Source organism: Taudactylus pleione, unplaced genomic scaffold, assembly GCF_031769625.1.
Source record: "Taudactylus pleione unplaced genomic scaffold, aTauple2 ptg000333l, whole genome shotgun sequence".
In the NCBI taxonomy this organism is placed as follows: domain Eukaryota; kingdom Metazoa; phylum Chordata; class Amphibia; order Anura; family Myobatrachidae; genus Taudactylus; species Taudactylus pleione.
In genome coordinates this window covers 7,411,905-7,549,230 of record NW_028284734.1, presented here as the reverse complement: position 1 = coordinate 7,549,230, position 137,326 = coordinate 7,411,905, and the positions used below count along the sequence as shown (strand labels likewise).

Sequence of the window (137,326 nt, the reverse complement as noted above, 5' to 3'; positions counted from 1 at the left end):
ACAAAGTACATACACAGTTCAGCAGACCAAGAGAACAGTGAATTACAGTAGAAGACAATGCAGGACAAGTACATAGCATATAAACATAGCTGCAACACAGGTCGTAACACGCAGATAAGTAGCAGGGTGGTAGAAGTCAAGGGTAAGGTGCCGTTGTAAGGAGTATGGAGTAGACAGTACACTATGTAGACAAAAGTGATTGGTCACCCCCATGCAAGCGAAATGCATACCACTGCACACAAGCTCCAAATAGCCGTTAATGTGGTGGTTTTGACAAGAACACTACGTAGGGACTCCCATGCACCTGCAGTTCTACGGAAACAACTAATGTTTTTATCAGGACAACAATGCCGTCTGTCATGTTTCTAGGGTGGCGCTGGACTGGTACACAAAAAATTTGGTAACTCGGATGGACTGGCCAGCTCAGAGTCCAGATCTTTACCCCATTGAGAACCTCTGGGACAAATTGGAGCAATGGGTGCATTCTAGGCCGACTCAACCTTCAGTATCCCAGTTGGTCACTGTACTTAATGCGGAATGGCAAAACATATCACCTGCTGTTGTCTAGGAACTTGTGGACAGTTTAATCACTGCACGTGGTGGACCTACGAAGTACTGACGTCAATAAAGTCTCATTGATCTATTTGCTGTCAGTGTCCAATTACTTTTATCTATATAGTGTAGTATATGTAAGGGAAGGAAAATCACATGGGGGAAGAGGGCCCTGCCCTCTTGAGAGCTTGGATTGTAAAGTATATTTATAAGCGTAGGGTGGTAATTATGTACATACATCAAATTGACACACAGCCACATTAATAAATCAGACGGGAAATAGATAAGCAGCATGAATATGTGTAAATCTGCTTCTGTTGAAATACAGAGTTCACATAAATCTGGAAGATATATGATCGACATTGGTAACACTTCATATGTGACAAATTTCCATATAGACACTGACCACAAGGTAGATGTATAAATATGTAAGGGCTTTGAGCCCTCTCACAATAAGCCAATAACTTTCACTGTGACCCAGGGGAAGATTTATCAAAGCTTAGAGAGAAATAATGTACCAACCAACCAGCTCCCGTAATTTTTTACCCAGTCTGTAAAATGACAATTAGAAGCTGTTTGGTTGGTTCGTTATATCTTTCTCCAGGCTTTGATAACTCCCTCTCCCCCCCATGACGTCTCTCCCATAGTGCTGAGTGGGAGGAGCAGTAGTACGGCGGTGGGCGCAGGAGCGGGGCTTCATGTAAGTATAGTGTTAAGTATGTGTGTGTCTGTTTCTTTATGTGTAAGGAGCACTACTATTGGGGCACTGTATGAGGGACACTAATACTGGGGCACTGCGTAAGGGGCACTACTACAGGGGGCTTTGCATAAAGGGCATTACTACAATGGGCATTGCATAAGAGGCACTGCTATTAGGGGCATTGCATTATGGGCACAACTACTGGGGTATTGCATAAGGGGCAGTGGCGGCTCCAGAGGTGGGGCTGCAGCGCAGTCCAAAATTCAAATAGGGGAGCCACACCAACTGCCCTTCCAAATGCTGCCAAACATCATCAGCAGGGACTCACTGGTAGTTAGTGTGGCTTCCCTATTTGCATTTTGGACTGTGCTGCAGCCCCATCTCTGGAGCCTCCACCGGGCACAAGTACAGTTGGCATTGCGTAAGGGGCACTACTACAGTGGGCATTGCATAAGGGGCACTACTACAGTGGAAATTGTATAAGGGGAACTACTACTGTGGGCATTATGTGTATAAGGGGCACTACTGTAGGCATTGTGTACAAGGGGCACTATTGTGTCTCGTAACGTAAATTCGGTACACTACTACAATGTGGTGTAATGTGAATCGGGCACTATGGGCCTGATTCACCATGGATCACAATTGCAACCATGTACGCAGATCAGTCAATGGTGCATACTGCGCATGCTTGTGGCTGCACATGATAGTATTGCGATCACGCAGGCAATAAGAAAGCCATCGCAGAATGAGTGACGGGTCAGTGTTTGGGGGTGGTGACGGGGGAGTGGTTGGAGAAACACAGGCATGTCAGTCTGTTTGTATGGCATTACATGGGCGTGCATAAATTAGCCACTGCTGGCTGTGAAATTGCAAACATTAGCATATTTTTGCAGCAGACCTGCGTGCGTGATCGCAGCCATAATCGCAATAGCAATCCATGCTGAATCAGGCCCTATGTGCGGTGTAATGTGAATAAGATTGTGCAACTGTGTAATTTCATATAAGGATTCTATGTGTGATTTCTGCAGGACAGACCCCACGCCCCTTGCTGCGAGCTCACGCCCCCATTTCCATGCCGCGCCCCCTTTTCCGGGCTCCGTAGATCACAAAAGGTTTTTAGCTTTAAAAGTAGATCACCGAGTACAAAAGTCAGGCCACCCCTTATATAGACTGTAAAATAAAGAAATGTATTTCATGGAGGCCTTTTAATAGAAGACCAGCATTCTGATGACTTTTCAGACTGGGGGGTTTCTCCCACTTTAAGTAAATTTTTAAGTTTGGGCGACATTTTTTTCTCAAGGAATAATTATATTTTTCAGGGAACTGATAAGGCTTCATTTTATTGGCATACTGCAATATCCAGTTGTATGACAGACCTGTAGGAAATTCTACTACTTCATGCAGCAACAATTCTTCATCCAGACACAAAGGACATTTCACCTTAGGACTGTTGGTGATCCCCAATTACAGCTCGGTGTGGAGGCAGTCTCTTTACATCTTCAAGTGGGTCTAATTATTTCAGCAGACAGGAGAGACCTGTGTAAATATTTTGGGTTGCCTTGTACTTTAAAAACATCTGTTTTATAAGAAACACAATAAATGATTAGATAAGTTTAGATAAATTATTTCAAATCAATGATTTCAAATAAGCATCTAAAGATCAGAACACATTTTTGTTTTTGCTTAATGATGAATAATAAAGAGACGATTTCAGAAAGAATAATCCCACAAAAATACAAACTTTTTTTTTAATTCACTGGGCGGAATTCAATTGATTACGCGGTCCGGATCTCCCGTCTAAAGAGACAGGAGATCGCGGGCCGCCATTCAATTGCTGCCGTTCTTCGCGCTGATCGCGCCCATAGAGGTCAGGTTTAGCCGCGTAAAGCAGCTAAACCCGACCAAAGTGCTGGGCGCGATCGCGAAAAGTGATGTTTGGGCGCCCAAACATGTCACTTTTCGCACATTTCAGCTCTCATCCCCCAGGGGCTGCGAGCTGAAATGTAGCGCTTGGCAGCTGATCACGCCCGACAGGAGCAAGAATAGAATAGCTCCGTCGGGCGCGATAGGGGATGAAAACAATTGAATTCTGCCCACTGAGTACAATTTAGTGTTAACCAGTTTGAGTCAGGACCTTACTTACCTACTCTCCTGTAACGGGATCGGTATGAAATACCGCCAGACCTATGTCTATCGGTTCAAATCCCGACGTCGGAAGACCGGCACCAGTGAAGATCCTGACAGCTGTAAAGGTAAGTACTAACTAACCTAACCCCCCCCAACCTCCTTTAGGGGTGCCTAACCCTAACCTCCCTCCTTAGTGCCTAACCCCTTTCTAAGTGCCTAAACCTAAGTCACCCGGGGTGGGGTGGGGTGTGCCTAACCCTAACCTCCCCCGAGGGTGCCTAACCCTAACCCCGCCTTCCCCTAGCTTAACCCTCCCAGGCGGCACTAACCCTAAGTCCCCCCAGGGAGCCCCTAACCTAACACCAACCCCCCCTAAGGCTGTCCACGCCCAGCTTACCTTCGATCAGTATGCCGGGTGTCGGGCTCCCTGGTAGGTCTAATGACAGGCGTAGGGATTTCGACGTCTGTCATTAGTACCTTGCCCAGATTTGACAGTCGGGAAGCTGGCGGTCGGCATTGCGACCGTCAGCTTCCTGACTGTATCCCACTGTAACAGCTGGGAGAATCCTGTATATCGGGGAGTCCCCACAAGCTCCTGGTAGAGCATGTCTCCCTCCTGCATCCCACCCACTTCATCATCGGGAGGGGAACTAAACAGGGTCAGCAAATATCAAGGCCAACAAAGTGTTTTATATCTATATATATATATATATATATATATACATATACCAGTAAGAACAAACAGGCGTCACTCCCAGACTGCTGTGCAAAACGAGTGTATTGACAGATCTGTAAATACACTCGTTTTGCACAGCAGTCTGGGAGTGACGCCTGTTTGTTCTTACTGGAGTATGTATGGATCTCTGTTACCATAGAGGAAGGCACCCCAGCCAGTTATAGTTGGTTTCAGCTGCCAATAGAGTGCCGGTTCCTGTATATGTGTGATATATATACATATATATATATATATGTGATAAAGGGGTCTATTTACTAAGCAATGTTAGGAGACAGAGTGAAAAAGTGATAAGAAAGTGATAAGGTGCCAGCCAATCAGCTTCTAACTGTCATCTCACAGGCTGTGTTTGAAAAATGACAGTTGGGAGCTAATTGGCTGGCACCTTATCACTTTCTTATCACTTTTCACTCTGTCTCCTAACACTGCTTAGTAAATAGACCCATGATTACCTGGCGGGTTTACGTCCGCTCTACTATCAGGAGCTGTATCCCTATATATTGTGCAGTTTACAGCTGTCTGCATTAAGAACTATATAAAGCAACAGACGAGCACAATGATATCAATCGGGTTACCACCCATTTGCCCGGACTCCACGGACACAAACTTCACTTTGCCGGATTGAATCTGCTAATAGAAATGTGTCCTCATGGTTTTGCCTTTAAAATGATTACCACTTTACAAATACGAGGACTCGCAGGAGTCCTGCAGCGAATGTCGCACCGGCAACCTATTCATGGGCATTGGAACAGGGGTGGCAAAACATTTAAAAGGAGCAGCGGCTGCGGACTGTCAGTGGCTACACGGCCCCTGCAAGGCACGGAGGAGGAGGTGTAATGTAAGTTAAAACAGCGCACATTACACTTCCTCCTCCATGTGGTGCAGGGGCCGTGTAGTCTATTACTATAAATCTGCACAGCTCCTGACACTCCGCGACGGCTGCGTAGGTAATCGGGATGGGAGGGGGGGCAGCGCCGGAAAGATTTTATGTTGCCCCCCAACATAAAATCGTTACGACGCCCATGACCCTATTACATAAGACACCAAACCTCCACATTTATATTAGCATTTTTTTTTAGATGACCCTTCAAGGGGGACTGTCTTCTAGAAATAAAACCTCTTTGTTCCATCTCCATCTGCCCTGAACCTTATGATAAACCATCCTTATTTGTTATCTATGCAGTAATGGACCAAAAATACACCAAGCACAATTTATTTTCCAAAAAATGACAGTGAGTGTGGGTAATCTGTGTAACACATGCAGGAATTGTTCCTATGTTTCCTGTGTCCAAGCTGTACTTGCAAAGTGGTGACCGCAGAGAACCGAACCCTCAGAACATGTTAAACCACCCATCACCGGAAATCCTACAGGAAAATTAAGTTCTTGCAAATCCAGAACTCATAGAGGGAGATCATGATGTATCAACCCTACTAAAGAGGACAAGTGAAGAAGTTACCCATCAACCAACCAATCAACGGTTACTGTAACTATCACTTATCATGCTATAAAACAATAGGTAGCAGCTGATTCTTTGCTATGGGCAATTCTGCCACCTGTCCTCTTTACAGACTTTGCTACATCTCCCCCTTAGAAGTTTTCCAGAGCTATTTAACAAAGTGGACATTTGTTACTGAAGCACTTTTTACTACTATAGAACATTCTTACCAAGATATACATCTTATATTTTGTTAATATCATGTGTACAACAAAGGGAACCTGACTCCCTACTATTAAAGAACCAGAGGGTTTCTATTCTCAGAAGCTGGAGCTCAGTCTCATCAGTCTCATCAGCCTCTATCTAATGACCCAACCCATGTTTGGGGATGATGCATTTAACACTCAGGCTGAAGTCAGTTTCCTAGTATTTGGATGAGGGGCTAAGCATTAAAAGCCGTGTGCCTGGAGTTTCTCTTTTATAGGCTAAAAATAATGTCCCATACCTAGAAAGAAATATTGCTGCTCAGATCATGCAATCTGATGTGCCAGGTCGGATGTGAAAAAAAAAAACTCTCTTCTTATAATCACAACTTCATGTTTGTTAAGCACCTAAAATTGTCCACACAGATTTGTGAATGTCCCTAGAAGACCTGTTATATCACCTGACAAGTGTCAATCTTTAAAGCAAAATGATCTTTGTGCTTATTGGAAGTTGGACCTAAATTAAAGAGAAGACACGTTGACCTAGTCCTGGATATCCCTCGTTCTCTATTACGAGAACTAATTTATTTCTTTATTATTGAGGTTGTCAAATACGAGCAAAGATAGCTGTTGAGTTGTTCAGCATGACATTAATTTGTCTCAACCTTGTGTTCGCTATCTCTATTGACAAATGGCGATTTCCTTCTCACAATTATAGATGGTCAATAGGAGCAACTACATACCATACAATGCATTCGGTATGATTTACCCCTGGCCACATGGCCGGCGGTTGAAATCCCGGCAGCGGCAGCCCGACAGAGGAGGAAATCCTGATCGCCCTAAAGGTAAGTATAAACTAACCTAATTTTACCACTGAACCCTCCTTTAGGGTGCCTAACCCTAACCTCCCCCCCTGTGCCTAACCCTAATCCCCCCTTCCCCGCCTCCTAAACCTAAGTCACCCAGGGGGGTGCCTAACCCTAACCTCCCCTCGGGAGCCCTAAACCTAACCCTCCCCCCTCCGTGGCTGTCCGCACCTGGCATCCCTTCAAACGGTATGCCGGGCGCCGGTCTCCTGGCATCGGTAAAATGACAGGCATCTAGATTTAGATGCCTGTCATTTAACCCTCACCGGGATTAAGTACTCTGAAAGCCGGCGGTCGGTATTGCATCTGCCAGCTTCCTGAACGTATACCCACACGCCACGTTTGTCAAAACTCTCTTTGAATGAGATGTATGTAAGCAGTGTTGGTGAAGTGGTACTAAGAATGTTCCATGAGGAATCTTTATGGAAGTCTGTAGTAATGATACGTGTTGTTATCCTTTGAATGTGTTGTACAACAAATGTGGCCAGCTAAATGAAAGCATTGTTTTCCCATTCAAACATGAAGGGGCATTTCATTTTAGGGTTGGGCTGATTAAATATCTACTAGGGTACAGAAATCACTAAACTTCTCACAACAATAATGCACAAATAGATCAGACAGTACAATCGACCATCACAATTGTTTATTGGTGTTTTGCAAATTAGTCATTAACGTGTTAAAATGCAAAACTATATTTTTGTTAATTCCCTTTTTATACGAAGTGTAACTTTATATTGAGGAATATAGCCAGTAAGGGAAAGTGGGAAAGACAGCAGGTTAGCCTTGAAGTTTACTGACCTACAAATCAATAGATATACGATATGGTGCGGCTGAACAGCCACAATGCAAGTCTGCAGAGTGGTTTTCAATTCGTCATCCTATTGCACTTGGTATTTTATTGTGCCTCATGACAGAAAATGTCTGTTCACATCTGCAAGAGGGATCCAAAAAATAGACACAAACAGCTTTGGAGAACTCGTAACAGGAACCATGTAACAATCCAGCACTGTGCTGTAATTAATTACATAACACAAAAAAGAACAAGAGTTTGTTTGTATATGGTATATATATATATATATATATATATATATATATATATACATATATACTGTATATATAGAACATCAGCCAGTGTTTGAACATTTTCAGGTTTCATGCTTTAAATTATGTAAGTCATAATTTGAATTATTACTTCAATCGTTTAACCAAAAATATATTTCAAAAGTATACGTTGTACATAGTAATAATGATGGTACATATCTCATAATTGTTTTCCTATTCGGATGTTTTATTGGTATCGTTGTGCTGAGGAGCAACCCATGTTATGGGGATGTTGGCTGCCCTGAGCAAATAATATCAAGGTCAGTCTTATTCTCTGTTTTATGGCCACATAGCTTCACTTGCTTCCCAGTCTTACTATAAGGCGCTGTGGGGTAACAGATACATCTGGATGTGATCATAGATAGATGCCAATTTACAATGGTGAGCACGGTCTCCGGGCGTCACAGATGTAATCTAGGATGCCAAGATATGTTTGGATTCAGCTTGGATAGTAAGCATACATGGACCATTAAGATCAGTCCTCCCCAGTACTACACACAGGAAGGACACAAAGAAACTATCAAAAGCCCTTTTACTGTATATGTAATACCAAAGGGTGTAAGAAGGAGTTTGTAGAATTGGCACGGTGTATTACATTTTATATTTTACGTCTACTTTGACATGTATGGCTGCAGAACAAAGGCCCCTGTGTCTCTGTGAATTAATATTAGGACCAAGTAGAATTATCATTAAGCAACAGAGTTGCTGATAGCCTGGCAGATTCACTGCAGAGAAACGACGTGGGTGTGATGACTGATTTATACCCAGGGATAGGGCCAGTGATGTCATGCTCAAATGACGATATTCTCGGCTGAGAATGTCATCATTTGAACATGACATCACTGGCCCTATCCCTGGGTATAAATCAGTCATTAGGTCACTATCCTAGAGTTGGCGGTGGAGCGTCAGTATACATATAATGGAATAGGGAATTACTAGTTTGCTTTTGTACATAGATGTAGTGACATGTCATTTTAACACTGAGCAATGTGTTAATCTCATGGATTATATGTTAAAATTAAAATTTTGAGGTTTAGTATTTCCTTTAAAACTCTGGTGTACAGAATGAATATCAATATTTTATCTATAGTAGTGAAACGGGTGATCTTTAGGTGAAAGGGATCTGTCAGGTTTGAGGATTGATGTAGTGCGAGCAGTGGCGACTCCATACCGGTCTGGCCGGGAGGGCTGCATTGCACATCCTCCCTCTCCTCCCTTCCCATCCCGGCGATTGACAGCTGTCGTCACTGGGAGGCGTGGCCTAAATCAGGGGCATGGCTTAAACACAGACCTACTGCTAGGCTAGCAGACAGGCTGGCTTTTAGGGGCTGCATTAGCTGATGCACCTATGAGCCAGATAGGGCTGCCCTTATAGCAGGGAAGTGGCTTCCCATGGGAAGCCCTCTCTCTGCTCTGGCAGCCCCAAGGGAAGAAAACACCTCCCCCTGGGACTGCCTGTGATCAGCAGGGTAGTGCTTCGAATGAGAAGTCACTACCACAGCTACTAGCCTAGGCAGTGCCTGCAGGTGGTGGATTTTACTGGCGGGGCTGTAGTCCTGCAGCCCCTAGGTAAAATCCGCCACTGAGTGCGAGCATGAATTATCAGATTGCATAGTCAGGAGTGCTCAACAGGCAGCCCTCCAGCTGTTGTAGAACTACACATCCCAGCAAAAATAGACACAAACAGCTTTGGAGCACTCGTAACAGGAACCATGTAATAATCCAGCACTGTGCTGTAATTAATTACATAACACAAAAAAAGAACAAGAGTTTGTTTGTATATTGTATATATATATTGTGATAGGATCACTGGTAAAGTGGTCTGTGGCAGGTACATTTGTCCCAGATTCCTGTCTTTTGTGTTTTAAACCCCCAGGAGAAAGTCTGCAGTGTAGCAGGCTTGAGTTTCGGCTTTTTGAAAAGCCGGTTTGGGACCTGGGGGTTGTGGGTGAGAGGAGAGGGAGGGCTCCACCCACAGCCACTCCAGGTTTTGGTTCTTGCAGCCTGCTAACAGGCTTGTTAGTTTTTCACCTGAGAGTGGCCAATATAAGCCTAGTGTGTTTAGGACTGATTGTCTCACCTGGTAGAGCAGACAGGGAGTTTGCTCAGAGACACTTGGATACCTAACTGTGAGTGTTGTGCTGTGCTTTTGTTGCTGGCGAGGGCATTAGGCCCTGCCAGGTTCTGGTAGTGAGGGAACTACCTGTGAAGTTAGTGCCCCGACAGGGCTAGGATTTATATTTATGTTTTCTTTATGTTTCTGACATTGTACAATAAAGACTGGCGCCGACCAGCTTGTACTTGCATCCAGACTGGTGTGCTGCTTCCCTGCTGCTGTGTGTGTGTGTAAGGAAGGAGTCCTCTACCCAGGAGAGGGACCCCCTAACCTAACTGTATAGAATATGGTGGAGAATGCGGGCACCCACACACACTGAAGTTGCAGCAAGAGGACAACTTTCCGTTTAAAAATTAAAGGGACAGACACCCAATTGTGAGTGTGGAAATAACGCTGTGTCCTTGGAGTCCCATAGAGGAGGCGTCAGCCCATGCTCAGAGAGGCAAGGTTCAGCTTCCAACCTACACCCCAGGACAAAATGGAGGACATTATTAAAGCCCTGCTCCAAGCTACAGCAGCTCAGCAGGAATCTACCAGAGCTCAGCAGGAATCTACCAGGGCTCTGCAGGAATCCACCAGGGTGTAACTGTTGGCCTTGGAGACAGCCCAGGGGCAACAACAGGTTGCCATTGAGGAAACCCGCCGGGCCTTAGCGGAAAACAGCCAGGCCATAAAAGAGGTGGTACAGCACCTGATCGCCCGGCCCAGAGATGTTGGTACTGGTCCTCCCACCACCCCTCACTCCGTATGAGCCAGTCACTTCCTCCAGAAGATGACTTCGGGCGATGATGTGGAGGCTTATCTCACCGCATTTGAAAGAACGGCCGAAAGGGAAAGTTGGCCCAAGGAGCAGTGGGCAAGTCTGGCGGCACCTTTTTTGTCTGGGGAGGCCTATTTTGACTTATGCCTGGCTGATGCCAAGGACTATAAAAAACTAAAACAGGAGATCCTAACTCGCTTGGGAGTCACCACCTTTGTTCGTGCCCAACGGGTCCACCGCTGGGAGTTCCATATGGACAAGCCTCCACGTTCACAGATGCATGACCTCGTCCATCTGTCCTCAAAATGGCTACAGCCCGAGACGCTGACGGGACCACAGATCGTGGAAAGGGTCGTGATGGACCGGTACCTGCGATCATTACCGGCGACTCTGCGCAAGTGGGTGAGCCATGCAGACCCTAAGTCTGCGGACCAGTTGGTCGAGCTGGTGGAGAGGTACGTGGCGGCTGAGGAGCTGATGAGTATGCCCCACCGAGCCCCGATGGCGCACCGGCGAACTCCCACAGACACTGGTAAGACTGTTCCAGGGGAGAAGGGTGCTGGGCGGTGGAATGTACCTAAGACTGAGAGTGTAGAACCTGGAGACAGGCCTGCCAGGCCGGGAAGGTTCTTGCCCCGTAAACGACTAGACATTAATATGACTCAGCGTTTCCGATGTGGTGGCTTCGGCCATATTGCCACTAATTGTGCACTTACAACTGAACCTATGCAATGTGATACTGCTCATGTCTACCGCAGGGGGTCTTTCTTTGCACAGATAGCCTGTACGGCTGACCGGCAGGCTGTGACTGATAAGCACATGTGTGTACTCACTGTAGATGGCAACCGAGTAGAGGCACTGTTAGACTCTGGTAGCTTGGTGACACTTATAAAAGCTGAGCTGGTGAACCCCTTGCGGCGTGAGGGGAAAACTGTTGGTGTGACCTGCATACATGGGGATACTCGATATTATGTCACTGCCGAGGTGAACATCGAGACACCATGTGGTTCTGCTATAGTTTCTGTAGGTTTGGTACATGGTCTGATGTACGATGCAATATTGGGGAGAGACTTTGCTCACTTCTGGAAGTTGTGAGAAAGCCGGAACAGATATACCATATAAATCTGTTAAAGCCCTGGAAAGATAGAACGGTACTGTCGGCCGTCCGAGACCCTCCAGTAAGTCCAGGGCCCTTAGTTCCCGAAGTGACAGTGGCAAAAACCCTGTCGGCAATTCAACAACAAGAGGTCAAGGAGTTTCTGATTAGAAATAGGGTGCTGTTCTCTGACGTACCTGGGAAAACCTCGGTCATTAAACATGACATCATCACTGACCCAGGGGTTAAAGTTAATCTAAAGCCCTATAGGTTACCAGAAGCACAAAGAGAATCGGTGTCGAAAGAAATTTAAAATATGCTAGAGTTAGGGGTTATTGAAGAATCACATAGTGAATGGTCAAGTCCCATTGTGTTGATTCCAAAGCTCGACGGGAGTGTGCGTTTCTGCAATGACTTCCGAAAGTTGAACAGTGTTTCAAAATTCGATGCCTACCCGATGCCAAGAGTGGATGAACGGATTGAGAGACTAGGGACGGCAAGGTATTTAACCACTCTTGACCTAACCAAAGGGTATTGGCAAGTACCGTTAACCGAGAGCGCCAAACAAAAGACAGCTTTTTCAGCACCAGAGGGCTTGTTTCAGTACAAGATGTTGCCCTTCGGGCTACAGGGGGCACCTGCTACCTTCCAAAGAATGATGGACAGGATTCTAAGGCCCCATAGACGGTATGCGGCTGCTTATCTGGATGACGTGGTCGTTCATAGTCCTGATTGGCAGTCTCACTTACCCAGGGTACAAGCAGTGTTGGACTCCATCTATAAGGCAGGTTTGACAGCCAACCCAAAAAAGTGTTGTCTAGGCATGGAGGAAGTAAAATATCTGGGATACACCATTGGCAGAGGCCTGATAAAGCCTCAGCTCAATAAAGTTGATGCCATACAAAACTGGCCACGGCCTCTGAATAAGAAGCAGGTGAGAGCCTTCTTGGGAATTACGGGGTACTACAGGAGGTTTATACCCAACTTTGCCACCATGGCAGTCCCACTGACTGACCTGACCAAAGGCAAACAAAAAGTCATGGTAGAATGGAGTCCTGAGGCAGAGAAAGCTTGTTGAAAGTAGCGTTGTGTTCCCAACCAGTCCTGATGACTCCTAATTTTGAAAGGGAATTCATAGTACAAACCGATGCATCAGAAGTAGGTATAGGAGCGGTCCTGTCCCAGAACAAGGAGGGTGAGGAACACCCTATTTTCTATCTTAGCAGAAAGTTGAATGTACATTAGAGAAACTATGCCACAGTGGAGAAGGAGGCGTTGGCCATAAAGTGGGCGTTAGAGGCTCTCAGGTACTACTTGGTCGGAAGAAAGTTCAAATTGATCACTGACCATGCCCCTCTGAAGTGGATGTCTGAAAATAAGGACAGTAATGCGAGAATTACAAGATGGTTCTTGGCGTTACAAACTTTTAAATTTTCAGTGGAACACAGGCCAGGAAGCCAGCTGGCCAATGCTGACGCGTTGTCACGCGTTCATTGTTTGGAGGCTTCAGTTGTTCCGCCCCACAGGTCGAAACAAAGGGGGGGGATGTGATAGGATCACTGGTAAAGTGGTCTGTGGCAGGTACATTTGTCCCAGATTCCTGTCTTTTGTGTTTTAAACCCCCAGGAGAAAGTCTGCAGTGTAGCAGGCTTGAGTTTCGGCTTTTTGAAAAGCCGGTTTGGGACCTGGGGGTTGTGGGTGAGAGGAGAGGGAGGGCTCCACCCACGGCCACTCCAGGTTTTGGTTCTTGCAGCCTGCTAACAGGCTTGTTAGTTTTTCACCTGAGAGTGGCCAATATAAGCCTAGTGTGTTTAGGGCTGATTGTCTCACCTGGGAGAGCAGACAGGGAGTTTGCTCAGAGACACTTGGATACCTAACTGTGAGTGTTGTGCTGTGCTTTTGTTGCTGGCGAGGGCATTAGGCCCTGCCAGGTTCTGGTAGTGAGGGAACTACCTGTGAAGTTAGTGCCCCGACAGGGCTAGGATTTATATTTATGTTTTCTTTATGTTTCTGACATTGTACAATAAAGACTGGCGCCGACCAGCTTGTACTTGCATCCAGACTGGTGTGCTGCTTCCCTGCTGCTGTGTGTGTGTGTGTGTAAGGAAGGAGTCCTCTACCCAGGAGAGGGACCCCCTAACCTAACTGTGTCACAATATATATATATATATATATATATATATATATATATACACACACACTGTATATATAGAACATCAGCCAGTGTTTGAACATTTTCAGGTTTGATGCATTAAATTATGTAAGTCATAATTTGAATTATTACTTCAATCTTTTAACCAAAAATGTATTTCAAAAATATACATTGTACATAGTAATAATGATGGTACATGTCTCATAATTGTTTTCCTATTCGGATGTTTTATTGGTATCGTTGTGCCAGTGTTTTGCTATTAGGGAATGCTAAAACTGTGGCAGGGCATGCTGGGATGTCTAGTTCCACAACAGCTAGGGGGACGCATGTTGAGCACCCCTGGAGAGGTCTTACCCTTTACTTAACAGAAACGATCTTTAGGACCACTTCACCTACAGCAACCTGTTCTCATGGAACTTAATATATTTCCCAGTAATTGGTTGTCCCCATGACTTCATCTCAAGTAATGATAATCTAACATGGTTGGCACTACTGGATACTAACAAAGATAGGCTGACTAGAGAATACCACTCCAAGGTATCATAGATGATGCATCCAGAGGAAACGGGAATAGCAAGCATGCAGGAGCACAGGATGAACACTCAGAGGTGCACGTACTACCGATGTTTGCGCAGGTCCACTGGTCACCATGATTTTTTCACAACAAAACTGAATAGTGACTCTAGAGCATTTTTACATTCTGAATTCAAATATGTGATTAGAATTTTCCATGAGACATAGTGTGTTTGGGATAGTTACTTTTTTTTTCAGATTTTAGTGCTCTTCATGGCCCCACCCTTTCCTCACAACTTTATGTGGAGCCTTCAGCACCTTCCTCCTCCTCCATGCAGCTTGACCTGCCGGTGTGGCCCTGACCCCCTAGTCGGGTCAGAGGAGCATGTGCGCTGGGATCCTCCAATCGGGGCTCAGCACATTGTCATATGACCCCTGGGTGTCTCTCACCATAGAGGAGCCTGTTAGCCCAAGTATTCGTTGTATTAGTTCTTAGAATATTTTCAGTAACGCCAAGGAAGTGTTTAAATCATGTGAACTAACAGGACGAGGAGAGAACTTCTTAGGGCGCGTTTGTAAGCTGCCACTGGTTTTATCAATATTCCACAAATTTCACCACAATTTGAAACAATACATAAAATAAAGGAATGGAATAGACAAAAAATGCGGCGCTAAATAAGTAATATATAATAGTAATACGTCCCTTTTAACTTCAGAAATTTTTTTTCATAGCAGATGGAATCAACTGGAAACTCTCTTCTTCCTCTGAAACTGATCCTTCTTTTCACAATAGCTTTGATTGTGTCATAAAGGAAGACATTAAAGAAATGGAAAAGACCAATGTGTAGTAACTTTTGAGACCACCAAAGGGAATATTATCATAAATGGTAGAATGTTGTTGCGTACTCCACTCACATCATATGTGGCAGGTATATGCAATAAAAGGTATCTTTATAGGGTTGGCGTACCCAACTCACTTCTTTTTCTCATAAGTGAAAATAAACAAAGGTATCTTTTGTCCTTCTGATTGTTACATTTCAATTGGATCTATGTGGGCTTTCCTAATTAGTTGAAATATCAATTAGCGTACCCCAACTCACACTATGTTGCAGATGTTAAAACACACAAAGGTATCTTTTATCTGGAAAAAGTGGGTTCATACCCCAACTCACATGGAGCAAAGCGATGAAACTCCTATCAAGGTATCTTTTCCAGCAGGATTTAGACCTTCGGTGTGAATTCTCAGTAGTGTAACTCCATAATATAGTACGGTAAGCAGTAAAATCAAAATTATGTTTATAAAACTTTAAAATGCTTACCACAAAAACCCCTGCCTGATGGAAACAATCTGAATGTATATTCGAATTCAGCAGGAAAAATACATGTATATTCAGTTTCAGTTTTTGTAAACTATTAGCTAGTGCGCATGCGCAAGAAGTCCGGAAAACCACCTATGGCACATGAATTCTTCTGTTGCGTACGGAGGTGCTGGCATTAATACCAATGATACCAACACATGGGGGTTCCTGGGAGGTGGCCTGAAAAAAAAGCTGCGTCATGGGAGTGCCGGAGACGTGTCAGTGTTCTCAGCCACAGAGGCCATGTTTAGCAGAGTTAAGGAGACACTGCCAGCCATAGGCTGGTGCGAGTGTTGATGGTAAATGTGTTGGTGTAGTGTTAGGAATCACTGGTGGATTTACATTGTCGCCTGGCATTGAAAGTTGGAGTGTCAGGGCCTGCACTGTCCGACGTACACTAGAACACAAGGGGAAGGCTGAAACTAGTATTTGCACACCGCTGTGACTCAGGCCCAGAGTATCATCTGGATGCATTACCCAAGTTCTACTACTACTCTACTTGTCAGTATAGAGCAGTACTGATAACACATGAGCTCTAGGTAGAAGTTTGAAATCCATAAACACAGGTAATATACTTAACAGAGCATATATTCCGGCAAACCAGCACCATCTAAAACACTAATGTACCTGTTTAGTTACCTTCTGTTCCTAACAAAAGAGGTCAGATGTGTGGCTAAAGTCTCTCTACATTGAAATAAATTTAAAAAAGCAATACATGCTGAATGGCGGACGCCTGGTCTGGCCATACTGTTCCAAAAGCAGATTAAAAGAATACCACCCTTTACAGTAATATTATAGATGTCCAGTTTCCGAACAGTAGCACTTCCTCTACCCTATTTTGCTCAACAGGAGATGGACCAGAGAGCTTTGTTTTCACAGAACCAATGGAAAAAAAAAAACAAGTAGAGAACTTTCAGATCAAATTTGTGACCAAAATTAATAATTTAAGTACATAAGAGGTAAACCAAATAATATTTATTCATAATCTCAGAAATTTAGCCTACGGTATGATCAATCATGTAAAATTCTGGATTTTTGTGTGTGTTTCTTGAAGGAATCAGCTGAAGGCTTCAGCATGAAAACTAGTGCTACTGCACAGTTCACCTGTTTATCAGCTACAAATTAGATATTAGCACCCCATCTGCTAAATACCGTCTCAACACAAAAATGTATAAACTGGAGCATCCCCTAGAACAGTAATGGACAGCATATGGTCCCTGGCTAGTGCACTATGCCCGCACACTCTAAATTATTCACTACCCCACTGCGGCCCAAGCTTCTATCAAATAAGCACTGGGGCTGTGGATGAAGCTCTGCATGTCCTAGAGCAGATTATCTGACATAACGTGACCAGAGAAGATGGCGTTCACAGAGTCGCCTCCACACAATGATGGGAGATCACATAGCACACCAGTAGTAGTGGCAAGTGCAGTCTACAGCATGTGGGCTTAATTACTGCTCAGATTATTAGTGGGCTGTAACCCAGTGAAGAATAACTGAGCATGTGGGGTGAATACACAGCATGTGGAGTTCAAAGTGTGAGTGTGCCTGTTCTGAGTGGCATATGGAGAAATAGGAGTATATGTAGGATTGGAGGGTATCAGGGGCATTTTGTGCTAAGAGTGAGGTTTAATGAGGCATTCTTTGGCATTTCCTTATTTTGAGATTAAAGTTAATGCGCGACGCCCCACTTACGTGTGTGTAGGTGTGCCAGGGTCTGCGTCTTCTGACATAGATCTCCTGGCCCTGGCTGAGCAGTGGTGTTGCCCATTCTGAGTAAGCATAAGCTGACTCAGATGGGCGATGACTGTGATCCAATGCTGCATCTTCGGATGCAGCAGTCAGATCTGCAATGCTGGCAGGAGGATATCTCTCAATCAGGCCCTCAATTGCTACCCAAGGTGAATTTACTAAAATGTGCAGAGGGAGTCAGTGTAGGGAGGGGTGTGCCCTAGCTGAACGGTAAATTGCAGTGTAAAAATAAAACTGTCCAGTGTTTGTGGGCTACATGCAGGAGCAGGCAGTATTTTTCCTGTATGTAGCTGCACTCTTGCATTGCAGCACAATTTGTCCTGGTGCGAAGTTGATCCATGTCAGATTGTCCCATCACTGCTCTGGAAGCAGAAATAATGTGCATTACTGTTGCTATTTAAGAAAATGGAATTTTCACACAAGTTATTGTAGAATTTGGCATAGAAGACCAGCATTCAGAACCCTACGAGGACCTTACCACCACTTACACCAGGTAAAAAAGAAAGAGTTCTTATTTGCTAAATGTAGTTTAGGTCATACCCATTAAGTGCCTTCATCTTCTTTTAAGGTTTCTCTCTTTATACCCAGCTATTCTTTTGACACAGCTCAGCTCACGTCGAAACACACTGGTTAGGAATTGTTCTATTCCACCTGCTCTTAAAATGAATGCCACGATCCCCTAAGCTATGTCTTGTCGTCTGCTCTTCTCATTATCTCTTCTATACTTCTGACAGGAAGAGCCAGACCAGTCACCCTCGCTTGCCTTCTCTCTGAACCTTAGCTGACAGCCGATTTATACGTCTGAAAAGCTCACCCCTATGTATGCAGAATAGCTTTAATCATATGCTTTTAAATTATTTTTATTTTGCTTTTTTATAAATACATCTACTCCTATTTATAAATCTGTTTTTCAATTTTTGCTGTAACTATAAAAATATATATTAGAAATCCCACGAAAATAAATGCAAAGAACACCAATCATATCTAATATTATGATTATATTAATATTGTATAAACTTCATTTGCCAAACATTCATCAGTAAATACTTTTATTTATTGAAAAAAAACCAAACATACCAGAATTACAGTGTATTATGTAGTTGTATTCTTTCAAGCAAATGGACCCAAAAATAATGGTTATTGTCTGCAAACCCAGATCTTCCATTCAGATGAATGTTATCTTTTGGTTGGTGTACTTTGTATGTAACCAATGTATTCATTCTCACTTCTCAGTCTGCTGCTCTATGTGAGGTCTGTATTATAGAAAATACAGCAGCCTTGTGTGCGCTATGGACTAGTCCTGCAACGTGTGATTAAGCCACAGGTGGTCACAGACTGCTGCATATCGTACTGGCCGAGGAGGTGACTGTGGAGAACAGAGTTTCAGGGGTAGATATACTAAAGAGAAGTGGAGGTGTTTCCTATAGAAACCAATCAGAATCTATCATTTTTATAGAATGCAATAGAGAATGACAGCTACAATCTGATTGGTTGCTATGGGTCCACTTTTCATCTTTAGAAACTTTAGTAAATCTACCCCGCAGTGTGGTAACAGAGTATACTGAGAGTGGTGTCTGTATAACAAATGGAAGAGACCGCATGCCAATTTATAAAGAGGGTATAACTGATTGATCTGCATCATTAATGTTTTGAGCTTTGATATTAATTGGCGGATTTGGATGTAAGCATGGCTTCATATTGCTTCCTTGCTGTATCTCTCATCTCGGTCTCTCTCGTCTTCAGCACAGATTGTTCCTGTTCCCATTCCTTGAGCTGAGCTTCGTATTTTTCAATGTCTGGCTTCTCCCACACAGGCAGCCCCTCCTGTACAAGGTGGCAGGTCACACTCAGCAGGCTAGTGGGCTCAATTTTGCCGAGAGAATGAAGCTTTGTGCTCAGGTCCTGATGGACAGATAGTGAGAATTAGCACAAATTAAAACAATCGTATAAAAAAAAAAAAAGATACAAAGCTGGTTGAACTTAATCCTATCTAAAGCATATCCTTTTTTACACGTTTTTGTTCTGCAAAAGTAACATTTCAACAACTAAGAAAGCTGAGGTCTTACAGTGTATCAGCCATCTGCACATGAAACTACATTGGCGGTTCTAAAGTAGGAAATAATTTTTGTAATGTTAAAAACAGGTGGAAATGTTTATTTATTTTGGGGGAATTGAAAGAAGATAGTTGGAGCCCATCTTTCTATATATTAAGAAGACTACTAAACAGCTCTCTAAAGCTAGGACCCACACTCTAATGTCAGTGGCGTGATATGTACGTTTTCTAGAGGATCCACCTGAGTCTTCTCAAGTAGAACTGTACTAAAAGTAACTTTAGCATTCTATTATGTTCATACATGTGTCTACAGATACCTAATCTCAAATTGCACCATATAGGCCAGTTTAGCGCACCACGGACACCAAACAACTAATCCTAATTACCTAGTACACTATAAGCAAATTACGATGTAAAATTTATGAAAAAATACACAATCTAAAGTAAAAAGGTAAAATACAGGTCCGATATGAGTCACCCACGCCATGCATTGTTAATCTTAATCTACCAGCGTACACAAATTCTTTTGCTAATCCTAAATACATAGTACACTGTAGGAAAGTACCTTGTACACTATTGGCAAAGTGAAAAGCAAAATTGGGAAAAAAAAAATATAAAAACTGAGGAAAAAGTATGAAGTCTGTGTAAAAGGGCAAAAGACAGGTACGATACAAGTGACCTGCGCCCTGCGTCATTATGCTTTATCTGAGACTTTATACTAATTCCTTTGTGACAAAAAACCTAATCCTAAATACCTAGTACACAATATGCTACTAAGTTGCAAAATTGAGGAACAAGTATGCACCACTGGAATTGCTAACTGTGGGTCACGCCAGGCATCTGGTGCCATAATGGTGCAAAATAATAGGTGTTGGAGGACACATGTGTAAAAGTCAACCTGCATATACAGTTCAGGGAAAAGAAATATACATATTAAAAAAAGGTAAACGAACAATAGGTACAATTACTAATTATATACTATAGTTACCATGAAATTAACGGTAAATTCCTGAACAATTGATATGTGTTTCTGCACATTTGCACTTCATGACAATATAACCACCAAAACACGTTGTAAATGTCTTCAGAAATGCTGCCCAAAGCTGGGTACAGACCTAACAGATATATCTGCAGATGATGGTTGTTCATACACACAGAACAACCAGCATCTGTCTTCTGACCGCGGGTGCTGCTGGCCGGGGGCGTTGCGCCCCCTCCCCTTGGCCTCTGCAGCAAGTGTATGGGTGGTCAGCTGACCTGTACCTGTACATGCACCATGATGCTTCAATATATCTGCAGATATATTGGGCATCGGCTGTGCAGCACAGCAGACGCAATATATCTGTGACCGACGTCGTTCACAGACATATCGCTGGTATACACTGGCCTACGTACACAAGCTATATTGGCCGATCAATTGATCAACCAATATTTCTGCCACTGTGTTCCCAGCATAAGGACTTATCTAATAACAGAGTGTAGAGAACTTTTATGTAACAGATAGTAGTCAGTCAGCAGGGCCGGCAACAGAAATCTTGGAGCCCGGTACACTTGGATCTCTGAGGCCCCTATCCCTCTCCCCCTCCCAATGTCCCCTCCTCCAAACACACATGCTGGGCCCACACATGCACACACAATTATTACAGATAGAGAAATGCGCGCACACATACATACACATACACACACATATACTGAACACACATTAAAATTAACAATAACATAGTCACCTAGTCACTTACCTTCATGCTGAGGCAGTGGACAGTCATGACACTTGGCTTTGTCCCTGCACTCTTCAGCTGGACCACTAAGGAGGAGAAGCCGGACCCAGACTGCGTGTGTGTGTTGGAGGGCGCTGCAAGGGGAAGGGGGGAGAGTCGGTGGTGTTGCGAGGGGGGCCCGGTGTGGCCACAAGGGGAAGGTTGGCGGTGCCATGAGGGGGAAGTTGAAGGAAGCCAATGGGAGAGGACAGGAACAGTAATGAAGCAGGAGGGGTGAGGTTCCGGAGCTGGGTACAGGGGGATGCGGCCCAGGAGGAGGAGCACCAGCCCCTGCGTGACCCACTGTTTGACATGGGAAGGTATCAGTGGGCGGGGCTTCGGCTGGACGGCTGCTGTCACAGTACAGCAGCTGTTTAAAGAGTTTTACTAGGTGCTGCTGCCCCGTTTTTTTCTGTCCCTGATCCTTGAGGCCCTTCTGATCCTCGGGGCCCGGGATGGTTGTCCCCTTTGTCCCCCCCGTCTCACCGGACCTGTCAGTCAGACATCAGCTTGTAGCAGCCCAACATACAACAACAACAAGGAATTGAATCCGCACTAGAAAAAATATATATTGGTCTACACAGATGAGTCTATAATTGGCGCACAAATATTTGTTACACAAAAACCAACTCAAAGTATTCCATATACAGAAAACCTGTATTAAATCACACATGTTTGTGGTGCTCCCCCTGTGTTAGAATGCACCAGAGTCGAACAGAAAGGAGAGAAAGGAGACTTTTTTTATGGGGCACTCTTATTGATTTGTATGATTCAGTTAAAATATAACCTTTATTAGTGTATTAGTTAAAATGAATGAGTCCAAAAATGATTTAGACAAACTATGTTAATAATTATGCTCAGGTTATACAGTGCAAATTTTTTGTTCAAAAACCATCAGATCTGCAAATATCAGTTGACGTGAGTTTAGTTTCTCTCATAAATAATGTGGCTACCCAATTCTGCCACTCCTACTAGTCATCAAGTATATAGGTAGGACATGCAGGCAACACAACAGCAAATTTGAGTTCCACATAAATGCACCCACATGTAATAAATTGGTATGAAATTAATTTAATACGCAATTTATTACATGTGGGTGGACTTATGTGGACTCATTTTAACGAATACATTAATAAAGGTGCTTTCTCTCCCTTTTGTACCAATCAGCCTACCATAGTAAGATTTGTGGAAGATGATATTTGTTACTTTATTAGTGTTCACTATAAAGGAACATATAGGCATTTACTAAGCCTGTCTAATGGATGGTAATAGCAACAGTGAAACCTGGAAGCTATAAAAAAGGTATTATAGAACATCCAAAAGAGGCGTAAACAGAGTTTATAATCAAAAAATATAACCAAAGTATAAAGGTTTAATTGTATGACCTTTTGTGTTACAAATGACAGAGGTATTATTTGCAGACGAATGCGATGTGACAAACCAAGTAGTAATCAAAGTAGCCTCAAATTATTACCTTTAAAATGAAGATGGCCAAAGACCATGGTGAATGGTCTAATAATCATATACTGTAAGATCAAACTACCATCACTAAGCTTTCACAAAGCCCAAGCAGTAGTTTAAGCTATGGTTGGCTGTCGCCTTGCCATTTGGATGGACTTTATCATAATATGGACTGCAACACAGACTGTGCGATGCATGGTACTGCACCCACCCTATGGTAACGTAGGGGGAAATGTATCAAACCTACTAAAGAGTGGAGAAGTAGATGTGTAAATTCTCTACTCTTTAGAAGGTTTGAGACATTTCCCCCTATGTTACCATGGAGTGAGTGCAGTACAGTGCATTTGCATGGTCTGTGTTGCAAAACATCTGGAGGCCATCCATTTGACAAGGTAACTTCCCCACTTCTATAAGTTGCCCAGAGCTTCTAGCCAGCATTTATTAAGTATATTATTCAAAATGATAGATAGAAGCTGGTTGTTTAGGATAACGTCTCCACCTGCCCACTTCTCCACTCTTTAGAAGGTTTGATACATCTCCCCCATAACCACTCAAAAGTCCAAAGAAAATGGGAAATATCTCTGGTTAGGAGATACACATTACCTTTGTGTGGGCAATCTTTTACCCAAGTCATATCAATTTGATATCATTCATGAAGTGCAAGTATGCCAATGAGGGAGCAAAATCTGTTTTGGTGGTACTGTTAACATCGATTTGCGCTTACACGTCCATCAAGTCTGACAGTTTTACATACACGTAGCAGAAGTTTGCACTGGCTAAAGCACTCTTACAGCTGGGCACACATAGGAGGGTTTTCTATTGCCCATAAAACCTACCACCTCCACTCTAGTCACAACAGTCTTATGGATTAGAAGGAATCAGTCACTATCAACTTCTCAGTTTTTGCCCATTTAAAAAAACCAAAAACCTACAACACTGTCTGCAGCCTAAGGGGGTGAACAAACTCCCATTTGTAGAGTGTATCTTGTGCGAATGTACATACATGTACAAGTGATGTAGAGTCGTTTGCAGCTACAATTATAAATGAAGAGGTACAGAGCTGGGTTGTAATGTGGTGTTCTCATATAGGCACAGTTCAGAGAGGGTGTGTAATACAGAATTGGACGTAATCAAACACACGGCTGTTTGAAGGCATATTTTTTGCACCTAGTATAGGGTAGATGTAAGCACTCACTCATGAGTACTAGTAGTAAAACAGGCATCTCAAGTTGTGTAAAACGCTACATATTGGCAAACAATAGATTTCTTGTATGCATTTGTTTTTGAGTAATGTATATCTGAATTATTTCCAAAGGCAGATCTATCATGTCGTCTGTCTGCCTATGTTTTAATGAACTTTGGCTTCAAATGCATCAGACTCCAAGATGCATCTTTTTGTCTGTCTATATTTGAATAAACTTTGGCTTCAACAAAATGGCAGCTGTTATTGTATTACTTCTTTTTGGCTCTGCTGTTACTGTATTACTTTTTTTTTGGCTCTAGTGGTTCTCACTTCTGTTTTCCGCTAGGATTTTACTGTGACGTTATATAAATATAAAAGGAAATGCAGTAATAGTAAGGTACCGGTGGGTGTTTTTATGAAGCACTGAATAAGTAGCTAATACTACTACTACTAATAATAATTAAAAAAAATTATAATTGAAAATGTATTGGGAGTATTCATTTTGTACAGTTGTATTCTTTTTCAAGGTATTATATTTATTTGGTTAAATGTTCAAGATTGATTTGTTTAAAAAAGATTAATATTAGTGTGGGCTTTTTTCATTAATGTACTGCTAACTTTATATGACATTCATTTTTTTCCCCTTTTTTTTAAATTTAACATATGTTATTACATTAATATACTGTACACTGTACTTTTCTAATTCTATAGCAATTTTTTGATTTGTTCCATAACAAATCATTTGGAAAACCCTGCTCTAGAAATGCTGCATTTGCCCCTGTAAGGGTAGGAGTTAGGTGGGATGAAGAACATAGCAGGCACACCAAAGTCGTTTGTTGTACAGAGCAGCATGGGGAAAAAAAACAATATTTAATTTTGCAGAGCTAGATTATTTAAATGTAAATGGTATGGTGAGAGTGCTTTTGCAGGGCTGTCTATTGAAGTATGTCAGGGAACATGGGCATCACACTCTATGCAAAAGGACTTCATTTTTGCACCAGCTATGAACTCATTCAAAACCTAGGCGTCTCATGCTGTGAATGGAGAGTGTGTCCTAACTAACTAACCCTGTAGTAGTTAATGGGAAGGAGAATAATTCATCTGCATCCCTAGCACTTTGCTTAAACTATGAATGATAAACTGTACAGTGTTGCCCTAAATTTATACTTAAACTATTAAAACAAAACACAAAGAAAATTATACATATTTACCGAACAATAAAATATTTTAACTATAAAACAATCTAAGGAACTCATAACTGAACACTACCTTAGATTAAACACCTGTTCTTTACATAAAACATAACTACTAGAAAAGTAATGGCATGCATTAGATATATTACAAAGATATATAAACTACAAATACAATGCTAAATTGAAAGAAAACCATCATTGCCTATAAATAACTACTAGAAAAGTAATGGCATGCATTAGATATATTACAAAGATATATAAACTACAAATACAATGCTAAATTTAAAGAAAACCATCATTGCCTATAAATAACTACTAGAAAAGTAATGGCATGCATTAGATATATTACAAAGATATATAAACTACAAATACAATGCTAAATTTAAAGAAAACCATCATTGCCTATAAATAACTACTAGAAAAGTAATGGCATGCATTAGATATATTACAAAGATATATAAACTACAAATACAATGCTAAATTTAAAGAAAACCATCATTGCCTATAATCACTGAGTCTACCTAAATGTGTCTAAGAGCACTAAAATGATTACATTATTAAAATAATTACACAAAAGAACACAAATTACGTCACAAAACTAAAGACAAGGCAAGCAGGTTATTATGGAGCATGACGGATTAATTGAGTGACCGTTATTGAACTGATGCTCTCTAAGTAATACTAACGAGGCTTTGTTATGTACAGGGCCCTACCATTCTAACTACACTGAGCTCCATTGCAATCATCTTAAAAAAATTTAAATGCTCTGACATTTTTCTGATGCGGCTTACGCTTTGTGATTTGTGTTACCATAAGACGGCTTTCAAGGATGTGTAATGGATATAAAATGACACGCTACTTTAGCTAATAGGTTTGTGATTCTTAGTAAGACATTAGAAAGGAGAGGGGGTGGGGAAAATCCTAGATGACAAAGACAAAATAGGACACACGACCTTGAAAATAGGATTCATCAACAGCAATTTCCAGTTGAAGATGATTTATGGGCAGTTTTGATGCATTTTGCGCAGTTGCAGAAGAAGTGAAGCGTAAAGTAGGAAATGTTGCACGCAAAGAATGAAAACTATTTACATATTAAAGAGTTGGCTACTCTACGTTAACTCACCTGAAATCTAGCCAGGTATTCTGGTAGCTGATCTGCCTGCGTCTCCTCGTCGTATTCAGACTGTAGCGCTGTGTCTTCTGACGCGTCACTGTTTTCAGATGTTGTTTTTTCCAACTGACTAGAAATGGCAGCGTCCAACGTCGATTTCAAAATGTCAATCTGTGATAAAGAGACAGCAACCAGCAACTCATTTAAATATTGCTTTTGAGAATTTGTCTATTTGTAGGTTTTGATTTTACAATACAAATTGACATGTAAAGTACTTTGCAGAAAAAGAACAGAACCCTCCCTTTACTCACCTCCCAAACCCTAAAATAAATAATAAAGTCATTAATCATATCTCCAGCCGAACAACTCGAAGAAAGCCATACGAGTGTCAGTGAAAATGTATTTAAAAGACTATTTGAGAATATTTCTTCATTTGTTTTTCATACACATTTAATACCATTTTATATGTATTTTGTCAAAGGCAATAAGTAACAGTAGGAATGTCTGTCTGAATGTACTCCGGCTTCTAACCAAATGCGGTATTAGACTGAAGAAGTGTTCCATTATGGAATGTATGAGGAAATCATTGTAATGGCACAAATTAAATTTATAGCGCTGGGCATCTAACTAATGGGTGTCTATCAATTTGATTGTTGCTCCAATCAGACGCCGCAGTCACATTTGTTCTCACAGCCTCCGGAGGTGTGAGAAAAAAATGTGTGAAAAGTCCTCATTGTAGGCGCCCAAACTGTAGTTTGTGCTTCTAACCAAATGCGGTATTCGGTATTAGATGGACAAAACAGGATTTTAGACCTTTTGTACGTGTAAACTAGTAATGGGCATCTGATCAGAGCTACAAATTAATTGCTCCAATAAATGCCCATTAGTTAGATGCCCAGGGCAAACAATTAAATTCCTCCCTTATTTTGAATTTATCGCAATTAGGTGGTATTCGGCCACTACAATTACATTGTAAGAAAGTTGAAAATTAAATATTCCCTTAATCGATATAAAATGATTAAATTAAAGACATTACGGCCCAAATTCAATTAGCCCCGGTAAAATCTTTGTTTACCTGGACTTGACTTAACGCGCATATAATGAGGCAATTTTGCTTACCATGTGTATGTGCGCTTCCACTTAATGTGCAATTCAATTGGAAAAAGGTTTATTCCGGCGGTCGGGTGGTATTCAGGGGCTACGAACAAAAATCTAGGTTATATCCTATGGAGAGTTAATGCTGATTAACTTGCGTGGCTAATTGAATCGCTAAAAATTTGCTAAGCCATATTTACCCCCATAAATGGGTTATCATGGCTGATTGAATCCGATCCTATATATGTAACAAAGTTATAAGCAGTTATATATACTAAATAAGTGTCAGTTACATGTAAGAAATAGACAACAGTTAAATCCTTTGTTATCTTTTGTATACACTTTTTTCATTATCCATTTTTTGCAAATTTTGTGAAGTAGTGTGAATACCTAATTTTTACAATATAGGCTATGTTTCAGAATGCATTAGGCAGACTGATAATTCTTTGTAATTGAATAAGTAACCTTTGCATTGTAGATTCGGGGGAGGGGGCGCTATCTACAGTGGACACAGAATCAGATTGCTCTATGATGCATTCATATTTTAAATAAAAGCACCTCTTATTACTCAACATTTTAACTCTCCCAAGTGGCTAATTTCCACAACAATTACTTGGCGTCAGCAGCAGGATGAGAAATGGCCGGAGAATAAGATGACCAGTTTTGTGTCAACACCAGGAGCACCATGACCGAAGATTTTTTTTTCTTGTGTCATTTCACTTATTGCCCTATGTACCTTACTGCATCTGCCTAATAAGTTCTTACTGATCATATTGCCCCTTGTAAAGTGGGTAATACATCTGGAATATTTATTTCTCAATCTCCATTGTCCAGGATTTTTTCTTTTGCAGTCTCAAGAATGTTTTGTTGCATGCAGGATAAAGAACCATCATCTACTACCAGGCAATAAATGTATACACCGTGGAAAAGTAACAAGTACGTGCAGGATTTACAAAAAGAAAAACCAGTATTACAAATCCACTTGAAAGTTTCCACGTTAACTTTGGAGTAAGCGCATTCCTTAGTTTATGTGTTTGTGGTATCACATTCTTATGGGAGAGAGAGCATTTCAGTAATTATGCTTTTCTCCCTTCCTCATGGGGATGTTTGTATTACACTTATGTGACTAAAGTAGCATCTGGTAAAGGACTTAAGTGACATGGACTCTATAGCAAGTAATGATTACTGTATCTTGAAAAGGGACTTTAGGGCTGTGCTCATGACAGATGAGGTTTCTGTATGTTGTAGAATGTTAGAAGGTATGCTTTTAAATAGAGTAACAGATATAAACTAATATAAATCATCATGAAATGGGAAGTTTTTTTACATTTTATTTACACCAAGTTTAATCTTCTAAAAGGAGCAAAACAGAAATACAAACAGCTTATCCCTGGATTGAGGACGTACTGTACTGGCCTAACCACATCCCATCTGTACCCTATAATGTAGAAGGACACCATCCTGCACTGCCCAAATTGATCTAGCAAAACAGTTTTTAAACAAGACAAAGGACTCAGTATCAGATAATTATGAGACTGGAAACAAATCTGTGCTAGACGCACTGTAGATTTTTGTGAATGTTTTTTTTACCCACATGTATAGGCCCAATTTGAAAGTAACTGCTGGGGGCTGGCATGCTAACAAGATGGTAAATCTGTCCTGAAAGATCTTGGACTCTCTCTCTCCCTCCATTAGATCAAACTGTTAGAGGAGGGGGTATTTCTAATCAACCCATAGCTCCCCCTGTCACTCCGCCTTGGCCTCTTGTTGTCCTATATCTTATAATGTGCTTTTTCCTTCCTCAGTCCTACAATTCTACATTACTTAGGCCTGATTCAGAGTTGATATGCTAATGCTGCGTCTTTGTACGGAGCTGCAATGCGAAAATATGGAAATGTCATAGCCGCCGGGAGATGTACGGAGACGCCCACCTGCAGCTTTGCGAATCCAAGCATGTGCGTAACATGTAGCAGGATTTGCATACAAAGAGGCAGCATTGGTCGTGGTTCATTTGATTATCGCAGTCCTGGGTAAGCCTATGGTTCCGCAGAATGGCTGTGGGAACTGAAATGCAGAGCTATATTCCCTGAGTATGGGATTCCGGTGCAGTGCATTGTACGCACTGGAAATAGTTGTGACGCGCCTGTGTTCTTTGCTGCCACTTCCCATTACCTCCCTCAAACTCACCCTATCAATCACACTGGGAGAAAATAGTTGCTGCGAGTGACTACGGTAATGCATTGCAACTTACAGATGTGTCCACATACATCTATCCTCCGTGCACTACAAGTTGCACTACACATAACACGGTAGCTCTGTGTGACTTGGTAGCGCCAAGCGTCTTTTTACCTTCAAATAAGTCTTATTCGTAAAGCGATGCGAATAGATAGCAGCATGCCTATGTTCTATGTGCGACTGCTGGTGTATCTGCATGCTAAATGCTATGTTACAGTGTTATAGCCGCTGACACTAACTTGGTGTTTTGCGTGCAGATACACCCGCAGATGCACACAGAACATAGACATGCTGCATATCATTTTAATCAGCAGAAGCTGCTTGTGCTATCTATTCACATTGTTGTGCGAATAAGACACATTTGAAGGTAGAAATATACACGAAAAGACGCTCAGTGCTACAGAGTCACGCCACGGCATGGCGCAACTAGAAGGGCTGTTTAACGCGCAAGGAGGCTAGATGTATGTGGACCCATCTGTACATGCATGCGCAGTTTACCGATAATCGATGAACTCCGCAAACATCGGTATAGCGCACAACTCTGAATCAAGCCATTAGTGCAAATTATGCCATTGCACTGATGTTGTGGATCAGAGTAGGCATTTAGAAACGTTGAAATTCCAATGCTCAAGCCCTAGGAACCATATTGCAGTAAACCTGAAGATAAACATTTTATATATGAATACCTTGCACTGCTTGCTCTCCTCGCACAAGCATATTTCCACTATATGAATACTGTAACTAATGCTGCTATGTTGGTAAACGCCTGTACTATAATTATTTTAGGATCTACCATCACTGTTGCGGTTTCTGATTAATACCGGAGCTTATTCTCAAAACTAAAAATGCAACAACTTTCATAAGTGAGGCTTACCGAGTATGATAGTTTAACCCTCTCCTTGTTATTTTTCCTATCTCCTAGTGTTCTATGCTTATTTCCGCCTCAACACTACTTTCTCTGGATGAACGGATGACTGCATTCAAATCATCTCTCAACTCTCTTTCCAAGGATAAATATTAAAGACATACCTCTACAAAATCATTGCATTTTTAGATGTTGATCAATTGCTAGAATACTACCCTATGGTCGCTGTCATCAAATGTGCCGCTCCTGCCTCTCTCATTAAGCAAGCATCAGCATTTTCAGGGGTTTCGCAAAATAAAACAGGTAGATTTTTCTAAGCTGCAGTTTGTCAAAGCCACCGATTATCAGCAGCTTTAACCAATGGATTTAAAAAGACAACATAAATAAATGCTAAAACAAGCCTGCTGTTGCATTTATTTGCTGTTGCTTTTTTAAAATTATTGGTCAAAGTCGCCAATGATCAGTTGTTTTTACAAACCGCAGCTTAGAAAATCTCCCCCTATGTCTGAAATGGCCACATGGCTGGTTGTACCTTGGAAATTGATAAATCTGAAAAGTACGTTACCTAGTGGCTCCCAATGTCACCATGCTTGTGACACCAAGGGATGGTAAATGTGAGGAACAACCAGAATTGATTTGTATCTGGATTCACAATGCACTATACTATTCAGAGACTTATCCTATAGGTCAGACTTACAATGTTTCAAGGGACACAATAAGATATTCCAATTAAATCTTGCAGTGGATTGGCCAGTCAGTTCTTGTAATCATAGGTTCAAAGGGTAATGATAGTTCAATGCTAGGGACGCTGATTACTGCGATTAGACTTTTATGGGTATAAGAATTTTCTATAGCAATATGTTTTGCAGGATATTCATAGGTTTTGTGTTATCAACTGCTAGAGAAATTCCTTGAAAGATCCAGAGAATAAGAAATGTATTGTTCTTTTATTCATTCCGTATTATACAGTGCATCCTATTAAGCCATGTGCTTATCTGTAATCCCTACCATCTCTACCACAAATTATTACATTTAAAAAAATAAATAAAATTAGGCATTCAAAGGAGCTGGGATACAGCAATATATCTCAGCATTGGGAGAGATCATGAACCATACACTAGAACTCTGAATACTGGCAACTATGCTCAATATCAAAGTCACATATAGACATACAAACATTCTATACAATTACCTTCCTTCCTAATTAATGCAAAATACAGTAATGCAGATAATAAAGTAGTGACTGCATTTTATGACTGCAGATAAAGCCCTTACCTCTGTTGTTAAAGAACGAATACAGACGAGGCTCTTTGCCAAGTAAAAGCTGCATTCTGCTTGCAGTCTTCTTAGAGAGAATTTAATTGGGAAGTGTTGGCAGCCAAAGAACATTATTTGGCCATGAAAATTAATGTGCCAGGGCAGGTTATGCAGCACCTTGGCACCATCTCGTCTTTTTGTTCATTTGATCATTATGGAATAATCTGACACAAATATAATTAAACAAAAAACAGCATGATCACATAAACCGCCAGACCTTATTTACAGAAAACCACTTGCATTTCCTGAAGATCATCCTGCGAGGTCAGAATTATTTATAAAGTGCCAGCTAGCTGTAGACCTATCGTTCAGGTATTAAAGAATTCAAATTGCTATTTACCAATGGATTTCATCCAACTTGATGGGATTTAAGCAATGTTGCAAAGACAAGTAGGAGACAATTGCTCTGTTCTGATGTGTAAAGCAGGAACTAGGGCCCTCATTCAGAGCCGGACGCTCTGAGCAGAGCGCTCGCTCTGAATGAGGGCCGTCCTCCATAAAAATGGAGCGTCCTCCTGGACGCTCGTATAGCTGTGGGTCACCACCCACAGCACATACGAGCGTGCAGGATGATGGTCGCGATGGTCTTGACCATCGCGACCATCGCCAGTGCGACCAGAAGCCTGTGGTCGGGGTTTTCGACCACAAGCCCTGGAGTGATTTTGGCTCTATCAGAGCCAAAATCACTCCCACTGACATCACTAGTGATGTCAGTGGGGCCGGCTTCTGACGGTAGGCCATGGGAACGCCTCCGTCTGGCAGGCATGTCCCCGGCACGCCCACCAAAGGGGGCGTGCTGTCAATCAACATCGACAGCACGCCCCCTTTGATCAGACACAACGAGCGAAGGAAAGTCCTTCGCTCGTCGCGTCTGGCGCATGCGCACCATCGACCCACTTGCGAGCGGACAGCCGCTTGCGAGTGGGTCTGAATGAGGCCCTAGGATCATCCAGACTGTCACAATGAGTCCTCAACTTTACATAGAGTGCTGTCATTTTATGTACACTTACGTGTTAGACACTATAGGCCACTAATTAAAACGAATGTGACAGGTTCTCTTCCAACAGACGCCAGGAAAGAGGAATGATAGAGCATATGATCTAGAAAATAGATTGCGAAGCAATAATGTGCATATTCTTGCCGTTCTAGAAAGATAATCAAAGCAAGGATCCAGCAAAGTTTGTAACATTGGTTTACCAAATTGTAAGTATCAGTCACTTGAAAGGCATTGATTACACAATCATTTCAATAGTGCAAGGATTTCTGCATGCCCGGATTTCCCAGTTGAGGTAAAAAAAAAAAAAATCTATATAGCTGAGCCCGGGCAATTGAGATGGCCTGAAAATATTTAGGGCCGTATTCCATCAGATGCGAAAAGTTACGTTTGGCAAAAAGCATTCGCGGGTGCAAACTTTTCGCGCATAAGTGTGTGCCGCACTATCCAATTGCCGGAGTGTTCTATTGTGTGAAAACTCCAGAGGCAGAAACCGGCGAAAAGTTTTACCCATCTCAGAGCAGGTGATAAAATTTTGTCTAAAAATGTGGTGACTTGGTTCAAAACCCTCTGGATACCCCCGAATGACTAATTAGGCAAACAATTTTTAAATTAGCTTAATTCCCCACTAATAATGACGTCATTTTTTTGGGTGAAAATGTAAAAAGTGTTGGAAAATGGGTTTAAAGTATTGGGTCAGGTATTTTGGAGTGCTGTATGGATGGGACGGGTGTTTTTAGGATTGCAGGAGGCTGCAGCAGGTGTATTTTTTTTTATAAAACCGCACTTTTTAGACACAAAAATATACTAGCACCCATTTTAATGTACCCCCAAATTAACTACAGCACTTATTAAAAAAAAATAGCTTCATCATTTTTGCCATGCTTATGCATATAACAGCCATTTGACTCTATTTAAGAACCCAAAATACTTTTATTAAGGCTATTAATACACTTCTATATTGATTTCCAGGGTCCAGTTAGGCTTTTTATGGGGTACAGACGGATTTCCCAAAATTGCACTGTACTTTCCTAGTTTCGCCATGCACAATTATCGCACGTGTGTTTTCGTTTGTTTTGTAATTGGATAGGGTGAAAAGCGGGAGCGCGCATTGCGAAAAGATTGCATCAAAACTGGCGAATGGGTTGAAAACTTTGCCCTGCGAACGCTTTTCGCACCTAATTGAATCCGGCCCTTAGTGTCCAAATTGTACGGAATTATTATTTTGTTTGGAAGTGTATATACTGACAGCAGAGATTCCACTTCCATCAGGTGCTGAAATCTGCCTGCAAGATAGCCGCCATAGTTGTTCCTGTTTGCAAGTAGAAGGTAATTTCCTGTGATCATAAAATAACCCAGGAACCCCAACAAATTACACATAATTAACCAACTTTCACACATCCATGTTGTGTATAAGTATAGATATATAACAATTACAAAAAATACAAACTATTTCAGCAGATCTCACGGTTTCAAGGCAATAAACATTTGTGTAAATTAACAATGGCAGCGACGGTACATTGTATATAGCAATTATTTATCACAATCCCCACCAACTTAATCCTCAGGCTCTGCCAGTGTCTTGTTGTGACCGGCAATAGCTTTAGCATAAGGCCATCTGCATGGTAACTCTTTCCATGTAAACTGGCAGTGCATCAATAACCCAGAGTAACATCTTGTGAAACGTCTCTCACAGTACAAGAATAATGGAAATTGGAAGAAATCTGAAAAATGTGTCAGTCTGCTTTCAATGGAAATGAGCTGAAATGTGTTCTTATTATATTTGGTGTAGAGTGTAGTCACTATTTAAATATAGTGGAAAATGATATGGAGGAATAAATAAAGTTTTTTGGACTTTTGCTTGTTATAAAACTGGGTTTCCAGCATCATCTGGTTATCTCACCTTATTGTATGACCAACTACTGCTTCCTTCACTGTCTTCCTCTTCTAATGAAAAACCATCAAGAATTCATATCAGTGGAGGTAAAACGATGTATGACCAGAATCGCTTGGTAATCGCCCGCAAATCGGGCAGCAGAAAGTTAAAAACGGCCAGCGATGTGCTCGCCCGCTGGTCGTTTTTAACATCAATCATCGCCCGAACATGACGGTCAACCTGACGACCTCCGTCAGGTTGCCATGTTCGGGGATGATTGATCTGCATACACTGAACGTCTGAACGTTCAGTGTATGCAGTTCACCCCGCGGGAGACGATGGCATCGTAATCGTGCCGTCGTCCCCCGCATCGTTAAGTGGATGGGCAGCATTACTGTTCTGGAAAGGGGTGAGAGCGCAAGGCTAAATTTGTGTATTAAAAGTGTAACTCAACTCACAAATTATGTTTCCCACTGGGATAAGAAAAGTCCAGACTGGCGGGACGGGGGAATAGAAGTGGGACAATCCCATGTAAATCAAGACATTTGATTAATTAGTGCAGCAGCCATTTTGATTTAACCACTTCTACTCAAGAATGGATACAGTATTCTTAAAATCTGTACTGTTTGGGGGGTGATGGTTTAAGGACTGGGGATCTGGAAGCCACAGTCACAATTAAAATAAACTTACAGAAATATCTGAATAAGTGTATTGAATTCCACATAAATAAAATTTTATAAATGTTCTTAAAAAGGAACCCATCATGAAACTGAAACAAACAAAGAGTCAACAAGATTTATAGATAGCATAGAATTGATTGGAACTGCTGTAAAAGTAGACAATGGCAGGACTGGCATTTTTTGTCTGAACGTGAGCACTCTCTTACAAGTAGGCCTTCAATAACAGACCTGGGTCCAAGTCAGTTACTTTAATGTTGGATCATAGGCAAGTATGCATATATTCCTTAGCACCATTGTCTGCCAGTAATAAATCTATCCTGTTGTGTTACCTGCCAAATAGGCAGGTAACACAACACAGACACAGAGATAAGAGGGCCCTGCTCACAAGCTTACAATCTATATGGTGATAAGCATTGATACACAAGGATAGGTGCTACATATTGCATATCCGTCCAGCCACTTTGCATAGGTTCCTGATGGCCAGTATGTTACACCGGAATGTTGGCCTGGGATTAGCAGCATGAGAAAATGAAGTTCAAGAAAATATGTTTTGTGTTCACTCTTTAGATGGGATGTACTGTAATTGGGTAGGATACCTTAGGGAGATTATGGATTTGATAAGCTTGTCTGAAGTGTGAGTTTTCAGGCAATGCTTGAAGGTTTGGAGCCTGGAAAAAAAGTCTTATTGTGTGTGGAAGAGCATTCCACAGAGTGGGTGGAGCCCGAAAAAAGTAACAAAAACGTGAATGAGAGCAGGTAATGGGTGTGGATGAGAGACGCAGATCTTGAGCAGAGCGGAATAGACGAGATGGGAGATATTTTGAGTTAAGCGAGGATATATTGATGTAGTTTGGTTAATAGCCTTTCGTGTAAGTAATATTATTTTATTTTGTATCTGGTAGAATACAGGTAACCAATGGAGACTGACAGAGCAGAGCAGCACATGAAGCGCGGAAGATCAGCCTCGCAGCTGCATTCAAAATGTATTGTAGAGGGAAAGTCTGATTTGGGGGAAGACCAGTAAGGAGACTATTGCAATAATGTGGGAGATAATGGGTGCATGAAGTAGATTTTTTCAGTGTTTTGTGTAAATATAGGCGGATTCTGGATATGTTGTTTAGATGTATGTAACATGATTTGGAAACAGATTCAAGAGTCAAGGTTGACACCTAGGCAAGGAGCTTGTGGGGTAGGATTGATTCTCGAGTTATCAACAGTGATAGAAGGTTGCCAGATAATATTGGTTGGTGGGATTATTATTAATTCTTAATTTGAAAGATTAAGTTTGAGGGGAGGAGATGACATCCATGATGAAAATGCAGAAAGAGATTCAGTAATGCGGACCAACACAAATCTGTAGAGGATAGGTAGATTTCAGTATCATCCGCATACAGGTGATGTGGTACAGACTGAGAAAAGCAGAGGACCTAAGACTGAGTCTAGGGGGTAAATTTACTAAGACGGGAGTTCTATTTAAGACGTGATGTTGCCCAAAGCAACCAATCAGATTCCAGGTATTATCTTCTAGAACAGATGATGGGGAACCTCAGGCCCGGGGGACGTATAAGGCCCCCGGAATCATTTGGAGCTTTTTCCTGCTAGCCTCATCTGGATAGCAGGGTGCATATAATGACACCCTGGGGCCAGAATCTATGCAGCAGTGCCACCTGGAGCGCCCTTAGGACACTTCAGACGGTCACACCGAAGTTGCTAAATAAATGAGAAGTAGAATCTGATTGGTTGCTATGGGCAACATCACTTCTTAGTAAATTTACCCCTTGATGTACTTCAACTGAGAGAGGTAGCAAGAGGAGAAAAACGAACAGTAAACCAGCGATTTCATAAGTAGGATGAGAACCAGGATATCCTGAAGATCTAAGGATTGTAGTGTTTTGTATGAGAAGAGAGTGGGAGAGATCTAGAAGAATAAGGAGTAATGGCCTAATGGTGCCTACACACATAGCGATGTGCTCACGATCCGACATTGTGCATGATTTCCCTTGAAAACTCTCCTCGGCAGCTCTGCACACGATTTGGTGTTTGCAGTGTCCAATCTTCAATGATCTCTCCTGCATCCAGACTTTTTTCCAGTGCATTGGGTCCCAGATTGGCAGATCTGCCCTACAGCACGGCAGATCTGACGATGCGATGGGCGACCAGCGGGGATGCGCATCGCATCGCGAGTGGGGACTCACAATTTAGGCGTATTTTACACGACATGTCGTTCCGATGCGTCGGAATCGGCCAGATCGTGTAAGATATCGCTATGTGTGTAGGCACTTTTAGACTTCGCAGTGATCAAATCATTCACTACCATAGTCAGCGCAGCCTCTCTGGAATTTTGGGAACGAAAGCCTGACTGAAGTGTGAGTGAAGAAAGTGTGTAAGACGTATGTAGGCAAATTTCTCAAGTAGCTTGGAGGGTCATGGGAGCTGGTAATTTGAGGGAGAATTGGGGTTAGGATTCTTTTTATTTTCCAGAATAGGAGTAATCACTGCATGCTTGAATAATGATGGAAAAATACTAGTAGAGAGAGTATTTGGATAGAAGATCAACAATGTAAAAATCGACAGTCAATAGGTCGATATGCAATCGGTCGACATGGACACTTGGTCGACACTAAATTTGTGAACATGTTATGGTTTTTCAACATATTTAATGTTAGAGTTAGAGTCAGGGTTTAGGCATTTGGGAGAGGATTAGGTTTAGTCTGTTGGAGGGGACGGTTAGGGTTAGGCACTAGAAAGACGGTAAACATTAGGCGCTAGGGGGAGGGATAGGGTTAAATTAAAAAAAATAAAAATGTGTTGACCATTTTTGTGTCGACCATTTGAAGCGGTCGACCTTCTGCATGGTCAACCTTTTGTCCCCGTTAACCTTTACATTGTTGATCTTTTATACCACTCCCATAGAGGGAGAAATTACACATTTTAGTTAAGTTTGGTATGAGCACAGGAGCAGGGCTCTACTGATTTCTGAGAGTATAGGATCAAGAGGAGCGGTATTAGAGTAGGAAGATGAGAAGAGTCACAGAAATCTCCTGCAAAAGGCTAACTAGCCCTGAAGACCGCAATTCCCATTATCTATAATGGTGACTGCAGTCTGACCCCTATGTACCAATCTCCAAAAAGCAAAGCAAAGTTTGGCTTCGGCGTATTTGGAGACAGATCTTATGATTCCTCTCCTGCAGCCTCCTGTGCATGCACAGTGTCCGTTTCCTATGAATCTTTCAAAAATGTGAAATACTCCTCCGATACCCCAGGGATGTAACTTGCAGGGAGAGCTGTGATCACTAGCACTGTCTCCGAAAATTACATTTTAGTAAATAGTGGAGATAATAATGTAAAAATTTATTATCCCCGCTGTGATAGATAAAAAAAAAAAATCACAGCTATTTTGCGATTCTTAGTAAATAGGTCCCAAAAACACTTGATTGAAATGTATTATTAACCATTAATACACTCCTTACCCTAGCCATCACCACCGTCTTACTAATCCCAGGCTCGACACCACCTTCCCTTTGCAGCAAGGGTCTCCCTTGTATATTGAATTTAGCTTAGCACTAATTATGACACAGAAAATAATAAAAAAACAAACAATTCATCTACTGAATCACTGATCCATATGCAGATAACACTATTTCTTCTAGTCCTGAAAAATATATCTAGTCTTCATGATATACAAAAGTTTTTATATCAATGTTATTAACAGAAATGGTTAATTTATTCTGCACATTGATTCTGATTGCAGTCTGAATGAATTTCCAGGGGGACTTATTAAGAAGGGACAAGATATCAGAGCTAGAGTGTTCTTGAAAGCAGCTAAAAGCAGATAACTGCTAAGGGGTCATTTCTTTTTGGAAATCACTGGATTAAAACACTCCATCCTCCTCTGGGAGGACAGACACACATAAAAGGATTACTCTTGTAGGAAACACAGAGCACACAATACTACATGGCAAGTTTAGGTTACATCCTACAGGGCAACAGTGCAAATGCTAAACAGAAACTAACACCCAAGTATTTGTATCATGCTCTTTGCAAGAAAACTGTACAGTTATACTTTGGTCATGAATGGGCATGCTTTGGCACACTATAGCAATAACCAGAAACAATAACAACTTGTCTTTGGCAACTCATATAACTTAGCAACAGAGTAACTCTGGGGTCAGTTTGTACCAAACATACGATACCAGCAGCTTAATAAAATAAATATTACACACATACTAGCGAAGGAACCTGGGTCACCTCAGACTGACCGCCAACCTGCAATGTGCACTGTCCTCTTCTCTGTTGCTCTGTCCGCCTCTTCTCATCAAACGCTCTCTACTATATTTCACACACACACGCACACACACACACTACCGTTCAAAAGTCACCCAGACAATTTCATGTTTTACATGAAAACTGACTTTTATTTATGAAATGAGTTGCAAAATGAATAGAACATATGGTCAAGACATTGGCACGGTTAGAAATAATGATTTTTATTTATAATAATAATTTTGTCCTTCAAACTTTGCTTTCGTCAAAGAAAGCCCCTTTTGCAGCTATTACAGCATTGCAGACCTTTGAAATTCTAGCTGTTAAATTGTTGAAGTAATCTGAAGAAATTTCACCCCACACTTCCTGAAGCACCTCCCACAAGTTGGATTGGCTTGATGGGCACTTCTTGCGTACCATACGGTCAAGCAGCTCCGACAACAGCTCAATGGGGTTGAGATCTGGTGACTGCGCTGGCCACTCCATTACAGACAGAATACCAGCTGTCTGCTTCTTCCCTAAATAGTTCTTGCATAATTTGGAGTATGCTTCGGGTTATTGTCCTGTTGGAGGAGGAAATTGGCTCCAATCAAGCGCTGTCCACAGGGTATGGCATGGCGTTGCAAAATGGGAGTGATAGCCTTCCTTAATCGAAATCCCTTTTACCTTGTACAAATCTCCCACTTTACCAGCAGTCCCAGACCATCACATTACCTCCACCATGCTTGACAGATGGCGTCAGGCACTCTTCCAGCATCATTTCACTTGTTCTGCGTCTCACAAATGTTCTTCTGTGTGATCCAAACACCTCAAACTTCGATTCGTCTGTCCATAACACTTTTTTCCAATCTTCCTCTGTCCAATGTCTGTGTTCTTTTGCACATATTAATCTTTTCTTTTTATTGGCCAGTCTCAGATATGGCTTTTTCTTTGCCACTCTGCATCCCAGGTCGCCTCTTCACTGTAGACGTTGACACTGGCATTTTGCGGGTACCATTTAATGAAGCTGCCAGTTGAGGACTTGTGAGGCATCTATTTCTCAAACTAGAGACTCTAATGTACTTGTTTTCTTGCACAGTTGCCTCCCGCTTCTCTTTCTACTCTGGTTAGAGCATGTTTGTGCTGTTCTCTGAAGGTAGTAGTACACACCGTTGTAGGAAATGTTCAGTTTCTTGGCAACTTCTCACATGGAATAGCCTTCATTTCGAAGAACAAGAATAGACTTTCGAGTTTCACATGAAAGTTCTCTTTTTCTGGCCATTTGGAGAGTATAATCGAACCCACAAATGTGATGCGCCAGATACTCAACTAGCTCAAAGGAAGGCCAGTTTTATAGCTTCTCTAATGAGCAAACCCGTTTTCTAATCATCCATTAGTCTTCTAATGCGCTTAGCAAACACAATGTACCATTAGAACACTGGAGTGATGGTTGCTGGAAAAATGGGCATCTATACACCTATGTAGATATTCCTTTAAAAAACAGATGTTTGCAGCTAGTATAGTCATTTACCACATTAACAATATATAGAGTGTATTTCAGATTAAATTAATGTTATCTTCATTGAAAAAAAAACAGTGCTTTTCTTTAAAAAATAAGGAAATTTCTAAGTGACCCCAAACATTTGAACGGTAGTATATATGTGTGTGTGGGGGTGGGGGGAGAGAGACAGACAGAGAGAGAGAGAGAGAGAGAGAGAGACAGAAATAGAGAGACACAGAGACAGAGACAGAGAGAGAGAGAGAGAGAGAGACCAATTGGTCCGGCACTCTCTGCTCCTCGATGAATAAAATTGCCTGGGTGCTCACACAATATGACACATATACTGACAAGGTGAAAGGCCACAAATTGTGGAAAAGCACAGAGCGTCACTCCAGGATTTTGCAAAAAGAATATGCTTTACACACACACACACAAACATTAATCACATATAATAGAGATTCCAATCTGTCATTGATGATGAAGGTCATCCCTTAGACTCACCGTATCCTTGCATATCTTGCTTTCACCAGGTAAATGAGAAACCTTCTCCATCACATCTAATGCTTTTTCAAAATAACCAGGTTTCCACATGAGTGGCATCTGTGTGTAGACCGCTCTTAGACCTTTAGAAAGCTCCACTTTTCCTAAAAAAATAAAAGGAAATTGACCCAGTGTACTCTCTATTTAACACAGGTGCAGAATTAGGACAGTAATGGTGCATACACACGATCAGATTTTTCCTTCAGATATGAACGATAACGATTTAAAAATCGTTCAGTCGTTCATATCTGAAGGAAAATCGTTCATATCTGACATGCCTGAACGATGGACGATCAACGATGCGCGTTCCCGCTTGTCAGATAACGATATCTGACATCTGATGGGTTTGCAGTCAGACTTGGACGATTCCATTCATTTTAATGCAGTCAAAAATCGTTCAATCGTTCAAAACTTTGGTAAAATCGTTCAAATCGTTCAGATCGTTTAATCGTTCAATCGTTCATCTGACAAATCTGACAAGTCTGACAAATCTGACCGTGTGTACGCTCCATAAGTGATTGTTATTACTACTCAGCTTTTTACTACAGCAGCAGAAGTGACACAGTGCTATGAATAGAGTGATGGTGGCTGTACTGTGTAAGATAATGTTAGACATTTGTGGAACAAACAATACATCACTACATTATAAGGGATTAAATATTCATCCTAATGACTATAAGGAGATACGATTGGTAAATATACCAAAAGAAACAAAGAAATTAAAAATAGGACAACACTGGTTAATAAAAATGTTAATTAAAAAATCCCCCAAAAAACAAACTTTGATTTGTGTGAGCGTTTATAAATGAATAAATATTTAACTCGCTTAAATTGGACCTTGCCTCCTCAATCTCCCCCAAGTAAAGTCCTCCTCTTCAGTGAGCCAGTGCAGTCCGTGACTGCACTGGTTACACTGTGACTGGAGGTGGCTTCCCATTGGAAGTGCCACCTGCCAGTCACACAGAGGACCGGGGGCGCCGAGAAGGGGGTAGAGCGGGTACTGATTACCCGGGCCCGGCCATACCAGGGGGCCCGGGCCACCTGCAGAACACCAAAGTTTGTCGTTAGTTTTTGTCAACTTTTTTTTTTTTTTTTTAGCAATGCACCTTTATTAAAAACTCAGCAGGCGACGGGCAGCAGAGTCGGGGGGGGAGGGGTAGTGTGTGCCTCGATGACTGCACTGTCTGTGTTTCTCATCTCTCTCACATCCGCTGCCACTGCGGAGCTAGCGGTGTTGCGAGATGATGTCATCCATCATCTCGCAAGGTGATCCCATCTCGTGGTTCATGATGGCGGGCGGGGACTATGGGGGACAGGCTGGGTGATAGTCAGCGTAGGCAGGAATGGTTGTTGCTGCGGTGCAGCAAGATAAGGAGCTCGTAGTCAGAGCGGTCTGTATCACTGAGGGAGGAGCACAGCAACTGACTGCTATAATACTGTAAGTGACTTCTTTAGTTGTGCTGCAGCCTGCAACTGCAGAAGGCTGTAAATGTATTAAATCTATACAATTCATTTATAAATATAATGCATCCATCACCATTAGTGTATGAGCTACGTATATTAGTATATATAACACATATATATATATATATATATATATATACACACACACACACAGTCAGGTGCATAAATATTGGGACATTGACAGAATTTTCATATTTTGGCATCTATTCACTACCACAATGGCTTTGAAATGAAACATACAAGATGTGATTTAACTGCAGACTCTCAGATTTAATTTGAGGGTAATTACATCCAAATCAGGTGAACGGTGTAGGAATTACAACGGTTTCTATATGTGCCTCCCACTTTTTAAGGGGCCAAAAGTAATGGGACTATCATCTCAAAAGCTATTTCATAGACAGGTGTGGGCTATTCCCTCGTTATTTCATTATCAATTAAGCAGGTAAAAGGTCTGGAGTTGATTCTAGGTGTGACATTTGCATCTGGAATCAGTTGCTGTCGACTCTCAATATGAGATCTAAAGAGCTGTCACTATCAGTGAAGCAAGCCATCATTAGGCTGAAAAATCAAAACAAACCCATCAGAGATATAGCAAAAACATTAGGTGTGGCCAAATCAACTGTTTGGAACATTCTTAAAAAGAAAGAATGCACCGGAGAGCTCAGCAAAACCAAAAGACCCGGAAGACCACGGAAAACAACTGTAGCGGATGACAGAAGAAATTATTTCCCTGGTGAAGAAAAACCCCTTCACAACAGTTGGCCAAATCAAGAACACTCTCCAGGAGGTAGGTGTATATGTGTCAAAGTCAACAATCAAGAGAAGACTTCACAAGAGTGAATATAGAGGGTTCACCACAACATGTAAACCATTGGTGAGCCTCAAAAACAGGAAGACCAGATTAGAGTTTGCCAAACAACATCTAAAAAAGCCATTACAGTTCTGGAACAACATCCTATGGACAGATGAGACAAAGATCAACTTGTACCAGAGTGATGGGAAGAAAAGAGTATGGAGAAGGAAAGGAACTGCTCATGATCCAAAACATACCACCTCATCAGTGAAGCATGGTGGTGGTAGTGTCATGGCGTGGGCATGTATGGCTGCCAATGGAACTGGTTCCCTTGTATTTATTGATGATGTGACTGCTTACAAAAGAAGCAGAATGAATTCTGAAGTGTTTTGGGCAATATTATATGCTCATATTCAGTCAAATGCTTCAGAACTCATTGGACGGCGCTTCACAGTGCAGATGGACAATGACCCGAAGCATACTGCAAAAGCAACTAAAGAGGTTTTTAAGGCTAAAAAGTGGAATGTTATGCAATGGCCAAGTCAATCCCCTGACCTGAATCCGATTGAGCATGCATTTCACTTGATGGACAAACCTGAAGGGAAAATGCCCCAAGAACAAGCAGGAACTGAAGACATTTGCAGTAGAGGCCTGGCAGAGCATCACCAGGGATGAAACCCAGCGTCTGGTGATGTCTATGCGTTCCAGACTTCGGGCTGCAATTGCCTGCAAAGGATTTGCAACAAAGTATTGAAAAGTGAAGTTAGATTTAGGATTGTTTAGTTTGTCCCATTACTTTTGGACCCTTACAAAGTGGGAGGCACATATAGAAACCGTTGTAATTCCAACACCGTTCACCTGATTTGGATGTAATTGCCCTCAAATTAAATCTGAAAGTCTGCAGTTAAAGCACATCTTGTTTGTTTCATTTCAAAGCCATTGTGGTGGTGAATAGAGGCCAAAATATAAAAATTCTCTCAATGTCCCAATATTTATGCACCTGCCTGTATATATATCTATATCTATATATATATATACATACATACACAGTAATATATATATATATAATCATATATTCATGATATAAATAATTTATACCATATCTTATATATATATATATATATATATATATATATTTATATATATGATCTATAATATATATACACATATATATATATATATATTTTAGGTATATTATATATTTTACGGAGATCATATATATATCCTATATATATTAAAGTATATCTATCTAAAGGGTTGGGTACGGGATGCTGGTGTTTGGGATCCCTTAACTCTCCCTCCCTGGTGCCTAAACCTAACCCCCCCCCCATAGTTCCTAAACCTAACACTCCCCTTTAGTGCCTAACCCTCCTCCTCACCCCGCTACTTACCTTCGGGATGCCAGCGGTCTGAATGCCGGGATTCTGACAGGTGTCGGGATTCCGGCGCTGGCATTCTGAGCGCTGGAATCTCCAATATCGGTATAATGACCGCATCCTACCTAAATATGTGTGTTATATAGTTATATATATTTGAGTGTATATATATATATATATATATATAAATATATATATACATACATACATACACACAGGGCCGGCGCTAGGCTGTGCTGCGCCCAGCGCCGTCCTATGTTGCCGCCTCTTCCCTCCTCCGCTCCCTCCCCGTGAGATTAAATATGACCTATAGCGCCCCCCGGAAACAGTAGCGCTCCGGGCGATGGACCTGCTTGCCCGTGCCTGGAGCCGCTAGTGTGTATATATATATGTGTGTGTGTGTGTGTTTATATATATATATATATATATATATATATATGTGTGTGTATATACATGTGTGTGTGTCATATATATGCAAGGTCCGGCACTCGCTGGTTTCAGTGAAGCTGATTAACGGGTGCCGTACCCCCAAAATGTCATGGCCACACCCCCTTTATGGGGGGCCCCGGAAAGTTGCTGCATCGGGGCCCAGGATTTCTCTTGGCAGCCCTGCACAGGACAGGCAGTCCCATGGGGAGGTGTCTCCTCCCCCTGGGACTGCCAGTACGGGCTGTCATAAGCAGAGCGCGGCTTCCAGAGGAAGCAGCTGCTCTGCCTTTCTGGCAGTCCTACACAGATTCTTGGGACAGCAGTGAAAGCAGCCCACAGAAGCCGGCGTCATGGGCATGCACGGTACCACTGCTGCTAATGTGCCGGTCCAGGCGCCTGCCAGAACTATTGCGCAGGCGCCGAGAACTGCCCGGCCACAGCCAGACCAACAGCAGCAGCAGCCCCCATCAGGTAAGTAGGCAGGAGCTGCTCCCCTCTGACCCCCATTTGGTTTAACCCAAAGTCCCCCCCCCCAGGTCTTCCACCATGAGAGTATATCCGTGGTCCAAAGCCGGCCTTATATTCCCTATTGATTTTTCCAGCCAAGGTCAATGGATGTCCTTGGCGGTGCTTTAACAGCAGTCTCCATCCCAGGCACTCAACCCCTTTGAGTTTTTACAAATCTGTAATTTTCTATGTTCTCTGCCCCCCCTCCCCACGTCCCTGTTGACGGCCAAATCCCTGGTGGCCCTTAACTGGAAAACTATTCCTCCCGTCTTTCTGCCCTTAAACGGCAGATTTGGCACGTGGCTGCTATGGAGGACACAACCTATTTTTTTTAGCCATGCCATGGGCCAAGTCTTCACTCAAGTCTGGGTCCCCTGGTTCTCTGCGGAACCCAGACTGCCGTCCCTCCCTACCCTTGAGCACTTCCCCCTGCGTAGACACATGGGTGACATACACGCCCTCCCCCCCATATTGAGCTACTTCCATCAATTCTGCCAATCTCCTCGCAGACCGGTCTGTGATTCCCTATACAGCCTTCTGCTGTGGTCATCCCCCTCCCACTCCCCTCATAACTATCTGTTTTTTGATTATTGTTTCCCAATTTCTTATTTGATCACTTGTTTGTGTCTCATGTCTCCATTATTTTCTGTTCCCACATTGGACCAGATAACGCTGTGGTATCTGACATTTGTAATATTTGCCTCCTCTCCATGTGCCACGGCATCGCTGTTCTCTCTGTTTATTTTTTCTGTATTTTTGACTGACCGCTCAAAATAAAAAAAATCTATATAACAAAAAGAAAAGACCAGCACATCTAACTTTACATTTAACAGATGTGCTTTCATCTTTACCAATGCAATACATTTGACAAGTCCCTTTGTTCAATTATGTCCCAGACAGGATAAAATCAGTCTTTGCATATGTTTAATGGGATAGGGAACGTATACCTGAAAAAAGGGATTTAGCAGTAGATAACTATGCTATGTAAAAGTAATTAGAACATCAAATATGTGACTACGTAATTGTATGTACAGACATCCTGTTAAAGAACTATTTTTGGCGATAATTCCTTATACCATACACACACAGGAATATATAACTTGTCTGCTGACCAGCCAGGCAGCTCACAGCTCTGGTGGTGTAAGTACAGTACTGTATTTAAAATATTTATCTTCATCATAGATTTCTGGAATTCCTGCTCTGCTTAAAAACAAAAACAAGAAAATAAATAAAACAGGGAAACGGAAATGTGGTTTCTGTCCTTTTAGCTTTATTTTAAACACGTAACTAAATAGTTATATTTTGAGCCATATTTGGTTTTTGCAAACAAACTGAATCCACTATAATTATAGTTTTCCAAGAAAGAGTAGCGATGGGAACGTTCAGTGTGTGCTAAATCCATGAACATCTTACAAGGGGATAATCTTATCTTCAGAAGGAGCAGCTGTTGCCGTATTCATTATAGGACTGCCTGAATTTAGCTCTCCAGAGCAATCGTCACCTTCATTTGTCCCACAAAAATAATATTGTTTCCCCTCCGGCAACGGATTCTCTTTGTGCACATAATAGTCAGCACCACTGTGCAATAAAACCCAAGTGTTCCTGGAAGCAGACGGACAAACTTCATCTTCCCAATTCCAAAATGGCACCCGTGGCTTGGAGGGTCAAAGAAAAGTCACAAAGTTCACAGAAATTGCTCATCTGCTGTACTATATGTAGCCATTAGCGGCAGACTATGCCCTCAAGGCCTCTATTGGACAGGTCTGCTCAATTAGATATTGAAAGATAGCAGGAAGCAAGACATGACAGTATAGGCTACAGGGTTCAGAGACTGTCAGTATAATGTTACTGCATCAGATGCAGGGGCACATTCCACCCCCCCACCCCCCACAGAGACTGGCCAGCTGAAGTCCTATTGATGCAACAGATTGTCTCCGTAGACACAAATACTTTACTCTTATGTTTAAAAATACTTTGACAGCCAGTTTAACTCAAATCACAATTGTACGTTAGAAACACATCATTAGCATATGAAGATGCAGGATTCTTTCTGTTGAACCTCCATAGCGTCATCTGCCTGTCACCAGCTGTTTTCTCATGAGTTTACATACAGATGTGTCCTCACTCAAACAGCCCCTCTTGGGCGTGCCTGGTCCTGGGAGACCCTGCTAACGCCGGGCGTCTTTTTTTGCAAAAATATGCAATGCATTGCGACTAGGACGCACCAGCAGACGGTGCTGATTAATTTGCTATGTGACACTTGCATACCTGTGTGGGACTGAGTCTCTCTATCAGCATGCGAAGTGCAGCGGCCACAGCTTTTTTCCCACATACAGACTCAGTCGCACACAGATATAAAAGTGTTTCATATTAAATTAATTAGCACAGTCTGATGGTGCATCCTAGTTGCATCACATCACTCCTGTGCTCCGGCTTCCGCAGTGCACTATGGGAGAGACGTCATGACGTCTCTGCCATAGTCCAGAGGAGCATCCAGACGGCCTGGACGGCAGCGGACGAAGTTTCCACTTTATCCTTAAGGTATTAGGTTTTTTTTTGTGCAAGTGGCTTCACTACAGGGGGCACTACTAATTGGGGCACTACTACTGGGGACTTTACAGGAGGCACTACTACAGTGGGCTTTGCATAGGGGGCACTGCATAAAGGGCACCACTCCTTGGGGCACTGCATAAGGGGCTCTACTACTGGGGGCACTGCATAAGGGGCACTACTACTGGAGGCAGTGAATAAGGGGCGCCACTACTGAGGGCACTGGATAAGGGGCATTACCCTTGTGGGCTCAGCATAAGGGACACTGAATAAGGGGCACCACTACTGGGTGCTCTGCATAAGGGGCATTACCACTACTGGAGGCACTGCATTAGGGGCACTACCACTACCACCACTGGAGGCACTACCACTACTGGGAGCACTGTATAAGGGGCACTCCCACTACTGGAGGCGCTGCATAAGGAGCACTACCACTACTGGGGGCGCTGCATAAGGGACACCACTACAGTGGGCATTGCATAAGGGGCACTACTGATGTGGGTATTATGTGAAAATATGAGATATGGTAAGAACTTACCCTTGTTATCTCTATTTCTACGAAGTCCATAGGGTTCCACAGGATACCTTGGGGTATAGGTGTGACGTCAGTCGCAGGGCACCAAAGAGTTAAGCTTTCAGCTTCCCAGGATGCACTAGGTCCCCCTCCTATACCCCGCCCCCGAGCCAAGGCACCTCAGTTAGTTACCAAGCCATAGGCCGGAGGAGGAGAAGGAAGAGAGAGAACAAAGATCTGGACACATACAAGAATCACATTCTCACCAGAGGGAGACGGAAAACCGGTGACCAGAGCAAAGCCCATCTGCAGCACAGGTGCGACAGGGCGGGAGTCCTGTGGAACCCTATGGACTTCGTAGAAATAGAGATAACAAGGGTAAGTTCTTACCATATCTCATATTTTCTACTTCAGGGTCCATAGGGTATCCACAGGATACCTTGGGGATGTCCCAAAGCAGTATCCTTTAAGGGTGGGGACGCTCCTGTGCAGAAAGGAGAATCCGCCGCCCGAAGGAAGCATCCTGAGAGGCGAAGGTGTCAAACCTGTAATACCTCACGAAGGTATGGACAGAAGACCACGTAGCAGCCTTGCAGATCTGAACTGCCGAGGCACCACGTCGAGCTGCCCACGAAGGACCCACAGACCTAGTGGAATGAGCCTTCAGAGAAGGAGGGACCGGTAGGCCTTCATGAAGATAAGCTTCAGAAATAGCCATACGGATCCAGGCTGCCAAAGTTTGCTTTGAAGCAGGCCAACCCTTTTTACGGAAGCCAAAGAGGACAAACAAAGCGTCCGACTTCCTAAACAAAGAAGTGCGGTCAACATAAGTCCTTAAGGCCCGCACAACATCCAAAGAGGCCTCACCCACGGAAAGACCCGGTGAGTTAAAGGCCGGAACAACTATTTCCTCGTTAATATGAAACTGGGAAACAACTTTGGGAAGAAACTCGGGCCGAGTGCGGAGCACTGCCCTGTTCCCATAAAAAACCAAGAAAGGGGGTCTACAAGAAAGAGCCCCTAACTCAGAAACACGTCTGGCCGAAGCAATGGCCAGAAGGAAAACAGTCTTAGCTGTTAGCCATTTAAGATCCACTGAGCCCAGTGGTTCAAACGGCGGTCCTTGGAGAGCCCTCAGGACCACAGCCAAATCCCAAGGCGCCACAGGTGGAACAAAGGGCGGCTGAATGCGGAGAACACCCTGCATAAAGGTGCGCACATCCGGGATTGTAGCAATCCTACGGTGAAACCAGACAGATAGGGCCGAAACCTGTACCTTCAAAGAAGCAAGGCGAAGCCCATGATCTAGTCCCGCTTGCAGGAAGGTGAGAATCCGAGACAGACGAAACTCCCGCGGTGCATAACCTCTCGGTCGACACCACTGGAAGAACGTATGCCACACGCGATGGTATATCCTCGCGGAAGACGGTTTCCGAGCTCGTAACATGGTCCGCACCACAGAGCTGGAAAACCCCCGGGACCTCAGCATGGCCGTATCAACAGCCACGCCGTCAAAGACAGCCGAGTCAGGTCCGGGTGAAGGCAAGGACCCTGAGACAGAAGGTCCGGTCGTAGCGGCAACCGCAGAGGAATGTCCACGGACAGACCCTGAAGGTCTGAGAACCAGTGCCGTCTGGGCCACGCGGGAGCTATCAACAGGAGCGTCCCTCCTTCCTGTTTGAATTTCCGGATTACCCGTGGAAGAAGGGAGACCGGAGGGAACAGGTATGCGAACCGGAACGTCCACCGGACGGACAGAGCATCCACCAGAGACGCCCCTTCGTCTCTTGTGCGAGACCCGTACACCGGCAACTTGTTGTTGTGCCGGGACGCCATGAGGTCGATTTCTGGAAGACCCCACCTGTCCACCAGTAGTTGAAAAACGTCCGGGTGCAGGGACCATTCCCCCGGATGAACGTCCTGGCAACTTAGAAAGTCCGCCTCCCAATTGAGCACTCCCGGGATGAAGACCGCTGATATGGCCGGAAGATTGCGCTCCGCCCAAACCAGGATCCGAGAGACCTCTACGAGAGCCGCCCGACTGCGAGTTCCTCCTTGCCTGTTTATGTAGGCCACGGTGGTAGCGTTGTCCGACTGGACCTGCACCGGGCGACCCTGGAGAAACCGCTGTGCCTGCTGGAGAGCATTGAAGACCGCACGGAGTTCCAAGATATTTATTGGAAGCTCCGCTTCTGTCGGCGTCCACCTGCCCTGGAACAAGTGTGGACCCGAAACTGCTCCCCAGCCCCGAAGACTGGCGTCCGTTGTCAACAGGACCCAATTTGGAACCCAGAACGGACGTCCCTTGTTGAGGTGGGTCGTCTGTAACCACCACGTAAGGGACAGGCGAACCTCCTGGGTGAGCACAATCGTCTGGGACTTCAGAGACTGAGTCAGCCCGTTCCACTTGGACAGGATCAGGTGCTGCAGAGGTCTGGAGTGAAACTGGGCGTATTCCACCATGTCGAACACCGACACCATGGAGCCCAGTAACCTCATCGCCGAGTGTAAGGACACCCGGCGGCTGTGCAGACAACTGCGCACCCTTGACTGTAAAGCAGAGATCTTGTCCTCCGTCACGAAGATCCTTTGCTGTCCCGAGTCCAATAAGGCTCCAAGATGCAGAATCCTCCGAGACGGGATTAGAGTGGACTTCTGCCAGTTGATTAGCCAGCCGTGCCGTTGCAGCAGTGCAATGGTCAGGTCCAAGTGGCGTAACAGGAGCTCTGGAGATCCTGCCACCAATAACAGGTCGTCCAAATACGGCAACATGCGGACTCCCTGCAGCCGCAGAGAAGCCGCCATGACCGCCATCACCTTGGTGAAAACACGTGGTGCTGTTGCCAGGCCAAAAGGTAACGCCCGAAACTGGAAGTGGTCGCTGCTGATTGCAAACCTGAGGAACTGTTGATGGCGCCAAAGAATAGGGACATGCAGGTAAGCGTCCTGTATGTCCAATGACACCAAGTAGTCCCCAGGTTCCAGCGCCAGAATGATGGACCGTAGGGTCTCCATCCGAAACTTCGGGACCCGCAAAGACTTGTTGAGTGCTTTGAGGTTGAGAATCGGACGATATGACCCATTGGGTTTCTGTACCAAAAATAGATTTGAATAGAAACCCTGGCCCCTCTGGGAGAATGGAACCGCCACTATAACTCCAGCCTGGAGCATAGTGTGCAATACCTTCCGCAGCTCCGTAGCCTTGTTCCGGTCTGATGGGAGACCCGTGGTGAAGAAGCGAGCCGGGGGTCTGTGCCGGAAGGAGAGGGCGTATCCATGGGAAACCACCTCCAGAACCCAAGTGTCTGTCGTAGAGGTCGACCAACACTGGGCGAACTGTAGCAGGCGGCCTCCCACCCTGGGATCCCCCAAAGGGAGGCCCGGACCGTCAGGCCGCAGGCTTGTCATCTGGCTTGGGGGCCGGACGTCTGGTACTCCATGCCTGCTTCCGGGGCTTGACCGATTTCTTAGGGCCAGCCTGTCGAGGAAACGACTGTGGTTTGGGCCTGCCCTGGGCCCTAGATGACCGAAAGGACGATGGTCCCGAACCAGAAGGAGCAGCGGCCGACGGGAGACAGGCAGATTTGGCTGCCGCCAGCGTGGCCACAATCTTATCCAGATCCGGACCGAAGAGAACTTCTCCGGTAAACGGCAACGCTTCCAGACCTTTCTTGGAATCTGCGTCCGCCTTCCAGGATCGCAGCCACAAGGTGCGACGAGCAGCTACCGCTGCTGAAGAAATTCTAGACACCAGAGTACTAATGTCTAGAGCCGCCTCGTTGATGTAGGTGGCCGAATCACGGAGATTGCCAATCAACTCCGCCTGATCGGCCGGACAGTCGGATTCAAAAGAAGCCTCTAATGAATCCGCCCAGCGCTCCATCGCTCTGGCAACCCAGCAAATGGCCATAGCCGGCCGTGCTGCCCCCCCCTGCAAGGGAATAAGCGGACTTCAGGCAGATTTCTACCTTGCGGTCCGTAGCATCCTTAAGGGAGGACATGGATGGCATCGGCAATGTGGCACTACGGACAAGACGGGTCACGTGAGAATCCACCTGTGGAGGGGATTCCCACTTCGCAAAATAATTATCCGCGAACGGATAAGCCACCGCCAGGCGTCTCTGCGGCTGGTATCTTTTGCCAGGTTGTTTCCACGCCTCCTCTAAATGGTCCACCAACTGACCCGAAAGAGGAAAGACTGTGGCATCGCCCTTCACATCTTTGAAAAAGGCATACTTAGATTTAGCCGCTGGGGGAACTTCGTCCTCAATCACCAAGGCTGTGCGGACCGCCCGAATAAGTCCAGGAATATATACTTTGGACTTAGCATCAGCGTCCTTAGTATGGAGAGGTTCCTGATCGTAAGGATCTAGAATCTCCCCATCATCAGACGTCCCTTCGTCATCCTCATAAGGAGCGGACAGAGACGCCACCGGCCTTTTATGAGACCGCATCACAGACTCCCCTTGCAACACATCCGACAAGTGCTGTACAGAACTCGTCAGGGAGTTAACCCACGCTGGCTCCTGAGAACCCGGGAGCGGGGAAATAGGGAGACTGTGGGGTACCACCAATTGTCGTGGGAACCCCTGCATGGGTGACGACACCACAGACTGCTGGGACAAACCCATCGGAGTAAACGCAGGCTGCGGAGCTAACTGGCCCACTAAAGCTGTTAACGCCTGAGCGAAACAAGCCCAGGGCGGCTCCTGTACCGGTGCTGTAACCGTAATAGGCCGCGCCATGGACAAACACTGCCGGCAAAGGCCCTCCGCGCTACCCTCCCCCTCCGCTAACGGTACTTTGCACGTGGTACACTGTAGCCGGAGGGGAAAATCACTTTCAGACATGATGGCACCACGTATGTGACCTCTCTCACCAATTAAGTATTAAATAGGCGAGAGACCACCCTGCAGCATCGCACCGTAAGGGCTTTAGCAGAAAGAACAGGGACAGTAATAAAGCTGACAGTTTAGAGAAGAAAAGATTACAGGCAGCAGCGCTAGCACAGTCACATACAATGCAGAAAAATAACAATTCCTGCACTAACAGCGCTGATCACTCAACTACACAGACACAGGGCCTGGTAGGACACAGCGCTGCATACACAGACCTGACCACAGCGGAGGAGAGGTATGCGGGGGGACCCAGACCACGATGCTTCCTTCCAGCGCTTCCAGCAGCGTTCACCATGCGTTCTGGAGAAGATGGCCGCCGAGGAGCAGAGAGGAGGCTGGCCTGGGGGAGGAGCGCTGCCACAGGACCAGTCGGCAGCATGCAGAGAGGGCTGTGTGCAGCGGGGGAGGCGCCGGCTGTGAGACAGGGAAGGCGCGCTCCCCTGGCATGCATTTAACCCCTGGGACGCCGCAGCGCTACCGCTCTGCTGCGGTCCGCTGTCCCAGGGGGTAGTGGAAGCGCAGGTTGGTCGCCTGGCTCCACGCTGCAGCCAGTCCCCAGGGAGCCCCCTGCCTGGGGACTTAGGACCATGTGATCAGCGGGGACCCACCGCGGGACCCCGCTGCTTACCTCTGTCCCCCTTGAATCCGGCCATGGTCCGGAGCATCTGGGGTCACCGCTAGCTGTGACCCCAGACGCCCACCAGCATCCCCGGATCAGTACCGGCGTTCTGGTACCGGCGGGGTGTAGGGAAGACAGCATGGACGTCAGGACTGACTGTCCATGCTGTTCATCCAGTTGTGCAGCCACAGCTGCATGAAGAATAAGCTTCAGGGGCTCTTCTAGCCCCCACTCCAACAGGTGCACCCGACTCCGGCCGGGCACCAAACTAAACTGAGGTGCCTTGGCTCGGGGGCGGGGTATAGGAGGGGGACCTAGTGCATCCTGGGAGGCTGAAAGCTTAACTCTTTGGTGCCCTGCGACTGACGTCACACCTATACCCCAAGGTATCCTGTGGATACCCTATGGACCCTGAAGTAGAAAGGAGTACTACTGCTGTTTGCATTGTATAAGGGGCACTATGGCTGTGGGCATTATCTGTTAGGGGCACTACTTCTGTGGGCATTGTATAAGGGGCACTACTACTGTGCGCATTGTGTATTAGGGGTACTACCACTGTCAGCATTGTGTATACGGGGCACAAATGTGGGCATTGTGTAAAAGGGACACTGCTGGATGTCATACATGAATAAGGGACACTACACTGTGGTGTAATGTGAATCAAGATTGTGCTACTGCGTGGCGTATAACTTAGTGGCCCCCAGGCTTTGTTGAATTTAATGTCGCCCACGCTGTCTTAAAGGTTGAAGACCCCTGCTCTACATACTAGCATGATACCGTAATGATTTAAACTAGGTATATCTTCTCAGTACAAAGGCATCACAATATATCAACTTAATCAACCTCTTTTCAACATTATTAACATCATAATATCAGTTTACACCTGTGTTAAAAGCCAGAAACCTGGATAATATAAATGAAAGGAGCAGCACTGGTGCAGTATAACATGTAATAAAAATATTAATGTACATACTAGTAAAAACGGCTTGGTTGGGAATAAAAGTAAAACATTTAATAAAAAGGAGATATGGCAATATATCACATTGAATAGAACATAAGAGACATTAAAGTTATCCTCCTGCTGTGACTTATTTGGGGCCCAGTCCTGAAACCAGTCTGCTGCACTTCAGCCTCCGCCACCCTCCCTCTGCCGTGCCACAAGTTTATTTAGTCAAATTGCCCACAGCAGACATTTTATTTTAAGGTCTTCGCCTATAAAATTGCTGTGTGGCACACTATCGATTGGGTTCGAGATTTTTGCAAATTTAATAAGAAAAAAAAACACATTAAGAAATCACAGGTACATATGTATTCACAGCCTTTGCCATGAAGCTCAAAATGGAGTTCAGGTGCATCCTGTTTCCACTTTATCCTTGAGATGTTCCTAAAGCTTAATTGGAGTCCACCTATGGTAAATTCAGTTGATTGGACATGATTTTGAAAGGCATACACCTGTCTATATAAGGTCCCAAACTTGACAGTGCATGTCAGAGCACAAACAAAGCATGAAGTCCAAGGAATTGTCTGTAGACCTCCGAGACAGGATTGTCTCAAGGCACAAATCTGGGGAAGGGTACAGAAAAATATCTGTTGCTTTGAAGGTCCCAAAGAGCATAGAGGCCTCCATCGCCCGTAAATGGAAGACGTTCGGAAACACCAGGACTCTTCCTAGAGTTGGCCGGCCGTCTAAACTGAGCGATCGGGGGAGAAGGGCCCCAGTCTGAGAAGTGACCAAGAACCCAATAGTCACTCTGTCTGAGCTACAGCATTCCTCTGTGGAGAGAGGAGAACCTTCCAGAAGGACAACCATCTCTGCAGCAATCCACCAATCAAGCCTGTATGGTAGAGTGGCCAGACCATGATATGAGACAAAGATTGAACTCTTTGGCATGAATGCCAGGTGTTATGTTTTGAGGAAACCAGGCACCGCTCATCACCAGGCCAATGCCATCCCTACAGTGAAGCATGGTGGTGGCAGCATCATGCTGTGGGGAGGTTTTTCAGCGGCAGGAACTGGGAGACTAGTCAGGATAGAGGGAAAGATGAATGCAGCAATGTAGAGACATCCTGGATGAAAACCTGCTCCAGAGCGCTCTTGACCTCAGAATGGGGCGACGGTTCATCTTTCAGCAGGATAACGACCCTAAGCACACAGCCAAGATATCAAAGGAGTGGTTTCAGGACAACTCTGTGAATGTCCTTGAGTGGCCCAGCCAGAGCCCAGACTTGAATCCAATTGAACATCTCTGGAGAGATCTGAAAATGGCTGTGCACCAACGCTTCCCATCCAACCTGATGGAACTTGAGAGGTGTTGCAAAGAGGAATGGGCGAAACTGCTCATAGATAGGTGTGCCAAGCTTGTGGCATCATATTAAAAAATAATTGAGGCTGTAATTGCTGCCAAAGGTGCATCAACAAAGTATTGAACAAAGGTTGTGAATACTTATGTACATGTGATTTCTTAGTGTGTTTTTTTTTTTATTTAAATTTGCAAAAATCGCAAAGAAAGTTTTTACACATTGTCATTATGGGGTATTGTGTGTAGAATTTTGATGACAAAAATTAATTTATTCCATTTTGGAATAAGGCTGTAACATAAAATGTGTCGAAAAAGTGACGCGCTGTGACAGAACCGTAACTAGACTTTTTGGTGCCCTGTGCCAGAAAGAGCATTGGTGCCCCCCTCATTTTTCAAAGGGACATAATGCACCCAAAAAAGGGCCATGACTTCATGAGGAAGGGCCAGGGAAGAGATAGGAGAGGCCAGGAGATGCTGGGGATGAAATAAGAGGAAGCTACAAGCAAGAATGATAATAAACAGAAATTTGACAGGCCCAAACAGCGCCCCCTGACCTGTGGTGCCCTGTGCGATGGCACTGGCCGCACTACCCTAGCTACGGCCCTGCGCTGTGAATACTGTATAATTAATATATATTTTTTCTTTTTTTTTCTTGCACAAGATAAGTAACAGATGTATTAGAGAAGAGTAAAAAAAATAGTTTATTGAAGCCTAATAGTGAATGCAAGCAGAGAAAATGGTTAAAAAAATAAAAAATGGGTGTAACTGTATGTAATGCAGTCTTTGCATAGCCCGGGAGCATATTCTGCTGGCTCCAACCTGCAAGCAACCTACTAAAGTTGCTAATTTAAATCTAATTAAATTGCGGTTTTCTTAGTGAATGAATTTTACGAGGGGTGTGCAATAAGTTTCTATATTTACAGTGCATAAGTAGAGTAGACACAATCTGACTGTCTGGTTGTGAACTGTAATCTCGGACTAAAGTTCTTTCAGGACACAGCAGCATTGCACACTAAAGTAGTCCATATAGAGTACTGATGGAAAAGGATTTATATCCGCACACATCCCTTAGTTACATAATGTTACCCCATATTCAATATTCAAATAGTAATATATATTTTTGTAGGGGGTGCTGCCAACAGACAAAGGGTACAAAATACCTTAATATGCAAAAACAAAAATGGAAGAGAAAGAAGGTTTGTCTATAGTGCGGCGCACATATATTAGATTTCTTTGTATTAAAATCATATACTTTATTGGATATTCATTAAAAAGATATAGTTTGCCTAATCCCAGAGGGGAGTACTATTCAGCGAAATATTGGTTTTAAAATAATAGAAAAGTAGACAGTGTGTATAGAAATAGAAATGTGCAATAAAATTTATTTTCCTCGTTGTGTGTCCTCTTTTATTAATCTTTATTATTATGTTGGAAAATGTGTTTAATGTGAAGAGATAGATCAAATGGAACCTCTCAAAAATATATATAGAGGATAGCTTAATATTGTACAGTATATCAATAATATGTCACTACATATATTGATAATATCAATACCATCTCATTTACTGGGTAATCAGATTTTAATTCCCAGACCTAATGCACTGCATTATTGGTCAATATTTTCATCAATAAATAGCATAAATATGGTCTGGTTTTTATCAATGATTGTATCATATCCCAGTCCCCTAATGAATTCTCACATGATACTGTATCAATATTGAAGGTATTAGTACTCCTTCTAATGCTTTTAATGGAGCGTACACACGGTCAGATTTGTCAGACTTGTCAGATTTGTCAGATGAACGACTGAACGATTAAACGATTTGAACGATTTGGACGATTTGACCAAAGTTTTGAACGATTTGAACGATTGAACGATTTTTGACTGCATTAAAATGAATGGAATCGTCCAAGTCTGACTGCAAACCCATCAGATGTCAGATATCGTTATCTGACAAACGGGAACGCGCATCGTTGATCGTCCATCGTTCAGGCATGTCAGATATGAACGATTTTCCTTCAGATATGAACGACTGAACGATTTTTAAATCGTTATCGTCCATATCTGAAGAAAAAATCTGATCGTGTGTATGCACCATTATGGAGCGTACACACGGTCAGATTTGTCAGACTTGTCAGATTTGTCAGATGAACGATTGAACGATTAAACGATCTGAACGATTTGACCAAAGTTTTGAACGATTTGAACGATTGAACGATTTTTGACTGCATTAAAATGAATGGAATCGTCCAAGTCTGACTGCAAACCCATCAGATGTCAGATATCGTTATCTGACAAACGGGAACGCGCATCGTTGATCGTCCATCGTTCAGGCATGTCAGATATGAACGATTTTCCTTCAGATATGAACGACTGAACGATTTTTAAATCGTTATCGTCCATATCTGAAGAAAAAATCTGATCGTGTGTATGCACCTAGTGAGGTTGTTTTACTATCCAACCTCTACATATACATAATAGTAGTGTGGTCGTAATCAGTATGAAAGGAATATATTGATAACAATGTTGCTATTTCAATTCACTGTTAACTGATACAACCCCAAGCCACCAGTCTGCTGTACTCAGAGTGCAGGGTTATTACATCTTCAACACCCGCTATTTTGGCATATGGTACCCATACAAACACACATAACACATAAAACAATTAATTATCAGATTTGTGAGGATTTGGATATTTATATATCAATACACATGAATTCTTATATATATTAATTTTGTCACATCTTATCACAGATAGATAGCACATGTAATCATTTGCATATATATCTTTATTTTTAATTATACAAATATTTTTATTATAACTCACTATTATCACTAAAGGTTTTATTAATCTTATCAATATAATCATTTAAGTTGGATGATGAATTAATTGGAATTAAAATACAATATATATATATGGCAATATATTAATTTATTCTAATTTTTTCATATTATTAATTAATGTCATATCAATGTATAATCCAAAATATGGATATAGATTATGACACAAAATCGGATTAAAAGACTATTAGGAAGTATGATATGTATATAATAATAAGGGCAAAACCTCACTAAATAATAGAGCAGTATTCACAATCGTTTAGGGCACTGGGATATGATACAATCATTGATAAAAACCAGACCATATTTATGCTATTTATTGCTGAAAATATTGACCAATAATGCTGTGCATTAGGTCTGGGAATTAAAATCTGATTACCCAGTAAATGAGATGGTATTGATATTATCAATATATGTAGTGACATATTATTGATATACTGTACAATATTAAGCTATCCTCTATATATATTTTTGAGAGGTTCCATTTGATCTATCTCTTCACATTAAACACATTTTCCAACATAATAATAAAGATTAATAAAAGAGGACACACAGCGAGGAAAATAAATTTTATTAGACATTTCTATTTCTATACACACTGTCTACTTTTCTATTATTTTAAAACCAATATTTCGCTGAATACTACTCCCCTCTGGGATTAGGCAAACTATATCTTTTTAATGAATATCCAATAAAGTATATGATTTTAATACAAAGAAATCGAATATATGTGCGCCGCACTATAGACAAACCTTCTTTCTCTTCCATTTTTGTTTTTACACTAAAGCAGTCAGCTTGTTCACTTCCTTCAAGAAACTCATTATGGAGCTCAACAGAGGCCACTGGAGAGCCATGATCTTCTACGACTACAAGAGTGGTCTGCGACAGCAGGAGAGTTTTGACTGACTGCGACGTGCTTTTGGGGAGAAAGCACTGTCCCGAACCACTGTGTTTGAATGTTTTGCAGAATTTCAGCGTGGGAGACGGTCCTTGGACATGAGGAGTGCTGCGGCCGACCTGTGTCCGTCATCACCGAGGACAACGTTGCTGCCGTGTGGGCCATACCTGAGGTGGGCGCCAAGGTGACTGTGGCCCAGTTAGAGAAGGAGATAGTCATCTCATTGGGATCCATCCGCTCGATACGCCACCAAAAGTTAGGCCTGAGCAAGATTTCTGCACACTTGGTGCCCCATTAGCTGACTCGAAAGCAGAAGTTTGCTCAGGTGACTAGAGCCGCAACATGTTTGACCGCGGTCGCTCAAACTCTGCCTGGAATATCATCAGTGACGATGAATCCTGGATCTACAGTTTCAACCCCGAGGCCAAACAACAGCCTCGGACCTCAGATGGAGGTGCGCCACCACAGAAGTTCTGTGTGAGCACAGCGTGGCCAAGCAGACGGTGGCTGGTTTTGTGGCCAAGACTGGTCATGTAGCTACTGTACCACTCGCGCAGCAGCGCACCATCACTGAGACCTGGTACGCCAACCGGTTTGGATATGGGCTCCCGATGGTCAGGATGCCACCGGTAGAATCCTTACTTACTATCGGGATGCCGGCGGTTGGGATACTGGGGCTGGGATCCCAAAGCTGTTGGGATTCCAGCGCCGGCATTCAGACCATCGGCATCCTGCACGCCGGGATGCTGACTACCATCCCCACCCAACAATGACTGCTGCAAGTGCTGGAAGCCATTTTCAGGTGGTATCCAAGAACTTGAGCTAGTGGTGCCCTTCTCCTTCACGAAAATGCACCTGCCCACAAGTCTAGGAAAGTGGTGGATTTTCTGGCCCATGAATGCACCCAAAAGCTTGGTCATTCGCCGTACAGTCCACACCTGGCCCCCGGCGACTTCTCTGTGTTCCCACAATTCAAGCGCAAGATGCGTGGGATTCATTTTGAGTCACCAGTAGCTGCAGTGGAGACCTTCATCCAGCATGTAGAAGATATAACTAATTCGGACTGATACAGCTGCTTCACCAAGTGGTTTGAGCGCTGTCCAGTTTTGCATCGCAGCATTCACTTTTTACTTTATGTTTTACTTTGTTTTGCCTGGCATCCTCTCTGATTCCACAGGGGTAGTAACAGTTAGGACTAGCAGTCAGAAGCTCCAACACTATGTTCTGTTTTAAAATAGCAATACAGCTTTAAGCATGGGGACTTAAAAGAAGCATACACTAATCACTATAGGATAGGTTTGAGAAATGCAAAACCTAATATCTATAAAAACATGGACTGTAGTCTGGTGGAAAGCAAAAGATAAAACAAACGGCAGCAAAATGTTTTAGTTGGGAAGAAGAAAAAAAAAAAATCAGTCTTGTAGAACCCACTTCACGAAATGACTCAGGATCTGTGACTGGAAAACATTTAAGAAGAAAACATGTTGCAATATAGAAACATTGGGCCTGCAGAAGTTAGCCTGTATAGCTTGTACAATGTGACACTCACCAATCAGTGTGTATCCATACAGCTGTGAGCTGTACCCCATTGTGTTCTCCTGACGCATACCCGCCAGCAGGAGCGAAGCACCAAGGTTCCTTTCTTGTTCCCACTAAATTAAAACAAGAAACAAATCTGGATAAAAAAATCTAAACCTATAGCTATGTGGCTATGATAGCTAAATAAGGTGTAAGCAGTAAGACAAATATAAAACAGGAAACAATCCAATCTTCCCCAAGAAGAAATGGAAACTGGGGGTCCATTGTTTAATTGTTAGGAACACACTAAGCTATTTACATATAACCAGACTATATTGCAAAAACATATTTACCATGAACATATGGGCATATCTGTACTGCTATATCCCTTTACAGGTGTGCACCAACTTATGCAGCCTTTATCACGTATGAAGGTGGAAATACCACTTTTAGGAAGGACAAAAAAAACCTTGATAAGAATATAAAGTCCATTCTAATTGTAAGTGGAGGTATTCATCCCCACTCGGTTCAATTTTGAAGTACACACTGGATAAACAGTAAATCGGAAGAAAGGGAAAGGAAAGATACCTTTATATGTTTCTATAACATCTGCCATATGTGAGTGGGGTACGCTCCATCAATACATCAAAAACAGATTGGGTGATCTACATACTCAATAACAATATTTGTATTGAATGGATCTTTATTGTTGTCTATTTTTTTGTTTTCTTTCCATACTGTGAATTATGCCCTATATGAGTTGGAGGACATCTGTACTTTGTATAAAGACTACATGAGGAGTCTAAATATCTGTACTGCTATTCAAAAGATAGAAGAATAAATAGAATTCTTGGGTTTGGAATATTCTCTTAAAAAGGTAACTGCACTTCAAAGTACTGGAAAAAATTATTCTGTAATTAAGCGGAGTTCCTACAATTTACTACATTAAATCAGCAAGTGAGGATGAAGAGATCGCGGTTCTTGCTGCATTTGACAGAGAAGTTGCAAAAACCTGACTTTAGTATAATCTATAACCATGGAACCGGCCGGTGCAACAGCTGGAGCCACTGTTAGCTTTCATGGACATAGAGATGTTGCCAAGCAGCCTTATAGTTATTTATCACATGTCTGTGAATGGCAGCAACGGCCATGCATTCTGTCGCTTTCAGGCAGAAGTCCTGAATCAAGTGTCAGGAGTGAGTTGTGAGGTCCAGCATAAGGATTTTAACTAGGCAAGTTTTTAGAATTAGACCAATATTGCAGCCCGTGGCCCTGAAATCACCACAATACCAAATATGATCTGACCGAAATCAGCAGAATTATCATCAAGCATGGCAACGAGAGAACACACAAGCTGTTAGGAGAAAATGTTACAGTATAAGCGCATTTTCTACCATGCACAGTAACCCCAGTGACAGGCCGCAGCTCAGCCAGGAGCGTTCTGCGCACTCTGCAACTGTGCGGCCAAACTGAACAAGAATTCTGTGGCTAGGCTCTCCTGGCAAACGGCTACCGTATGGTCACACTGAGTAACTTACATAAGGAGGGTGCTTGTAATGTGATCGGAAGTAACCTTTAACCCATATCAGTAATGTACAAACAAAGTATAAAAAGGCACATTTTTATTATTGGATCACAATACATCCAGAAGGCTAACAGCAGTGCTATGTATTAGCAGGACTCAGTTCCTGTACCTCTCATTAACCATGACGTAATGTCCTGGGCCAGAGATGTATTTTCCATAAAATACGTTTTATTTTGAAGTCCTTTTTGAGTGCCTTCTTTTCTAATATATATATATATATATATATATATATATATATATATATATATATAATGTGTTTTTCTACAGCTACACCTCCAGTTGCTCCACCGACCGTTCCTGAACCTATATTTCCAGAAAAATAGCCTTCGCTACCAGAGTTATTCAACCAATTTCAGCAATATTCCTTTTAGTCTGGAGGCACATAAACCTCATTCTTAAAGGTAACTGAAGTACATTTTACCGTCAATTGTGGATTTCCAGAAAGATATTTGTGCAAAACATAGAGGGAGAGAAGCTGTGTGGAGACTGTATCAAAACTCTCTTGTAGCATTATCTCAACCACCACAGAAACGGCATCTGAAAGATAAAAAACAAGCTGTCAGCACACATGACAGACCTTTAACTGAGTAAAGATTATAATTTAATCTCTAATTCCGGTGTCTACAATCCAGAAAATGCTCTAGCCTGACTGTTGTGTTTTGAAGCAGGGGTTTACTAAGGGTCTCTCTAAACAGGAAGAAGCAGCCTGTGGTTCAATTTGCAAAGCAAAGTCCAATAAGTAAAACAATCTTTTTGCTGGCTCAACTCCTAATCTGTAAAATACTGAAAATGAAAATCTAATATACTGCTACTTACAGTAAATCAATACATTTCATTTTCCACGTTAAAATAGTGGTGGAGGAGATGTGTGAGTGGGAGGACCAATCTCTCGCCTACAACTAGTGATTGGCTGCCCAGCTAATCCTCTCACTCATTGGCTTGAACTTCTGAATGATTGAGCCCCTGAAAAAATACCCGCTGTTGCAGCTCTGTGACTCCGGTTAGTGGAAGGAGCTTTATTCACAAATTAAGTATAAGCATAGGAATTCATTACTACATTTGTAAGACCTCTCTTTAAAATTACATGGTAGCCATTCATATAGCAAATAGAAGTGCCCCCGGGAACACCCCCAGACACCCAGTCTACCATTTGATGGAGAGAACTATCTTGTGCCAAGGCTTATGACGTTTGAAGAAGTAATCTAGCTATAGCTCTCCAATACAGCATGAACAGCTGAGCTATGGAAAGACGGAGCTGGCTAAGACATAATCAAGAATCCAGCTTTAGGAAACAGCGGTTGTGCCTATTCCAAGGGCAGTTATATTGAAGAGGGGTTGTCCAAAAGTGGGAAACACCTTGATATGTGCTGAAACGTTAACCAATCTGGGTTTCAATAGTGTCAATTACAGATAAAATGGAATGATATAATCAAAATTTGAAATATATATAAAATGCATAATATCAAAAAGAATAAACTGTTGCCCCTTAAACATTACACTGTACCTTCAAAGTTTTCACTCTTTATGAATGTATCAAGTAATAAATTAAATGTAAAGTCATCTGGAAAAATTCCATACTGCACCTGCATGAATAATTAAGAAAATTACGGTGTTATCTAAGATAAACATACACATGAATATGGCATATTGACATATGCTGAAATATTATAGTATGCAGAGAGTACTCCTACCCTGCACACATCCACACACAAGGCATCTATCTATGCAACATGTCACCAAGCTGCTTAGGAGTTCGCTCTGCAAGCCTTGGTCTGTAACACATTTTTATTTGCTTGTTTTATTCAGTAATAGGCTTGGACTTGATCGTGTGAGGTAGGTAAAGTGGTCTCAATAAGGGTGGCAGTTTATTCCCTTAGGCATAATTGCACAATACTGTATGTGCCATGTAATAACGCTCTGTAAGTGTAGCCATTGTTTAAACACACTGGAGGCAGCCATTTTGTGGACTTAATGGACAGGCTGCATTCTCATGAATATTGTCTAGGGGCAGCTGGGGCTGTTTGCAGCTGGGGTTAAAAGCACCAAGTGTTAAAGGCACAAAGTGTGATTACATAACAGTTAATCAAACAGTTACCCTGCATGAATATGGACTAATCATCTGTTTGTTTCATTTCATCCCTCAGGTATGTGATATTTCATCTCTCATCCTGCCTACTGCATATATACTCTGCATAGACCTTCATGCAATCATGTGCAGTTTTTAAATGTATGTGATATTTCATCTCTCATCCTGCCTACTGCATATATACTCTGCATAGACCTTCATGCAATCATGTGCAGTTTTTAAATGTATGTGATATTTCATCTCTCATCCTGCCTACTGCATATATACTCTGCATAGACCTTCATGTAATCATGTGCAGTTTTTAAATGTATGTGATATTTCATCTCTTGCATAGAATTGTTTTTACATGTATAGTCTATATTGTTCAGTGAAGCATAGTTTATGGTATATATCTGGCCTGGCTTTTGCTCCAACTCAGAGCAATTTATCTCCTTTGATCAGCAGAGCAATTGAGTCAGTTGTAGCCTGTCTTAATCAAGGATACCACTCCTTTATATTCAGTCTAGGGGCAGCTGGGGTTAAAGGCACAAAGTGTGATTACATAACAGTTAATCAAACAGTTGAACAAACATTGACCAACATCTAAGGTAATTTCAGATTAAGAAACAGATTGCTTTAAAATTTGACTAAAAATAACAAACCTAAAACTCACCATGTACTACACATTTCTTTTTATCAACTCCCTCCTTTGTATTTTCTCTAAGGATATAACATCCCTAACTCTCCCTGCATCTCCCCTCTCTGGGCACACTGCCGCCCTATTGAGTCACTCACCTCCTCTAAAAACTAATGAGCTTTCTTTTCATCAAAAATTGACAATTACAACCTCATTGTGTCACTATAAAAAACTTTTACACACCTACAACTATATCTACTTCTCCATCCTTCTGCTTTTATTATCTGGTGACATATCACCAAATCCAGGCCCCTCACACATACAGCGGATTTACTATGGAATATATATCCTGCAAACCTCACATGTCTCCCATCACCCTCCAAATCAATAAATGTGCCTTCTAGAATTCACACTTGATCACAACTTATTATTTTACATCTGAACATCTCTTTACAATAACTGCTTTCACCAATTTCGACATTTACCTGAGACTGCTGGTTCACACGTTAACCACACTCTCTAAATAGCCCCACATGAAGTGGCTTCTGCCACCCGTCAGACTTCACGTAAACTGATATAACAGCCATGGCTCTCCACAAACACCTACAAAAACTGCCTCTTAAAGTAGAATGTCAGTGGCGTAAATCTTAATTCAAATGACTTCCACACATACTGTAAAATAGGAATCCAGCCATCTGTCATCCTAACCCTCTGTCCCACGCTCACTGTCTACCCCATCTGTGTCACCCCTGTCTGTCTGCCCATCCCCTTTAGAATGTAAGCTCTCACGAGCAGGGCCCTCTATCCTCTTGTGCTTATCCTTTCTTTACTTATACTATCTGCTCTATACTCAAAAGCACCTAACCCGTGACTTTTGCCATCCTGCTTCTGTTGCAGCCGTGTTTATATACCATGTACTTGTCTTGTAGTGTCTTAAACTGTATGACACTGTTTTCTTGTTCTGTTCAACTGTTTATGTACTATGTTTCTGTACTATGTAAGGCGCTGCGGAACCCTTGTGGCGCCATATAAATAAAGGATAATAATAATAATAATAATATTGATGCAGCCCATTAAATGGCTGCCTTCACTACATGTATGTCGTGGACACACTTTAAACCAATGCTTACCTTATTCTTCAGGGTATATAAAGCCTTGTCTGGAGCACCATATTTAAGACACTTTCGGATCCACGCATGTATTGTCCAGTTTCTCAAATACCAGCAGTTCGGACTGTGACGAAACCTTTAGAGCAGAGCAAGATACTGTAATATTTGTGAAACAAGTGTTGCAGTTATCATGCAGTACCTTAAATAACAACAACGTATCAGTGGGACATTTTGTTATGTTATGAAGCATTACACATAAAATAAAATTTTTATATACCTAAATTGCACTCTTAGGCCCGTATTCAATTTGGAGCGAAAAGTCTGTTGCCGGACTTTTTCGCCGTCATCGCTGGTTTTGGGTGCGAAAAAGTATCGCACTCGTCCCGGCTTATCCCCGTATTCAATTCCAAATCAGTGAAAACGGGACCCGGCGAAACTGAAATCGGGCGAAAAGTTCTGTCAGTTTTGGGGAAATCAGCCTGACACCCCCCAAAAGATGCACTGACATGGGGAATCACTATGGGTACCCCTGAATAGCCCTGCTAAAGGTATGTGGGGTCTTTAAACAATCTCAATAGGTGCTGTTTTGCGTTTTTAAGGTGGCGGTGGTGAAGAATAGCATTTAGGAGTTTTTTTTGGCAAAATAATTAGTCCCATCAAATTTTGGGTACATGAAAATGGGTAGTAGCATATTTTGAAGTTGCTAATGTGAAGTTTTAAAAAATGTGAAAAATCCACCTGCCGCATCCCCTGGAGTATTTCGCTGGTTTTTAAGTTTGTCCCCCAACTTTGTTTTTGTTCGCCCCCAAAATGAAAGTACTTTTTTAGGGTGCCCGAAGGTACTTTTCAATTTTTTTTTACAGAATAACTTTGGGGGACTGTCCAAGGGGTGCAGGGTGGTTTTGGGAAGTCTGCACCCCAAAACCCCAAATCTGCACTCTTTCTCGATACCTATTCATAGGTGATACTTTTCCACCGGGTCTGATGCATTGACTATTCGCACCGGCGAAAAAATCGGACTAATTGAATACAGGGATAAATGAAATCGTCGAAAATGACGTCATCGTCGAAAAAGTATCGCCGAAACTGACTTTTCGCTTCTAATGGAATACGGCCCTTAGTGTAGCATGTTACAAGATAAACACTGTTTGTCAATTGCTTTCATACTTTAAGTAAACAAAGCCAATGCTTATCCAAGTAATGCTGGCCATACACGCTAGAATTATCGGGGCGATCCACCTAATATCGGCGGATCGCCCCGATAATTGTAGCATGTGGGGGGGGGGGCGACTGAGGGTTAAATATTGCTCGGTCGGGCATGCTAGATTGTCCAGCATGCCTGTCCGATTCGATATTTCCCGGTAAACTGTCGGCCGCATCGGGCAGTGTATGCCCAGCCGCAGCCGACAGAAAGACATTTCTTGTGTTCCTTCCTACGGAAGGAACAGGGAAATGTCTCCTCCCCCGGGGGCGGAGCGCGGATGTCGGGCTGATACACTGTGAGAGAAATCTCACAGTGTATGCTGGCGACATCTGCGGCTGGCAGGCTGCCAGATAAAATGTCTGTCGGTCTGACAGACATTTTATCTGGCCATGTATGCCCAGCATAAGCCATAACAGACGACCAGATGATATTTTTACCCCTCATCCAAGTCACTAACTCAATCAATTTGCGAAAGATTTAAACAGCCAGTCTGGTACAATAACATAAAACCAAGATTTAGTGATGATAATCTAATTAAAATGCGAACACAATATAAAACTGAACAAAAGCTTGGCTGCAATGCTGGTTCAACAAAAGCTAACCTGGATAGGTCATCTATACTGCACACTAAACGCATTCTGCTTCCAGTTCAGCTCCATGGCCACACCAAAGAGCAACATACAACAATAGTGATATGACACAACGTGGGAGGTCACCAGGTGCATTTTGCTCCAGGACCAGGTGAAATTCTGGCACCTGTCCTGGTCCTTGGTAGGATAACAGTAATACTATAGTGGTAATACTATTATCCTGCCAAGGACCAGGACAGGTGCCAGAATTTCAGACGGTGGACTGCCTGGGCAAATATCACCTTTAACCACTGCTGTTATTGAGGCTTATTGTCTCAACTCCATATGGTAGGAGTTCAATCTATATATTTATTTGTGCACTCTATGTATAGCTTTAGTTAGGTCAGATCTTAGAGATACTTCCAATAAACGATTTTACACTATCAAACTCCTCCTCCACTTTTTCTGCATGCTGGAAGGAGTGCTCCCTAAGGAGAAGTGCCATCAGTGAAGCAACATTGGGAAATACACATTAGAGATTGTTTGTCAAGCGAATACAAGGAAATATATAATAACTATGTCGCATGGTGCACCTATATGACTCTTGGTGCGTACACACGGTACGATTAAAATGGACGATATGAACGATAACGATCATATCGTTATCGTTCATATCATGCATTTTTCGGTGCTCAACGGCCTGCGATGCGCGGGCACGTATGGACGATAACAATATCGTCCATCACCCGGGCATGCAGGTCAACCTGGTCGATATCGACCAGGTTACCATAGGGACCCACGATCAACTTTGGCCATCGTTGGTGGGTTTGTGGTGTGCTGGATGTTCGATATTGATCATCCAATACCCCCGAGAGATCGTTCAACGATATTGTTATCGATCGCCCCGTGTGTATGCACCATTACACTCATTTGTTTATGGACATTCTTTTGAAAAAATAAATGTATCTACGCTCCTTTTTTTTTTTTTTGCTTAGCTCCCAACTTATTCAGCCCCTAAGTGTACAAGTACAATAAAAACATAAGGCATGACTATACAAATTTGAATAAATAGATGGATAAATCATTGCTTAATGCAAGAGGCGACAACTGTGTGAGCGCCACAGGTTCCCTAATCCTGCTTTATGCTAAGTGATCTGTATTGTTATACAGGCATCTCTTACATTTCTAATAAACGTGTTACATTTTATTATGCTACGATCAAGTTATTAAATAAATCATGATAGGCAGGTGTTATTGTTCATCTATCTGTACTGTAGGCATGAATGTTCAAGGGAGTCCAAAATTATGTCTGTATTATGTGTAGCTGTAGCACTTGGCCCTCTCGTTTGCATGTAAATTGAAATGAAAATCAATTTTGCAAACAGCAGCATATTTGCCACCTTAATTTCACCTCGTGCTTGCAAGAACGTATGTTTAATGGCACAATTCCTCTCTTCTCAGTGTGTTCTTATGGTTCGCCTGTAACCTCATCAAGTCATTGTCATCCCATTCATTTATTATGGTGAACTGTTCCCTTAAACCTGGGGTGCTGCAGTTACAGCTATATAAATGAAGGAATCATTTGCTGTTCCCCTGGTAGAGCAGAGAATAGATAGGACGACAATAGAGAAGTACAGATGGCGGCAGCCTGAAGCTGTGTTTTCCTTCATGGCACGGATATTTCTTCCATCTGATTGAGCGCGATTTACGGAACATTTACCAGATTATTACAGCTTCCAGAGCTTCTCTAATTTACCCCACGTCTTGTCATATATAGGATACCACTGCTTGAGGCTACTGGAAATTGCGACTCAGAAGGAAGCAACTAAACCCTGCTTAATGGAATAATATCATAGCCTTGGACAATATGTATGATCATGTGCACCAACATTTTGAACACATTAACCTTCTACTGTACATTTCAACACACTGTCTGAGAAAGCCCTGATGTTTACTGGATAAGTGACCATAAATAAAATGGCAACTAAACCAAAGAAGTTTTCATATTGGAATCATGGGGATCAAATACATTCTCCCCTCTTAAATTGACTTCCACTCTATCACACGCAGTTTCAACCCCTCCCACACCTTCAGTGGAGTATCCTAAAGGCATCACACAATTGTCAAAAAGCCAAAGATGCAGTCATTTGATTTGCTGCGACAGTGCAGTGCCCATGTGTGCGAGTCCAATAATTTACACAGCAAGTCTACAATACTGATAATAACATACTTCTACTGATTAGTTAAAGAAGTACAGGTTGAGTCTCCCATATCCAAAATGCTTGGGACCAGGGGTATTTTGGATATTATAATATTCCGTATTTTGGAATATTTGCATACCATATTTAAATGTCTTAGGAATAGGACCCAAATCTAAACATAGAATGCATTTATGGTTGATATACACCTTATACACACAGCCTGAAGGTAATTTTATACAATATTTTCAATAATGTTGTGGCTCAAACTAAGTTTGTGTACATACATGAAATGTATTTATGTTTCATATACACCTTATACACACAGCCAATAGGTCATTTTATACTTTATTTGTAATAATTTTGTGCCTTAAACAAAGTTTGTGTACATTGAACCATCAAAAATCAAAGGTTTCACTATCTCAGTCATCCTAAAAATATTCCGTATTTCTGAATATTCCATATTTCTGAATATTTGGATATGGGAGACTCAACCTGTACCTCCCCAGTAACATGGCAACCTGCTGCAGAGAGCATTATTTCATGTATATTAAAGGTGACCCATTGATCGACTTTGGCCCTCTGTGGTTTACTCCTGACTTCCTGTTTGCCAAAGTCAAGGGTGACCACAGGGCAGCAGGCTTGGGAGTCAGAGTAATTTGTGGTATTAACGACAGTGAGAGGGAGATGTATAAACCTTTAGAGAGAGATAAAGTGGAGAAGTAGCCCATAGCAACTAATCGGCTTCTGTCATTTTATACAGTAGACTGTGCTAGATATATTATAGCTAGAAGCTGATTGGTTGCTATGGGAAATGTCTCCACTTTCTCTCTCCCTGAGTGAGATTACAAAGAAGTAGATAATGTCGGTTTTGTGTTGAGATTTTGGTAGCATTGGATCATCAACCACGTTCCATTCCTCCACATGTTACTGCCATTTTCCATGCTAGGATAGCTGTTTTCACACTAAATATTCTCCTTTTAGTCTTTTCATACCATGAGTAGATTTTATACATCTGGACCACTTCCATTCTAAAACCTATTTTCTAGATACTGAATTTTTAAGAACTCATACACAATAATGTTCCATAATGATACTTCCTATTACCTGAGTAATCAAATAATAATTTGACATTGCTTCCCCACTGCTTATCTTACATTTGAAACACAGAACCTCTGTGACTAGAATTAGTAAAATGATCTTTCAACAATCCATAGGGAGCCATAATGGCTTGTACTTTGCATGCCATTAAACCCCCACTTTTCAGTGACATGTAACATGTGCAAGCACAGGGCTATACAAACACAAATCACAGATCAGCTATTGTGCGGCAATTACATGGCAGCATTTCGTAGCCAGAACAAGTGATCCCCGTTTATACCATAACATGCTTTTACATCATTGACAAGAACCTTCAAACCAGTAAGTTAATTAAAAAAAAATAATCACAAACATAAATTCTGCATCTTTAGGTTCAGAAACACCTACACAGTTCGGCTGTAGTCATTTTCATGATAAAACTTCATCAGGCCACAGAACCACGGCTCTAAAGCCCCGTACACTCTGGACGATGTGTGTACGGAGCGACCTCGCCAGCGATGGACCCGGCGGGGGTGCAGGCATTGGCAAGTGCATACACACTTACTGATGCCGGCTACGATGAACGACGGCAGGTGGAGGGGAGCAGGGCCATCCTGCATTCGGCAGCATGGCATCGTTAACGATATCCCGAGATTGAGCTGCATGTACAGACGACTGGGGATATCATTAATGAGCCACAGGAGCGCGCATCGTTCAGTTCATACACTGGATGATTTGAACGATATATCATTCAACGATATCGTTCATAAAAATTGTCCAGTGTGTATGAGCCTTAAGCTTGGTATAAAGTAGACACTAATCAAGTCAAGAAGAACAGTGTTTAGGTGTCCAAGCAGACAGAAGCCTAAATAAAAATTATAACATTTAAGCTGCCTCCAACCTTGTCACACAAACACTTTTCTAAGCAGTTTCTTCAATTTGATGTGATGCAAGCCACGTGATATAAACTTGCATAGCAAATGTGTTAAACATTTAAATAGGTCAAAATCAATTTTTTCTTTAATAAACAGCAGTTCCAACAACCAATGACAAACTAAACAATGCAAATATCACCATTTACAACAGATATAAATGTGTTAAACCTCTCTTATATTTATTTATATAAATTGCCTGTATTGCAATATGCAAAATGTGTATATATGTACTATATCTGGTCTGAATCAAGGGATCCTGATCCTGGCAATAGCTTGATTGAGTCTGAATTAAACACTGCACTGACCTGGACACTGAAGCTGTTCCTCCTATGATAGGAAGATAAATGGCACATCTTGCAGAGCGGAATATAGAACACTGCAATCAATTAAAATCAGGCAGCACTGAAGGCAGAAACCAGAATACTAATGATTACCGTAGATAAAATGTAGGCAACATTTGCCAAGTCCGAACAGGTTTTTTGTGTAGACATATTTTTATTGAAAGGCAAAGTAAAAAGATAAAGTATCATGAATAGACATACACATGCTAGTACATCATTTAAAGAATCACACAAAAAGAAAAGCAAAGGTGGGTATTCACCTATACAATCAAGTTGCAATGGTTCGATCGACTGTTCCCAAAACACGATCCCTCCATCGAAAGTAAATGAGTGTACCAGCATACACACTCTATCGATTCAAGCTACAGTCATGGCAGGGGATGTAGTTAAAATACCGACTGACCGGACGCCGACCTGGGATTTAACATAGGCGACTAAATCCCGACGCCAGCCCACAGACCGATGCCGGCATCCCGCTCGAAGATAAGCAAGGGTTAAATGACAGGCATCGAAATCCCCACACCTGTCATTTTTCCTATGCTGGGAGCCCGACACCTGGCTTACCAATCGAAGGTAAGCCGGGCGACGGGCGTGGACAGCCGTGTTTGGGGAGGGTTAGGTTTAGGGTTCCTGGGGGGGACTTAGGGTTAGACACCCCCCCGGGAGGTTAGGTTTAGGCTAGGGGAAGGGGGGGTTAGGGTTAGGCACCCCCCCCCCCAGGGGACTTAGGTTTAGGCGGCTGGGAAGGGGGGGTTAGATTTAGGCACTTAGAGGGGGATTAGGGTTAGCCACTTAGGGGGGAGGTTAGGGCTAAGCACCCCTAAGAGAGGGTTAGGGGGTAGAATAGGTTAGTGTGTACTTTCCTTTCGACGATCGCCATTTTCAGTGCTACCGGGATGCTGCTGTCGGAATTGAACTGCTAGCCATGCGGCTGAATACTGAATCCGGTTAGGTTTAGGCACTACGAGGAGAGGGTTATGGTTAGGATGAAAGAAGGGAAGATTAAGGGGAGGAGGGAGAGTTAACATACTTATCCGACCCTAAGCATTTTGATAGCAGGCATTTCATACCCAACCATCACTGCAGATGTACACAGAATTACCATAATGGGGAGGGCAAGGGCGTGATTACAGAAGCAAAACAAAGAGAAATTACATCACATCGCCATTTTCTCCTTGCTGAGAGAATACCTTCGTTCGTTTCAATCCCCATCATGAGTTTGGAGAGAAGTATATACAGTAGGGGCATATACCACTATAAGTTGAAAGGATTTCAACTGTCACATTTAGATATGAAGAGAAAAGTGGATTTTCAGCTTGATAGGTTTGTCATGTATCCCACTTTTTAATGTGCATGTGGGCTTTTTGCTGGATGGGGTGTGCTACACTATGTTTCATTTGAAATGTATTTTGTATTGCTTGTGGATGCCAAACTTCTCTTTTAATGAAGCTGTTTGGAAAAGACAATTGTGTTTATTTTTAAAGTATAGGTTAAGAATATGTTCTAATGGTAGAAACAGGTAAAAAGTGATTAATAGTAGGCAATAAGGGTATATTATCTATACATGAATAATTAATTATTTAGCACTTTGGGTAGAATACGTGGGTACTTAACGAGAGAAAGGTGAATATTTAACGAGATGGTATTTTTTATATGTAGAGCTGAAGACGAGACTACGTACAAAGGAAAAGCCCACAGAGGCGTCTGCAGCTGAATAATCGAAAGAACTGTGAGATATCGATCAAACTACACTTTTGTTCTGATATGCTCCCGTTCAGTCGGATGAAAATTAAACAGAACATGAGCTGCGAGCGACCGATGAGGAAATATGTAGAACGTTTTTCACAGTTTAATCGATTGAAAGCTCTGCATCAGGACAGCGTACACACCGATACAATCCAAAGGCTGTTCTCTCGATATCAAAAGAACAACCCAAAGATTGTATAGGTGTGTACCGAGCTTTAGAATCATGGGGAAACATCCAAACCATAAATAACTACCAAACATTTGTGAATATTGGCCTCAAAATCAAAAGAGAAACTTCCCAACCCAGTGACATGACAAAATATGAAGGGGGGACTCCTCTTGCGAGTGTCTCCAAATTATACAAAGAGGTAAGGCTAACAATAGGTCTAATGGGTGATTGGATAGTTGGTACAATTTTCTGTCAATGTATGGGAGCAAATGACAATCGTCAATTTGCTCACAAATGCTGGAAAATAGCCAAAAATGGTTGTTCAGACAAATTGGTTAAAACACACAAATGTAACCAATTTGAACAATTTTTTTTGTCCTTTTTTCAGTGTTTAAAACCATATGATCGACTGTCATTTGCTCCCATACACTACCAGGTTTTCATTCCAACCAGCCAGGTTGGACAGATATCTGACAAAAAATTGTATAGTGGATGCCCAGCTTTAGAATGAAAGGCAACAAAAACTGTTGGCCCTTGGGGGGGGGTTTGGGGGGCGTGGCCTGACTGGCTTCCTGGACAGTCGTATCCTGCAGGAACTCCTGGTTCCCGAGCCTTTACCAGCGGACTACTTATATTTTCCACTAACTGAACAACTTGTCCTCCCGTCCCTGGAGTGCCCGCGCTCTCCCTGACCGGTTTGCCGGAGTTTAGGGTGGATTTGCGGGGTCCGGCGATCCGTGGACTACTAGGCCTCCTGAAGCTGCGGCCTTGATTTCGGAGATATGGCGCTGGGCCGTTTGACGTCACCTCCACTGTGCTCACAGAACACCCCTGCCTCTCTCCAGGTTAGGCTTGATTCTTCCTGGGGATCGACAGGGGCCGCCATTTTGGGACACAGCCTGTTCCTCGCATTGTGCCTGAGTGCTGCCTAATGAGCCTCTATCACCATCTGAAATGTGCTCCATGGCTCTCATAACACCTGCCTGCTTCTGTTCTCAGTTTGGTGACTGACTGTCTGCCTCCCATCTGCACCCTCCTGTAATTCCTTCCATCCTCATGCTGTTCCAGTGATATTTCGCTACCCTCACTCATGAGACCTCTGCAGTTCATACCTTTCTGATGAGACCTCTGCAGTTCATACCTATTTGATATAAGAATTTATATCACGAAAACCCCCGATCCAGGGCCTGCTGGAAAGCTCTCGGTGGCGTCCACCTCCATGACTACCTCTCCATCCGCCCTGCAACTAGTCTGGACCCCCCTGCTGATGCTCCGCTCACAGTCCACACACTTCACCAGATGCGTCAGGCATTTCGGAGAGATCTCACTTCCGATTTTTCAAGCCTCTGTTGAGGTGGCGAATATAGGCGACCGCACTAACAATTTGGAGATTAAAATGCAAGAATTGGTGTCTTCCCACAATCTTATTACCTCCCATAATTCGGTTCTGATGGAACTAACAGCTGTTAAGGACAAACTTGCTGACTTGGAAGATAGATCCAGAAGAAATAATGTCAAGATCAGGGGTGTTCCAGAAACCGTGTCTAATGATGACCTCCAGGACTTTGCTCTGACTCTTTATAAAAAATGATTACCTTCTGTGGAGGTCCGAGACTGTTGATTGATCGCATTAATTGCCTTCCTAAACCCCACTCAGCCCCTGGAAGCTCCCCCCGAGACGTCCTACTGCGCCTTCATTTCTTTCACATTAAGAAGAATATCCTTAGAGCTGCACGCTTAGCGGAAGATACGGAAGTTCTAAACAATCTCCAGCTATTCCCGGACCTCTCGATCCACTCTATAAACAAACGCAGAACTTTTCAACCCATCACAAAAGCACTTTGTGATAATGATATGCAATACCGCTGGAGTTTCCCAGTGAAGCTTTTGTTGCGTTAGGATGGCTCTACATTTGTGAAATCGTCCTCAGAAGCTGGCACCAAACTACTGTCAGAGTGGAATATCCCTGTCTCTATTGCCTCGTCCCCTCAAGGCCCCTTCTGCAGTCGGATTGGTCCCAGGTGGGATTAAGATATTCCAGATTATCCTCCTTGGATTTCTCAAATGCTTTTGGATTCTAGCTGGCTGAGATGAGAGCGCTTTCGAAATGGGTCGCTAATCGTTACTTTATTACAGTGACAGTACCTGCTGACGTTCAGACCCTTTCTTTGGGAAATTTTTTCATTTATATTTCTATTCAGGTGTTTCGCTCCAAGACGCTACATACTGAACTCCTCAGTATTTACAGTTTATGGACCCCTGTGTCCTTATAGGTCTGACCTATTTTACTGCATAAATTACATGGTTGTATTGTTCTCTTCTCATGTTTTTTCCCCTCATTCTGCTCTTTTTGTCATTATAAGTGTGGTTTTTATTTTCCCAAGTAGATTTTGGAAAATAATGTGAATTCTAACGCTGTGATGTTTATTTTCTTCAGTTATACTGGGATTCTTATTCATTATAGCATGTTAAGATTATATTTTTCTGTTTGTATTCTATATTCTATTTTATAGAAGGTCTTATGGGTGGGTAATGGAACAGTCCACCTCCACTTGTTAACCATTTTGCCGTATTTCTTTTGTCATGGCAACTACTGTAGCCCGATATACTGGGCCTTTTGGTTTCCCTGTGTTTTTGGTTTTTTCTTTCCCTTGTTTTATGTAACAGGTATATCTAGGACCCTTTTTTCTCTGTACTGTTTTTTAATACTCTATGGTTAAGGTTTTCTCCCTAAATGTCAACGGGCTTAATTCCCCACATAAGTGGTGGATAGCCCTTTCAACTTTTCATCAACATAAAGCGAATATTGTGGCCCTGCAAGAGACACGTTTCTCCTCTGTGGTGCCTCCTATTTTTAAAGATCATAGATACCCCTTATGCTACACCGCTAATGGCCCCTCTAAACTTAATGGTGTTGCCATTCTGTTTCATGTGAATACTCCATTTGTATTACATTAAAAAATTGAGGATAAAAAGGGACAGTTTCTTATTCTTACTGGCATTGTTGAGGAAGTCCTGTTTACCCTGGTCTCCCTATATGCTCCCAATTCCCGCCAAGTTCCTTTTTTTTCCGAAAAACTTTTGAAGCAGTTTCTAAGGTCCGCCAAGGAGCACTTATATTGATGGGTGATTTTAATTTGGTTCTTGACCCCAAATTAGATCGATCCTCCCCACATGGTCACCCTTTTTCTCCTCGTGATGTAGGCCCTTTACTTGCTTTTAAGAAATTAGCTCTGTCCAGTAATATCCCTCCTTTAACTCTCCAATCTCTGAAAGGGCGCTTCCCTTTTATTTGTAAAGATTCTTCTTTATCTTTCCTGGGAATTTCTATCCCCTCTACTATTCAAAATGTCCACAATGTTAAATATGTCCCCTTATTGACCCAACTGACATCTCTAGCTACTGCCTGGATGAATCATGAGGTCTCTAGGTTGGGCCACTTAGCGGCATTTAAGATTAAGTTATTGCCAAAACTGATGTATCTATTCCATGCTATCCCGTATGCAATCCCTCATAAATGACATCAGATGAGGCGGTTGATGCTCTCTTATGTGAGGAAGCGTAAACCTCCCAGAATTACTTATAGCCGTATGATTCGCTCAAAACCACAAGGAGGCCTCGCACTCCCTGATGTATCTAGGTACCATGAAGCAGCCCTACTTTCCCAATTATGTGATTGGTTTCTCCCCCCTCACTCTAAGCCTTGGGTGGATTGGGAAAGTGCACTTCTTCAGGGTTTCCCTCTGCTGGACCTTCTATGGTTACTCCAACAGCTTTGTCCACTACTTTCATTATTCCCTAAGACTGCCCTCAATACCCTAAAAGTGTGGGAACATTTCTCTCCAAGCATTAGAGAGATCATTCCCCAACCTCTATAAGTCCTACTAGAAACGTTTGGGTATTGACACACTTTCAAATTTCTTTTTTCTCTGTCTTCTATTTTGCCATTTACGGACTTTTGTGTTAAATGTAAATTAGGTCCATCAGCCTGGTTCTACTATCTCCAACTAAAATACTGGGTTGCCAGATGAATACTGGTCCCACTATGTTTCAAACGCCACCAGATCAAGTTTTAAAAGAGATTGTTTAGATCTTTCTCCCGAGGTGTAATATCTTACTGGTATTTATTATTGTCTCCCATTGATCTGACGATCAAATCCCCTATCCAGCTTCAATGGGAAACAGATCTCCAACCTTCCTTCACCCTTAAACAATGGGAGTCTATTCATCTCTCTTCCTTCTCCCTATCCAAATGTACTACTCATACTGAAATGCATATTAAACTCTTAAACAGATTGTACTTGACTCCTTCCAGACTACGTAAGATATGGCCTACAGTTTCTAAATTCTGCTGGTGTCTGTCATTCTGATGGTACTATTTATCACATTTTTTGGAAATGCCCTGCCCTACGTCCTTTCTGGTCGGACGTATTTACTCTTATAAAAGAAGTTTTAGGTCTTACACAACCCCTGGACCCTTCCCTAGCCCTTTTACACTGCTACCCTGTCATTGCTACCAAATCTTCTCGTTATGTCCTTGGTCAGATTTTAATATCTGCTAGGGCTACTAAAGCTCAATATTGGAAATCCCCTTCTCCCCCTCCATTTGCAAAGGTCATAACAAACGCAATTCCATTTCTAAATGGGCACAAGGGACGCTGCTTACTCTGTGGCTCCATCTCCTCCTATTGTGAAGTGGTATTCATGGCCTATATAGGTCATAGATGGTAAATGTGCACCCTCTACACCTTTCCCACAGAGTCCATCCTCCCCTTGTAATCTGAACAAGCCTCCTTCGGGAGATTCAGATGTTTAATTTACTCATTTGTTATATATTTACAGATGTAATATTTGTTTGATGTCCATAGATGTCCTTTTACCTTATACTTACTTGTTTTCTTATCCTACTCCCCATGATATTCCCCTTTTCTTTTTTTCTGTATCCCTATCATTTTATATATTCAATAAAAATGTATTGATGAAAAAAAAACAAAAAAAAAAAACTGTTGGCCCTTATTTCAACATCCATTGAGAACTCTAACCAGTCCATTTGATAAAGATAAGCTAATCTAGGTAGCATTAGAGATATAGAAGGGACATCAGATTACACCTACTGGGACAGTGTGTGTGTGTGTGTGTGTGTGTGTGTGTGTGTGTGTGTGTGTGTGTGTGTGTGTGTGTGTGTGTGTGTGAGCAAAATAGTACCACCACGAGGATGCATGTAGAAGGGGATTGAAGATTCCCCAAAAGCCCACTCAGCACTAATAGAAAAGACTAAGCAAAGGTCACAGACTATATAATCTTGGACGGCCAACCAGAATTCCTGGAGTTTAATTGCAGGACCACACACAATACAGGAGGTCAGCATCGGGTAACTTACATTTAAAATAATTAGAGTCAATAGAAGAACCCATAATAAATGGTAGCCTAGTGGTGTAATAAGACCGGCGGAATAGTTTGTAATGCCCTTTCCCTAACAATTTTGTGTATAAACTTATATGTATTGTTCTTTTGTGGATCTTTTAAAATGTGAGTGAGTATGAATACACCTGTGCACCTGCTGGGTGAACTGTGTGGGGTCGTGAAACATGAACTGTGTGGGGTCCTGAGGACAGAGTTTGAGAACCTCTGATCTAAACAAAAAGCATGGGCAGCACTGATCCCTTTACAGCATATTTGCCTATTCTCCCAGAATGTCTGGGGACACCCCCTGAATTTTGGGGAATTATTCTGGAAGAGCAGAGTACCATATTTAGGTGGCACTGCACAGCAGGGACTGGACCATAATGTAACTAATCTCATCACCCCCCACCCGCACCCCCAGGAGCTCCCCACCGTTCTTTATTCTCATGAATGTCAGTTTGGTCATCAAATGTGTTTAGCAGGTAAACTATGTTATAAATCAATGTGGATCCAATGAAGGAAACCAACATCTGAGCACTGAAATAAGAGCGTGGTCCTTAACTGATTGATGCGAAGATGAAATGATAAAGCTGCAGTTCTGGCAATTTGTTAAGCTGCTCAAGTCAAGCAAAGTGGTGACAATGTAGAAATAAAACGGACAAGCGCTTATGCCATTAAAGTGAAAAAAGAAAACTGAAACCATACATCAATAAAACAGATTAAAAACACTGTTTATGATTTAAAAATCATAAAATGCATAAAACATGCAAAAAATCAAATAGAGATAGATAGATATATCTCTCTATTACATGCTAATATATCAGCCCCACACATTGCGGTAATATTTAGGCTCTTTTAGGGATGTGGTATAGCGTGGGCCTGTACAATAGTGACTGAGTGAATGCAGGACCAGACAGGCTAGAACAAGCGGCTGTTCTGGCCCTACCATTACATTAGTGTCCCTATGGTGTTCAGCAGAATAGCACGGCTTCCTCTCACGCTGCGACTTCTGTGTTCTATATACAGTGAGGAAACGGAAGCAGCTGGGGGCCTTCAGCACTTGGAGATCAAATTATCCTCAGTCTTTAGGTGTTGCTCCAACACGCTTCATAAACTGTACTTTGTCAAGGATCTTGATTGATCTTGTGCTCCGAAAAAGCCTCTGATGCTCTTTTGAAAGTAGAGAGGGGGCCTTGGAGAGGCGGACAGGGAGTGACCACCCACATTTAATCTAAGGAGAAAATGTAGCAGGGTTTCCAAAGAGAGGAGAAGTTGCCCATAAGACACCAATCAGCTTCTACCTATCAATTTATAGAATGTACTTGAAAATGCTAGCTATGAGCTGATTGGTTGCTATGAGTAACTTCTCCACTTGTCCATTCTTTAGGAGGCTTGAGAAATCTCCCACTATGACTACTTAGTAGTCATTAGATCAGAAATGGGTGTACACTGTACTCTCCCCAGTGAGGGTTAAGTGGGGGAGATCTGCAGACTTTTGGAGTGCTTGTGGGATCTAAAAGGCATGTGTCATCTTGTAATCTGCCCTCCCTTCAGCACCAGCAGGTCAAAAGGTACACCGAATGACAGGTAGATGGGGGTTTGCATGTGATACAGGTATAAATAACAAGTACTACAAAAGCAATCAATTATGTCAGATCGGGACAAAATCTCTAGGAAAGGTATGTTATAAATTAGGAGCCAACAATTTTAAAATGTGTCTACAGAAACCGTTGTGGCAAAACTGGCCAAACTCCACTGCACAGCATGTTAACACATTAAAACCATTTACTGTAGTTGTGAAGCGCAAATGACCTGTATATTATACTAATTATGTACCCTCAGTACTCTAATATACCAGTAATTTTGGGGTGCGGGCCCAGCAAACTCACAATACACAAGTCAGTGGCCCCACCAGCATATTATTACACCCAGCTAATGTTATACCAGCTTCAGATCCCCTCCATCAAAACAGACTGACAATGTGACATACCTCCCTTCCACCTGCAATTATGGATGACTTACACAAAGATCCTATGCCATGACTGCAGCCATATTAAACAGAGACCTGGTTATAGGGTCCAGCAAATATGGGTGATGCAATTAGATTTTTATGTTGGTTTCTGCCCATACTAGATGCAAACTTCATAACAATATACAATAAAAAAATATATATAAATATAGATCAGATATTTGCAGTTTAGAAAATGTGGATTAATACTTGTTCATCATATGGAATCCACTTGTTTCCAGAAGTCATCTGTTACGTAATGAAAAGATGGAAGATATCACGGCCTTTGGAACCCCATCTAGACACTTTCTTGTTGTCCAACCTTTACCACTGTTGTTCCAGAGCTGCTGAATAGAACCCCCTCATTCCACTTCCACCTAGTCCCCACCACCAGAGCCAGTGACCAGGAATGATGTGCCAACACACACAGATAACAGACATGTGGCAAAGGTACAAAGAAGTGCATTTCCAATAGAATTGCGTGTTAAGTGGAAGCGCGCATACATGCGTTAAGTGAAATTACCTAGTGATATGCGCATTCATTTAAGATGCGGTAACAAAATTGTTTTATGGCGGCTAATTGGATTCAGCCCTATATCGTGTTATGTGTTTCTCTGATTTCATAGGGTTATAGTCATTTACAGTGCATTGGATGTCAATTAAAAAGTTGTCCAAAAATTTTTGAAAACATTAAGAGTCTTTAGCGCACACAGCGCTGTACATAAGTATATAATTGTTTTTTATCTAACTTGAGAGATACAAGAAGGCAGTTTACACAGAAAATACATAAGAGGAAATAAAACTGGAGAATAATTTAGAGTAAACAGCAGTAAAACCACATGGCTGAGGGCCCAGAGGTCTGAGCCTCCCGAGACCTTTACTATAGGACATGAAAACAGCAGAAGATAAAAGAAGTATAAACATGCAAAATGCAGTTGTTAAAAGGTTTCCAATCTACACTTTGTCTATTCATTTGGGTGCTTCAGGAATCATAATTATGCACTTTTACAGAATTATAAAGGTGTACTATACACCCCCCCCCCCCCAAACCTGGAGAAACTAGGGCATGTAGGGAGTCAGTGAAAGTTACAGGAAGCTTTTCCAGATCAGATGAAATGCTTTTAAGCTGAATGGAGTGATCTTGCTGCAAACGCTGAAGAAAGCAGATGGTAAGGAAGAGACTTTCCTGTACACTTCACTTTCCACATGTAGAGGCCCTTTAGTGTATAATATCACCCAATTATAAAGAGACAGATGCAGTCTAGACATGCAGACTCCCGTTCCCAAAAAAAGGAAAAAGCAATTATGGTTAAAAAAAACCCACATAGAATAAGCCTCCATCGAGGAATCTCATAATACAGAGCTACAAACACACATTTGCCTCAGAGTAAAGAAGATTAAAAAAAAAATAAAAAAATTTCTCTAGCAATAAACGCTTCCAATAAATCGGCAAGATACCTTTTATTAAAAAAAAAAAAAAAAAGTTGTATCTGATCTCATTTTTTCCCAAGGTACATTACAGGAGCAGCGTGTGAATACAGATACTGTAACAATGACAACTAGGCAGCAGGACCTGTGATAGGCTCTGCACAATGAAGAGACCGGTGGGGTGAGCTGTTGCTATAGTAACTGAAGAGCGATCCCCCCCCCCCCTTACTTCCACAGTCCCAGAGCAGGCCGAAAAAAACCCTCTAATTTACAACCTACACATGCATTAATTATATGAGTCACTCAACTCCCTGGTCCGTGCAGCAGGCCCTCGCTGCTCTTAGGTAACAGAAAGCCTACTTATGTGTATGGGAATGAATTCAATTATATTCTGCCAATATGGTCCCAAGTGCATTGTGGCCCTACAGGGTGACGCAAGGGGGGAAAAAAAACAAAAACAACAACAGTATTTGTAATCAGGGGTCATAAACAAGAAGCAATACTGTGATCTGTAATCCATCACAGCACTGTACTGGCCACTGAAATATCTGCAGCTTCCTAAGTGATTCAGCTGTTTGATCCCTGCTTGACACAAATAAATTATAAATGAAATAATGGATAAGAGAGGATATATCATTAGGGCCACTTTAATCTTAGAAAACAAATAAATATTTTAAGGTTTTTAGGCGTAACAAGCACATACATCTACCCCCCACACCTTGTACAGTGCAAAAATGTAAACGTTTAAATGTGAATAATATTTAGACTGTAAGCTCCAAAGGGGCATGGACTGATGAGAATGATTCAATCTTCTTTGTAGAATGCTGAGTAATACGGTTGCACAATATTAAAGAATATAGAGCTACAGCGTCTGTCGCTCAGTATGACGGGAAACACAAGTGTGATATTCTGCCAAGCGACAGCCTTGGACATTCCTGCAGTTTGCATGTATGATGAAGCACACAGCGACTAGTCCAGACAGAGGGAAATACAGGTTTGCAAAAAGGCTGTTTTTAAGACAACATTCCGGCTAATGGTTGCTGTAGGGGTGTAAGGTATAGGTTATATTTACTCGCAAACATTTCAGTTTGGGGAAATTGTTCCCATTTTTGCAGCCTCACAAAGCATTCGCAATAGTTCAAATCACACTGCTTTATTAATAATTTGTGGTCAGAAAGATAATCGTGTAAATGGCAAAATGCTCCCTCTACAGATGTGTTCATTCACCTATGCTTTTTGCGCCATATTTCACGGGGCGCCTGACCCAACTTAGACTCTCCGCCATAGGCAGCGAATCCCGTGCTTATATTTGTAGTGCCAATCATTTGTACAATATACTAAAGCTGGCCACACACTAGGCCAACTTTCATCCAACTAGTTGATTGGTTGGAATGAAAATCTGGTAAGGAATGGGAGTAAATGATGATCAGCAATTTGCTCCAAAATGCCAGAAAACAGATTAAAATGGTCATCAGACAAGTTTATTAATGTTTGATCGAAACAATTTGTTCAAACAACAGTTTTTGTCCATTTTCCGGCGTTTGGGAGCAAATTGCTGATTGTCATTTACTCCCATTCCTTACCAGATTTTCATTCCAACCAATCAACTAGTTGGCTGGTTGGATGAAAGTTGGTCTAGTGTGTGGCCAGCTTTAGGGGTCTAGTTACTAAGCAGTGTTAGGAGACAGAGTGAAAAGTGATAAGGTGCCAGCCAATCAGCTTCCAACTGTCATCTCACAGGCTGTGTTTGAAAAATGACAGTTAGGAGCTGATTGGCTGGCACCTTATCACTTTTCACTCTGTCTCCTAACACTGCTTAGTAAATAGACCCCTTAGTCTGCTAAGTAAACCACTTCCTTTGGGACAAAAAAATCCTAAAACACAGTAACAGAGGTTACTCAAACTATGTAATTTTTCCTGAATTCTGGTCTTAATTTGCCATTAGTGTACTAAGGCGGGGAATTCAATTAGCTGCGGTAAATTACTGCTACTAATTGATCCCTCGGGGGTTCTTCAATGGTCCCCGATAGCAGTCACTATCAGGGATTTTTTCTCCACCTGCCCGGAGGCAGACAAAGCAAAATCCCTGATAAGTCACTTTTTTTGTGTCCGTAATTGCAAAAACAAATGTATCCGGGAACTTACCCCGGATCCTATGCGTTTCTGCCAAAAAATTGATTTTTTTTTTGTGCAGTAAAAACGGGGTAATTGAATTTGCCAGGGGAAAAAAAAATTTTTGGTAAAGTCCCGTGTTTAGCATACAAAAAAATGATCATGTGTAATTGAATTCTCCCCTAAGGTGATGATTTACTGGTGGAAGCAGAAACGCCCACAACTGCGTCCATTGGTGGTTGCCCATCTGTACAAATGCCCTTGTGTACATCCGTATGTCCCAATGTGCAATGGTTTGAGACATCCACTTACAGCATCTGTACAAAAAGTAATACTAGCTGGGTACACACTAGACAATATGCGGGTAGCTAGTGACATCGCTCGTCAGCCCTGCAGTGGTAACAAAACAAAAAAAAAAATCGCTCCACTACATCTGACATTAGCAGTGCATCCACCTTTGAATCACTAATAGTGTACCTAGTACTTTGCATTCGTATAGCACATTTTCAGAAAAGTCGCGAAGTCCGTGGCACTCTAGATGGGGCTATTTGGCACAACTTGAGGACAGGTGTACCTGAAAATATTTGTAACAGTGTTTGCTGGATAAAAGTAAAACACTTTGCAGAGCAGCATAAAGTGTTTATGAATCTTATCTGCAATCTGTGTTACCGTCTGGAACTAATTAGCTACCCCCCAGCCTGGAGACCTGGGGGCTGCCCAATGCAGCCGTATTTTACCCTTTTTTTTTTACACCATTATCTGGGGAAGAGGGTGAAGTGCAATGAGATTGGGACCAAATCAGAAGCTGCAAATATGGCCACTGCGGCTTCTGACTGGTCCTCCTGCTCACACCTTAAGTAGTCATGCACATTTAAAAGTAGTATTTCTTTCCATCAAACCATACAGGACATTTCAGAGAGATAACACATTAGGGTATAACTGTATTCGCTTTGCCTATCCATGCTTTAAAAAAAAAAAAAAAAATGTAAAATTTTTTTTTTTTTTTAAAAAAGGATAGAAATGTTGTATCAAGTTCGCTGTGAAAAAAGAAACATTTCTATGTGCTTGGTTTAATCATGCTTCAGCGTGTAGTTACAGAGTCGGCACTGTGTGCCTCAGTCCTTTGTTTCTAGCTTATTGTGCTGCCCTGTTTGGTGGCTGGTAAAAGCACTTTCTGTGCTGATTGCCGTGTCCTACCAGCAGACCGGCCTCCAAGCAGCACAATAGCCCTCCAGTTTAAATAGAATTAGCTTTCCTGCTTTTTTTCCTCCTTCTTTAAGTAAACATTGAGTAATGCATGACATAATGTAATTTGTGTATGCGTGTTTCCCTGACACTCTTAGCCCTTACACAGCACAGACAAGCTGCATTCAAATAAAAAGCTTTTTGTATGTGTGGCACGATCTCGCACTCATTTGTGCCAACAGAACAGATTCATTAGACTGAACCATATACTAAAGTAGAGAGTGAGGTTGCTTCACACTGTTGCAGTTTGTGGGAGAACTAAAGCTGGTTCTCTTACATGTTTACAAAGCTTTAAAGAACAAAAAACACAGAAGCCCCTTAAATAAAATGCTTACTGTTATGTTTTTGTTTACTTGTTATTTTGTAATATTACATTAATGAAACATATTGTCTTATCTCCATCGCTGCTCCGCCACCTGTTCTGTCCCTTTAGTCCGTCAGCAAAACTCCATCCTGCCCAGGACTGTCCTAGACAGTGTTCCTGAACATACCCATGGTGCCTGGAGGAGCCCCGTCCCATATGTAAACTCCACCTCTCATGCTCCATTTCTCCAAGAACAATTGCTAGTATGTTATATTCCTAATTTCACTCCTGCTCCTTCATATTCAGGCAACGTTTTCCAGTCATTGACAAATATCCCCGGAGAGTTTCCAGTTTGAGAATAGTTATGTTGGGAAAAAAACAAACAGCAGCAATGCATTATAAAGGATAAAGCAGAAGAGTACAACAAGGGAGGTAAGGGGAGATGTAGCATACAGTTACAGTAGTGTGTGGAGTGCACATGTATTAGTAAGTGTATGACACGTGAGGCATGCTAGTATTCATAATCAACTCATTGTCATTGTTTAAATAACTCCACTAAAATGTTGTAAAGATAAAACCCAAAGTTTTACTGTTGTCACCGATATCCCAAACACATGAACTTGCCATTGCCGTCCCTAGCTCAGTGATAGGCAACTGGATACACTGGAGCTGTATAGGTGGCTCTCTAACCTTCTAAAAGGGCCAAGCATTACCATTAATCTCAGCTATACTGTAGGTTATATCTATACATTTAATCAAAGAAAGAGACATTAACTAAAATAACATATCAGCAGTGTGTTACAAGCTAAAACAATCAAATCTGAGAGTAGATCATATAGTAGCTATGGGCTACAGGTAAAGGCTCGGAGGGCTTCCAGTTGCCCAGGACTGTCCTAGACAGTGTTCCTGAACATATCATTCATAAGGGCTGGAGTACATAGATATATAGTGGTTTAAAAAAAAAAAATACATATGTCCATCAAGTTAAATCTTTCATCTTCAAATACCCCCATACTTGCCGACTGTCATGTTTGGTACCGCAATCGCATCATTGTGGCCCGACCCCTGCTACACAGAGCCAGAGATTTCTGCAATTGTAAAATGTCGTCATCAAGTTGCCCGTAATGCCCACTTCACTCCAAAAATGGGCGACAGCAGGTGGCACTGAGGGGCTTGGCAGGAGTCCGGGAGAGTAGGCAAGTATGAAAAACTCTACTTTATTCAGAGGAAGGCAGAACAACAACACACAAAAACATAATTCATTTGACTTTAAAATGGAAAAAAAAATCTGTCCTGATTCCTAGTGGTAATAAGACAATTCCCTGCATCAACACACTACAGGTTGAGTCTCCCATATACAAAATGCTTGGGACCAGGGGTATTTTGGATAACGGAATATTCCATATTTTGGAATATTTGCATACCATAATGAGATATCTTGGGAATGGGACCCCAATATACACACAGAATGCATTTGTGTGTTATATACACCTTATACACACAGCCTGCAGGCAATTTTATACAATATTTTCAATATTTTTGTGGCTGAAGCAAAGTTTGTGTACATACAGGATATTCATTAATGTTTCATATACACCTTATACACACAGCCTGAAGGTAATTTTATACAATATTTGTAATAATTTGTGCCTTAGACAAAGTTTGTGTACATTGAGCCATCAAAAATCAAAGGTTTCATTATCTCAGTCATGTCCAAAATGATTCCGTATTTCGGAATATTTGGATATGGGAGACTCAACCTGTATATTGTACTTTAAATATAAGAAGCCCTGTATTTATTATTCAGTTTCACTAGCCATAACACTTCATTCATCTCCCATTCAGGTAGAAGAAATCTAGCAGATCACTTTCTATGCTGCTGAATAGAATGAGCAGTGACGAGATGGAGATTAGTAAGTGTTCTGTCTGATATCTTTTTGTTGTTCAAATCTAAAATCTTCAGATTTATGAGAAAGATGAAACAAGAAAAAAATGCTGAAGATTTTAGTTTACCGTTTTATTTTATGAATAGTTGCAATTTCAGCTTCCACCATGAGAAATGCATTATGTATTACTATGAAGTCATAAATAAGTGATCAGCTTGCAATGCACAAAACACTACATACGTAAAATCTGTAGGTTTGCTATTACAGATTACACAAAGGCAGCTCACTGCACAAATATTAAATAAAATAACACAGCAAACTGAAAACGTCAGAATAATTTATCAATGTACATGTTCACTGAATAAGTACAACAGAGTCCCCTGGTGGACAAAAAGAGTACAGTTTACAAAATATATTTCAGGTTGCCAATTGCCAAAAAGGTGAATAAAATGGCCAATGCTCAAGACAGATAGAAACAAACCTGCTCAACTGGCTCCTATTAGACCTAGATATAAAATGGGTGATGTCATGGCAACAGTTAGACGGTCAACCTGAAGCCAGTATGCTTGATGGCCAGTATTAATGAAGCAATATACTCAATTATAAACAGGGATTATATTAACGGTTTTCTGTGTGTGTTGAGTAAGCAGATTTTGCACGATTCAGAGTTGTACGCTGCGAGCATCGAGAACGCAGCTATTGGATCACTTGAGACACCTTAGGCCATCTGAGTAACTCTCAGGTTACTCGGATGGCTGTCTCAGAATCATAGCCGAGGCCAGAAAATCTGTGTCGCAGATTAGACGCAGACCCTGGCCTCGGCACTCCAAACACCCCCGTTATTGGGAAAGCTGGCCGACCCCCCACACGCCCTGCCCCCAAACGGCCGAAGCCCATCATTCAGTCTGAAGATTTGGGAGATGAGAGATCTTGCAGTAGAAGGCGCCAATCTTCTAACATCGGAGTAGTACGCAAGCCATCGGGTTTGCATACTCCGCTGAATTTGGCCCATTGGCTTGAGAATGGTCAAACTTGAGAATGGTCAAACTGTTTCATCAGATGATGTAAAATTAAAGAGTACTGTTGCCTATACAAATAGTAGCTGCCATTTTGTGCTGACACAACCAATGTTGGCAAGAATGCAGATAACCAATGAAATATCAACTAGAGATGAGGCATTCGGTGGTAACAGGGTCAATACACCACTGATTTCTAGTCAATTGATAGACCGCAATCTTGTAAATATTTTTAGGGCTTACAAAACGGCTGCCTACACTGAATGTAGGAGATACTTTAACCGCTTAACTGGCGTGGTCGCATGTAATGCAACCAGAGCCAGAAGTGGTTCGACTGGCAAGGTCCCATCACATGCAACCACACCAGCCCGCTCTGTCCCCCAGCTTTAACAGAGGAGATCCGTTCTGCTCAAGTGCAGAACGGATCTCCTCTGTCGCCCCGAAAATGGTGCAGCAGTCTATGACCACCAACATCATGCGAACGCCACTTTGGGGCACATGCTCTGAAAGTAAAAGTGCGAGGAGGGGAACATAGGGCCTGATTCAACAAGGATCGCAACTGCGATTACGCACGCAATCGGTCGATTGTTGCGTTCTGCGCATGCCTCGCAGTGCACGTGCGCAAACACTCCACTGGGCTGCTACGCAGACCCATCACAAAGTGGTTGACAGGTAATACCGTTTGTGGGGCGGGGGGGGGGGGTCGGCTAAATGCAGGCGTGTCAGAGCTTTTGAACGCTGTTGTGGGGGCGTGCTTAAATTATCCACCATACGCGGCCATACGAGCTATCACTGCGTACCAGAAGGTTAGCAATTCTTGAGTAAGGTCAGACCTTGCAGTCTTGCTAAGTATTACGGATGTGTGTAAGGTAAGGTGGGTGTCCTTCTCTTGTGCTGCGTATGGCATAGCGACCGCAGAGGATTAGCATTTGATCGCAGTGAGACTGTGTGTGTAATCGCTACTGCAATCGCAGCTACGATCGTTGCTGAATCAGGCCCATAGTGCAGAGATCAGCTGCTGTAAGGGGAAACTGATGATCAGCTGCTGCAGGTGGGACTGATGATCAGCCATGCAGAGATCAGTTGCTAAAGGGGGGACTGATAATCAGTGAAACATGGGGAGGGGGGTACTAAATTCGGCACCCATTGTCCCTGGGGTTGAGGGTGGGAGTTCTTGCACAGGCACCTACTACCACTAGGAGGGTGGTAGTTGTTATTGCTGGGGATCTTTTGACACTGGGGAGGGCTATGTTTGATGGGGTGGGGGGTGGAACGTTAAATTACAACGGGGGCCTATTGGCAGAGGGGTTGGGGGGGGATGCAAAAAATCCCATAGGTTTATTTTTTTAACTAAAATTTAAATATATTAAAAACATATATTTTTAAACTTAAATAAAAAAAAAATGACAATTTCTGTGCGGTTTTTACAGAAAAAAAAAATGGTCAGTTAAGTGGTTAAAGAGTACTCACATACTGCAAAAGAACAGTAAACCTAATGACCAACTTAACATAATACATAAATGATCACATTACTTAGCTTCACTATTCAGCAACTTAAGAACAAAATGTATTAGCCTTATAAATAAAGGTTCATTATAATGTCCATGCAAGAAGACAAGGCAGCAGGAGTAGGATATCACCTTCACTGGTTCAGTTCATGGACTCTGATGGTACATATCTAAGGAAGTCACATAAACAGGGCTGTGTGCAGTTTTATTTATTCCATATTTCCTAGTGATATTTGTAGATTATAAAAATATTTGATAGAGTTAATGCCAGAGAACTGCTCATTGAAAGTGCAATGCGTTAGAGAAAATAAACAGTAATGCATCTACACGAAGTGTGAAATCTTAGCTACTGTATAAGAAGAAAAATCAATTTAAATAACTTTTTTCCCCAAGTCTCTATTTCCCTAAAATGACCAGCTTAGCTCCAGGTTTGTACAGAAGGAGGAAGGGCATAGCGTCACTGAAAGGTTACTGCTCAGACTTCAGTTAGACAATAGAGTGTAGTTTCTGGAGGCATCATCAAGTCGTGGACATTAAAAATAATTAATAGGAAGCCGGTCTCTCCATGCCTCGTACATTGCGCGTCTGTTTGGCAGTCATCTCACGGCTGATGGGAAATGGCAGCAATACCAGAACTGTAATGTTTATTAATCAGTACAATGGATGGGTGTTGGTCTTGTACTTACCCTGCACTATATAAATCAACATGAATATCACACGCTTCCCCAACTGCACACTATTTTCAAAATGATTAAAATGAAGACTTTCACCTGGAGAGGAAACGTAATTGGGGTTCCGTTGTTCCCAGTGTTATTTCGGTTGCACTGTCACAATTTTGCTTGCAATGCATTACCGTCAAAAGTGAGCAAACGTGGTCCGGCAAGCTTAATAAGCTACGACCACGGAAACGTACAACTAGTAACCCGACTGCAATGTTAAACTGAACGTTATGTTATGATCCGAGATTCCCACTTACAATTTTCTCTAGCCTTCACATTTTATTGCGGAATTTATTGGCACTTATAAATAAATGACCATGAATAATAATAAATAATATTAATAGCAGAACAGCACATGCCAGACCATGATTATAGGCATATAAAAAAATGTTTCATCACTAATTGTGACAAACAAGGTTTAAGCTTACTTGATTTGCACATGATACTCTTTTCATGGCAGAAGCTCTGATGTGTGAGAGGAAAATGTACTGATCACTATATAAATCTTGGAGGCGGGAGTGGGAGGAAGTAAACAGTTGGCAGGAGGGGCGGCATACATTTGTTCAGCGAAGTATGGCGGGCGGGAGTCTGAAGGGAGTTGAGGTCAGATGTAAATGGAAGAGGACTGAGTGAGGGCTTTGTAAGTGAAGGCCTTGTATCGGGTTCTGAAGGGGAAGAGGAGCCAGTGGAGGGCTTGTAAGAGGAGGCAGATGTAGAATGTTTGGAGAGGAAGATGAGCCGAGCAGCAGCATTGCAGACAGATTGGAGGAGTGGAGAGAGGTAGGAGTCAGAGAGGCCAGATAGGAGGTGGTTACAGTAGTTCAATCTGGAGATGACCACTTGAGTGGATGAGGGTTTTAGGAGCATCCTGGGTGAGAAAGGGTCTGATTCTGGAAATATATTTGAGACTGAAACGGCAGGAATGCAAGTGGTGCTGAATGTGTGGTCTGAAGTAGAGGGAGGAGTCCTGGATAACGCCAAGACAGCGCACTTTGGGGCTATAGGGGATAATTGTGCAGTCAACTGATAATGAAATTGTGGGTAGTGTAGTTATACGGGAGGGTGGGAAGATGATCAACGCAGTCTTAGACTTATTAAGTTTAAGAAACGGCTGGGATATTCAGGAAGAGAAAGCAGAGAGACAGTTGGAGATACGAGAGAAAAGAGGTCAGGGGAGGAAAGGTAGATCTGAGTATCATCCGTATAAAGCGGATATTGGAGGTCAAATGAGCTGATGAGTTCATCTAGAGAGGGACATATAGAAGGAGAAAAGGAAAGGTCCAAGAACAGAACCTTGGGGAACACCTACTGTAAGAGTAAGTTGGAGAGGAGTGATGAGAGGAGACAGAGCAGTCGGTTAGAGATACCTACAGGACAGCCAAGACAGGGCAGCGTCACGTAGACAAAGGGTTTGCAGGAGGAGAAGGCGGTCCACAGTGTCAAAAGCAGCAGAGAGGTCGAGGAGAATGAGCAGAGAGTAGTGGCTCTTGTATTTGGCAGCAAGGATGTCATTGTTGACTTTCATTAAGGCAGTTTCAATAGAGTGGAGAGAATGGAAGCCAGACTGAAATGGGTCAAGGAGGGAGTGGGTCAAGGGGGGAGCTGGAAGGCACAGATGAGGGCAGACTTCCTCTCCAGATACAGGGGAGAAGGACATCAGAGAGTTGGTAAGATGGATGGGGAAGGGTGGTCTGGGAAAGGATGAGCTTGAGTGCTGAGGGACTCGTGGGATATGATGTCCTGAAATATGGAGTCAATTTTATATGTAATATAAAGGTTTATGGGGACCTGCGCTTACTCTGGATACTGTGCTGGCCAGCTGCGGACACTCAGAGGTAATCCAATTCTCTGTATGTAACATGTAGAAAAAAAGAACTTGCGATACTGGGAGTCACCCGGAAGTAACAGACTACTAGAGTGCACAGAGGACTATAGAGTGTGTAAGCACACACTCCGCGAACAGCAATTCCCACCACTGGCTGGATTATTGCCACAAGACTCCTCACCATCCAGGTGAAGTTGAGAGGCGAGCCACGGCGGCAGACGGCCGGGGACCACGTGATCACACAAGAGCGTGGGACCCGGAAGTATCGCTGCGGCAGGCACAACACATCGGGCTGATTAGAGTGTGTGTAACCGGGCACACACTCCAACCAGAACAGAGGGACACAGACACGGATCAACAAGGAGGAGACCAGGAGAGGACACATGTTAAAAGGAAAACAGGTTAAGTTGATGGACCGGAGAGCACGGGACACTGCCCCTTCAGAGTGCAGCACCGAGTGGACTGTTAACATTACTAACTGTGCTGCTTATGGACTCGTTAGTATTTCCCTATCTTATACTCCATTTTTTGGCTTAATATTGAAACCTAGTGGTCATCTTGATGATACCTATAGTGGAAGCACTGTGACTCCATTTTTACTGATAAATACCACAATTACTCATATAAGTTTGTATACGATTGTGATAATTAGCAGATCATTACTGCACACACAGTAGGTGTGAGCTAAGCCCAGGCACTATTACTTGTCTACTTGATCTTAGATGTAAAGCAGATGTTAATGTCAAGGGCAGAGAGCAAGGAGGGGAGGCGAGGAGGGGGTGGGCAGAGGAGAGAGTTGAAAATGTCAAAGATGCCGAGGTTTTGAGTACCGGGAGGATCATAGTGAAAGTGGCTATAATTAAAAACAAAAAATTATTATATATAATCTTCTGCTTTGCTTGAGTGAATGTGAATTCATACACATTCATTTCTCACTTGCATTAAAGTAAAAAACTGTGGCCTTGACCCCACTTGTCCTTATCGCTACGTAAGCAGGAGGGAGGATGTCATGCTTGGGACTTCTAGACACATTAGGGGATGTACCAAATCATAGATAACACATTTTGGAATCGAATCAATTGCAAGTAATACCAGAAAGAAAAAGCACCCATTTGACACACTTATAGTAGCCCTGATGTTGAGTATTTTTGTATGCAGCCATATAAGGATGCAAACAAAAATCCCCTATTACAGGGCGAGCTCTGAGAGATTTGGTGTGCCATTTCAGGCATTTCCCAGCCTTCACAACTGCACATCAAGGGCACTGCCCGAAATTGCACCGACCTCTCTGTATATTATTTTATCTCACATAAGATCAACACTAAATGGGATATTTAGCAAATATTCTAAAGAGGACAAGTGGAAGTGTTGGCACTAGCAACCAATCAGACTGTAACCATCATTTATCTAGCACATTCTATAAACTTATAGCTACAATCTGATTAGTAACTATGGGCAATACAATCATACACTGACGTCAGAGCATGCGGCTTGGCCGCTACGTGTATAAGAGACACGCTCTGCCTGCCTCTTGGTCATGAAGCATAATGATATAGCGTGCACCTGCAGATGATGGGAGTACTTGAACCTGTGAAAACTGAACAGTCATGGGGTGCAGAGGCCACCCAGCCTGCACCTGCTGTCCTCCTCTGGATCTGTCTTTTCATAGGACCGTTGTGGACATGGGGCTGGAATTCTGGGCACAAGCCTATGATCGGTTTGGGACTGTGAGATTGTAGTGAGCATCAGGTTGTTAATCTGGAGACAGGATTGTAATAACGGCCATGGAACGGTATTAAGCATGATGGTGGGTCTGCAGTATAATGCCACAAGAGATCTGGGTCCAATTTTCATCACAAGAGTTTAGTGTGGAGAGATGTATGCATTATAACCTCAAATGTGCGGGGGTTTTTATAGTAAAGCCATCAGAAATTATGGGATAAATATAAAAGCCTGCGGACTGCAGACATCGGCGAGCTACGTGTACAACTGCCTGATGTTTTAAAGTAGCAGTCAGTTAAAAGGAAAAATTAACCTGGTTTTGCCTTTTAAATGACTGCTACTTTAAAACATCAGGCAGTCTTGCACGGTACTCGCTGATGTCGGCAGTCCGCAGGCTATTACATTTACCCCTATATGTCTCTGAGGCCATCCATACTAAAGGAGTACTAGAATGCTGTGAGCTACAAAATATTACTTGTACATAAACTATAGTCCTGTGTATACAGACTGAATAGAGACAGTGCTCTGCATCTAATAATCAAGCTGATCATCAAGTCCATAACAGTATCAGCGCAGCTGTGCCACAACGTACATCTTTCACCAGGCCCTCGTCATTAGCAGGATAAAGGTAAGGTGCAGGTAGAGTATAAGTAAATAATTGGGGTTTTGAATAAATAAATAAAAAAATTTAAAATCTCTATTTGTTTATAGCAGAATTGAAATAAAGGCACATAACTACCACACAAGAAATTATATACTTCATAAATAGTGTTAATGTAAAACAGTTAACCAATCTGTGAGTGAGTGTGATCACTTAATCTTGCAAGAACATTACTAGACAATTGCAGTTTGTTAACATTATTATGGATTATGCTGGTAGATACACATCAGAAGGACGTACAAAAAATTAGATGGTCACTGTGCAATCTTCTGAACGATGGCACGATATATCATGTACCCAATGTATCCCGTCTCCTGTACACACTGTGCAATCACAAAGTACATCACTGGCAGTTCAGGCAATGTCTTCAGAAAAAAAAGATTGGGCCAATATATCTTGTGCTCTTCCGGCTGTGCATATACACTGCACGATGTGCACCACATCGTTCACGACATCTTCCCATCTGACGCGCAGCACATAAGATGTGAAGATGCGATGAACGACGCACGTGAACGCGTGATTGAGCTTTCACATTATCCAATGTAAAAGATGTTGCTCCAATTTGCCTCAAGACAACAAATCCTCCAATATATCACCGCTGAGTACACATCAGAACGATGTTTATGTTTTTTGGAAGGATATATTGGGCGTCACAAACCACACAATCCAGTGTAAGACAGCACAATATACCCATCCATCCTGCATTTACCTGCATGCGGTCGTCAGCAACGTTGGCCCATCTGACGAGCAGCACATCAGATGGGACAACGTCGCTAATAACACATGTGAACACGCAACTGAGGGTATCACACTGAGTGAATATGAATGATACATTGTTCCGATCCGCGACGTAACGATATCTCGTCCAAAATATCATCTGATGTGTACCCTGTCTGGGTTACTGGAGAATTTGTAATTTGTATTTTAGTTACTGGGGAAATGGAACCATGTTATCACCCTGCAATGTTTCACAATACATGCTATCAGGAATGAGACACCATCCAAACGGGTTGGGTACTGGATGCTGGCGCACGGTATTCCGGTGGTCAGAATCCCAATGCCGGCATCCGGACAGGGTTAGGATACAGACACCTGTCGGTAGTAACCTTGATTGCTGTATTTATTTCAATTATGCATTTAAATATATTTTTAGTTAACTAATAAATAACCTCTAACGTGGCAATAAATCATTTTCTAAATCAAAGACTACCGTTCTTTTATGTGCATTAGCGCTTTAAATGAATGGAGTAGGGAGGTCTTCTTTTGTGCAAAATGTATTTATCATCATCAAATAACGTTACTACTTACTTGTACAGGTAGTATTCAGCTAGCTCGATTTCTTCTCTGCATTTAATATTGTCAATAAACTAAGGAAATGAAATACAAAAAACACATTTTGAAGTAAATATCTCCAGGATTAACAGCATAGCAAAATTAAATAATAAATATTCCACAAAATATTGTACTTAAAGACAAAACAGCAATTAGCTCTGGATAATTTCATGCAAGTTAAATAATAAAAGCAAATGTTTCCTGTGATTCACGGCACAATTATGTTTTTTTTAGCAAATAATCCCAAAAATGTATCAGGTTTGCACATGCAAAACTTCAGTTGATTCTATTTCGGTTTACAATGTTGATCATATGTAGAACATGGGAGAGGTGATATCGCCATGCCAATACATGAGCACAAAATCAATTAATAAATATGTAATTTTTTTTCTAAATCAATTAAAAACAAAATATATGTAATGTTGAAAAGGATATGTCCACCTTTCATGGACTTCATATAAATTAAATACAGACACAATCATAAGTACACAGTACAACATTCAACACAAAGCACCATCTGCAGCATCCAAATCACAGTACAAAAAGGGTATGTGTGTGTGTGTGTGTGGGGGGGGGGGGGGGGCAGGTGTAGATTCCGCATAAGATAAGGAAGAAGCTGTTCAACATAATATATTTTATATATATATATATATAAATATATATATATATATATATATATATATATATATTACACACACCTGTATAAGATAGTAGGATAATGGTGAAATGCCAACAATATAGGATTTTTAAAGTACAATTGCAAAAAAATTATTGTGTGTTGGCGGGGCAGCCCGAGGTTTTGGGTATACAATGTACACTTGGCCGAGAGATTTTTGCAGAGGGCAAATAAGACAAAAAAAGAAAAACCTTTTTGGGGAGCAAGCTTTGAGAGTATAAATAATAATAGAATATTAAAAGCAGAAATCTTTATTATTAATTTTAAAATACTGCGGGAGAACTTCCAGTCTGAGCTCCGATCCAGATCACTGGAACAAACCTTTTCAAGGCTTCTTGCAGCCTCCATTTAGCCCCTCTACACCTCTCCACGGTCTGGTGGCACTACATGGATTGGTTTGTCACCCCAACCCCGCAGCTAGGTCAGAAGCAGGTGCACCAGGAGCAACATGGCGCCAACCGCAGGTCCCGGATCCTGTCTCTCCGGTCCCTAAGAAACCTGCTGCAGAGGCAGACAATATGCCACCAACTCTCGGGTATGACGGTCATCGGATTCCCCTGTCACATATGGAGAAGCAGTAGAGGCAATTGAGACAGGCCCCACTCCTGTCTCAAGCGGTCAATTATATTACACAGCAGATACAACAGCTGTCACAGAGGGTCTCACATAATGAAAACCAATTGGGAGCGGCCATACATGACGTGGAGGGACTTAAGCAAGCTGTAAAGAAGCTTACATCTGAAAATGATCAGATATACAACAAATTGGATGACATGGAAAATCTTTCCCGTAGAAACAACGTAAGACTAGTGGGTCTCCATGAATCTGTAAAAGGGGCCTCTCACACACTCTGGCCCTGATTCAGAGCCGGACGCTCTGACAGAGAGCTCGCTCTGAATCAGGGCCGGCCTTCTTGTTTTTTAGAACGGCCTACTGGCCGCTCGCATAGCTGTGGGTGACCACCCACATCTATAGCGAGCGGCCAGGATGATGGTCGCGATGGTCAAGACCATCGCGACCATCGGGCCTGCGACGAGACCCTTGCAGTAGGGTCTCGTTGCCGCAAGCCCCAGAGAGATTTCGGCTCTAACAGAGCCGAAATCTCTCCCACTGACATCATTCGTGATGTCAGTGGAGCCGCCCCCAAATGGAGGCGTTCACATGGGAACGCCTCCGTTTGGGCAGCCAATCCCCTGGCCTGCCCACCAAAGAGGGCGTGCTGTCACTCAACATCAACAGCACGCCCCCTTTGGTACGAGACCCGGAGCGACGGATTGCCCGTCGCTATCTGGGTCTCGCGCATGCGCTCTGGGCCACCATCGACCCGGTTGCGAGCGCTCATCGCTTGCGGCGGGTCTGAATCAGGCCCTCTGCGTAAGACTCTACCCTCTATATTAGGGATTGAACAAGAATGCAGTGACTTGGTCATCAAAATGGTGCATAGGGTTGGTCCCCCCCTTCCCCTAATAAACCACGTCCCCGGGGTCACCCTGGCGTTTTGGTCGGCATCTCGCCGCATGAAAAATTTGACTTTGGAAGGTCATAAGCTTTATATCTTTCAAGTGGAACTAACTGGCCCGTAAGGCTTTTTCGCCTATTTGTTCGCAATTATACCAAACAGAAGGCCGCAAGTTTGGTCTATTGTACCTGGCTCGTCTTCGCATCTATGAAGGATCTTCCCATAAAGATTTTTCCTCTCCTGCTGATGCCAAAGCATATTTGGAGGATTTGCAGATATCAGTGATCCCCCACCTGCTGAAGTTCACTGAATAGTCACACTGATCGATGTTCACATATGATTATAGGGCGTAAATTTACTAACAATCGAGATAGGTTGAGATGACCATCTCGGGTGATTTATTGATTTTTTTTTCCCTGCTTGCAAATTTACTAAAGGCAAAGTCGGGTGAGTTAGAGAGAGATTTGTCTCATCTCCCTCGTAAAACTCGGGTGAGATAGCAATCTCGAATCAAATCACCATCGGGCCAAATCGGAAGTACTTTTCACCTAAAACATACATCTCTCAAATTTACCCAAAATCGGGATGACAAACTCTCTTGCAAAATCACTTTTCAAACTCTCAACCCCCTGAGCTGCGAGATGGTCAGAAACATACACAAATCATTGTGATTTGTGTATGTTTCTTTCTGTAACTGTAAAATATAGGGATAAATTGTGAAAAAAAAAAAAATTACGTGAGGTCCCCCCCAAAAACACTAACCAGCCTTGGGCTTGCCAGCCTGTCCAGGTTCTTAACAATTACAGGGAAAAAAATGTTTAGGGATCCCCTGTAATTTAAGAACCAGCACAAGGCAGCAGGGACAGAGCTGGTTTTAAATATATGGTGATAAAAAATGACGTGGGTTCCACCATATATTTAAAACCAGCCTGGACCCTTTCTAATGGGGGGCTGATGCCACAGCCAGGGTTGCACTTTCACCGGGCCCCCCAACCGCAGCATCAGCCCTGACTGTTAATCAACCCAGGCCAGGGATCCCTGGGGAGTTGGTGACCCCCCCCCCAATAAAAGGGGTCACCCTCTCCAGGGCACCCCTGACCTAGGCTGATTGCACGGGGCTATCCCCGCCATCCCTTGGTGGTGGGTGGCGGGTTGATTGTGTAGACTGGAAGTAGAAACAGCGGGAGTCGCCATTTGGCTCCACATTTCCTACCATATCTTTGACCACTACTCTTAAATCTTTTGTCAGACTTGACTTAAACAACTAATTTCTGCTTCCTACGTCGAAAAGCATAATAAAATATTGCTTAGTGCTTATTTCACCCCCAAACTAAAATTCCTCACAGGCAATTCTACCGACTCCAATTGTTTCAAGTGTAAACAACCCGATTCGGATCTAAGGCATTGTTGTGGTCCTGTGTGGAGGTACAGAGGTTCTGGTCACTAGTTCAACACATATATCCACTACGCTGGGAATTAGCTTTGAATTAACACCTGAGTGGGCTATGTGGGATATTATGCCAACGTCTGGATCGTCTTCCCTCTAAAGGTGCCTGTCAGCTATTGGCAAAGATCACAGCAGCTGCAAAGAAAACTATTCTCTCTCAATGGATCTCTGCTGATACTCTCACTCTTATATCATATTTGTTCTATATGGACTGGTTAAAATTCTCTCTAAATAAAGATAAAGGGGCAGTTTTTTTACCATTTGGCTCCCCTATGTTCACACATTGTCCTCTCAGGTCAAAGATACGCTCCATACTGCAGTCCAACTTACAGCTTGGTATAATGAAAAAATTTTGTCTTTGTTCTCCCCCCCCCCCCTTTTACATTTTTTTTATATATATAATTTGCTGTTATTCTGTCTCCACTGCTGTGTTATTTCTGTTTGACTTTGCCGGCCTTATCGTGCCTGGTTTGTGATTTTGTGACTCTACATTCTCCATGGACTCTGGGCCTGCTTCAGATACAGACGCTCTGAAAGAGCGCTCGCTCTGAATCAGGGCATTTTTTTTTTCATTTTTGGAGCAGCCTCTTGGCCGCTCGCATAGCTGTGGGTGACCCACAGCTATAGCAAGCGGCCAGGTTGATGGTCGCGATGGTCAAGACCATCACGACCATTAGGCTTGCGACGAGACCCTTGTGGTAGGGTCTTGTGGCCGCAAGCCCCAGAGAGCATCTGGCTCTAATAGAGCCGGAAGCTCTCCCACTGACTGCCCACAAACGGCAGGCGTTTGCTTGGGAGCGCCTCAGTTTGTGAAGCCACCCCCCGGCCACACCTACCAAACGGGGCAAGCTGTCAATCACCCTTTGGTGCTAGACCCGGAGCGACAGAGCACCCGTTGCCAGCCGGGTCTCGAACATGCGCACGACGGAGCCGGCTCCGTCGTGCGCATGCCCAGTGGGCAAACATCGACCCGGTTGCGAGTGCTCAGCACTTGCGACCGGGTCTGAATCAGGCCCTGTTTTGTTTTGTATTATCTCTATGTCTACCTTTTGATGTCATGTTACTTCTTGACTGCTATATTGTATTGTTTATTGCAGTCTTACAATAAACTATGATAAAAAAAAAACAAATAGACTGGAAGCAGCCTGGTAGGACTACAAGAACGATAAAATTTCGAGTCTGAAACACTTATTTTGGCTGACGGCTAAATCAGTTATTATGGGTGAGATCATCCCATATGTCTCTGCTACCAGCAAGAAATATGCAGCACAGTATCTTGAATTCCCATCAACCCTGACAGTGGCCTTTATCTCAGCTAAGACTCATTTTAAAAAGTTCATTTGGAAACTGGGTGAAAGATATCTCTTTTCAATCAGTTATCGTTTCCATAAATTCAGCAATAAACTTGGAAAACTTCTCACCAACCTCCTTAATGGCTCTCGCACTCCTATGGTAACTCATCTACTAAAAACTCCTCAGAGTTCTCTTACCTTCTCCAATGTTGAAATAGTTGAAACAATTAGATCCTTTTACGTTGACCTCTATTCTTCTGCTTCCCTGCTTCTCCAGAAACTTCCCTCCCCTAAGCCTTTTGGGAAGCTCTGCCTTGTCCTAAAATCACGCCTGAAACGGCTCAGATCTCACAACTCTGATAACTCTAGAAGAGGTACAGTATGCAGTGCGCCTTCTCAAGGGCGACAAAGCCCTGTGTCCAGATGGCTATACCGGGGACTTTTACAAGATACTTCTCCCACGAATGGGTGATTCTCTGGGATTGGCGCTTAATTGTTTACTTAATTCGGAATCCATACCTCCCCATTTTAATTCTGCATTCTAGAAAATTATCCCAAAGCATGGAAGAGATATCTCCCTCCCGGGCTCATTTTGCCCCATTTCCTTGCTAAATTTACAAACTACTCACTAAAATCCTGGCTGAACGTATGAAAATTATGATTCCCAGCATAATCATTCTGACCAAACAGGTTTTATATGGGGCCATCATTCTGAAGTTAACATGAGGCGGGTCATTTCAGCTATACATGACTCTACCTCCTCTATACCCCACAGACAAATGTAATTCTTTATGTAGATGCCCAAAAGGCGTTCGATTTAGTCGAATGGGATCATCCTTATCCGTTTTGGATTTCCAGAGTCATTTATCGATGTTTTAAAAAGACTATATTTCCTCTCAAACTCAAGCTTCCTGTAAAGGATTTCTTTCCACCCCAATCACTATTCACAAAAGGGACAAGGCAGGGTTGCCCCCCCTCTCATTTTCTGTAGCTCGAGAACCCCTGGCGATAGCATTGCAGGCTTCACATCTCTTTCAGGGTATCAGAATTGGCGATGTTGATTTCAAAATTGCCCTGTTCGCAGATTACATGCTTTTATTGTTTGTTTCAAGTCCGAGAAAAGACGATTTTACTGCGCTTAAAGGTTGCCCAATTTAAATTATAATAATATTCTGAACATTAAAGATAAATGTCTTAAATAGATGGTATAATAAGGAATAAAACTAATAAAATAAAAAACAAAATCTGTTAATAATAAATAATGTAAATAGTATTTGTTTCAAATCCGGACTCCTCAATACCAGAAATTCTACGCTTACTTAATTCCTTTGGTCAGAAAGCTGGCTACCATATTAACATCACTAAGTCAGAACTATTATACCTTAACAAAAATAGATCTACTTGTCTAATGCCTACTTCTCAGTCTTTACATTCCGAATCGCCTCCACTAAAATTACTTACCGAGATGTTCAGATTACAGCGGATCTCTCTAAGTTATATGAGGAAAACTTTTCCCCTATGATTGCCAAATTACAACAATATTAGATAACTGGAAACTTCTCCCACTTTCCATTTTAGGTCGAATTCTTAAGAGCATTATTTTCCCGAAAATATTTTATTTGATGCAAATGCTGCCAATATGCCTGTCCAAAAGACATGTTGCTCATTTACACTAGGTAATGACAAGCTTTATTTGGCGATCAAAAAAGCCTAAAATTGCTCTGAATAAACTTATAACACCTAGAAAGACGGGAGGTATAGGAGTTCCTGATTTAGCCTCTAATTCACTTTCAGCCTTTTTCAGATACGTTCTTGACTGGCTGCTAGATAGAGATGTATTCACAGACCCTAGGTTGGATGGGCTTTGTTCTACCCATTCTCCACAGACGCCTTATTACATTCTACAACCTCTGATATCCCCCGATACATTCTTCGGAATCCTTTATTTCATGATATTTATTATTCATGGCTTTGTCTGAATAAGAAATTTCAGAGAAATCCATTATTAACTTCTCGTATTCCTTTCTGGGGCAACCCTGCATTTCCTCCATCCCTCACTAACACAAACATCCTTCTTTGGAGAGAGAAAGGATTAACGGATTCATCCAAGGTATTTGACCCTGAAGGAAAACCTTACCTATTCTCCGATATCATGGAGAAATATAACCTGCCCCAATCTCATTTTTACATCTTCTTGCAAATGAGACATTACATTTCCTCACTCCACTCAACAAAGACACACACACCTCTACAATTCCCGATCCTATACAATCAGTAATAAGCCTTTATGAACAGGTCAATTATCGCATCAAATATATATACTTACCACCAACAGAAGCTATATCCGGGTCCAGTAGAGATAGGATAGTCTCACAGTGGCAGAAGGATTTACCATCTCCTACCTGCCCAGAACAACTATTTAAGCACTATGATCTACAAAGAGAATCCTTGGATCTTCCTACCTCTAGGAAGTCCATTTATGCACACTGCAAAGGGCGTATATCTCGCCAGCTCAGTATGCCCACTTTAATTCCACTGAAGAATCCCCCAAATGCCACTGTGTACCTGCATCCTTTTTCCACTGTATCTTGGGAGTGTCGAAAGATTAAATGATTCTGGAACAAAGTTATAGCTTTCCTCAATGATCTTTTATTGATCAATGTGTCCCCAAACCCTCTGGCATGTTTATGTGCTAATTTTTCCAGGTGGAATTTGAGTCCCTCCCAAACCTCTGCAATCCCGATTATTACTATGTTAATTGTGGTATCGAAGAAAATTATTTTGACAGAGAGATCTACTCCTTCACTCACAGAAGTTAAAGTGAAAATGCTCCAATTTCTATATTATGAGGAAACCTGCCCAGCCGAATGTGGACAACGGTATAATGGGTTTTTATAGAAAATAGGGTGTATATATTGAAAATTTAGATCAGGCCACTCAAACTCAGATTAAAATCTTCAACACCATGAACTGGTATTTGCATAGACAACTATTGGTGGAATCATAACTCCTATTATTTCTCATATGAATGCTTTCTATAATACAGACAATATCTTCGTGTTCATATTGCTAATCTGTTTTTAATTTAATTTATCTCCTCATCCCTCTTACCCTTCGTGTGTTTTCCTTCCCTCTCTCAGTCTGTCTCCCCCTCCCCCCACCATTTTATATTTCTTTATATTTATATATTCCTTAAAGGTTTAATGCTGAAGATTGCCTGTTTGCATTCTGCTCTGTACTAACATAACATCCTTTTTATATATAAGACCACACCTCATGACCTTATGTATGGTCTCTCAATATCGGTTTATATAGTTAAGTGGTCGTACTCTTGTATTGTACAAATTCAAACAGACATATTGCTTATATTGATAAATATGTTCTGTCTTTTTCTCTCTTCATATATATGAAAACATGAATGAAATTGACAACCACGAGAGAAGTCATTTGTTTTTATTCCATCTATTCATGGCCCAGCACCACTGGGTTTTAAACATCTTTATTTATATTGTTTATTGCTGTATTTTATTTTATTTTTTTATTCAATTAAAAGATTTGAGCAACAAATAAATAATTAAGTACTGGGGGAGATATAACTCAGTTATGAGTGAACCGAGATATACCTCTCCCTATGGACATGCAGAAAGACCACACAAAAAAACACGTTTCACCTGTCAAGGGAGGCTTGGTCACATTCAGGTCTGAATGTGACCAAGTCTCCTCCATTGACAGGTGAAATACGCATCATTCCAGTTGAGTCAGGGTCAGACACCTCCAGGCTACCAACGGCGATAACAACCAGATTTTCACTACTTTGGACACTCTCAGGTACTTCCTCAGGTGCTCGCTCATCTAATACTACAACAAACAGCATTAACTGCAGATCCTGCGGTGCTGGTTATTACAACTTTATGAAATTCTCAGTTTATGTATGCTTGTTCCTTATGTAGGGATTAAACCAAGGTACTTATTATCATCTATAAAACACACTATTTCATCTTGAGAAACCGTAACTTTTGCAGCTTATAACATGTACAAGATAGACCATATTTACCATTTGTATGTACTTAGAAATGTTGTATATTTTTGCTCCTTAACTGTATTTCTATAATCAGAAATATGCCGTCTCTGGCAGCCTTACATCTGATGTTCTAATTTATAAATATATATAGTCAGTTTATTTATGAAGCTTTATTTTGCCTTAATACCTGTAATTTACCAATATGACAATATATACTCCTAAAAACTCTATCTTATGAATAACTCCCTGGTAAATTATTATATTTTTGTATTGTCTTTCTGTGTTATATCTCCCCCAGTAATTTAACATTAATAATTAAGATTTATACTTTTAATATTTTCATATGTTCTTTTAACATTTTTTCTCTTAAGATTTTTCTGTTTTTTTTTTAGCCTTTCGCAAAAAACTCTCGGCCAAGCTTTCAAATCACCACAGCAAATATCTTCATGTTAGTTAACAATGTTTCCATTGTTCATGTCAGGGGTCTTCAACCTTTGGCCCTCCAGCTGCTGTGGAACTACACATCCCAGCATGCCCTGCCACCGTTTTCATATAACAGCATGCTAAAACTGTGGCATGGCATCCTGGGATCTGTAGTTCCACAACAGCTGTAGGGCCAAAGGTTGAAGACTCCTGGTTTATGTACTAACAGGATGTTACTAGCCACTGTCACGGCTCTCCTCCATCGCGGGTCCCAGTCATTGCTAGGCGGCTGGTACGCCACACAAGCTCCCTTATCTGGTGGTCCCAGTGGTTGCTAGGCTACCAGAACTCTTTGCAGTCACAGTGCCTTCTGGTCCTGGTTTTGTTATTGCTAAGTGCAGCCCAGCAGCTGCAATTCATATGTTAAAGTGCTGATTAGTTTTCAGTGCTGTTAAAAGGCAGTCAGTTCCACACTTCCAGGCCAGTGAAAGTTCTTCTTGGAGCCTTGTAATTCGGTCCCTGTTCGTGGTTGCTGTTCCTGATATTCTAGCTGTCTTCCTGAAGGATTTACTCAGCTTGTGTTTCACTTCTGTGCATTACCTCTGCTGATATACACGCCTTAGTAAACTGCTGTGTGACCTGTGCATTCATTATCTGCTGAGCAATCCATCAGTGCCTTGCCAGAATCACTGTTTTGAAAAAACAAAATTCTGACCCTAACTCTCTCTCAAATTACCGTCCTATCTCCCAGCTACCTTGCCCCTCCAAGCTACTTGAGAGACTTGCCTACACTCGCCTCACACAATTTCTTAACACCCACAACTTATTGGATCACCTTCAGTCAGGCTTTCGTTCCCAACACTCCACTGAGACAGCACTGGCTAAAGTAGTAAATGATCTGGTCACTGCCAAGGCTAAAGGCCATTATTCACTTCTAATTTTCTAGATCTCTCAGCTGCCTTTGACACTGTTGACCACTGACTTCTCATACAAACACTACAATCCATAGGTCTTCAAGACACAGCCCTTTCTTGGTTCTCATCCTACCTATCTAATCGCTCTTTCACTGTTCGCTTTTCTGATTCTACCTCCACTTCGCTACCTCTATCAGTTGGAGTACCACAAGTATTCAGTATTAGGTCCCCTGCTTTTCTCAATATATACCACCTCTCTTGGCAAACTAATCAGCTCTTTTGGTTTTCAGTATCATCTGTACGCGGACGATACTCAAATTTACCTGTCTTCCCCAGATTTGCCACCATCTGTGCTGGTCCGTGTCACTGAATGTCTCTCTGCCATTTCATCTTGGATGTCATCTCGCCACCTCAAACTTAATATATCCAAAACAGAATTAATTATATTTCCACCAGCCAATAGCAGTTACCAACCTGATATCTCTATTACTGTTGACACCTCGACAATCTACCCCACCCCACAAGCTTGCTGCCTAGATGTGATCCTTGACTCTGAACTGTCTTTTGTTCCCCACATTCAATCTGTCTCTAAATCCTGTTACATACATCTAAGAAACATAGCCAAAATTCGATCATATCTTACGCAAGACACTGCAAAAACTCTTATACACGCACTCATAATTTCCCGCATTGACTATTGCAATAGTCTCCTTATTGGTCTTCCCCAAAACAGGCTCTCCCCACTACAATCCATTTTGAATGCAGCTGCGAGGTTGATCTCTCTCACCAAACGTTCAGTGTCTGCTGATCCACTCTGTCAGTCCCTCCATTGGCTGCCGGTCTTCTACCGTATTCAATTTAAAATACTTACACATAAAGCTATTAACCAAACCACACCAACATACATCTCTTCACTTATCTCAAAAAATCTTCCAACCCGACATCTCCGTTCTGCACAAGATCTGCGTCTCTCATCCCCGCGCATTACTTGTTCCCATGCACGGTTACAGGACTTTTTTCGGGCTGCACCCACCCTGTGGAATGCCCTCCCATGCACAATAAGACTTTCCACTAGTTTCCAAACATTCAAGCGTTCTCTGAAAACTCACCTCTTTAGACAAGCTTATCAGATTCCAGGACCGCCCACCTAACCTTTTATAGCTCCCTATCTAAGTCTCTTCTTATAGTAAACACCTATCACATCTTCTCTTTCTTCAATTGAACATCCTCCTAACCCTAGGCCAACTTTCCAGTGTGATTGGATTATACAGCCCACAAAGAATATCTGCAATTGGGCTGGACCAATTTGCAATAGCACCTCTCCTTGTGTATCAACACCTATTTCCCTATAGATTGTAAGCTTGCGAGCAGGGCCCTCTTACCCTTATGTATGTCATGTATATATGTCTTTTACAACCCAGTATAATGTTAATCTTGATTCAAATTGTAAAGCGCAACGGAATTTGCTGCGCTATATAAGAAACTGTTAATAAATAAATAATAAATAAATACCACTGCATTTCTATAATGGGTTGCTGTGCTATGCTGCTGCAACATAGTGACTGTGTTTAACTGTTGCTATTGCATTAAGAACTGTGGTGCAGATCCGAGTGTACTATTACTTGCATTCCACCTGTGGTTAAATACTGTGCTGCACTTCAAGAATTGCATTACTCTACATGATGTCCATATCCTTTGTCTGCATATTATTGCTACTACCTGTTCCAGTGTATTGGACAAAACTAGTGTCAGTACTTCAGTTAACTGTGTTGTTGCCATATTACTGTTGCTTATACAGTACTACTCCAGGTATTACCTAGTGATCTCCTGTCTGTTCCATAAGACCCTACTGTTCGGGGCTTTAGGACCTGGCGGTCACCTAAGTACCAATGTGTGCATCTAACACTAAGGGAACAGCGGGTGGTTGTTATAGGCACAAGACCCTCCATAGAGGGACTCTAGGGGTATTATGTAATAGTGCAGGAGTTTCATAGCACAGGATCCACATATAGTTCACGTTCTAGCAATTTATTGTCCATTTTGGACTGAGCTTATTACAGTGTTACAAGGAATAATGGTATTTTCTGAAAATTCTACTTCCGTGGAAAAAAAAAACAAGGTCTAGTTTGTGTGGATACTGCATAAACAACTTACTGATACTGATGGCGCAATGTGACCAACCCGAAAAGAGTCAAAATAGGCTCAGCACAGAGGTGAAAAAACCCTCATAGGCAAAAGGGTTAATATAACTGCAGTTTGATAAATTCATGTTACAGGTTAGTAAAGTCAACATTTATTGTAATTTTATCTTTATAAAGCACTGGCATATTTATGCTATAAAAACTTTTTTTGTTTGAACACTAACATTTGATGTTACTTAAACATCAACAGTAGAATTTTCTCACCCGTTCCATAATAAGGGTGCTCACTGGAATCTTTCGATCGTAGCATTTTTCCATATGCGTTCCTAGATCACCTTTAAAGAAATACATTTTATATTAAAATATTTCTTCAATGTACAAATACAATAAGATGCAAGTTTAACTGCTCTCAGATTTCCCTTCCCAACCATTATGAATCCCATGTGAAATTACAATTAATAAAAAATCAAAACCAGGTGTACAGTACCTACCTTTCTATCTTGCAGGCTACTAATTGTTCAGCATCAGATCTAGAGAATATTCTTGACACACAACAGAACCAAATTATGTACCAACTAAACAGGGCAGTCTCCTTCCGGGGCCCCTCCTCTCTAGCCGGCGGCGCACTGAGTAGACTCTGGCAACCATTTTTCCAGAGATTCTTCTTCTGCACATGTGCAAGTTTTCGGGAAAATGGCTGCCACATCACGCGATTTGTCCAGCGCTTCAGCTGCATATGTGGGACTCCGGAGAGGCAAGTATTAAAGAAAGTGGGTGCAGGGTGTGGGCTCCCCTTGAGCCAGGGGTCGACTAGGTGTTGCTGAGGTGTTATTTGTTCCATTGCTTTGCATAGGGGCCCTGTTGCACGAGTGGCCCATGTGGCCAGCAGCACCATACAGACTAGTGGCAGCAGCACCATCACCCACCACTCTCACCAGTGTGCACAGACTGCTACAGATGTGTCCGCACACATCTATCCTCCATGCGCTACAAGTCGCATTACACATAACGCATGAGTGCCATGTTACTCGGTAACGCCGAGTGTCTTTTCATGCGACTTTGTACCTTCAGATGCATCTTATTCGCGCAGTGGTGCCAATAGAACACACAAGCAGCTTCTACTGATTAAAATTATATGCGAAATGTCATTCCCAGTTCAGTCCAATGTTACAATACAACCAGGGTAATCCCATGTAATGGACTGCGGTAATAGATGGACATAAAGTAAAGATAAGATCCAGTGCTGTATAGGTCATCCCACTTCTGCTTTTCAGTGTTGTGCCATGCATTTAACACTGAGAGAGTGGGGGACCATGCGCTGGGCTGAAAGAGATTAGTAGAAGGAGACCACAACATAGGAGGTACGTGACCGGCTAAACTGATACACAAGGCAGTGCAGAGCGTCAGCGCCACTTACCCCTGCGGCGTCAAATTCTCTGTAGCAGAAAACAGTAGGTTGGAGATATGCCCATGAGAGAGCAGAGTGTTCATCTGGTAAGGGTCCAGCAGGGGTCACATTAGCGCCTCCACAGGACCCAGAATTAGGATTGCTTCTGATGCGAGTTTCGCCTGTAGCTTGTTCACAGTTCAGCCTGGTGGCGAGTACACCAGGTTGTGTCTATATGTGTGGAGGAGCCAATCAGTTCAATGCTAAGTTGAATGACAGAGTCTCAAACCAATGAAAATAGTACATGACGTACACAAAGGTCAGTCCCTATTTATTTGGCAGACATATCTAAGCCATTCATGCATGTCTATTAGCCAGTAAGTATTCCATCATATATGGATATGTAATAAATTGACCAGCAGTTTCGCTAAGATATATAGGAATAGTATATCATACAGTGGTGCTTGAAAGTTTGTGAACCCTTCAGAATTTTCCATATTTCTGCCGAAATGTGGCCTAAAACTACCTCAGATTTTCACACAAGTCCTAGAAGTAGATAAAGAGAACAAAATCAAACACATTACAAAAAAAATAGCACATATCTGTGAATGGCAAAAGTATGTGAACCTTTAGGCTTAGCAGATATTTTGAAGATGAAATTAGTCAGGTATTTTCTAACTATGGGATGACAATCAGGTGTGAGTGGACAACCTGTCTTTTTGAAATAACAGGGATCTATCAAAGTCTGATGTTCACAACACAAGTTTTGTGGAAGTGTATCATGCCACAAACAAAGGAAATTTCTGGAGGACCTCAGAAGAAGAGTTGTTGATACTTATCAGGCTGGGAAAGGTTACAAAACAATATCTATCTGCACCAGACAGATTGTGTACAAATGGAGGAAATTCCCGACCATTATTACCCTTCCCAGTAGTGGTCGACCAACAAAGATCACGCCAAGAGCAAGGCATCTAATAGTTGGCAAGGTCACAAAGGAACCCAAGGTAACCTAAGTAACTGAAGCCCTTTTTCACATTAACTAATGTAAATGTTCATGAGGCAACCATCAGGAAGACACTGAACAACAATAGTGTGCATGGCAGGATTTCAGGGAGAAAGCCGCTGCTCTCCAAAAAGAACATTGCTGCTCATCTGCAGTTTGCTAAAGATCACCTGGAGAAACCAGAAGACTATTGGAACAATGTTTTGTGAAAAAATGAGTCCAAAATAGAGGTTTTTAGTTTAAATGCGAAGCATTATATTTGGAGAAAGGAGAACACTGCATTCCAGCATAAAAACCACATATCATCCGTGAAACACGGTGGTAGTGGTGGTATCATGGTTTGGGCCTATTTTACTGCATCTGGCCAAGGATGACTTGCCATCATTGATGGAACAATGCATTCTGAATTATACAAGAATATTCTAAAGGAAAATAGCAGGACATCTGTCCATGAGATGCATCTCAAGAGAACGTGGGTCATGCAGCAAGACAACGCCCCAAAGCACGCAAGTCATTCGACCAAAGAATGGTTAATGAAGAATAAATTTCAAGGTTTGGAATGGCCAAGTCAAAGTCCTAACTTTAATCCAAACTAAATGTTATGGAAGGACCTGAAGCGAGCAGTTCATGGGAGGAAACCCACCAACATAACAGAGTTGAAGCTGTTTTGTAGAGAGGAATGGGGTAAAATTCCTCCAAGCCGATGTTCAGGACCAAACATCAATTACCGGAAACATTTAGAAGCAGTTATTGCTGCACAAAGTGTTCATATATCAAATACTTAAAGCAAAGGTTCACATACTTTTGACACTCACATATGTAATATTGGATAATTGGATAATTATATTGGATAATTTTCCTCAATAAAAAAAATGAGCACATCTAATTTTTTTTGTTTGATATGTTTCTCTTTGTCTACTTTTAGGACAAATTTCATCAGAAATATAGAAAATTCTGAAGGGTTCACAAATTATGTAAACATAGGAGGAAGATAATCATTAATCATAATGATGCATATATAGTGTCTAAAATAAATTCACCATGTGGTTACTTGATAGTCACATTAGTATTGAAACTATATACAGGAAAAATTTACATTACATGGATAGGAAAGTTATTTAATAATACAAGAATAAATCATTGATCATCATTTCATAAGGAAAATGAGAAGTTTATTAAGGAGGAGCTAGATATAATATCACAATTAAAACCAGAAAAATTAGATTATCTACAATAAAAAAAATATATACACACACACATATATATATTTTTTTAGTAATAATAATATATAATAGTATAGTAAGCGCCTTGAGTATGTGCAGAAATTCGTGTTCTATTAGTATTATAAAAGATATCAATAGATACCTGCTTGCATGAAAATATCCAAAATTATCGCCAGGATAGGTATTAAAGTGAAAAAGAATTAATAAATAATACAAATGTGAGTCAAGTGGATTCCTAGTAAAAAAATGATATACAACTTAAAAAAATAGTATATCCAGTCGATGAGAAATTATGTGGACAGAAAGGCCCCAAAGTTAATAAATTAATTCATCCCCTCTGGCGCTAAGGCTCCCTGATTAAAAGGCCACTCACTTTCTCTTCCGAGGAGAGAATTGGTAGGGTTACCACCTCTTATACCAAGATTAACTATTTCCAATCCACATACTGTAAACAGGTGGGAACACACCTAGCAGATATATCTGCAGATTGAGTGATCTGCAGATATATCTGTAGATGATGGTCGTTCATATACACTGAACGACCATCATCTTCCAGGCAGCAGCGGGTTCCGTTGGCCGGGACCCTCCCCACGCTTGCATGTGTAAGGGTGATCCGCTGATCGCCCGTACACACTTGTCCATATGTCCATAGGCTGTGCAGCACAGCCAGTGCGATATGTCTATGAACGACGTCGTTCATAGACATATTGCTGGTACACACTGGCCAATGGGCACTAGATATATTGGCCAATCAATTGATCAGCCAATATATCGGTCAGTGTGTACCCAGCGCAAGATCTTCCTGCTTATAAGAGTGTTTCACAAAAAAATGGCGAGCAACTGTAGAAAGCCATTTCATCTTTTGATGGTTCATTGTTGCTCTGTGAATTGTTCCAATATGTTCCAGCGGTCTTTGTTTCAATGACCATGTGGTCATACCCACATACAGATTGGTCCTCATACATCTAGCCTCTTCTAGTTGCGCCAAGCCGTGGTGTGACTCGTTAGCGCCGAGTGTCTTTTGTGCGACCTTTTATCTTCTGAATCACACAGCGATGTGAATACCTACATGTTAAATAACCTCTGATACAAGTAGATGGTTCTATGGGACTGATATAGCAATTTATTTAAGAAAAAATTTGTATCTGGCATTCGATCTTGTGAGGAAATACAGTGGATTAAATCAAAGGTGCAGAGAAATTATTGTGTATTTGATCCACCTGATGCAGTTTGGACTTGCAGTAACACAGAGGATTTTTTATTCATCTACCTGCTAAACAGAAAGCTGTATTAACTCTGAATAAATAAAATAAGCAATAGTGGAGAAAATACCATTTATTAAAGCTACAGAGCATCTATATATAGAATATAAGCCAAGTGTATTCATACAGGAAGGAGTATGGAGGACTGAAATGTAAATTGCAATTAGTGATTGAATCTATTGTGTACAGCTATATTGGTGCATTTTTTACTTATTTTTTTTTTAATGTGATCTTTTTATTGTTGTTCATATCTATGGCCATAGTCTTTTTATAATCAATAAATATATTGAAATTATTCATCAAAGTGGGATTAATTCATCCAACCAGCAGCGCTTCCAATATATTTTATATACAGTCTGGGATTTATTCTTAAGGCACACATCCACTAGACGACAAGCAAAAGACTGCACGATTACGACATTGTAATCGTGCAGTCGTTTGTCTGTCTGTGATGAGTCTACACAGAACGAGCAGTCGTTCAGTGAAGGCACATCATTCATCAGCAAACATGTTGAACCTGACGATATTGTCAGGTTCAGGTTGTACAACACATTTCTACGATGACAGAGGTTTAAACGACCAGCAATTTGCCAACGATTTTCAAACGATTATCGAACGATCACCATATCATAATCGTTCAATTTAATAGTCTAGTGGATGTGTGCCTTTAGGGGTGTGGCAATCACCTCCAATAGGAAGCTGCAGCAGTTATTGGTTAAAGATCAAGCGATATCCATATTTTAGTGGGAGCCAGGGCAGGGGCTGGCTGGCAACTTTTAGCCTGGGGGGCAAGTCCAGGACACTGGCCCATAAACAACGGCTTATCCTGAATTAGAGATTGCGAGGTCTCGCGTGCAGACCGACCGCGAGAGCGTGTCCTAATCAATGGCTCAAATAGGGGTGTTAGTTTCAATACATACACTAAATATAACATTATAAAAGAAAAATAAAATGGTGGATATTAATCATAAATAGAGACAACATGGGGACCTGTCAGGGCCGATGCTGGGTGCCCCCCTGCAAACTATAAATTTGCGCCCTCCTACAAATGCGACAGACAGTGGATGACGCTGGGGAGAGGCAGTGGGTGACAGTCAATAGGTGACAGGCGGGGGGTGACACTGGAAAGAGGCGGGGGGTGACACTGGAAAGAGGCAGTGGGTGACACTGGAAAGAGGCAGTGGGTGACACTGGGGAGGGATTAGAGGGTGACAGAGAGGGAAACAGAGAAAGGGAGTGGGTGATGAGAAGCAAACAGTAGTCTTCACACCACACCGCTTCACACCACAGGGGGCAGAGAGGCAGTCGGCAACATAAACACTAAACTCAGTTGCAGCAAGCAAGGAGAGCGCCTCTCTAGCATGGCGCCTCCCTGCAATGCATGCTTTGGGTTTGCGCCGGCCCTGGGACCGGCCCAGCGTGGACCGGCCCGGGGGGCAGATGGCACCCTGCCCCCCGGCCCAGCCCGCCACTGCGCCAGGGTGTGTTTCTCTGTTCTGAATATAAAATGGTCAAGTCTCATCTGACTTGGGAACGTGTGTGTGTGTGTGTGTGTGTGTGTGTGTGTGTGTGTGTGTGTGTGTGTGTGTGTGTGTGTGTGTGTGTGTGTGTGTGTGTGTGTGTGTGTGTGTGTTAACTGAATGATGAGCATCTAGCTGGGCTTAGGGTCAGCCCGTAACTGGCAATCTTTACTTGTGTAGGGTTTCAAAAGGAGGTAAGAGCTTGATAAATGCTTCAAGTTTGTATGGGAATATGTACTAAGCTCCGGAAAGTGATAATTGGAAAGTGATTAAATACCAGCCACTCAGCTCCTATCTGTCATGTTACAGGTTGTGTTTGAAAAATGATAGGAGCTGATTGGTTGGTACTTTATCACTTTCCAGAGCTTAGTACATCTGCCCCTATGTAAGCTGTTCACACAGGCAGCAATTAAAAATGTGATATAGACAGAGGCAAGAAAATAGCATTCCAAACCAAACTTGTCCAAAACAAGCCATACGATCTTCCCACAGCTGCATCTTCTGTGATGACATTCTGTATTCTCTCAAACAATCCTACTTAGCCTTGTGAAATATGAATTTTATCATCCATACTGTACTTGTGTTTTAGGTCACAAGCATTTGGGCGTTTCCGTGTTAACCAAGTCTCCTAGTTAACTCCTAAAATCCTCAGAATCTATAGTATGGTTATTAATTCTAAAACAATTTAAAGAGCAATGCTATACAGCGGTTTCTCTGCAGTAAGGCCATTGAAATCACTGTTCAAGATGCCATCATACCGCAGCCTCTCAGTGTGTTATGCACACAGACAGCAAGGACAAACCTCACTGTATTCACAACATTGAGATGGATTCCAGACATGATCTTGCATTAAGTGAGCTAGTAAGAGAGAAATGGCCAACAGCAATGAGACAGATGGAAGAGGAGCAGGAAGTGCATATCCCATTCATAACTCACATAAAAATTACATCCATCTGTTCCTTCCTTCAAAATGGTAATGAAACCATAATTTGTTTTCAAAGCGGTCATAGACTCCGACCATTCATGGCCACGATCACCCTAATCAGGAAGAAACTTCCAAATTATACTTCAGTCTGGTATTAGGTTTAAGGAAATGCACACGGTTCATCCTTTACTTACACCAGAGAATACAGAATTACACCCAGTGTTACTTACTAGCATTGCCCAATAGTTTCTCTCCCTCAGTCACATGTGACGAAAGATAAGGGGTACTTGTATTATCACTAAATTACATTGTATACAGCAGTGATGGACAGCTCTGAGCTCCCAATCGGACTTAGGGCTACATATATCAATTATCGGGTATTAATCCCAGTAATTGGTAAAGTTCTTCGACACCACAAATTAAAGTGTTCCTACTAGAATGCTATAAGTATATACAGTACAGGAAAATGCCCTCTTAACCATTTGCTGGCTGGCTGCGGTAGATCTACCTTTGTTAAGGTACCCATCCACTAGACCAGGGGTTCCCAAACTTTTTTGAATCACGGCACCCTAGAGTATCAGCATTGTTCTCATGGCACCCCTAAGTCACAAGTTTGTTATTGAGAAATTCAGAAAAAAAATGTAATGAAGTAGTAAAGTGAAGTCCTTGGGTTCAGTTATATAGTGGTCAGGGCCGGTTCTAGACATTGTGGAGCTTAGGGCGAAAGTTCACATTTGCACCCCCCCCCCCAAAAAAAAAGAAATAACCTTTTCTAGATGGCGTTCCTCTGCGCTCGCTGAAAGCGCACACGCTTCCGGAAAGGGTGGCGTGTCCTTGCTGAACATCCCACTGAGGGACGTGCCTTACACAGTAATGCCCTTTATAACACATTATGCCACACGCAGTAATACCCTTTATAACACATTATGCCACACTCAGTAATGCCCTTTGTAACACATTATGCCACATGCAGTAATGCCCTTTATAACACATTATGCCACATGCAGTAATGCCCTTTATAACACATTATGCCACATGCAGTAATGGCCTTTCTAACACATTATGCCACACGCAGTAATGGCCTTTCTAACACATTATGCCACATGCAGTAATGGCCTTTATAACACATTATGCCACATGCAGTAATGGCCTTTATAACACATTATGCCATATGCAGTAAGAACCTGTATAACACATTATGCCACACGCAGTAATGCCCTGTATAATACATTGTGCCACACACAGTAATTCCCTTTATAATACAGTGGGCCTGATTCAGACCCACTCGCGAGCGGCTGTCCGCTCGCAAGTGGGTCGATGTTATGGACTGAGCATGCGCACGACGGAGGGAGCTCCGTCGTGCGCATGCGCCAGACGCGACGAGCGAAGGAAAGTCCTTCGCTCGTTGTGTCCGATCAAAGGGGGCGTGCTGTCAATGTTGATTGACAGCACGCCCCCTTTGGTGGGTGTGCCGGGGGGCGTGCCTCCCTGACGGGGGCGTTCCCACGGGAACGCCTCCCGTCAAAAGCCGGCCCACTGACATCACTAGTGATGTCAGTGGGAGTGATTTTGGCTCTGATAGAGCCAAAATCACTCCGGAGCTTGCGGTTGAAAACCTCAACCGCAGGCTCCGGCTCGCAATTTCGATGGTCGCGATGGTCACGACCATCGCAATGCAAGCTCGTATAGCCTGTGGGTGGTGACCCACAGCTATACGAGCGTCCAGGAGGACGCTCCATTTTCATGGAGCCCGGCCCTCATTCAGAGCGTGCGCTCTGCTCAGAGCGTACGGCTCCGAATGAGGGCCAGTATCCCCAATTCAAATTCCGACACACATTAGTCCCTTATTCATGTTATGACACACAGTGGTGCCCCTTTTACACAAAGCCCAAATTAGTGCCCCTTATACACAAGGCCCACAGTAATAGTACCCCTAATACAATGCCCACAGTATTAGTGCCCCTTATAGATTGCCCACAGTAGTAGTGCCCATTTTACAATGCCCACAGCAGTGATGCCCCTTACACAATGGTTCAGTTAGTGGTGCCCCCCATGCAGTGCCCCCTATAGTAGTGCATGCAGTGGTAATGCCCCCTATAGTAGTGCCCACAGTAGTAATGTCCCCATTAGTTGTGCCCCCATTGGTAATGCCCCCAATAGTAGTAATCCCTCCTGTAGTAGTGCCCCCATTGGTAAAGCCCTCTATAGTAGTGTCCCCAGTTGTGTTTAACCCCCCTCCCCCAATCTACTGAGGCACCCTGTAGTAAACTTACCATAGGCAGTCTTCTTTCCCCGTCGGCAGGGTCTTCATTGTGGAGTGCAGAGAAGCAGTGCTGCCGGGAAGCTGGGACCTAGCGCCTCTTCAGACAGCCCGGCGACTGTGTCAGGATAATTACCGCAGAGGAGCAGGTCGGAACCCCCTATGTGATGTCACGTGTGCCGGCGCGGAGGAGGGGCTGAGACTGGATGCGGCATTGCTAAGCTGCCTCCACGTGACATCACTGCCCACCTGCTGCTGCATGCTGCTTGCCGCCCGCAGGATGCAGCCGCCGGGTCAGTCAACATCTGATGACTACCCAGCCACAGCAAGCAGCTACAGACAGTGTCTGACTGCTTTAAAAATTTACGGCAGCTAGCGGGGGGGTGCGGGGACCGTCCCATTTTTTTTTCTTTTCTGGGGACCTTTTTTTCTTCCTGGGCACTCACCGGCGCCCTCTAGGGGCCGGCGCCCCGGGTGAGTGCCCTGTTAGCCCACCCCTAGAACCGACACTGATAGTGGTGGACAGGTTTGCGCTTCTGTTTGTCCACATATTTACATTACATTGACCATAAAGAATTTGATTTGGTACTGGACCACCAAACTGAGGCACCCCTGCAAATGTCCCTAGGCACCGCGGCACAGTTTGGGAACCACTGCACTAGTCTATTAAGTTGAGCGTTTGAACGATAATGATCGTTCATAAATAGTTTGCAAAAATGTCTAAAACGACCAGCGATGCGCGTGCCCGCTGGTCGTTTAGACATCCATCATCGTTCAAACATGCTGGACAACCTGATGAGCATGTTTCCAGATGATTGATGAGCCTGCACTGAACGACTGCTCGTTCAGTGCAGGCTCATCACAGACTGACAAACGACTGCACGATTACAATGTCATAATCGTGCAGTCGTTTTCATGTCTGCTAGTGGATGGGCACCTTTAGACCTTGGCTGTCAGGCCACAAAAGAATCCCATAAAGGGGTAGGAACCAAATAATTAGGATCATCAGCACACTACGTTACAAATAAACGTGGCAGACTGAATGGGAAAGAAATAATATATATTTTTTTTCTTTTATGACATTTTGAAAGAAAAACAGATTTTATGCACACAGTAAAATCTAAAACACTGAATCAGATTAATTTAACACAGAAAACAATTTCTAAAGTAACAATGCCACCTGGTGGTCAAAGATATTGCACAGTGCAGAGGTAACACAAAAAAAAAATGGAAATACTAAAAGGAGCATATTTCTAAAGCTGGGCATACACTATGCAATTATCTGTCCGGCATCTGTCCAATCTGGCTGGTTGGAATTAAAATCTGGTAGTTATGGGAGCAAATGATAATCGACCAATTGATCACAAACACATGAAATACAGACAAAAATAATCAGACAAATTGGTTAAAATCAAACGAATTTAACCAATTTGAACAATCGTTTTTGTCCGTTTTCCATTGATTGGGACCATATGGTCAAAAGTCATTTGCTCCCATACACTACCAGGCTTTTATTCCAATCAGCCAGACTGGACAGATAATTGTATAGTGCATTGGTTATCAAACTCGGCCCTCAGGACCCCAAACAGGAAATGTTTCTCAGGTCACCTAGCAGGTGCACAGGTGTATTCATTGCTCACCAACACATTTTAAAAGATCCACAGGTGGAGCAAACTTGGGATTCCTTAAGCGTATTGTTTACAATCGCCTTTCTTTCCTCCCACTCTCTCCTCGACCCATTACAGTCTAGCTTCCGTACTCTCCACTCCATTGAAACTGCCTTCATGAAAGTCAGCAATGACATCCTTACTGCCAAATTCAAGGGCCACTACCCTCTGCTCATTCTCCTTAACCTCTCTGCTGCTTTTGACACTGTGGGCCAACGTCTCCTCCACCAAATCCTTCACTCCCTTTGTCTACGTGCCCTCTCCTGGCTGTCCTCCTACCTCTGACCATTCCTTCTTAGTCTCCTCTTATGACTCCTCTTCCACTAACAGTACGTGTTCCCCAAGGTTCTGTTCTTGGACCTCTCCTGTTCTCCCGCTATACATCCTCTCCAGGTGAACTCATCAGCTCTTTTGACCTCCAATATCATCTCTATATGGATGATACTCAAATCTACCTTTCCTCCCCTGACCTCTCCCCCTCTCTCCTCACTTGCATCTCCATCTGCCTCTCTGCTATCTCTTCCTGGAAGTCCTAACACTTTCTTAAACTTAACATGTCGAAGACTGAGTTGATCATCTTCCCATCCTCCCGCACAACCTCACTTCCAACAATTTTATTATCAATTGACGGCACAACTATCTCCTTTAGCCCCAAAGTGTGCAGTCTTGGCGGCATTCTGGACTCCTCCCACTCCTTCAAACCACACATACAGCATGTCTCGCAGTCCTGCCGTTTCCATCTCAAAAATATTCCAGGAACAGAACCTTTAGCACCCTGGATGTTACCAAAACCCTCATCCACTCACTGATCATTTCCCAATTGGGCTACTGTGACCACTCCTATCTGGCCTCACTGACTCCCATCTCTCTCCATTCCAATCTGAACTCAATGCTGCTACTCGGCTCATCTTCCTTTCCAAATGTTCTACATCTGCCTACCTTCTCCTACAAGCCCTACACTGGCTCCCCTTCAGAACCCAATGCAAGGTTCTTACACTTACTTACAAAGCCCTCAGCCAATCTTCGCCATGTACAGCTCTGTCCTCATCTCTCTTCACACTCCCACCTGCTCACTTCACTCAACAAATGCATGCCACCTCACCTGCCAACTGATTACTTCCTCCCACATCCAAGATTTTGCTCATGCTGCTCCCTACCTCTGGAACTCTCTTCCTCCAAGACTCTCCACAAATCTTCAAATGGGCTCAAGACCCACTATTTCATCAAAGCTTTCCAGCTCTCATCCACACCCGCTTCTACATGCTCCTTCCTCCCAGTCTACCCCATCTATGTCATGCCCATTTTCTGCCCCCACCCTTTAGAATGTAAGCTCTCACGAGGTGGGCCCTCTTCCGTCATGTGCTCCTCCTTACTCCCCACAAGGGCTCCTAACACTTCATTCCTTATACCAAGCTGCTTATTTTGAGTGTTATGATCGCTTATGCAGCAATGTGTATAAACCATATCCTTGTCCTGCATTGTATTGTACTATAAGTCACAGGCTTTTTGTTCACTTATTTATGTACTTTGTAAAGGTGCTGTGGAACACTTGTTGCGCCATATAAATAAATGATAATAAAATAATGTGCCTACTTCTGAATGTGTGATGCAATTAATTGAACATGTCCATACAGCACTTGGCCTGCCACCCACATTTTACCTTAAATATACAGGCATAAGGAGATTTCAGTCAAACAAATACAAAAAAAACTGAATATGGTCGCATGAGTACACATTTTGTTTATGCAGTCTAAAATTGTTTACAAAAAAGACATAAAAATAATTTTAAATGCAGATAAAGCTCAAGTAACCACATTTCAAACACAAACACAAAGGTGTTACGGTCGTTTTTAGGTCATTGGAATTTACTGTAGGCTTCACCAATGCTCTTACTTGCAGAAAATGGACCAAGAGTACTTCTAAAAAGATGATGCAAACAAGGCGATATTTATGTGGGTGCCATGGTACCTCTTCTGATCACAGGGGTCAATAATCTTTGTAGAGAGGAAGTTCTTATCTTCTGTATGTCAGAAGTATAGGAAGTTTTTCTTTTCTGTAGTTCCGCCTAGACAGCACCCACCAGAAATGATTTTGCACCTTTTAATTGGGCAGGATATGGATTTAATTAAGCCCTTCCTCGGCACACATTACTAGTGTAGTTCCAAATACCAACTCAGAACACTGAATTGTCTGCACAATTGGAGATTTATCAGGAAAAGAAACATAAAGAGTGCTATTCTGGAGGATTTATGTAAAAAGATTATCTGCAAGAATAATCCTCAATCTCCATTAAACCTTCCAACAGCATGAGCCAGAGAGATCGCAGTGATCATTCGGGAAGGATATATGCTTGCAGCACTTTTCTTCCAGTAGCTTAATCTTAATTTTCCAGAACATCAAGTCTAAGAATGTATGCAAGCAGGAGCTAGGTGATCTGCTCTGTAGAAAGTGATGGCCCTTTCAGCCCAGGAGACACAGACTGTTCTTAACAAATAAGCCTTGAATAAAAAGTATTAGCAGTAATAATAATAATGCTTTTCAGGAGATTCAGTATTTAGAACCTTACAGATTTCACACACTGGTTCCTTGACCCATTTGGCTAACAAACTCTTAGGAGGACTTGCACCGGTTCTCCTGACATTCGAAAAAGATAAACAGGCGGCTTTCTTTCCTCTACTCCTTACAATGCTCAAACTAACGTAGCATCTAAACTGGTGTAATTCACCTATTTATCAGATCTAGGGTAGATGTACTAGACCTTGGAGAGAGGTAAAGTACCAACCAATCAACTCCTGTAATTTTTCAAACACAGCCTGTAAAATAACAGTTAGGAGCAGATTGGTTGGTACTCGCTCTCTCCAAGGCTTAGTACATCTACCCCCTAAAATTTACACAAAGAGAAGGTAAGATGATTTCTAGTCACCTATGGAAGTAGAGGTATAGTTATTGGAAAATGCTGGCTAGCAAGAAAGTCATTTTGAGGGCAAGAATTCAAATGCAGAATTTAGTTGCAATGGCTTAGAGCGTGGCAGTGTAACCTTCCAATACCAATTCTAATTTTTGGTTTCAAAATGACCATTTTAAAGAACTGTTACAGAAAAGGATCTGTCAACAGCTTTACATCATACTGTATATATTACCGAAGGATGCAGCCAGAATATTGGTAGCACAAAAAAACTTTGGATAGACTTTCTTGCAAGAAATCCAAAAACTTGGCATTATCACAATGTGAATATTTTTATCTTTTAACAACAACAAAGCTTATAGTTTATGATTTTCACGTTTGTTTCTTGTGGAAATGGATATAATTCTAATGATGTGGTAGGCGCCATTCAGGAATCAAGCTGCAAGACATAAGGGTCCAAACATCCGATAATTAACATTTTAATTTACATTTTTATTTTATTTTATAGGGACAGCCCCATTCAATTTCCGAAAATCATATTTTCTCAGAAATTGACTGTTACTGTACGCCATCCTGAGATGACGTGCAGCAAAGGGATCTTTTCAGATCCCTCCCTGCTGCGTTCTGACTGCCTGTGGCTGCCATCTCCCCCCATCCCTCTTCCTGGCTCAGCTGCATGAAAGGAGTCTTCATGCTGGTGGTGGGTGTCAGCTTATGGCCAGTCACTCTCACCGTTCTCCTGTTCCTCCGGTCTTGCAAGAATCTTCGCAGCCTGTCTTCAAGCTACGTATGCACAACTTGAAGACAGGCAGTGAAAACTAAAGGGAGACCGGAGGAGCAGGAGAAAATTCTCTCGCTTCTGAAAAACTGACTTCGTAGAAACAGCAGATTTTCGGAAGTGATAGTTTAGGGCAGGAGGCATGATGAATGCTTAGCATTCCCGCTAGGCTGCCCTCCTTCTGGCAGTCTTCACCCGCGGGTCGCAGTGTCCCACAGGTGGGGAAATGTGCGGTGACCCGGTCACCGCCAGAGAATAGACGCCTGGTGCATGCACCCGGCATCTATTCTCCCTGTCGGCAGCGCTTGGAGGCTGCCCGGCGTGTCCGTAAGTGCCGGGCACGCCCCCAAGAGTGACATAAAGGGAACGCGTCTTATACACACGCCCCTTTTCAATGGCCACGCCCCCTTAAGTGCCCTCTCTAGCTCCGGCGAACAGGCTGCTGCCAGAGCTAAACTGAACACTAAATGCTCCATAATTGTTTGAATTCGCAGAGAGACCAAACCATAATTATCATAAGTGATAATTATGTTTTGATGAATGGATCCCTTGAGTTATTCGATATGGTAACAAACTGAACCCTGGTAGATGTGGTCTTGGCTCATGGATGTTGCCAACATTTTTTGTCCGCTATAGAGATGACAAATGTCTAGGGTCACTTGGCGCTATTAGAATAAACTGTGGCAAAGAGAAGACATAAGATAGCAAGAAACCTCACTGTGCTTGTGGTTGGATTTTCCTACCGCAATCATGCGAGCAGTTCAGGCTAAAAGACAACCAAGTGACGTGGTCAATGACGCTGCTTTGTTAATTATGCACACCCATTAAACGCCCGTTTTGACCGTTAGGCACGCCTGCGTTCGGATCTCCACTCCCCGTTTTCAAGCACCTTCCCCTGTTACCACCCACAAACGCCTCATTCTGTCACTCAAATTAGCAGACATTCGCTATTTTGCGAGCACACGATTTTCGACCGCACTGATTGGTTCGCGCATGCGTACTAAAACCCATACGCATGTGCAGATGTGCGAACATCGCTCGGAGCGAACGAGCGGCCCGCTTACGAGCGGCTCTGAATCAGGCCCTCTGTGCGATACTGAATCATGAATACAGGGAAGGGAAGTCTGTTTCTCACTGATCACTTGCACTTAGCATGGGGCTGGTGCAAGTGCCGATACTAAATGATTTCCGCTTGCACACATGAACCCCACATTGAACAGGTACTCACATAAGTATAGAGTAGGGTGAGATGTACTTAGCATTGGAGAGAGATAAAGTACCAACCAATCAGCTCCTAACTTATTTTTTAAGCACAGGCTGTAAAGTGACAGTAGCCGATTGATTGGTAGTTTCTCCAAGGCTTAGTACATACACCCCTAAATCAGGCTTCCTGCGGCTATCCGCAACTGCAGCCACTTTGCGTGCAACTCAAAATGAAAATGAGAACATGTATAATAAAACTTCATGAGAGGCTATCTGCAACTTTGGATGTGATTGTATTGTATTTTCACCTACACAATGACATTACATTTTTTCCCCTTAAAAGTAAGCTTTACATGCAATAAAGTCTGCTATACAGATGTGTCCTCAAATACCCACTGTCTTTACACCACACTCTGAAAGATGCCTAGCACAACCGAGACGCTCAGACATGGGTAGCGCAGCAAACATTTCACTAAATACTGCGTCTTCGTTGCATCGGAGCTGCATACAAAGCCGCTTACAGTGTACCAGAAATTAGGTGGCGTAAGGCATTAGTACAACACACAAATAAAGTTGCAGATTCATCATAACGGAACAATTTGGGAGGAATAGTCACTGCCACTCATATCGGAACCCTTTATAAACAGATTTGAGACGTAGGGCCGTATTCAATTAGAGGCGAAATCGCACGTGGCTGGCACAGGTGGTTTTTAAAAAACGTTAATAAAACGCCTGTGCCAGCCATATGCGATGTTTAAAACACTTGGCGCATCTTTATGGCCCACCGAAATACCAGCCCCAATACATTAAACGCATTTTTCCTGAAAAAAGAAAAAGAAAATTTTAACGAAATTTCAGCGGTTGTTTTTCGCTAAAGTACACAATTTACAAAAATTATTTTCGCTAAAGTATCATTAGGGGGCTGTCCAAAGGGTTCTGTAAGAAATCCCCACATTTTTACACAAAAATAGGGATTTTGCACATTTTCCCCCTTTTTTTTTTTTGAGACCTGCCTCAGAGTCTAAAATCGCAGACGATGGTGCTCACTCCGGAGGTTTGCCTGTCTCTAGCCTGGTGGTTGCAGACGACCCATCTCAACAAGGGTCGTCCGTTCTGGGTGGCGAATTGGGTCCTGTTGGCAACGGACGCCAGTCTTCGGGGCTGGGGAGCAGTCACGGGTCCACACTTGTTCCAGGGATGGTGGACTCGGGCGCAAGCGGAGCCTCCAATAAACATCTTGGAGCTCCACGCGGTTTTCAATGCTCTCCAGCAGGCACATCGGGTTCTCCAAGGTCACCCAGTGCAGGTCCAGTTGGACAACGCTACCACCGTGGCCTACATAAATCGGCAAGGAGGGACCCGAAGTCGGGCGGCTCTCTTAGAGGTGTCCCGAATCCTGGTTTGGGCGGAGCGCAATCTCCCGGCCTTATCAGCAGTCTTCATCCTGGGAGTCCTAAACTGGGAGGCGGACTTTCTCAGTCGCCAGGACGTTCATCCGGGGGAATGGTCTCTGCACCAGGACGTCTTTCAACTTCTGGTGGACAGGTGGGGTCTTCCAGAGATCGACCTCATGGTGTCACTGCACAACAACAAGTTGCCGGTGTACGGGTCTCGCACAAGAGACGAAAAGGCGTCTCTGGTGGATGCTCTGTCCGTCCAGTGGACGTTCCGGTTTGCTTATCTGTTTCCTCCATTTTCCCTTCTTCCACGGGTAATCCGGAAATTCAAACAGGAAGGAGGGACGCTCCTGTTGATAGCTCCCGCGTGGCCCCGGAGGCACTGGTTCTCAGACCTCCAGGGACTGTCCGTGGACATTCCTCTGCGGTTGCCGTTACGACCGGACCTCCTGTCACAGGGTCCTTGTCTTCACCCGGACCTGACTCGGCTGTCTTTGACGGCGTGGCTGTTGAGACGGCCATGTTAAGGTCCAGGGGGTTTTCCAGCTATGTAGTGCAAACAATGCTAAGGGCTCGGAAACCATCATCTGCAAGGATAAACCATCGAGTGTGGCATACGTTCTTCCAATGGTGTCGACCGAGAGGTTATGCCCCTCGGGAGTTCCTTCTGTCTAGAGTGTTAGCCTTCCTGCAGGCGGGACTGGACCATGGGCTTCGCCTTGCGTCTCTGAAGGTGCAGGTGTCTGCCCTGTCCGTCTGGTTCCATCGTAGGATTGCTGCAATCCCTGATGTGCGCACCTTTATGCAAGGTGTTCTCAGAATTCAGCCACCTTTTGTTCCACCGGTGGCACCTTGGAATTTAGCTGTGGTCCTGAGGGCTCTCCAGGGACCGCTGTTTGAACCACTGGGCTCAGTGGACCTCAAATGGCTGACAGCTAAAACAATTTTCCTTCTGGCCATTGCTTCGGCCAGACGTGTTTCTGACTTAGGGGCTCTCTCCTGTAGACCCCCTTTTCTGATTTTTCATAGGAACAGGGCGGTGCTGCGCACTCGTCCTGGTTTCCTTCCTAAAGTTGTTTCCAGTTTTCACATCAACAAGGAAATCGTTGTGCCGGCTTTTAACTCACCCGATCTTTCAGTGGGTGAGGCCACTTTGGATGTTGTGCGGGCCTTAAGGATTTATGTTGACCGCACTTCTTCGTTTAGGAAGTCGGACACCTTGTTTGTCCTCTATGGCTTCCGTAAAAAGGGTTGGCCTGCTTCAAAGCAGACTTTGGCAGGCTGGATTCGTATGGCCATTTCAGAAGCGTATCTTCATGAAGGCCTTCCGGTTCCTTCCTTTGTGAGGGATCATTCGTCTAGGTCTGTGGGTCCTTCGTGGGCTGCTCAACGTGGTGCCTCTGCAGTCCAGATCTGCAAGGCTGCCACTTGGTCCTCGGTCCATACCATTGTGAGGTATTACGCGTTTGACACTTTTGCCTCTCAGGATGCTTCCTTCGGGCGGCGGATTCTCCTTTCAGCACAGGAGCATCCCCGCCCTTAAAGGATACTGCTTTGGGACATCCCCAAGGTATCCTGTGGATATCCTATGGACCCTGATGTAGAAAATATGAGATATGGTAAGAACTTACCTTTGTTATCTCTATTTCTACGAAGTCCATAGGGTTCCACAGGACTCCCGCCCTGTCGCACCTGTGCTGCAGATGGGCTTTACTCTGGTCACCGTTTTTTCCATCTCCCTCTGGTGAGAATGTGATTCTTGTGTGTGTCCAGATCTTTTTTCTCTCTCTTCCTTCTCCTCCTCCGGCCTATGGCTTGGTACGTAACTGAGATGCCTTGGCTCGGGGGCGGGGTATAGGAGGGGGACCCTAGTGCATCCTGGGAGGACTGAAAACTTTAACTCTATGGTGCCCGATGCCTGACGTCATCACCTATACCCCAAGGTATCCTGTGGATACCCTATGGACCCTGATGTAGAAAGAGGTCGCTTGCCGCAGCTAAGCTGCAAGGTCCATGCCACGTCTAGAGCCACAGTGAATGAGGACACATATGTAGGATATACTTTAGACAGGGAAGAGAGGGCTGTGTGGAGTCCATGACTAGAGGCAATGGTTCATAATGATAGAACAATGTATTCCCACTGATGTCTTGACAAACACAGTAAAGCAAGACAACGATATTAAACTTTAAGGAATGTTAAAGCTCACCTAAATCAAAGGTCTCTTTCTCCCATTTCTCCCATGCCTTATCACTGACATACGCTGAAGACAGTATAAACCGTTTTCCTGTAAAATTAAATATTAACAGGGATGATCATACAAATCATAAAAAAAAAAAAAAGACGCCCTGATTCAGAGCGAGCGCTCTGTCAGAGTGTCCGGCTCTGAATCAGGGCCTCTGTGTATACAGAGCCAGTGCAGCTACATACAGGGTGTATATACAGAGTAGGGGCAGCTACACGCAAGGTGCCTGTGTGTATACAGTCAGTGCAGCTACAGACAGGGTGTGTATACAGAGTCAGCGCAGCTACAGGCAGGGTGTGTATACAGCATAGGGGCAGCTACAGGCACGGTGTGTATACAGAGTCAGTGCAGCTACAGGCAGGGTGTGTATACAAAGTAGGGGCAGCTACAGGCAGGGTGCCTGTGTGTATACAGTAAGTGCAGCTACAAACAGGGTGTGTATACAGTGTAGGGGCAGCTACAGGCAGGGTGTGTATACAGAGTAGGGGCAGCTACAGGCAGGGTGCCTGTGTGTATACAGAGTCAGAGCAACTACAGGCAGGTGCCGGTGTGCATACAGAGTCAGGACAGCAACAGGCAGGGTGCCGGCGTGCACACAGAGTCAGGGCAGCTACAGGGTGCGTCTGAGTAGAGGGTAAGTGTATGTAAGCTGAGCTACAGGCAAGGTGGAGGTGACACAATGTGACAGTGCCCCTAACACCCTGCCCCCGGTGCAGCATCCTGGCCAGCTACAGTACATTATACCAAGCGTGTGTCCGGGCACCCAGTTCATTACATACCTGTCACCGCGGCACTGAACGCTGCCACCCGAGACCTGGAGAAGAGCGCACACCGATAGAACATGGAGGCAGCCATCTTGGAGCTGAACATGACTCTGTCTCTGGGAGATGACAGGTAATGGGCGGCACCATGGCAGCCAATGGCTCCGGAGAGTATACGGAGGGAGTGTGACTGCGGGAAGTCCGAACTCTGTTTTGCTTTCGCCGACGCCAGGGATATGTAGCTATAGACAGGTGTCTGTACATAGGAGCCGCCGGCAGCTACATGGAGCTGTGGCCTTCCCGGTGATCCAGCATAGCGCTGGGTGTCACGTACAGGGTCTCAAAAAAAGAGATGTTATACATACACCTGAGCTTTGTACAGTACAGCGCCGTTACCGGTCACGCCAGCACGTGCGATGTATTACTATGATTTATCATGCTAAAAGGGTCTATATATTGGATGGAAATAAAGTAAACAGATATAAAGTACCAGCCAATCTGCTCCTAAGGACGAGGCTGAAGTTAGCTTCTAATTCGGCCAGCCTTATTCACACCCTCTTAGGGGTGCCTAACCCTAACCACCCTCCATTAGTGCCTAAACCTAACCTTCCCCGCACCTAAACCTAACCTCCCCTTCCCCTAGCCTAACCCTAACCTTCCCCGGGAGGGTGCCTAATCCTAAATCCCCCTGGGGGTCCCTATACCTAACCCCTCCATCCCCTGCTAAGTGTATACTCACCCCTGGCAGAGGGCGAGCGGTTTGGCGTTCCAGCTTCAGGATTAACATAGGCGTCGGTATTTTGACGCCTATGTTAAATCCCTTGCCAGGATTACAGGGGCGGTCTCATAACTACATCCCGGTAAAATAGGCACAGACACCAGATTTTCTACATATGATTAATTAGCTGTAGTTGTGCAAGGGTTAAATAGCCTTGGGAAACAAATTTGACACCTGGAATCCACAGAGGGGGATCACTTACAAATGACCCACTTACAATTGGCCTTGCCCAACAAGGTTTTGGCCATGAAATAGGGTGGTAAAGTGGGCACAGGGACCATATTTTCTACATTTGAATAAGTAACTTTAGTTGTGCAAGGGTTAAATAGCCTTTGGCAACAAATATGACACTTAGAACTTACACAGTGGGGTGATTTACATACTGTATGACCCACTTGCAATTTGACTTGCCCAAGATTCACTCTCTTATTTGTCCCCTGGAAACCCGCCTCCCCCCACTTCCTTCGCGGCCGGTTCTGCCCAGCTGTTCTATGCCCCAGCCAGGGGCGGGGACCCCAGGGGCTGTCACTTGTGGGCGGCTTTAAAGGGACGCGGCCCGCGGGGAGATGTGAGCTGTGCAGAGGGGGCTGCAAAACTATCCTCTGTTCTCCCTGTGCCACATGCTGCTGCCGGAAGCGCATCCCCTCTGTTCCCCGGTGACACTTGTAAGTTCTTCAATTAACTGTTTATAGTAAATAAACAGTTAATAGAAGAAGTACTTACAAGTTGTCCCCGGGGAACGTGGGAGACGCTTCCGGCAGCAGGCAGAGGGGTGAACATACAGCCGGAGCCGGAGGAAGACCTGCAGGTAAGAGGAGGGGTCTGATGGCACATAAGGGGCATGTGGAGATGTCTGATGGAGCATGTGGAGGGTCTTAAAATGCATAAGGGGCACATGGAGGAGTCCTGTTAGCCCATAATAGGCCACTGAAGGGACGGCACATACTGTAAGTTACACGTAGTCAGGTATTTGGTGCTGCAGGTATCAGTTCTATTCCAAATTATATTGCAAGTGATCATGCATTTTCTTCAAGTTTCCATGTCCCCAATGCTCCTCAGCAGCAATAATTTGATTTATTTTATCACAATAGTGATATAGACATCTTTAATTAAGAAGCTGATTTATTAGTGCTGTGTGGGGCTTACAATATGTACAGTTGGATATATACTAACTGTGCATGCATGTACTGTACACAGCAAAAGTGTAGGTCTAAGCCTCTGTGCCTTTTCCCATTATGTCTCTCTAAGCAAGGTGATCACTCTCCCCTTGATAATCTCAGTACCATCATTAGGCTGCCAGGTCTGTTACTAATATATTTGGGAAACCTGTAGTGTGGGCTTTAATCTTTAGGGGAATAGGACAGCAAAAACATGACCTGCCCCAAATTTCTTTAGCAGGTCATGTTTTGTGGATTTTTTTTCATCATGCACAGGTGCGTTATTCTATTTTGCAGGGTCAATAATTATCCCACCTGGTTCCACAGACATAAATCTACAATACATGTCCTTTTCGGATACTTGAGGACTGAGGTGGAGCACCCCGGCACTAGGGTATTCCCACATCATTGGTGCAGTGGGTGTGGGTTAATTTGTACAACTTGTAGTGATTGTGATGTTTTTCCATGATGCACTACTGATTCTAATATGGCCACCTTACAGTGTATGGATATGCTGGCATATTTAGTAATATGAGCACCAGCATACTAGCATACCCATTGCTGCCGGGGCATGATTTGTGCATCTGTGGGCCGCCTGTCTGTTTTATGACAGGACAGTTGCTGAGCGGAATGGACCCTGTAGGGAAAAGCAGGCTCAGTAATCTTGCGGGTCCCCAAGCCCTGCTCTTTCACTTCAGCTACCTGCTTGGAGTCCTGGCCAATCAGAGCCAGGCTTCTCTGTACTGCATGGGCCAATCAGAGAGTACTGTCAGTCTGGAATGGGCAGGAGTAGTTCTCTGCTAGCAGTGACTATTGTGCGTTGCTGTGAATTTGCCTTAAGGTGCGTACACACTGGGCGATAAAGTGGACGACTGAACGTTATCGTTCAGTCGTCCACTTTATCGTCCATTTTTAACCCCAAAACGATGAACGATAACGACGACGCGCGTTCCCGCGGGTCGTTCGTCATCATCGTTCATCGGGCTGACATGCAGGCCAACCTGACGATCTTGTCAGGTTGCTGCATGTTGGGGAATGGGGGAGAGAGCCCGGCGCTGAACGATATCGTTAATGAAGAACGATATCGTTAATGATATCGTTCAGCGGGTGTGCTCAATTTCATGAACGACATTGAGCACAGCCTGCCGGGGACACACTACACGATATCGCTCAGGGAGCATATCGTGTAGTGTGTACCCACCATTAGAGAAGGGAGCATGCAGCTTGTGTATCCCACCCTCAGCTCTCCTTTTCCCCTTCTGGGATTGGCTTCCTCTCCATTGGCGGGGCATGTAACTGTGGGCCTGATTCAGAGCTGAACGCTCTGACCAGAGCGCTCGCTCTGAATCATGGCCCTCCTCCCTGAAAATGGAGCGTCCTCTTGGACGCTCGCATAGCTGTGGGTGACCACCCACAGCATATGCGAGCGTCCATGATGATGGTCGCGATGGTCTTGACCATCGCGACCATCGGGCTTGCGACGGAGACCCTGCGGTAGGGTCTTGCTGGCGCAAGCCCTGGAGTGATTTTGGCTCTATCAGAGCTAAAATCACTCCCACTGACATCACTAGTGATGTCAGTGGGGCCGGCTTCAGATGGGAACGCCTCCGTCTGGCAGGCACGCCCCCGGCACGCCCACCAAAGGGGGCGTGCTGTCAATCAACATCGACAGCACGCCCCGTTTGGTGCGAGACCCGGAGCGATGGAGAGCCTGTCGCTCGCCGGGTCTCGCGCATGCGCAGTGGGGGAACATCGACCCGCTTGCAAGCGTACTGCCGCTCACGAGCGGGTCTGAATGACCCCCTGTGCCCCCTCACAGTCCTGACACACACTGACATTGTGAGTATCTGCTAGTGCTGTGATGACATTACGCTTGTGGGTTTGAGTAGTTAAACTGGGCATACACTGCCAGATAAATTGCCTGTTAGGCCCATCGACATTTTATCTGGCAGCCTGACCCCCTGCAGATATCGCGGGCATACACTGTGAGATGTCTCACAGTGTATTGGCCCCGATATCTGTGCTCTGCCCCTGGGGAGGAACGGGAAATGTCTGTCAGTCGGCAGAGACTGGGCATACACTGCCCGATGCGGCCGACATTTAATTTACAAACTACTTGACGGGCATGCTGGACTTAACCCTCGGTCGTCCGCACACACACTACAATTATCGGGGTGATCTGCGGATATCAGGCGGATCACCCCGGTAATTATATAGCATAGGGGAGAGGAGGACAGTTATAGGGAGGAGGTGAACCAGCTTGTTGAGTGGGGGGAGAATAATAATTTGTTGTTAAATAGTAAGAAAACTAAGGAGGTGGTGATAGTTTTTAGAAGATATAGAAAAACCACCCCACAGCCATTGTTTTTGAATGGAGGAGGTAGAGATTGTTAGTGGTATTAAGTTTTAAGGAATTAATTTTTGCTGAGGATTTATGGTGGTCTTCTCACATCTCAGCTGTGGTTGGTAAGGCTCAGCAATGCCATTTCTTCTTGTGAAGACTTTGAGTAGTGGGTTTATGGAAGCCCACGCTTGTGAATTTCTACTGCTGCGTAATTGAGAGTCTTTGACTTATACTATTACAGTGCGGAATGGGAATTCCAAGTGTTCTGATCGCAGCTCTCTAGATAGAGTGGTTAAAGCTGCTGAGAGAATCATCGGCCAATCTCTGCCTAAGCTGGATGACATCTTTCTAGGATTAGTATAACTAAGGCCAATAAGCTCATCTCTGATCCTAGTCATCCATGTTACTCGCTTTTCTCTTTGTTGCCCTCCATGAAACGTTACAGGTGTCTTGGATGCCGTACCCATAGGTTGCGGAACAGTTTCTTTCCTTCTGTATTTGTTAGTTTAAATTTTAATACTGTGTATTTTAAACTTTTACTGGAGTCGTGAGTGCATTGCATTGTAATTTCACTGATGTATTTTTTTAATGTTGTAGTGACATTAAACAATTTGAATTGAATCATTCATTCATTCCAAGTGGCTTTTTCTTATTCCCAGTTGGAATATGCATCATTTCGGGAATGTTCCTATTCAGGCGCACCATCTAAATCTGTGATAAATTGGCTAATATGTCTGGTTCAGGTAACCAGAATATTTAACAATCCCTATATTGGGCCTGATTCTGAGCTGCTGGTGAAGTGGGCATAGCTGCGGGCAGCTGTGGAAGCCCGATTCACTACTTTATGCTAATGCAAATATCCATTCTGCCAATATGGGTGTTCATGCGTGTGCAAGTGATACTCAGTGCCACCCATTGGTTACATGGACATACAGACTCGGCCAAGTTGCATGCAACTCAGAATAGGGCAGACATGCGCAAAGATTTGTAGTCGCTACTGCGCATGTGCTATATGCAAAAACATTTGCGTCCATGAAGAGAGATCCATGCCACTCAA

General features: G+C 43.0%; 1 protein-coding gene across 1 annotated transcript; it reads right to left on the bottom strand.

Moving 5' to 3' along the window:
• Nucleotides 1-18,497: 18,497 nt before the first annotated feature.
• On the bottom strand, nucleotides 18,498-132,285 carry MRPS27 (mitochondrial ribosomal protein S27). The gene is made up of 11 exons (XM_088443697.1): nucleotides 132,009-132,285; nucleotides 131,194-131,271; nucleotides 111,721-111,791; nucleotides 99,060-99,118; nucleotides 67,694-67,808; nucleotides 65,366-65,444; nucleotides 64,283-64,398; nucleotides 62,308-62,410; nucleotides 41,530-41,672; nucleotides 26,236-26,394; nucleotides 18,498-19,367 (listed from the first exon to the last, which is right to left on the bottom strand). The coding sequence occupies exons 1-11, from the start codon at nucleotides 132,097-132,099 to the stop codon at nucleotides 19,128-19,130; spliced, it is 1,254 nt and encodes a 417-aa protein (XP_088299823.1). The 5' UTR covers nucleotides 132,100-132,285; the 3' UTR covers nucleotides 18,498-19,127.
• Nucleotides 132,286-137,326: the final 5,041 nt, after the last annotated feature.

Excerpts from the sequence above, each read along its gene's own strand:
- MRPS27 (XM_088443697.1), bottom strand. The coding sequence starts at position 132,099 with ATGTTCAGCTCCAAGATGGCTGCCTCCATGTTCTATCGGTGTGCGCTC. Across the intron at positions 67,809-99,059 it reads GCTGAATACTACCTGTACAA|GTTTCGTCACAGTCCGAACT; the intron begins GTAAGTAGTAAC and ends TCTGCTCTAAAG. Across the intron at positions 64,399-65,365 it reads AAAGAGTGAAAACTTTGAAG|ATGCCGTTTCTGTGGTGGTT; the intron begins GTACAGTGTAAT and ends TTTATCTTTCAG.